Source organism: Harmonia axyridis, chromosome 1 (assembly GCF_914767665.1).
Source record: "Harmonia axyridis chromosome 1, icHarAxyr1.1, whole genome shotgun sequence".
Classification (NCBI taxonomy): Eukaryota; Metazoa; Arthropoda; class Insecta; order Coleoptera; family Coccinellidae; genus Harmonia; species Harmonia axyridis.
In genome coordinates this window covers 56,906,904-57,015,260 of record NC_059501.1, presented here as the reverse complement: position 1 = coordinate 57,015,260, position 108,357 = coordinate 56,906,904, and the positions used below count along the sequence as shown (strand labels likewise).

The window sequence follows — 108,357 nt, the reverse complement described above, 5'->3', positions numbered from 1 at the left end:
CATTCTTCCATATGGTATAAAAGGACGGTAAATAAGAGTAACGTTTGAGATTGCTTCACTCATCCCGAAAAGGGGTGGGATCTCAAAAACGCTTAGGGGAGAGGAGCAATTACACTATGGCAGATCACGAGAATGTCACGTGGTATAAATCCTTCTTAATGTGTACATATATTTGATACTTATTTCAGGACTCATATAGACCTTCCTCAATTTTTTTAAATAATAAAAATGAAATTTCCGTAACCATAACACTAACAGTGTTTAAATTTTCAGTGTTAATTGATATGAAATAACAATTGCAAACTTTCCTGAAATTTCTTGAGTGTTATTCCTGAATTTTCATCAACCTGATGAATGTCATTAAATAAAATAAATGCCGGCCTGTATTGATACCTCTAAGTTTGGTTGATTCGACTCGTGCATGCGTAAAAATCTGGAAATATGATAATTCAATTGAAAAAACAAACAAATATATTCTGTATATTTTTCGTGAAATATTGACTTTAAAATGTACGCCAAGAAGATATATATGCGGCATCATAATAAAACTACTAATATGGGACCACAACTGCGTTCGCTTGAACAGAGGCGGTGGAAGGTGTAGGTCACATGAGCCAGTGTTCACAGTCTCGCCGCCCGAAAGTATTTTTCCATTTCCTATAGTGATAGCGCACTAATCCTTTAGATCTTTAGAAAATGGATGCGCGCGAAAGCATTCAGTTCGCTAAGTGATTATGCAACTGAACTATTAGCCTACTCCGAACATTACAGGACCAAAATCAACTGTAGTAAGAAATCTTCATGGAAAAGTACGAATCAATTTGATATTCAACTTACATATTTAAGATATAATAGTGATGATTGTTACTGTGTAAAAAATTAAATATTCTAATAACTTTGGAAATGTACCAAGTTTAGTATGAATGCAGGCTTTCATTTACAATCAAATGTTCGCTTAACGTCATTTTATTTATTATTTGTACATAATATAAACTATTCATATGAAATAAATAATTAAATTGTATTGCCTATCGTGAGGGTAAATAAACAACCCATTGATCTAAACCATTTTAATTGGTAATTAACTAAAATAGATAACTAAAATGAGAAATAAAATTACACACTTAAAATATGACTTATCTCAAGAGCAAATGACAAATTATCAGCTCAAACATTATTTTAAAACGTAGCAGTGTAGGCGCCTATGGAGGGTGGTCCAACGAAAAATTAACACCTCGATTTTCCGACTTTACAATGAAAATGATTCTGATTCGAGGGGGAACAATTTTTCCGCTTCTTTCATCCTCGTAACTTCGACCCCCTAACGGGGATGAGCACAATCCCTCGATTTTGAATAAGGATTAGGGGTGCTGCGATAACTAATTTTGAAGATCGTATCGAGAACTATCTGACCCTGAAATTTCGCTTCAAAATATACATCAATAATGAACAAAAAACGGAAATAGTGAAAGAAGCAATGTGGAATTCATCTCGAGAATATTATTCGTATCCGATACCTACATTTCAAAGTTTAGTAACGAGCGTTCATTTAAAATCGTGGTCATGAGTGCTGTGGGGAAATAAGAGTGGATTTTCTGTAATTACAAGTACCTAGCGCTAAACTTGTACCATATTAGTAGGTAATATTTGTTTCTATACTTCGAATTTGGAAACAAGCTAAGTGCTACTTGTAATCACAGAAAAAAACGTCTTATTTCTCCTCAACACTCTTGACCACAAAGGACCCCGCTCGTTTTATATGGGAAATGGCTTTCCGTGAATTTAGCTGAATTTTTGATATGTTGTAGTTCTTGATAAACTGAACAGAAAAATTTTATGCAAATAAATTTTATATTTCATGAAAAATTATTATTGATTAGATGTATTAATTGGACTTTTGGATTCAATACGCTCTAAAGCGACTAGTTATTTGAAAGTTTCAGGGTTTTTTCGGAAAATTCCCCCTTATGATCGAAATGATATTGAAATTGTTCACAATTAAAAGTGATCGATAACAATGCATCAGATATTTTAAATAACTTAAAGGACCCCGCACGTTTAGTATGGAAAATGGCTTTCCGTGAATTTGTCTGAATTTTTGATATGTTGTAGTTCTTGATGAGCTGATCAGAAAAGTCCTTAGCCACAAAGCTCAAAAATGGACAGTTTTCGAGATATGGAGCTTTGAAAATGGATTTTTTGCAATTTTCGGGGTTTTGCTAATCAATCGGGGAGCTCTCATTTCTGGTTGGGATGGAATTTGGATGTTCGGCGGCCAGAACCCGACTGAGAAATGATCTTCCTTCGTTATGTTAGCCACCGCTATCAATAATTTTTTATACACTGCACCACATTGGCTATGAAATGAGATACAAAATCTAAGATCTTCCATACATCTTTTCATGCCACAAGATGACGCCAGAATAATTCACATGACCGAGGAACGACATATTGTGAGATTTTTTTAAGAGAGACCATAATAACTTGGCTGTCATGTTGCAATGAATCCGACCTTGAGTACTAGGAAATTGTCCGATGTATCTGGTGTTTCAAGCACAACAAACATAAAAATCTGAAACAACATGAATGCCATCCTTATAAGATACGATTGGCTTAGGAACTGAATGATCCCAATCGCAGACTCCAGTTCTGGAAATGGTCAGTGAAATGATTAACAGTTACCAAGAGTACATGTTCGATATCTGATTTTCGGATAAGTGTTCATTCAACCAACGGCATTGTAAACAGGAATCCCTGTCGGTATTGGTCAGATGAAAATCCAAGATAATTTCGTGAAGTGCATCCTCAGCGTCTCCAAAAATTATATGTTTGGGCGGGTATTTATGGAAATCACATAATTTTTTATACCCGATAATCTCACTGGCCAAAATTATTGAGATCTTTTGGAGAACGCTATTTATCCAGCCCTCGTGCAAGCATTGGAGAATGCAGAAGATCATCAAATGATCATTTTCCAACAAGATGGCGGATCACCTCATTTCGTTCAACTGAATAAGGGGATTCCTCGAGCGCCGAGAGACTGAAGCATTCGCCAGTGTGACTTTATTAGTAGTTTTCTCATCTATTGGTAGATTGTGGTAGTTTCAGAAATATCTTTCCAAACTTGGCCAAGGATTTTTTATCAACGCCAGCATCTTCAGCTCCTACTAAAAGACAATTTTCCAGAGCTGCTCTTATAATAACAAAAGCCCGCAATAGCTTAGGCGACAAATCTATAAGATTCCTCATGTGTCTTAAATCCTGGATGGAAAATTATGAAATCAAACAAAGGCTGGAGGTTTCTCAATATTGAAAAACTCTATTTTTTATTTTGTTATGAATTACAGTGATGTAATGTATGTTTTTATTTCAAAAACGTTAATATTTTCAGTTCTTTCATACAATAAGTTTAATAAATTAAAGTGTTCCTCCTCATTTCATCATTTTTTATTGATGTGACACTACACAATAAAAGTGCTAAAAAAAAAGTACCTTGTTATGATATGTACTTGACTTGATAAATAAATACTTGACTTTGGATTGAAGAACTACTACTCGACTTGAAATCAAGTCAAGCTCAAGCCAAGTAGCTCAAAAATCAAACCGAGCCGTGAATCCCTTACACACAACCTTTCAAGATGAATAAAGCAAATTCAAACGTAACCGTCCTTTTCTACCACATGCAAGAATTCAAAATACGTTTTTACTTCTTTATTTCTAATTTTAGAAAAATCGTTTTTTCAGCCTTTGACAATACTTTTTTTATAATATTTTCATCAAAAAATAAATGAGTGTTCGGAAAGTTATATCATGCTAATATTCATTTTACAATAAAAGATTTATCAAATTTTTATTTTCCATTCCAAAAAAAATTAATAAATATGGACTTTCCGTAATAACGTACTTTTCATAATGAATTATAGTGAAAACCTCATATAAATCGATGGTCTCTAGCGTCAAATAAAAAGTACTAATATTTGAACTGATCGCTGAGACGATATAGACCACGGGCCACAGCACAACTAGAGAGAACACTTAGACCACTGTGACTGATAATATCAATCAATGAATGCAGTGCTGGAGTATGTCCTGGACCCCACCAGGATTTCGATTTATAACTTTCGATCGATAGCAGATGAAGATTAGTTAGAATAATAGTACTTAACTGATTCTAATGAAATATCCGAATTTGTGTTAGAATTCGATAAATCGAATGAAATTACGAAGAGGCCTGAAACTAGAGAAATATCGACAAATCTTCATATGAAAAATCTTCAAAGGTGCCACACCTCAGTGCTGATGATCCACGAAGAAACGGAATCGTTCTTAATGGAAAAGAAAGATTCAGAATTGAGGTCTTCACTCTTCAATGTAATATGTGATAGTATTTCTCAAGACCTTAGAAATACAATTAAATGTTAAGGAGAAATAACATGAGAAAACATGTGTTTTCATACTCGATCAGAAGGAAATTGAAAAATCCATCGATATTTCTTGACATGTTGACGCAACGAAAGAACATTTGAAAAATGAAATTATTAATTTTCAAGAATTATTTATGAATTTAAACGAAAACAAGATTCATGATAAGTTTGAGGTCGTCCAGAAGGCCAAAGCAACTTTTCCAAATATTTTATATGTTACAAACCTTTTTATTTGAAACGACTCAGGTAAGTAATCCTTCTCGGTCTTCAAAGTAATTGAAACTCATCTAAGGTAGGGCTGCCATAAATGTTGGAACATCGACCGGGACAAGAGACGCAGAAATAGGTTGAAATACTACACAAAAATTAAAACCTCATGTGAGAGGTATTCATTTGATAATAATCCAGGGTTTTTGCACGTTGAATTATAACACATTCTCCAATAAAGTAAGATTCATTCGGACATATCTCAAATAATTTATAAAGAAAAAAAAATAATATCAACTCGCAATAAAAACGACATAAAGTCGCAACAATGAACAAGTTGGTATGGTACCGTTTTTTTAGGCTTAATCCTCAGTGCCATTTTTTTTAGCCCATTTATAAATTTCAAAGTTTGGGCCTTTTCAAGTAATTTTTTTCTCATATAATTATAATATTCTACGTATGTCATTTTTTATTATGAATAACTCGAATTATGCTCTCCACTGTGCTTACTGTGCTTGATGCATTTCGTTCTTAAACCATTATCAAGATCTCATAGAAAAGAAAACACCCGTTCCACATGAACATTGTGTTCCAGAATTGCGAGAATATATAGGCACATTTAATGAGATTCGTCTTTATTTCATGTTCTCTTGTTTTATTGAGAAATGACATCTATTTATCGTTTTTTAGCTTTCCACTCATCTGAAATTTCTGCGAAAATGAAAGAATTCAAATAGGTACTTAAATTTTTCATAAACGGAATCTTCAAGCGTGAAACCTTTCCCATTCAAGATACAACAGTTTATTCTACTAGATTTCATTAAGGAACAGCATTCAAAAACAGTCATACAAATATATCGAATTTTGTCATTGGCCTAGTCCATTATATTCGAGATATCGGGTGTTGTGAAAAATCTCTGACTTTACTGTCAAATTTAACTTATTGCATTGTATTAATCGTGCTTTAGTTTTTTACAGACTTGTCTTGTTTGGTTCCCAAAATATTTATTTAGTAATATTCTATTCAACTCTTTCTTAGTACCTACACTCTCAATTAGTTTTTACTTTAATAACAGTAATTAATTCAATTAATTCAATCCTTTCTATCGGTTTGTCAATTAGAAATGTTTGACTGTGTAGAAATAGAGTATAAAGTTCTAATAAAGAGTAAAAAAAAATCGGTTACAGCTTTAGAGGCCTTTTTTTTTGGCTAAGAAAATTTTTTTCAATGACACCCATAGCTTCAGCAAGCGTTCAATAGCTAGAAGTAGTGAAAGCCATCGATTTCTAGAATAAGAAGGTACATTGCTGTAAGTTGTTTCTGCATATTCACGAAAACCTTTTATCGTTCGACCCTTACAGAAAATATCGAAAAATATTTGAAAATTTTAAGGCCAATAGACTGCACAGAAATTGACATCATATCGGCGGAAGTGGAAGCAGTATTGTGAAGTCTATGCGCTGGACAACCGATAGTTTCGTTGCCTTCGGAAAAAATCTCTTCTAATTAAAAAAAACTTACCTTTATTTTACTTCGAAATAAGTACCTACTTATTTGTGTTATCCGCACTGACAGCGAAAATAATTTATATGGAAATATTACGGTTTCCTAAGGATTCAATACAAAATAAAGCGATTCTATAAGACGATTTATTTGGCTATGTGTCCAATTTTAATAATTTTATTTTCAATCCTTCCGGTTTCTGAAAAATAATATTTGAGCAACAGAAACAGCATTTCAGATTAATGATTACTGGAATCCGTTGAGATTCCATGAAAACAAATTTTGTCTCACCTACTCTATATAAGCAAATATGAATCTCATAACGGTCAAATTACTGACCGGGACAATTGAATAACTAACCGGGACACGGGGACACAATGGACCAAACCGGGACATGTCCCGGCGTACCGGGACGTATGGCAGCCCTAATCTAAGGTCCAATCTAAGCCAAGAAGTCCTCGATGCACTATAACTTTTATATTTAGTATATAAAGCAATGAATAATTTTACGCCAATAATCATAATAATATTATGAGTTCAATTTTTCGAAGTGATTTTAGAATGTTATTTTCTATTTTTATTATTTCATTTGAAAAAGCTCCTTTTTCAACTCTGATATTTATGTTTACAATAAAAAATGAATATTTAAATCTATTCAGTTCTTATTGATTTGTTAGCGGTTTCAAGTGATCCACCAGTGTTAAGGGGACGATCTTCTGAAGAAGAAGACCTTAAACCGGCATTGAATGAATGAAGTACTGGGAGAGTTCAAAAAATGATTTAGATATTCGAAACAATCGTGGCCAAAGCTACGACAATTGTGCAATATGGTAGACATAATCAGGGCAGCTGCCAGACATTTTGTCGCCCTGGTAATATAAAATTTCACAGTCCTGCTTTGCCTTATTTATCTGAATTTACTTTGAAGGAGCCTCTGTTATTTCCCCTCAGGCATATTTTCAATTTTATATAAGAAAGAAGATGGTCACAATGATGACCAAAAGCTAGGATGATACAATAAATGAGACAGATCTTATAGAGCTTGACTACCACACTCGATATCCCTGAATTGTCATCGAAGGATGTCGATTTCATCAAAAAGTCCTGCATTTTTTTAAAATACGACACTCTATAAATCTATAGTAATAAAAAGACATAGTTTTTAAAGATGCATTTTAGTAGGTACCTTGGCTCTTGATAATTTAATTATTTTAATACAAGGAGTGGCATTTTCACTGAGAAAACATTTTTGTATCGAAAATTATGTCTTGTTTTATTAACTGACTGCGTACTTAACATTTGATGCCCCGGCAGAATGTCCGGTTTGCCGGTCCTGGCGGCGACCCTGGACATAATAAATAATATAATTTGCTTTGAACGCGAGCTCTCCGCCCTCTATATCGAAAATGATTCAACGTATGGAAAAACTTTCGAAACAAAAGTTGTGGGGAATTAAATCCTCTACAATATTGATAAAAATAATAAATAACGAAAAACTGATAGGAAACGAGATATTTGCGAAAAATGTGAATAAATGTTTGGGACCTCTCATTTCAATAGTTGCAGACACCCTACCATAGCATGCAGGTTTTGAGGCAACTTTAAGGAAGTCAAAATACAAGTACGACTATACGAGGATATAGCTGGATATCTCATATTCCGAGCTAAGTACCTAATTTTGAGTAAGATGATTGGACTTTATGCGAGCCGAATATACCAACAGGCTGAAATTTTTATGGAACCTCTTACAAATCGATTCGAACCAGACCTTTAAAAATCCAGGGAATATCATGTTTGCTCTCTCGTATCTACCCTTTATCTACAACACACAGACACGAAACAAAAGTTGTTCAGGATGTTCTAAAGCGCATTTTCCCAGCGAAAATTTTTAAATTGATTATCAACTTTTTTTTCATCCCGAAAGTGATCATAGTTCCTTCGATAGACCCGAATTCAAAAATTTAAGAAGAATATCGAAAAAAATTACCGAATATACCAACCGTATCCACTTAACCTCGCAGTTGATATTTTGGGTGAAGTAGTTGATATTTTGGGTAAATAACAGCTTCAAGCTTGTTGCAAAATTTCGTGTTGCTCCATGGCCTACTCTATCTAACAGGCCGGAAGTTAAGACATTGCCGATAAACGGGATATGTGAGAAATAGGACGGGTTTAAAAGCAGTTTATACTAGTTTACGTTGTTACTTAAAATATGTAGGTACTTTAATTCAGAATACCTAACTCTTACTGAGAATTATATGGAGGAAAACAGTAGTACAGCATTTCGTTTATTTGCGAATACTTTCATAATCCTTCTTCGCAAATAATAGACAACTCACTGCGAAAAGGAAGCCGAGATACTGAGTTTCATAAAATAAAGAAAATTCATAAATACCAAAAAGTGAAAAAAACATCATAATCGCCCTCAAAAATAATTCCACTCAGACCTTCCATCTCAAACTTAAATTCTATAAAACAAGAAGTCAACAGAAATAAACCCTGAACAAATAATACCAAAATTAAGTCTATAAGGGGTACAAAAAAATTATAGAGTTCTGACAATTCGTGAAAGGAATAATTTGAATTTCAAATGTTCTTATATTGACATATACAGGGTGTCCGGGAAAATATGAGAAATTTCAGATAAAACATAAAAATAAGATGACAAGTTCCCATCATTTTTTTTGCCTAGCGGCTCTCCCTACGGAGATAAGGCCTCCTAAATGACGTGACTGGGAATCCAATCAACTGGAATAAATTTCAAACTACTAAATATAATCCAAAGAATATTTGATATGATTAACAGTAGTAAGGACCTCTTAAAATACTGCCCTTAAATTTAAATTAGCTCTTTTAGTTTACCATGGGCGGACTAGGTTGTTAACGTGCCTTTCTGTGCTAAAACTGCATAGTTACGAATCTTTGTAATTTTGTCGGATTTAATAACTAAACTAGAACTTTTTTGTTCCTTGACTAACTTTCGTATCAAACTTTGTTGCCGACAAAAAAAATTAGAATTCATAGTTCTTTTAGAGGTAAATAATATATTCCTTTGTTATTTTGTTTTTCGAATACGGTTCATTTTATCGAAGATTACCATTTTTTAAGCTTAATGTTCAAGCTATCCAAATTTGATTTTTTATACTCCTTATCATACAGAATGTTGAAAATGTAGGCATTAAAAAGTGCAACCTAGTCCGCCCCTGGTAAACTAAAAAAGCTAATTTAAATTTAAGGGCAGTATTTTAAGAGGTCCTTACTACTGTCATATCAAATTTCCTTTAAATTATATGAAGTAGTTTGAAATTTATTCCACTAAAATGGATTTCCAGTGATGTCATTTAGGAGGCCGTACCTCCGTAGGGAGGATCTCTAGGAAAAAAGATGATGGGAACTTGTCATCTTATTTTTTTATGTTTTATCTGAATCCGAGAGATTTTCCTCTTCGATAATTACAGTATTGAAATTTTGTGACGAGAATGATACAAAAAACCGAAGTTGCTCGTAGTGCAATGAAAAAAAAACATCTAAATAAAAGCGATAATAAACTCATGAACCGTAAAAGGTTACGATTTTTTACTGCCGTGTGGATTTCGAAGAAAAGTAAAAGGATTATTGGTTCATTTTATAGAAAAAGTTTCATTCTTCGTCTTTGCGAGAACTGTGCAAATTTATATTTTGGAAATTTTGGATGGTAATTGCCCCCAATTCCCCCCCCCCCCTATTTCTACACCCTTGAAGGGCACCACCTGGGCTGCATCCAATACCGGACATTAGACCAGGGCGCCAAACTGAGGGGCGCAAAGGTAGTTAATAAAACAAGACATAGGTACATTGTAATAGAATAAAAAAATTTCCAAGCGCCAATTTCATTGAAAATGAATACGCGTTCGTAACTAGTTATTGAAATACAAATAGGTACGTTGCGCCTTTAACAACTGCGACATCTTTTTACTATACAGCATCGTATTTTTCAGCAATTTATGCCGTTTTTTTATGGAATCGACAAAACGTCCTCTGTTGAATTTGACAAGCTGATTTTGAGTTCAAGAATACGATTTCAATTTAAATTGAAAAGATGCCTGAGAGGAATAACAGACACTCCTTCAAGAATAATTCAAGAACCTACATTTCGAAAGTTTGAAAAAACCGAATAATGAGGTTCAAATACAATATATTAAATCTAAAAACCTTGGAAATTATTTAGTAATGAAATAATTGTTTGACCGAGCCTTCAGCTACCGAAAATATTTTTTTCTGTTAAATAACAAAACATATTCATTTTATAGCAGTCAATATAAAAGTACAATTAGTTGGCGAAATTTTATTTTGCCGGGGCGCCAAAATGTCTGGCTTTTAGATCTCGCACCACCTTAACACTTTTATAGAACGGCCACTGCATGTGGATGGACTTCCTCATTCTCATCTTGGTCGTTGATTTGGAAGTATCTTTTCCTGATGCTACTACTCTCAACCAATCTCTGAGGTTGTTCTTTTTCAAATAGTTTTTGGTCAAATATTTGAGATACCTTTTGGAGAAAGGAATTTCAGCTGGTGAAACTTGTTTCGTTCCCTTTTCTTTGGACAAAATATAACCATATAATAAAGAATATTCTCATTATAATTATTCATACAGTGAATGGTATAACTAACTTGTTGCCCCACAAGTTAATTGTAGATTACTGTTGAAATCAGCTCAAAATGCTTATAATTGAAGCGTCCCTTCCATGATATAAGAAGTAGTTTCACAGACACAGAGATTTTTTGATGCTAAGTAAGTATTTGAATTTGACTCAAACGTATATTCAAGTTGATGTACGGGCTCAGACTACTCAGAGAAATAAAATACAAAGAGATGCCCTGTCGTTTCCGTGTTTGTCTCTTTTAAACGTGAATTAGCATTCCTTGCATTTTTATTTCACGGTCTTTTCCAATAATGTCGCCGAAAGACATATATGTCAGTTCACTAGTAAACATCAACCTTTAAATATCTTTTTTGAAGGGTAAAGTGTATGGAGGTGATCGGGTAATCCTCAATTAGTCTACTTCTTAAGTAAAATATAACTATGGAAAAATGTTATTGAAAAATATGGGTGAAAGATTGACGGTATAAGTATACCTACTGATCTAGCGAGGACGTCACAAAACCGGTATTCTTGCTTTATTATTTACCAAAACCAATATACAGGGTGTCCCAGAAGTGGCACGTCACAGTGACAACGGAGGTAGGTCAGCTAAAGAGGGACCTAACCAGCCTAACATGACCCAAGTAAAAGTTGCATGGTTTTCGAGTTATTACCAAATTACGTTTTTTAGTGAATTTTCACCTTTTTTAACATTGTTAGGGTCAGAATTCTGCTGGAAAGCTCTCGAAGCTTATTTTTTTTGTTTTAATGGAATCTTAAATAGTTATTTAAGATGACATGAGTATGATTCTGTCAAAAAGTTATGTGGATTTCCGTAAATTAATGGATAAATCTTGATGTCAATTGCTAGCAAAACGAGAACTTCGACTTTGGACACCTGCTGTGAAAAAAAAATCCTTGAAACAAAACGAGCAAGTAACATCGAATACGCGTTGAAGAATTGCGTGAACGCGTATTCGACGCAGCCCGGACCATATCGGAAATTAGTTTAAGAAAATTGAATCGTAATTTTATAAAACGGTGTCATTTATGCATTAGAGTCCGAGGGAAACAGTTTGAACATTTACTGTAAGTTAGATAAGAATTAAATAAATAATCGAAAGTTAAGTCTGTTTTTAATTAATTTACATTTTTTTTCAATAATATTCCTTTTTCGCTTCCCCTAATCCATCTTTTTCCCTATTGTGACTTTAACAAATAATAACAAAGCCCGGTATCAAATGTAATGTCATAGCAAGCGGCAAAATTACCTGATAGCGGGGTTCCTAGTTTCAACTTAGTTAAGTAGGGCATCGGTAAAATGATGAAAATACCTAGTTTTATGGGCATAAGATTCGTGTATTGTACCATTTCTAAATCTGTCTAAAATGCCCAATTTTTTGATGTTACTTGCTCGTTTTGTTTCAAGGATTTTTTTTTCACAGCAGGTGTCCAAAGTCGAAGTTCTCGTTTTGCTAGCAATTGAAATCAAGATTTATCCATTAATTTACGGAAATCCACATAACTTTTTGACAGAATCATACTCATGTCATCTTAAATAACTATTCAAGATTCCATTACAACAAAAAAAAATAAGCTTCGAGAGCTTTCCAGCAGAATTCTGACCCTGACAATGTTAAAAAAGGTGAAAATTCACTAAAAAACGTAATTTGGTAATAACTCGAAAACCATGCAACTTTTACTGGGGTCATGTTAGGCTGGTTAGGTCCCTCTTTAGCTGACCTACCTCCGGTGTCACTGTGACGTGCCACTTATGGGACACCCTGTAGTTTGATTTTCAATTCAAGTTGTAGAGCATTTCACATAATTCAAATCTTATTTAAATACTCGTAAATTCCAAATTAAAAAATCCATCAATGCATTTACCTGATAAAATTCATAAGATTTAAAAACATGTCGCGAGATTTTTTTATGAAGGAATTGTACTTACAAGACTCAGAAGAAAGTGTGTATAATAATAATGTCGATCTTGACTTAACCACTAGTCTTGTTTTTCTAATTAATAATAATTCATATTTTTCACAAAATCTCGATATATATAGATAAATCACATAATGTAAATGCATTGATGGATTTTCTTCACAGGGCCGCCGCCAGACAATTTGGCGCCCCGACAAAATAAAATTTCGCCGCCCTGCTTTGCTTAGTTTATCTGGATTTTTTTTTTTGAAGCCTCTATTATTCCTCTCAGGTATCTTTTCAATTTCATATGAAAAAGTATTTGTTTACTTAAAATCACATTGTTAAATTTATCAAAGGACGTTTTATCGATTGTTTAAAATTGTTAGAATTGTTTAAAAGTACGACTCCCTATAGTGAAAAAACTCAGATCATAAAGGTGAATTTTAGTACCTACTTGTATTTTCATTGCTAGTTGAGAGCGCCTATTCTACCTCTTGAAGGCGAATTTCAGAACCTATAAGTATTTTCATAACTACAGTTGAGAGCGCTTATGCGATTAAAAAAGGTTATTTCACTAAGAATACATTTTAAGTCAAAAAGTATGACTTTGCGCCCATACAATTTGACACCCCGGCAAAATGTCCGGCTTGCCGATCCTAGCGGCGGCCCTGTTTCTTGAATATGAATTCTATTTTCTCCTTCTTATAGCTTTGAAATAAAAGCTAATTCTTAAATATTGATTTTTAACAATTTATTTTCAGGCATTTAAAGTACCTACATCATTTGTGTTAATTCTACATTCAAATTTGATTTGCCCCCAAATAGAATTCCTGTAGGTTTTTATAATTACAACAATATGGAAACACCTTTTCTGGAGAGCCCATTTTACCAAAACGATCATAGTGTCTTTTTGAAAAGTCGACAATTACAAGATGCAATATTTTGCATAAGTACAAATCCCGAATGGTACCATTGAGTATGAATATTGAAGAATACACTTCAATATTCAATGATGGTACCCAATTCAGCTGCGCCACTGAGTCTAACGTGCTCAGTGAAGGTTAAAAAAAAGAACTTGTGTCTGATTTACAACATGTTTTTGTTGGAAATTGAAAGTTTCTAATTATAATCAAGAAAGTTATTGATCAAATTCAATATTATTATGTATATGAAGAAAATGCAATTGAAATCACTTCAATATTCCCAGGACACCTTTCACTTAGACCTTGCCAAGTTATTTTCTGAAATCATGATGAATCATGTAAATGGTGATTGTAAGTCAGTTTTTATTATTCGATATCTGTCGCAGAATTACTTTACTAAGCAATGGAAATAATTGAAAAATTATTGCAACTGTTAAAACAGTGAAGTAGCTCCTAAATAATCCTGTATTCGGCGATGTTTTCGAGCAAAAAAAAGCTTAGGAAGTTACAAAGAAGCTCAAAATACTTGTACAAAGACTCCGTCAACATGGATATAACATTTCCTTGAAAATTTATTGTCTTCACTGATTTCCATTTTAGTGACAACTTTAACGTCTTTTCAAATAAAAAATTTTATGTTGGACCGACATCCTTTCAAATAATAAACTTTATGTTGGAGCGACGTCTTTTCAAATAAAAATTTAATTTTGGACCGACAGTGTGGTCTTTAGGGAGAAGACAGGGTAGACGGAAGCCTAGGCTGCCAAAATTCAGAGGCGACATTTTAAGCTTGATCAACAAAAATCTCATGTGTAGAAATTCAAAGTACCGAATGAGATTATAATTCAGTCAGAAACAACAGAAGATAATAGATACAGACAAATGTTACATCAAAAACCTTCGAAGGAGCCGCATTATGCATTATAATACTCATATATTGTATATATTACATATCTCAAATGACGTCTAATTCACTCCACAGCACGTTTTGACGGGTTATTGACGCTAAAACTCATGCACTCATCAGGCTTGTCCGTGTTCTTTTTGATGGAATTTTTTATTTGGTATTTGGGGCGGCTCCTTGGGGTTTAAGGATTTTTTTTTCAATTCTCTAATCATATTGTTAATTCCTCAGAAGAATGTAAAATATTGGAGAAAGGATTTTGTTTCACTATTTCCATCCGATCATTCTAAAGAAATATAAGAAGTAACTCCCAACCCTTTCTATAGGTTCAACTGTTTTCAAGTTATAAAGGAAAATTGGAAATTTTTTCTAGCTCTAAGGGATTTTGAGATCCTCTTACCTACTAGACAACGAATTTGGGACACTTGATGCAGGCAAAGTGAGTGAATTTTTCAATTTACCTTTGGCTTTGAGGAGTTCAGATTGAGTAAATGAAAGTAAGTCTCATAATTTTCATTTTTTAAACATTTTTCGGTGCTATGTAAATGTAATAGGACACACGACGCGAGTCACGTAGAATAGAAAGAAAAACTTTTCTAGGATTTGTTCCTGTAGGAAAAACTGCTGGTGGTGATTCTGAACAAGTTATAGTCAGCACACTCGAAAATATGTATTAACACTCAAACATATATGAGTACGCCTTTTCGGGGCAAATGTATGTACATTTGTTGAATAAAGTCGATTTATTATTATTATTACTGGGAAGTTAATCCAATTAAAATGATGGGAAAGGACAAAGGTTTATTTTTTATCACCAATCCTAAAAATGAATTAAAATTTTTGTGCAGGATTCAAATTTTTGGTTTTTATTCCCCTATGGCCTATGTTATTATCACAATTTGATGCCTTTAATCTTTTCATCTCTATGTTCTGCATTTTGCAGAGATGACTTCTGTTAGGGCGGTAAATTGGGTCCCTGTCTAGGGTAGTAGTTTGGCTAGCGACGACTCTGTATACCGAACATATTTTAGAGTATAGTTTTGCAGATTACTCGAGGAAATTTTCGGAAAAATGTATGTTATACTCGAAAATAAGGTAATTAATAACATTTATCATTAATATAATGCATTCAAAGTGAACCCTTTCCTTGTTTTTATCCTTTTTTCCCCCCCCTCAATAGATCGCTTCATTTCGTCATGACGACAGGTAGTAAACACTATAACTCTCTAACGAAATCTTCACAGAATTGAATTTTACTACAAATTCGTCATCAGTGTATCGAACCTTATCGTTTGAGATCTTAAAATATTGAATATAGATAGAAGGAACGGAATGTAAACATTTGTGCTTGATCCTGAATATAAGAGAGATAGAAGTTTAGTGTCACCAATTACGATCGAGCTAGCCGATTGTGTGTGCGAGCCATAGGCGTGGAGAATCCTGATTTGATTGTTGAATGCTTCATCAGGAATTCTTTTTTCATAACTTCACAATAGCTAAATCATTAAACTGAGAAAAACATCGACCCTTTTGAAACACAAAAGAATTTTTATGAATAAATCATATTGTCTATTTTTGAGCCTGAATTGATAATTTCGAAATTAATCCAATTATGTTACGCTACTGCTATAGTGTCCCATCAGACAAGAAGTGACGAATATATTGACATCAAAACAAATGCAGGGCCCCCGCAACCGCGAGTGCAACGCGTGCACCGCACGCGGGCGCCACTCTAAAAGGGCGCCAAAACCTCTTATGGACCGCATGAAGAACCGATGGACCAAAGATTTTCGAAAAAGATTCTTTCAAATTTTTTCAACAATTTTTTTTCCAAACTTCTTTCTTGCAATTTGACCAAGTTTTCGAACGTCGCAATCGGTATGAAATAGCCAGATTGCCATTATACGATTCTTTATGAGTAAATAAATCATAGATAATAATTATTCCTTTGTCGGGACGAGATTTCTTTATGGGCACCCGGCAACCTGCATCGGACGGCGGGCACCCTTTCTTCGATTATCACTAACACACGCATATGGTAAAATATCTAATTATCTAACTTCTTCTCTACCGAATCTTGGTATTGCCTTAAGAATCCTTCTCACTTTACCTGTGTCTGTTGCTTCTGGTGAGAGATCATTCACTAAATTAGAAATAATTAAAAACTATTTGAAGTCTACCATGTCATAAGAAAGATTTTCTGGATTGGCAATCTCAGATATAGAGCAAGAGATACTCGATAAAATTGATTGATTGATAACATAAAAGAATTTGCAGCAGCCAAATCTAGAAAAACATCCATTCAATTTCTGAATTGATCCTAATTAAATGTTTATGCCTTTATGAATAATTTATAGAAGAATACAGCTTAAGTTTTGAAACACATTTGTTACAACTAACACAATAAAGTTCTTAAGGCAATGAAGGTTGATGATAGATTTTCAACCATTCTACACTAAATTCTTAACGAAACTTGAAAAAAATTTTCCGATTATCCAGCAGTGCTTTTCTCCTCCTTCCCCCTTTAAGGGGCGCCAAAATATATTCCGCACGCGGGCGTTGATGTCCCTTGCGGGGGCCCTGAACAAATGCATCAGTTACAAGGCGATTTCCGTTCCTCTTATTGATTAATGTTCTAAGTTTGAAACTGTTCTCTGTTCAAAATTCGAAACAGAAATTATAGACATCTACGTATTCGGAGAACGACCGCTCAAAAATCAGATGAAAGGAAGCTGAAAACATGTCAAATTGTACATCATATGCTAGAAAAGTTTCGGTTTGATACTTGATACGGTGTTTAAAAGTAAAAATTTTAGTCCGTAATAAATCCGTTCTAAATAAAGTAGAATTCCTCTGTAACATTATTACGTTTTTGTTTATTCAGAGAAAAATAAACCTACCCAATTTTATTCGAAAATGGTAATCAAAAGAAGAATTTAGCGCCAATAGGAAAATTTTAACTTCAACTTTTTTTCTAATCCAACTTGTCATATGAACGTGAATAAAAGCTGTTAAATTATGTATTATAATTCAAGAATAATGGCAAAAAGTAATTATTATTACCAAGTCTCCACACTCTCCACACCCTGTGTAGGTATACGAAACTGTATTTACTCTCGGAAAGTGCATATCTAATTCAATTGTCTCAAATTGACGAATCTCTACTTTTTGGTTGCTGCTTTGTTTCCGATACGCCCCTGGCTCTCAATTGAAGACAAAAATGCAAAAAAAAATAATTTAAAAAATATCAATTTGATGTTCGAAGAATAAGGATACCTTTTGTGAAGAAATACGTATACTTGTATATCTCTCATTCGTACATTCGAAAAATGTAGGTCATTTCGTTTTGATTCAAATAGCCGTCGGAATATCGGCAACCAAAAATACACTTGGGAAATATTCGGCTTTTCCACGCAACATCTGACGCATCCCGAATTGAATCGTTCTTGTTCGGCTGTAATCGTACCCTACCTGTCTAGTGTCTGATCTGTCAATCGTCTAAAAACATCAACTATTCTAGTGTGAAATGTGTATCTCCCTTTAAAACAAATTTTCTATGTAGGCGAGATCGACCACTATTAAGTAAATGCGCGAATATAGTGTTAAGAAGTGTGTGCTGTCTTGACCAGTTTCAATGTTCACCGGGTCAATTCGTGTGAAAATATGCGAGGCACAAGGCTTGAGACCGACGGACTGCTCCAAACGCCACAACATGGCGTTTGGGAAAAACGACGATACGCAGCTGATGGATCCCTATGTGACTATAGACGTCGACGATGATACTCATGTAGCCCAAACAACCGCGAAGGCGAAAACCCTAGACCCTGTGTGGAACGAACTTTTCGAACACACTGTGGAAAACGCGAGAACAATAACTTTTACAGTCTTTCACGATGCTGTCATCTCTCCAGACGTTTTTGTTGCTAATTGCAGCATTCATTTCGAAGATATAATGACTACAGAGAAAGAAAAAGAAGAAAATGATTTGTGGGTGAGTCCATAGCCCACAAATTTTTTCGAAATTTGAAGAAAGTATCGATTTGTTTGGATGTTTCTCCATGGATTTTCTGATCTGTCCTAACATCTTCCTGACATGACCCTTATTCCTTTTGTTTACAGATATAATTCAAAATATTTACCTATTCAAAAACGCGATTCTTATTTGTGAGGAATAAGATTTTCTTCGAGACATCAAATTCCTCTCCTTGATTTGGGTTGTAAAAGTCAAGGTTTGTGTTCGATTTCTTGGGAATGCTATGAAACTTGAACATATCAAACGGAATTAGAATTGCCGAAATGTTGAGATGAAAAGTAATCGATTTTTTTTGCGGTGGAATTCAGTGCGATATTCTGTGATGCATAACCTACTTTATGTGTTCTATTTACGGAATGGGGGCATAGATTTTCGTTTCCAAATGGAATTGTAATAAGAATGGTTTCATGTTTTTCCTGGAATTATTTGTACTGAATGACAGCAGTGTGTTGCTCAATCAGACAATTTTGTTAGTAATATTTTTCTACCCTAAGAATTTACAAAACATAGGTACCTACCTGTTTTGAATAATGTGAAATGGGATGAAGAAAAACATAATTATCAGATTTATAATTACAGTTTCGTTTTAACCTCGGTTCTAACATATCTAGATGTTGAATACCTGATTCATGTGCCACTAGAAATTCACTTCACCATAAAAAAAAAAACAAAAGCCCTGACTTGAAGTAAGGGATGTTTGAGCACTCGTTCATTCATGCGTCAAATGCACCCTTGGCCACCACGGAATCCAAATTTTTTTCACAATTTTTGACATAACATTTGAAACGCCCTGTACTGGTATTTCTTGAATTAAAAAGTTTTGAACAACATCAATTACACATTCTTCTACTTCGAAAATGTGAAGTCAGTTCACGTTTTGGATATTGAGAATACCCAAGTCTATAATGAGCCTGATACTGACTACGCATATTTTCATTTTTATCAATTAATTTCAATTCATGTTTCGAGAACTAGTTGGAATAATGCAATAGTTGCCAGTTGGAACATTAATAATTGAATACTTATTTATATCAGGAAGAAGAAAAATAAAAAAATTACAGTACAAAGGTCGTAGAAATATTTATGCTTAGTAGAGAAATTGAATAACAACAAAACTCAATTGTCAAATTTAAATTTAAAATAAGTCTCCAGAATCGTCTAATTGGGACACCCTGTGAATTATATGTATAGGTTTATACATATTCCTATACCTCGACCTATATACATAGAGGAAGGTCGCCTAATTTTGGATAGTTTTTTTTATTCAACTTCTTTCGTGTGAAAAAAAGATAGGTATATTATTATTTTTTTTGTGCCTAAAATATGTTATCAACTCAATTAAAACAGTATACGCTCACAAAAATATTTATATCAACTCAAAAGAACATAATAAATGGACCAAAGTAAAATATAGCACTTTTTCAAATAAAAAAAAAGGGTTCCCAAAATTGGATACCTTATCCAAAATTAGGAACCTATTTTTCCGAGCACGTTTTCTCACTACCAGCACAGTCTTCGTGTGCCCTTTGGAAACAAACTGAGCACTGTATCCAGCCTTTTCCATGTTGATCCTCAGAAAAGTTTCCAGCGCAGAAAATACACGTCTGAGTCATCGTCATAAACAAGATTTTGTGAGGATTCACTTTCTTCTTCAACCTTTTGACTCTTCTTCATCTTTTTAGTTTTAACAATCGTCTTGCTTTTAGTTTTTCCAAAGGATTATAGTTTTGGTGACTTCCTTTTTTTTTAAGGGATTCTTTTCTACTGTCTTTCTATAAGAAAATCCTAATTTTGGATATCCAATTTTAGGAAGCCTCTCCTATCCAAAATTAGGCAACCACTGGACTCTAGGTTACGTGATTAAAATCAAAATGTCCATAAGAGTAATTCTTATTTTAAATACACAGGCTTATTCTACCACTATTCTTATACATCCTCGTAAACTTACACTATCCTACGCTAAGTACTTACCTTTTTATAACTGTTTATACGAGGTGAAACAAAAAACTCGTTGTTACAAATAAACACATACCTAATATTATTATGCCACCTAGTATTGAATAGTAGTAGTATGTGCTTCACACGGGATCATTTTATGTTAGGGGTGCTTCGTTCTGTGTATTCAATCAAAGGAAATTGTAAACGGATATTGAGATAATGCAGTATCCAAAATTAGGCAACTATCCAAAATAAGGCGACTTTCCTCTACAATTCTCTGGCCTCAAAGGGTGCTTCTCTTTCAATTTTTCGATATTCTGCTTAAATTTTCTATGATTCTGATGACCCGGTCACGAAACATAAGGCTCAAAATTCTTATTTGATATTTACATCTCAACTTGGTCGGATCTGTTGTTACGATATTGGGTGGTTTTTCCGAAATTCCGCTTTAGTTTTTTAAGCTTTGATATTCATCCAGAATTTTCTATGGAAATGCATCCAAATGCATGTTTTGAAATTAAAAAGGAAAACAAAATTTTGAACGTCCATATTTACGGAACCTTCAGTCGGATATTGCCCATTAACGAACTTCCAGTTTCTAGATCCTTCTGAAAATTATCGTGAAGGTATTCGGCCGGATAAAATACAATTTGAGGACAGTTTGGTCATCAGCGAGTCGAACCTTATCATTTGAGACCGTTGATAGGACAATGTTACGAAATGATAGAGCGATCTGCTCGAAGACGAGCGCTCAAAAAGGATTTCCAATTCATTGAATTATATTTTACATTTAGAACTTGGAGAATCTCATAGATAGGAATGAAGTAGTTTATTTAATTTTATTCAGCTAACGACACAAAGAATAACTAATATAATTTATTGTAATAATTAAACACAAATATAGTACGTTCAGGAATTATTGACATCCCGGGGGCCGGGGGAAAATCAAAATTATGTTGGTAAGGCCTCATTCTGTAATTTTTTGAATTGAAGAATTCGGGTTGGTATTGGAAATGTCATTGACAAAAGATTGAATTTACTTCAATTTGTTTGTGTTATTGGTTTCGATCCAAGAAATTGTGAAACTTGATTGTATCAATTTTGAATACACATCGATTAGTTAATTCGAGTATTTCTCGCAATACCATGTACATATTTCTATTTTCCTGGTTTCATATCGGATGAAAATTCATATTCAATATTGTGATTTTCGCATACATTAATTGTTATTGATAATACAAGTGCAGAACGCATTGTTATTCTTCCACGAGTTCAATTTTCAGAAACTGAATGAACCTGTGTTCTTCTGTACTATACATCAATTTCTTTAATTCACAGATTTTTTTATTGAAACTAATGAAATATTTATAAATATCGTTTAGTTATTTTTGCATTGAAAAATGAGGCAGAACAGTTTTCTGTATCACTAATTTGACAGATAATATAACGAGCGTTCATTAAAATTCATGGTCAAGAGTGGTGTAGAGTTGATTTTCTGTGATTACCAGAAGCGCTTAGCTTGTACCATGTATAGTTTCCAGATTCGAAGTATGTAAACAAATGTAAGTGATATGGTATAGTATATCCAAAGTCACTTGAACTAGTACATAAAAACGCTTGGCTATGGATGTCCCTTTGAAGTGGATAACGCGATCAGCTAAATACTAGGGTTTATATGAATATATTGTTAGGCAATAAATTCAATGGCCCCAAAGGAATTTTTGGAAACTTGGACAACCCTTGTCCAATCGAAATATTCTGGCTTCCTCCAAGTGACTTTGGATAGACTTCACAAGCTAAGCGATACTTGTTCACAGAAAATCAACTCTAAATTCTCCACAGCACTCTTGATCACGAATTTCAATGAACGCTCATTATAATAGTTCCAATTATACCAGCATGTAAGATGTCTTAAAACCTGGTGTGTGGACTGATTAGATTCTGTTTTGCCAATTTTGAGACTATTAGTTTAGCTTCTGATTGGCTAGGATCGGGTTTTAATTAATGTATCCTGTCAAAATCAAAGGAGAAAAGATCGAAATGAAAAGTATGACATTGCGGCGCCGCCATGAAATAAAACTAATATTTTCAATTTGGTCGAATGTCATTGCATTCAAAAATTGACGAGTGCATACACCATCTTACCAACATGTAATAATAAAATATAATCATGAAATCTGTGATATTTTCGCACGATTTTTTTATAAGATGTAACAGAATGGACGGATTACACACAGAATTTCAGGAAAGGACTTTCTCATTATATTAGGAAAAGCCTTATCATGCAGATTTCTTCATCTTTTTAGTAGCTCTTCATAATACTATTTGAATAAAACATTATTGGTTAAATATAGCCTTCTTTCTCGCCTTCTTTCCTGTTTCAATGATTTCTTTTCATTTGATGATTCTATATATTTTTATATAACCACAATGATACTTCAACTTTTGTCTAAGAAAATATTTGTTTCAAATTTCGAATGAAATTTCATCAGTTTACCCTTTCGAATGTAATAAATTCAGTTCCTCCACCATCCACATTGCTACATCGCATTGAGCTACTACGTATACATCTTATAATAAATCCAGTAATAAATTATTGGAAATGCTAAAAATCGATTTATAAATTTGAACAAATCAATCCTCAAAAATTATTCGACATGTAAACATAAAATCGAAATCGGTATGAAGTTATCAACAGAATAGTCCTAGTCGAAAGTTGCTTGCAAGCAAAAATTGCTTATTAGCATGGGAATGGCATTATTCAAATCGAGCTACACAGACCAATAATATCTTTTTCATCTTTATGGAGCCATTTATATATTTTCTGAACCATTTATAACATTTTGAGGTATTAAGAGGGTGACCATAAGGATAGTTCCTAAATAAATATTCATGTTTTTTCAAATGGAAGAAGTACTGTTCTCTGCTATAGTATTTGTTGTATATTCAGGAAAAATTTATTGAATGACATATTCCATATAGTTTGCCACTTGGGTGGGTACAGCTGATCTGGTAGGGTAGTATCGAGGGTAGTATCTGGATAAGAATTCATACTACCCAATTAATAGCTTTAAATACCCACTCTTGACCTGAAAAACTATATGTAGTTCGATTCAGTTTCCTCCTGTTATCACATACTTAAAGAATAAAGGAAATTTTTAACTGAAAACTACCCCTGAAAGATACTAACCACTCTCTCGAGACCTACAAAGTATACAATACTATAGTGTGTTTTTAAAATGGTGGTACAAAGGAAAATGAAAATTTCCTTGCATACTTTATAGAAAAGAAAGTCCTATAAACATGTGCCCGCCAACGCTTTATTTTTGAGATACAGGGTGTGTTTTGTAGTTCTATTTTTTTGTGATGATTCTGCCTGTTTATCGTATCGAATCTTTATTAATCTTCGTTACATATTGGGTAAATAAGTAGTAAAACTCATAATTAATTTATTCATCACAGCTTACTAACTGGATCTTTATAATAATTTGGATTATCCTGAGGAATAATTACTAGAGAATTGTTTGAAATTTTTTTCGAAATCGGAAGCACAAAACAAAACTACAAAAAACCGAAAAGTATAGTATTGTACCAAAGTTTTTTCTTTCATTAAACTAACAGTGGTCCACCAAAAAAAAGTTCTGGAGGAGAGAAACTGGCACTGTTCCAGAAAAAATTGAATCATTTGGATTTGCATTCAAAATTAACATATCAAATGATGGAAATTCAATTTGGAATATCCATGCCAAATCTAAGTTGAATATCTTGTAAGGTGAGGTGCTATGAGAAAAAAACAAAACCAATCTTCAACACCCTATATCTCGAAAACAAAGCATTTCCTTCCCTATGTTTATAGAACTCATATTCCTTAAAAGGATCTGAGGAATGAATCATTTTCGTTGGTATCTCCAATTTGGGAACACCTGTATATGAGTTGTCAGTCGATTCAGTTTTCCATATTTTCCATGTATCTACTGAGCGATAGTCCTCAATTTGATATAGTTATGAATTTTTAAAATTAACAACCACCCGCAACCTCTTTAACCATCATCTCAAGACATTATAAACTATTTGGGGTAGGGGTAGGAATACCATATTAGATTCATGTTTTCTTCATTTGTTAAACGCAGAAAGCGGTACCCTTCAATCAAAAGTTATTAATTTTTATGCAGGGTGTTTCATTGGTAAATGTGTATGTACATTTACCAATGAAACACCCTGTATAAAAATTAATAACTTTTGATTTAACCTGAGGTAGAGCTGCCCTAGACGAGTCCAAAAAACCTATATATTCCACTATACAAGGTGTTGAATGTCAGCTTGTGAAGAGTCCCATATTTTTCTAATACGGACCTGATTTTTTCAATTTGTTTAAATATTAATCGAAGGACCTAATGGAGTGAATTGTTCATTTCTTATATCAATCAAATATACATACTGTAGATGTGTCCCATATTTTTCTAATACGGACCTGATTTTTTCAATTTGTTTAAATATTAATCGAAGGACCTAATGGAGTGAATTGTTCATTTCTTATATCAATCAAATATACATACTGTAGATGTGGTTCAAAAGTTATAAGGAATTGAAAATATTGGTGAATTTATAAACCACCCTGTATCTCGGCTATGGGGAAGATTAGACAGGTTTTTTGGACTCGTCTAGGGCAGCTCTACCTCAGGTTAACGTATGTACATTTACGAATGAAACACCCTGTATAAATATCATATTTACTTTTTCTTAAACATAAGTCGAGGTCAAGGTCCAAGCATTATATTGAAATAAAAATTTAATCGATATTTCGCCTAATGTCTACAGGGTGGCCACTTTTTCAATGGGATTGTATTGGTAACTTTTAAACCATAAGAGTTAGAAGGTCGGTCAAATGGAGAAAAAGTTGCATGCATAGAAGCATTATCAAGCAGTTCAAACAAATCGAGATTATCAGGGCCGGTTATTGAGATATCATAAGAAAAGTAAATTCCGTCATTTTGATTTTTTTTTCCCACTTTATTTCAAATATTATCAAAAAATGTTACAGGAATTTTTTATTCGACAATAAATTGTTCTCAATTTGACGTAATCAGATTTCGTATCCAACGTTTCGTGCTCTCTGGGCCACCCTCAACCTCATTTTTTTCAATACGGACCTGTATATTTTATGACACTTTTCGAAATAACTTTTAACGCTGAATTCAACGATATATCATACAATGTCATTCAAAGTTGATTTTCAGGTGATTTCGACCCTTATCCAATTTTCTTTGGGTCGGATCTGTAGTGAATGCAATTTTATCAAAAACTGCTGTTAATAAAATAGTCAAGAGACGCGAAAACAATGATTTTAAATTTGAATACCAAGCCTTGCAAAACTTATATCGTAATGATATCAAAATAAAGTTCGATTCTGGAACAAATGACAAATTCAACAATAGTGATTTCTCGCGAGAAGATTGAGAATCTATTGGAAGGTATTCAAGAAGACGAAATAAGCAAATGTATAAGAAGTATGGGTTCCAGAACCGTTAAGTGCATTTTACAAAATGGTGGACATTTCGAACACTTACTTCATTCATTTTCATTTACTTTCGAATAATCATTCGATTTTTCTTTCATTAAATGATAATTCGTTTAATTAATATGAATTGAAATATGTAAATAATTATTACTTGTTTCTTGATTTGATTGTGATATGTTCCATTTAGTTCAAGATGAGTAAGTTGATTTTCTCATCGAAATTTATTGCTTGTTGTTAATTAAAGTTAAACTAAAGGTTCCGAAATGTAATACAGATCCGAACCAAAGAAATTTGGATAAGGGTCGAAATCACCTGGAAATCAACTTTGAATGACATTGTATGACAAATCGTTGAATTCAGCGTTAAAAGTTATTTCGAAAAGTGTCATAAAATATACAGGTCCGTATTGAAAAAAATGAGGTTGAGGGTGACCCAGAGAGCACGAAACCTTGGATACGAAATTTGATTACGTCATATTGAGAACAATTTACTATCGAATAAAAAAATTCCTGTAACATTTTTTGATAATATTTGAAATAAAGTGGGAAAAAAAGAAAAATCAAAATGACAGAATTTACTTTTCTTATGATATCTCAATAACCGGCCCTAATAATCTCGATTTGTTTGAACTGCTTGATAATGCTTCTATGCATGCAACTTTTTCTCCATGTGACCGACCTTCTAACTCTTATGGTTTAAAAGTTACCAATACAATCCCATTGAAAAAGTGGCCACCCTGTATACTGAAGCGAATAAATATATTAATTACTACTTGCAACCAACCCTTATATTTTTAGCTTCAGACTGCACTCGTGGATGGGATAACTTCACAACGGTTAGAAATTCTAGGAATTCCACGTTCGCTTAAATGCAATACCATATACCCGAAAGACCTGAAATTCCTATGGAATCATTCACGAGCCAATCCGAATATCCATGAAAAATTCCATTAAAACTTTTGGAAAGCAAGATACATTTGAAAGAGTTGAACCCTAAACGGTATACTCAGTTTCATCAAGTGAGGTACAAATCATAGGCAAGGATTTTCGAACACACAGATCGACAGACACATACGACACCATATAGTCTTTTAGTATGGATTCAAATTCATTTTACGATCGAATTTGAAATTCTGAAACAAACATTTTTTTTCATCCCAATCGTGATCACAAAGCTTGCTCTACTTTCGGTAGATTCGGAAGCATTATAGCTACTTTAGATGGCTATGGAAGTATTAAATTGTTAAGACTATTCATGGCTTGGCTCTTAATTGATTGCGTTGTAACGGAAGTAACGCTTAAATAATAGATGACAGAATTTTCATATGATATATGATTATTTAATTATCTCATTAATAAATGAGAAATCAAAAAAGAATGAGAAATATCTTTTTTTTGTGTCATAAATAATAAATTATTAATTGTCTGAGTTCGCTTGTTCTTAACGTTCGTCATGCTCATAGCGTTTTTTGTACGTTTTGATTAATTTTTCCTTCATTTAAATAAATTAATTCAAATTGGGTATTGAAAAGTCAAAATCGCAAAAGTGATTTTTCTGCTATAGCAGCTATGGAATCTTGACGACAACTTTCGGGATGAAACAATTTTTGGTCTGCGAATTCAAAATTTTCATTCGCAAATTGAATTTTGGACCATTCTGAATCTTGGTTTCGTGACTGCAAATCCAAGAGCTATAATTTCTTCAATTCATATCCAATTTTGATAAAATTTCATAAAGCTATCTGGTTGAGGCTCGGGTTTAGGGCTCGGAATTTTTGAAATGCATATAATATACAGATTCAAATAGTCGTTTGATATTTACCAATAATTTGAATAATCTGTCGTATATGTTCGAATAGTCAATTATCAATAATATGTACCTAGGCTTACAACTTTGCTTCCACCATTTATCTCAGAAATTCGAGGCTCTATTGTAAAAAACTGGTTAAACATTTTTAATTCAAAGTATTATCCATCGCAGGCCATTACTTTCTCCCATCTCCCGGACAGCGTACGAATCCAGAGATGAAAAAACTGGTCATCTTTTGAAACGATCCACTAATCGATCCAATTTTTTACTTTTTCATAAGACCGAAAGTGCTGGTCAGCCAGGCCGTGTGCCATTGATCGAAACAAGTGATAGTCCGAGGGAGCAACGTCTGGAGAATACGGCGGGTGGGGTAGGAATTCCCATTTCATCGTTTTCAAGTATGTCTTGACCCCTTTCGCAAAATGGAGTCGAGCATTGTCATGCTGTAAAATCATTTAATTATGTCTCTCGTTATATTGCGTTTGTCTTCCAATGCTCGGCTCACACGCATTCATTGCGTTCGATAACGATCGCCTGCGATTGTTTTATTCGGTTTTAACAACTCTTAACCCTTTGTGGCCGGAATTAATTTTATCGATATTTTTCTGTTGAAAATCAAATAATAGTATTCAAATATGATTGAATAAAGTACATAAACATGTTTTTGAGTTTTCGGACAAGGGATTTTTGCTTTAGGACGTGTCCTCATTGTGGGGACACTAGGCAATGAAGAAATTTTACACAATGTAAATCATATAATTATTTTTAATGAAACTTAATACAAAAATCTACTCCGTATGAAATTTTGAAAAACAGTTTTCAACAGTCCATAAGATTCGTTGAATTCTTTTTTATTTTGTGGACAGTACGAGTTTTCAGTTGTCCAAATCGTATTATTCTGTAAAATTTTTTGCTTGACAGTATTCAAATCAATTTCATCTTCGCTGCTACATAAATCTTGATCTGCAGCTACATTCATTGAATTATTGGAAGGATGTACACCACAATTTTCAATTTCTAAAAGATCGTCCGCATAAATGATATCGAGAGAATTTATGTCAATCATGTCATTCTTAATTTCCACATCATTTCCTTGGAGTAACTCATCGTCAGAACAATCATCAACCTCCGAGTTGTTCCCAGATGGTATTTATTCTAGAAGAGAGAATAAATCCTGAGAATCCAACTCTTCCAAATCACGAAATACGAAATGATGTTTTTTCTGAAAAAAAAAATGAAAAAGTTACCAAAAATAAAATTATTATTAGATGATATTCACATTAGCTCACGAACATGACAATTTATAATAAGTTTTTATATATTTCCCAAGAAAAAACCTACCTTCCATGTTTTTTTTCACTTCGAAACACGATAAAATAGCTGCTTCATATAACTAGTACACAATCGTGGATATTAGTTTACATCCAATGCGTTTCCGTATGGATCAGCGATGTAGATCGCGCTCCTATGTGTAGATACGATATTTACGCGAACTAAGCAATATGTGGCTATACGGTGAGTGCATTAGGCGCCTGAGAAAAAAATTATTAAGTTGCGTCCCCACAGTGGACACACTAGGACACAAAGGGTTAATACACTAGGCCGAGCTGGTCCCAACAAATACTGAGCATGACCTTGGAACCGTGAATATTCGGTTTGGCCGTCGACGTGGAAGCATGACCGGGATGTCCCCATGATTTTCCGCGCTTGGGTTTATTGCAATGAACCCATTTTTCGTTTCCAGTCACAATTCGGTACAGAAATCTCTTTCGTCTTCGTCTTGCAAGCAGCTGTTCACAAGCAAATAAACGCCGTACAACGTACAACATATCTTGGCTTCAATTCGCATCCAATTTCCTTGTTTCAGAATAATTCCCATGATTTAAAGGAGTTTTGAAATGGAGTCGCTCCCAATGATCCTGCCAATTTTTGGTGCGTTTGGCACGAGTCTTGATCAAGTAATACCTCCAATTTTGCATCTTCAAAAACCTTTTCTCTCCTTCCAGCATGCTGGTCTTCGACGTCAAATCACTATTCTTGAAGCGTTGAAACCACTTTCGGCACGTTCTTTCACTAATAGTGGCCTCACCATATGTATTCGAGAGCATTCGATGGGCATCAGCCTCAGATTTCTTGAATTGAATTTCTTGATTGAAGCAGAAAATTAAAACCCCCGCAAATGACTAGAATTCGACTCGAAAGCTGACAAGTTTAATCGAGAATAACTTTATGATGCAGACACAAATCGCTTATTGTATGACATTTACGATTTATTTATTTGGACTACCACTAAGATGACTAAAAACATGGTGAATGCACTCGTCAATTTTTGAATGGAATGACATTCGACCAAATTGAAAATATTAGTTTTAGTTCGTGGCGGCGCCACAATGTCATACTTGTCATTTCCGTTGATTTTGATTGGATACATTAATTAAAACCCGATACTGATCAATCAAAAGCGATGTGTAATCGAGTATGATCGTGCAAAGTCGTGAAACAAAACACGAACCGTTTACTGGAATGAATTCAAATATTTGTAATAGAGAGAGAGTTTATTGGTATTTCAATTACAAGAATTGCTTCCATAGATCATAACTATAATGAAAGATATACATATATAGGTCCATAATGGCACAAAACTCATATATAATAAATAACAATAATATTAATTTGTTGATAGCGCCACCTACAGTTGACATAACGAAGCTTATCTAATATTCTCAAAACTGGCAAAACAAAAGCTAATCAGTTGATACACCTGAATTTTAGACATCTTAACTACCACTCACTGCTACAGCCATCTATTGCGAAAGGGCGGAAGCAAAGTTGTACACCTAATAAATTAGTCGAATATTCTAATAGTATTCTATTTCAATAATAACGTATCGGATTGACTCGCGGTGTCAATGTAAATCCGTTTTAACTCTAAAATAAATGACAATTATTACTTTTCTACGTTTAATTATAAAAAAAAACAATTATTTCGCTACACAGTAGCTTCTTCGGATGTCAAATTCTGTATACTCAACAATAAATTTTGAGCTGAAATTTGATCGTTTGATCAAGTGGAAGATAGCAACTTACCGCAATTAAAATTTTTTCTATAAACTAGTTATTGCATGGATTTTCAAGATTCCAGTGTTTATAACCATAGCCTCTTCATCAGACGGCTATGTTATGATCTGACCCTGATCCCCATATTCGCCTCTATTATAGATACATAGTTAAATACCTCAATTCTTCAGTTATTCAGAATGTAAAATCTGATGAAGTAACTGTGTAGCGAAATAATTTTTATTTTTATCAGGTGTGTGAATAAGTCTTTCCCGTTTTTTGTAAGAGATGGCGCCACCAATACTGTGCGAGTATTTAATGGTTACATATGTCATAATCAAAGCTTATTCATCTGTCAACAATTCCACACTAACAGATTAGTTGAAATTTTTTCGCATCATAAATTTTTGAAATCGTGAAAATGTCGAAATTTGAGCCGAGTCGACGTCATTTGCGGGAAGTTTCACTTTATTGGTTCAATTTGGAGAAATCTGCTGCCGAGGCGCATCGGTTGCTTCAGGAAGCTTATGGAGAAGGTTGTGTCGATGATTCAAGTGTTCGCGGATGGTTTCGACGCTTCAAAGGTGGCGATTTCGACGTGGAAGACAAGGAGCGTTCCGGGCGGCCGCAAATCTTTGAAGATCAAGAATTGGCGACTTTGCTTGATGAAGATTCGTGTCAAACGCAAGAAGAATTTGCTGAAGCATTGGGAGTTGATCGAACAACCATTTCCAAGCGTTTGAAAGCCATGGGAATGATCCAAAAGCAAGGAAATTGGGTGCCGTACGAACTGAAGGTGAGAGACGTCGAACGGCGTTTTTTCACTTGCGAACAGCTGCTTCAGCGACATAAAAGAAAGGGTTTTCTGTATCTTATCGTGACTGGCGATGAAAAGTGGATCCGTTACGATAATCAGAAGCGAAGAAAATCATGGGGACTACCCGGCCATGCATCATCATCGACGGCCAAGCCAAATATTCATGGCGCCAAGCTCATGCTCTGTATATGGTGGGACCAGCTAGGTGTGGTTTACTATGAGCTTCTGAAACCGAATGAAAGGATCACAGGCGAGGTCTATCGACGACAATTGATGCGTTTGAACCGCGCACTGCGAGAAAAACGGCCACAATACTCCGACAGGCACGACAAAGTTATTTTGCAACATGACAATGCTCGCCCACATGTTGCACAGCCGGTGAAAACATACTTAGAAACGCTCAAATGGGAAGTCCTACCCCACCCGCCGTATAGTCCAGACATTGCTCCGTCTGATTACCATCTCTTCAGATCGATGACGCATGGCCTGGCTGACCAGCACTTCCATTCCTACGAGGAAGCCAAAAAATGGGTGGATGACTGGATAGAGGCCAAACCGGTCGAATTTTTTCGCAACGGGATTCGTATGTTGCCAGAAAGATGGGGAAAAGTTGTAGCTAGCGATGGCCAATACTTTCAATAATTCATTTGTAACCATTTTTTCACAATAAAGGCTCAAAATTTGAAAAAAAACGGGAAAGACTTATTTCACACACCTTATATAATATTTGAATTTAACAGATTTCCATTATTATTTTTATAATAAAAAGTGGAAAGAGAAGTCGTTGAACATTTTTTGAAGTATTGTTCCTCAATTCACATAAAGATTTCGAATGTCACTTCCAAGTCATTATTAAAGAAAATAGTTCTCAATGAACCTGTTTTGTCTTGAATCGTTTTTTTTTAACTTATATGGATCGGGTAAATTTGTCCATTCCTAGGTCCATTCGCTCTTCTTTCTATTTAGCTTGTTTGTTGCATTACCTTCTTGCATTCTGTTCAGAGAGGGTGGTTTGAAACGCCGTTTGAACTAATCACATGTTCTTGCTATTGTTCTTCAGTCTTTATTTTTAGCCAAAAATTCGAATCTTCGAATTTTGTAACGAAAAAAATTCCAAGTAGTAATCCAATATTCTAATTAGGTCTCAGATTGTCTCATACGAATATCAGCTTTTCTATCGTTATGCATGCGAAAATTAGAAATTTCCAAGAGCAAAAAATCTCGCGCTGTGCTGATCCTATACTAAAATTTGGTATAATAAATATTATTGGGTGGTAGATTGTTCGAGTGGTCCAGTTTTAATAAAATTTGGTTTGGAGTTTCGAGTTGGGTCATAAGAACCTTCGTAATTTCAGAAGAACTGAGCATCAATTCGCCATACCCTTTGGCATATTATTCTCCAAATTCTTTTTTCAAGTTTTATAATGCTCATTATTTTGCAGGTTAATTTGGAACCAAAAGGAAGACTGCATTTAAAAATTGAACTGAAAACATCGAATGGTGAGTATATAATTTATTTTAATAACTGAATGTGTATACTTCATCAAATAATAATTATCTTGTAACAAAATAAAGAAAAACATTGAGGAAAATATGCATAAATATTCTGACCAAATTAACAATTTTCAATAGAACTTATATTGTGTCGAAATATTCAATGAAATGGGATTGAGGCGCTTTTTTCTGTTATTTTTACTGAATATTGGACTACACCCATGAGAAATGAACACAAAAGAGCCCAAATCGTAAAATACGTTTATCTTGGCAGACGTTACATTAAGTTTCTTCAAAGGGCGGGCCAATTAACTATTATCTGGGTAGTTTTTATGCATAAAAAGAAACCGAATTGAATTAATATTGAATAACTATTACCCAATAGTTTTTTTTTTGTATTTTCTCAATCATATCAGTGAAATTTTCTACATTGCTTTTTAGCAAATTCAATTCAAATTGACTAACATTATTCTCTCATTATTTTGAGTATTATCCAGGTATTATTTATCAGATAAACTCAAATAAATTTATCTTTAACATTGCCAAACACAAGAGTTCATTATTTTATATCCAAGTCTCATTTTCTGTTGTATTCATCGTTACCGAAGTAACGAGTGAGATATAAATTCGAAAATTTATATCTCGCATAGAGCTATTATTCAAATTTCTTGTCTTATAATTTCAGAAAAATGTGAAGTACAGAACTGTGGTCCAAAAAACAACGAATAATAAATTTAATATGAAAGCAACTTAAATTTTCTTTACTTCATGAGGATGGCATAATCTCGATGGGACGTTTTTTGCCTTATAACATCCTCATTAAGAACATTCTCAAAATAAAAATTTTGTGAAATATTGCAATGGAGTATTCAATCATCGATTGATCTGTTTCAGAATATGGAGCGAAACCAAGAGAATTCAAGGAGCGGCAAGGCTTCAACAGAAGAAGAGGGGCTATGCGAAGAAGAGTACATCAGGTTAATGGTCACAAATTTATGGCAACCTTCTTGAGACAACCTACATTTTGCTCCCATTGTCGTGATTTCATTTGGTGAGAATTTCTTTTTTATTCTTCAGAGGAATAAACAGTCTATAAAAAATTACTGAAATTCTAGTATATTTCCTTTAATGAAGGACTTAACTCAAGCAATACTAAAAGTTGTCTGAAGTTATGTAATATTATCTAAAAGTGAAATACTGAATTTACCGCACTGCCAAAAAAATCATATAAAACGATTTGTGCAGTTCAACTATATCCACTCATGATATTTTCAACTTGATATTTGAAAAATAGAATACCGTTTAGTTTGAGTTAATAATAATTATAATAATTTCCGATTATTAACAAGTAACACCAAGATCTTTCAAGTCTTATGATCATTTGATAATGAATAACATATCAAATAAAAAGGAATCTTCAAATGTAAAGAATGTAAATATAATTTCAATCCGTCTAGATATCAAAAAAGGTAAGCATTTGTCAGTGTTTCATTGTATGACTGTTATAAAACTGGCTTCAGTTCTACGCAGTTCTTTATTTCATTATTGAATATTAGGAAAATAAACAAAGATGATTTGTAAAATGAAACCTATGAAGATTTACCTAATTCATTTGTATAATTATGTTACTCAATATCTTTAGAGTTAGCGTTTTTGATAAACTCGAACGTTCTATAGTTGTTGAAATATTTTATTTTAATACAATATAGTTTAAGGTGCAATCGCTATGATTACTGTCTCTTGGATTTTTGGAAATAAATCTACACCTTTTCAAAGCTGCGTACTGCATAGTTTGGACCTAGATCTTCCGCTCCTAGTCCTTTAAAAAGAAATGCATGACACTCATAATAAAATTTTTGCAATGCAAGTCTTGAATAATCTCAGCAAACAAGATAAATTATGTAAAATACACAATGCTTTTTGGGTGGTTGTGAATAACAAGTTGTTTCAAACTCGACCCTCTTATTTCTCTCTGTCTTTGACGATAGATGTGTTTTATTTTCAGGGGATTGGGCAAGCAAGGCTATCAATGTCAAGGTATGCAAAAATTGTTTCTCTTACAGTTTACGAGCAATGAAACTCTGTTGAAATTGGATCTTCTATAGTTGTTGTTTCGATCATTTCGGTCTTGAAAGACCATATAACATGAACAATTCATGAATTTTTTCGATTAATATTCAATGATTTATTATTACTATTTTACTTCACATAATATTTCTACATGTTATGGTAAAATCGGGTCAGTCAGAATCAACCATACAGACAGTACAGTATGCAGATATTATTAAATCCATTGATTTATTAACAATCGATTGATGAATATCCTTTTAGAAATATTCATTCTGATCTTGAAAATGTTAAAAATAAAATTCAGCTTAATAAAAAAAATACACAATAGAGCTTTGGCAAATAATACATTTTCATGGTTCTTCTTTATCCAATTTATTTTAATTTCTTGTTTTGTATTACATTTCAAGAATTCAAGCATGGAATTAAGCAACTATAGTTTGAAAATACTTACAAAGTATGATTTTCCGTATTTGCAGTTTTTCATTCATTATAAGTGAAAGTTATTCAAGTTTTTAGAAATTTTTAATGTTTAAAACAACTCCTCGAATTGTCTAACCTAAAAAAAAATATTCCAATTTCATCGAGTTTCTAAGTGTTGTGATGTGATTAGCTGTTTACTGTACATATTGAAATTCTCTTCCCTTTACCTTTCAAGTATTGGGAGATGACTAAATTATGTCATCTTCCATGACTTCTTCTGTTCTGTTATTTCTGTTTAGAGTAACATGACGATGTTTCTTTGGCTTTTTCGCCTTTAAATCTAGTTTCAAATGTATATAGTCTCTTTGAGTTTCATAATTCAGATATGATCGATGAAATCCCAAAAACTTCTTACTGTGGAAGTGAAATTCTTTATAAATGCAATGATGCTTAGAATTCTAGTTGAAAGATTTAAAAAGCATATGTGAACCAGAAGCTTTACTTTTGGTAAACTATCATCCAAAAATGAATTTAGCAGAACAAATGCATCTCTTGTCTGCTTTTGAAATGAAGAATTTTATTTCATGAACTCAAATGCTGTGAAAATACCAGGCTTTTGTGCTTTCCTTATTTTGAATGATGTATAGGGATAGATTAAATAGAATGTATGAAGGCATAACTTCTTACTACAGATTATCATGAAGTATTGTTTTATATCCTAATTTCAAGCCGAATTCATAATACATATACACTCGGGTACAAAAAAAAAAGCAACAAGTAGATATTTGGTAGAATTTGAAGTCTTATAATTTTCTTTTTTTAGCTCAATTTTAAATTTTTTTTCAGTAAACTGTGGATAAAATTATTAATTTCAACTTGCATATTCAATCTTTTATTTAATACTTCCTATTTAGTCCTTCTACAGGGTTAATTAGAAGTTTGTTGTTAACCCTAATTTTGAAACATCCTGTCGAATCATTTTGGGGCAAATTTTTTCAAATAACCAACTTCCATCAAGAACCATTTCTTTTCAACATTTTGTTTTTATGTTTCATAGCTTTGAGTGCACTAGTTCATTTTGAAATGACATATAAATCCCAATTAACAGTAACCCAATTTAAAATTATGCCATAATGTCAGTTAGAGCTCAGTTTATGTGTCTACTGATGTGGAGGCAACAATATATTGTTCGGTTATAATGAAAATGAATCAGTTCAAAATTTATTCATGCAAACTTATTGAATTCATGTAAAAAATCAATTCAACTGTAACAGAAATAACCTAAAGAAAAATTCTTTTTTTAATTCAGATTAATATTTTGTATTATCCAAGTTCATTTATCTCTTAATATAAACTAGTGCGCATAAAGCCATGAACCAAAAAACGAAATAATAAGAAGGAATGGTGATTTGAGAAAATTTGACCACGAAATTATTCCACATTATTATTATTATTCAAAATTAGGTTTCAACAACAAACTTCTGATTAACCCAGTATGGTAACTAATAAGCCAGCATTCAACAAAAGCATGAATATGCAAGTGGAAATTAATAATATTATCTACATTTCACTCAAAAAATTTCGAAAACTGACCTAAAAATAAGAAAACTATGAGGCTTCAAATTTTAACAAATATCAATTTGTTCCGTTTTTTGCATCTGAGTGTAATAATGAATTTATATTCTGCTTTTATTTTATTTTTAGTATGTGTCAATTCAGCTGAACTGTTTATGTATTTATTTCCGTCAAAATTTACTCTTTTCACATAATTCCTTGCATGAAAAATTTTCTTCTAGTCTATGCCCTTGCATTGTTCAATGATCACTGGACCCTAATTTTCAACCATTTTTAGGTTAGTAGAATGGTTGAAGGAAAAATAACCTGCATGACGCCTCTCGTTGTTGGACTGTGTACAAAAGTGCGCGCTAATGATTTTTATATTTGATTTGCAGCAGAATTGGCATGGCTGTCTTTATAGCTTTTTGATTTTGTAAGTTGATTTTTGCATATTTTTTTATTCGACTGAGTTATAGATCAATATCCAGAGTATAAATCACCTAGACTAGTAATTTTTTGTTCCAGTTTCAAATCGTTTTATTCAATTTTTGTGAAGAATCCTAAATTGACATATCTGATCTGTCAACAATCGCTGCAAATTCTACTTAAAGGTTAATCACCCATCAATCGAAAGAATACCCAAAACTTTTAACACTTCCAAACTTTAACCCCCTCCTATACGCCACCATCTGAAAACAAAATAAAATTCTCTTCTTCATCCCTATAACAACATTTTTCGTATTTGGGGTAAATTTCGGTATTATATACAAGAATAGGATACTCATATGCAAATACATACATCGATATTATGTAGCTCTTTATAATTCTTGCGAAATAATATCTGAACTACATGAACAGATAATATACCTATATATTTGGAATCAAGTTATACATATATTTTCATGTGCATTCAAGCAGCATCAAATAACAATTAACAAGTATATTTTTTTTCAATAGAAATGTTTATGCAGTCAAATAGCAATAATTATAAATTGAAGAATAACAAATAAAATAATAATTTTTATCTCCTTGCGAATGAAGAACAACCAGTTTAGAGCAATGGGGGCTACTGTTTTTCTGCTCACCATTTGGTGCCACTGTTGCATGAGGTTTAGTCAAAGTTTGGTCTGAAGAGCAATGGTTAATAACATTGTTCCTAACAAGATCATACCATTGTACAGTGTGACAAGTATTATCAGGGCGTGGATGAAAACACATATCATTTCTTTTCCGCTTGGTAACATTTTACTTTTTTTATCTCGAATGTAAGGTTTTCAGCTTTTTTAAAGAAGCAACTCAGTTTATTTTTTCTTGATTCATGCCAATTGTGTTTTGTGATCTCATATATTTCTGTGATCGGCGCCAGCATAATGTATGTTAAACTAAGATTGACAACTAAGATGTCTAAAGTACTGGTCTGTTCACTGATTAGATTTTGTTTAAGATGATTCTGGCGACTCGGCTCGGCATGGGTTCCTTTTCCCTCTTTTTCCTTAAGGTGGCGCTATGCAAAGATTTAACCAATCAACGGCATCATTTCGAAATTTTCATTTGTTCTGTCATTGATTTAACCTCAATACACAACATTGACAGAAAGATGACTTGAGCGCTATGATTAACTATGCGGAAATCAAGTGAAAGGGGTCCAATACCATTAAAATCCAAGAAGGCCCCTTCAATAGTCGCCAGTTTCTAAGATTAGGGATGAAGACAAGTCTAACAAATCAAAGATCTTAAAAATCGGTCTTGCAGTTTTTCAGTTTTAAAAAGTGTATGAAACCCTTCTTTGTTTAAGATGTGGATTTTGTTTTGTTTATATGAAATGAATCGAAAATGTTTATAATCGTTGAAGCACGTAAACTCCCAAATGAAAATACCTAGAAACTTGAAATTGTGTAAGGGAAAATATGAAAATTCTAGGATTTCAATATTTCGTGATCCACTAGTCCTATAAAATTTGATATGGATTGAGTTCCAACTGGTTCGTAACTGGTTTGTTTTCGTGAAGTTGGCAACATCTTGCAGAAATCGCGAATCGGAACCTTTAACCACACTATATATCCACATGTTGCAACCGCCGCAGTCGTCTGGCGTACTTTGAATGGTGTGCTACGGTATGTTATGTGAGCGGGTAATTTTTTAACGTGGATATACAGGGTGTTTCCTAAACATGCGGCAAAAATTCAGGAGGTTGTTCCTTGGACTATTTTAAGCATGTTTTGTCCTTGGATGATTTTTGAAAAACCTCTTTGTTTCGAAGATACAGGGCGAACAACATTTTTCATATTTTTAAAATTAATAATAGTTTAAATAAAAATGCGTACCGCACTGTGTTTACTAAGTAGGTACAATTTATTTTTAAATTTGTTTAACAACATTCCAATTACTAAAAACCCTTAGATTATTTCCTATGGGGCCATCTAAAATCATTAGTTTATACCACTCCAGTAGAAAATGTGGAAGACTTGCGAAATCGGATCATTGCTGGGTGTAACTTAATAAGAAATGATCCTGGTGTTTTTGAAAGGGTTCGGCAGTCAATGAGGAGAAGATTGGATGCTTGTATGCTGGCTAGAGGTGGTCATTTTCAACAGTTTTTGTAGGTTGAGTTGAATTTTCATGTAATTTTTCATAATAAAATGTTATTATCTGAAATTTTGTTTCCCCTATATCTTCGAAACAAATAGGTTTTTCAAAAATCATCAAAGGACAAAATATTCTTAGAATAGTCCAAGGAACAACCCCCTGAATTTTTGCCGCATGTTTAGGAAACACCCTGTATATGCGAAATACTAGGAGTTGTGCAGAAAATATGGCGAACGGTACATCGAAATATATTTAGCAGCTTACTTTACATTCATTAAACGTCACGTTAAAAAAAAAACTGAAAACATTTGGTTGGGGGGATTTAGACATTTCGGGAAATTTTTCTATTGTTGCCTTTTGGCGAGAGACTTTGCCACATACCAAATTTGTTTCAATTTGTTTTGAAATAAAGTAATTATTCAGAAGAAACACTAATCCGAGCAATCAATGCAGTTCGAAATGAAAAAATTTCAATACAGACAGCTTCCGAACTGTACAACATTCCCAGAAGAACTCTTTGGTATAAAATTAACAAAAGATATATGGGCGAACCCGAAGGCATTACTGCACTAACATATACTGCCTGCACTTCATTGAATTACCAAAAAACGCATTTTTAAGGCATTGGCAAACTCTCACCGATTTCCGGGTCATTTTGCCAAATTTTTAAAAATAAAAAAGAAGTGTGCACCTTTTCATCTGATTCTAACCACAGCAGTCGACAACTAAATTGTTCAAATTAAACATACTTTGCACATGAATCATTTCACAAAAAAACGAAAAAGGTACACCAAGAAGACTAAAAAGGGGTGCAAAGTCACACCGCTCTACGGTACCTAATAAGAAAATGAGATAAAGGGTTTGCCATTTGCCTTGAGCATTTTTTTGCACACATCCGTTTTTCTGACATTTTTTTTTCAAAAAGAACAATATGAATTTTTCGCTCCAAAGCATTGAGAATATGCTGGCCTAGATAGTAAAGCTTTATCGTCCAAGGATGCAAAATTATTTCTAGTTTCTTCAAATTTGAAATTCATATTGCGTACATCTCTCTATTTTGCACTATACTTTACTATATAAAGAAAATGGACGTGACTTAAAAATTTTGTCAAATTTCTGTGTCCCTGGTCTGAAACTTTCGAGTTCCTTCTTATGATCTGAATGTTTTTTGTTTGAATGATTCATATAAACATATTTTGTATTGTATTTGATGCAAGGTTTATTTATGTTATGAAATTTATTTTGTTATCAAACAACTCCCTATACAGTGTGGGCTTTTGAAAACGAAACAGACGAAAACACTTTATTTCGAAAAAAACTCGGACACGTCGGTTTTTGATTCAAGAAAGATGAGGTCAGCGATACCTCATTTTAAAGATCTCTCTATCCTGCGTTCAGAATATTGAATTTTTTTCAATCAATCCATTCATTTTCGAGATATTCAAAATTAAGTTTTGTACAATACAGGTCATTTCGTCAAGTATTTTATGTGAATTGATAAAATTTTCACCTATTTATTCTGTGATTACGATTAGGTATAATTGTTAATGGTCATACACTAGACAACAAAATAATTACTGTTCATTACTTTCATTAACAATTGAGGTATAAAAAATGGTTCAACGCTCAATTTTTTTCTCTGGAGCAAAATCTACGCTTCGCAGCTAGTATCATTTAATTTAATATTTATTTAATTGCTCGATAGCCTACTATTTTACAATAATCTATGTTGTTTTTTCATTGTAGGTTCTCGGAAGTTGTCTTTTGAAATTGTTTTCTTTTAGATACTGTTCCTAAAATAAAAATTCATTAAACTTTCTGTCTTTATTATTGATGGGAGAAACAAACAGTATTTTGATGTCTGGTGTATGACAGTTATAGAGCATCATCAAAACTACAGAATAATTTCGCATGCTCAACAGAAAAACCAGTGGTGTTCAAAATTTGAATATGCATATTTCGAAATCCAATGGATCTAATGAGAAAAAACCTGATATGCTGAATTCAGGATAGAAAGACCTTTCAAATGAGGTTTCACTCAACCCATCTTCCCTATTCAAATTTAGGGGTTCGGGTTGTAATACTAAGGGCTGAAACGAAATAGATATATATTTGATCTGAAAAGTTGTCTTCTTCGAATCAAAAATCGGCTTATTCGAACACTTTATCGAAATGATTCATTCCACCTGTTATATTCCGTCTGTTTCGATTTCAAAAGCCCACTCTGTATAATGAGAAATGTTGCAAGGATTTATTAAATAATTTTCACTCCCTTCAAATATTAGATGTGCAAACTATTGAGTATTGACTATAATTAAGTACTACCCGACAATTAGTTATTGCTTATTCTCCACTGAAAGCCTTTATTCTTTTTTTTTCATCTAAAAACTGATTATCAGTCATGAATACTTTACGATTAGTGATCGAAATTTCTCAATATAGATTTGGTAGGGTTATGGGCCAACGATGGTATCGAAGAAAAACTATTTTCCGAAAATTTAAGCATATCGTATATTCAAAAAATCTTGAATTATTTAAAACCCGAAATGTCTCAACCATAATTGTCATACCAAATTTCATCAGAATCGATCTATTACAATGCAAAATATGACTATTACATTGTGCGGACACACAGACAGACTCGAAACTAAAGTTGTTTAGAATGGTCTCAAAAACATTTTGCGAGTGGAAATTCAGAAATCGAAGACCAAATAATATTTTCATCCCAAAAGGGATCACAATTTTTTGACTACTTTCTGTTGACTCGGAAGCAAAAATGTTGACTAAGAATTTGCCTTTTCATCAATACCTCAATTTTTTCAATGTCAAACCAGAATATTTTTAAAGCATCCGAAAGAAAGAATTTCTGAACATCACTTGAGCAACTGCAGTCCAATCTCTTATTGTTCTCATAATAATGTAGGTTTTCACAACTAAAAGAAATTGCTTAGCATTCAAATTTGGTTGGGTTTTTCTTGGATTAATGGTTTTTTCCTGAGGGGTTTGAAATCTTTTTTACTTTCATTTATAACAAACAAAACTCTGGATATAGGTGTGGTAATTCTTAATATAAATAGCAAATGAATGTTCGATGTCGATTTTTGTTCCACTTTCCACTAATTCGACAATGATGATTTGGAGTTTTTCTTTCCAGTTTGCGCCTGTGTAGTTCACAAAAGATGTCATTTGCAAGTCGTTACAAGTTGTCCAGGTACAAAGGTCGAGGTAAGTTGAAATGAAATAATTAGGTACATAAACCGTATATCGGCATTCATGAAAAACCAAAGTTTATTCCATTTGTCTACTCTCAAAAAAACAAATAATAGGATTCATATAACGGATTTTACAAAACTTTAATTTTGGGAATCAAGTCATTTCTGTGCTTAATTTCAGTTCATTTTGGGATCTATCATAGAGTAATAAACATGTTCATAACTCTGAGGGATCCACCATAGATTTCGAAATACAGGATGAGTCAATAGTGCTCGATCGATCGATAACTCCTGTAAATTTTGGGTTAGGAGTATGATTCAACTTTTGACAGAGTCGATAGCACTCAGTGCATAAGCTCAAATTATTTTTAACTCTACAGACTGGTCCAAAAGTGATTCAATACGATATCACCCTGTTTTATTTTCTTAAATAGAAATGCTCAATTTTCATATCATACTCATGATCTACATGAAATTCTAATTTCGAAATACCTCACTTGACGTAAGCCATTTTTTTGTAAAATTTCATGGTTATAATGGCACGAACTAAAGATCATATCTTGAGAACCGTTCGAGTTAATGGTACAATTTATTTTTTATTGAATTCCCGAATAGTTTTCAAGTCTTCTGCAAATTTACGGATTACTCTATAGGTGTTCCGAAAGACACTGTAATTTTTGAAAAATGTCAATAAGTCAATTTTTTCAAGTGGCATACCCTGATTTTTTTTTGTCGTCGGGTAGCCTAATCTTCATTTTTTGTCTAGACATATGCCTAAAGTGAATAATTTTCAAAATACTTCGATTTCAAGTTTTCTACTGGGGCTGGGAGTATACTTTTCACGCATACGATTTCAAAGGGATAATATTACTCAACCCAACTTAATACCTACTAATAATATCAATTTAAGATGAGCCAAATCATCAAAATAGTTGTAAATATTAATTTTGGCAAAATGAAATGGAGACCACTTGAGAAAACAGGATCATAGCCTGAATTCGAAAGGAGTTCGAAATGACTGCATATTTTGAAGTGAAAAAGTCTTATCAATATTTATCGCTCATTTGATCTGCTCAGATGTCTGCAAACTTTTCAATAATTTCAATATGATTGAAATGAGCTGCAGTTCGATTTGAAAAAGAAATATGAGCAGATCATATGAGCAATAAATATTGATGAGACTTTTTCAGCTGAAAATATGCAATAATTCTGAACTCATCCTTAAGAGAATTCTCACTATGTTTCTGTTTGTTCACCTGGTCTCCATTGCATTTTTTCAAAATGAATGTTTTTGAATATTTCAATGATTTCCTTGATTTGCCTTATCTTTAAATGAAATTGTCAGTAGATATTAAGTGAAGTTGAGTAATCTTATCCCTTTGAAATGTATACTTGCAAAGTATACTGCTAGTCCTAGTACAAAACATGAAATGCGAAGCATTCGGAAAATAATTCATAAATTTGGCTGAAGACTTGAAAAATATACGGGGATTCAATAAAAAATAAGTCGTACAATTATCTCGAACGATCTTCGAACCACTTAGCTGTATGAATAAAGCTTGCAAAGTGGTTTTGAAGCAATATCTTGAATCTCTTGAAAAATTATACATAGAGGTTAACCATCAAAAAGGAGACCCTTTAAAAAGGTCTCCGTTTTTAATGCCATCTATCGCTTCAACTGAAAACTAAAAGAGATTAAAAAACCTCGAAAATTGGGAATGTATTCATAGGTACTATTTTTATATCCCAAAATAAATAATTTGAAATGAAAAAAAGCATACAAGAAAAACATAATTCTCCTCTTTAATGGAACAACCTTCATTTTTTCCTCTATTTTCTAGAAATATGCAGTTTTCTTATATTTTCTTGAGCTGTTTTCCACAATTTTAGCTCGGAATATCTAACCACAATTACCAATTAAGTTTCAATTGCCGTGGACACAATAAAATGCCATAGAAACCTGAGAATAAAACAATTAAATGACATTCTTATTAAAGAAGTAACCTGTCTAATTTCCTTCGAAAATATTAGCTTCATACTCACTTCATATTTTCGGAAGCAGGAAAGAAGCCTTCGCCTAGAGTTGAAAATATATAGTGTTCCATTCGATAAATAAGAAATTTATTTTCCTTTTTTAATTTTGCGATTCGCAAGTGTTGAATAATAGCGATAAACCCCTATAATGTTCGAAGTTTTTAATCTCACACAGCAGTAGCGTAGGGGTCAAAATGTAAGAGGTCACCCCATATATTAATTGTTCGATGTTTTTCTAACAATAATATATTTTCAAACTTCCACAGTCAAGCCAACAGAGTACCAGATTCAATGTGAACTTACCTCATCGTTTTGTAGTCCATACTTACAAGAAGTTTACTTTTTGTGACCATTGCGGTTCTTTATTGTATGGACTGTTCAAGCAAGGGTTGCACTGCGAGGTGTGCTCTCTCAATGTCCACAAGAGATGTCAAAAAAACGTGGCGAACAACTGCGGTATTAATACGAAACAGATGGCTGAAATACTTACGGCCATAGGTGAGTATCATGATAAAACATTGACACCTATTTCTTAAAGCCTCTTTGCTCTAAATCTTTTCATACCTCAATTTGATACAATAAATTTGCAATAAATTCGAGGTATTGCAACCCAGGACATCATTACTTGGTTTATGTCTGTACTCACAGTCAATACTTCGTACTTGAGTAAGGAGTATTGACTATGAGTGCAGGCATTAATGTGTGTGCAAATAAAGAAAAGATACTAAAGAAAACTCATGCTGGAAATTGCTGAGTGTGTATAGGAATGTTTACACTCTTTTAGATTAGTTTGAATATGGTCAGATTTTATGACAACTTTTTATGATTCAGTTGGCTTAACTTTCAACTTGCCAATAATATCCCTATTACATTCATGACAATTTTTATCCCTTTTTTTTAAATCTTGTTCGCTGAATAATAATACCATAAAATATTATTATAAAGGCATCTGATATTTGCACGAACCTCCTTAATATATCATCAATTCAGAGAAGATATAGGACCAATTCAAATAATTCTTATAGATACTACAGTCGACGAAATAGAGCGCATGCGTATTACTTTTAAATTTCAGCCACAGCCATTCAGTCAGGCGAGAATAAAGTGCAATTAATAGGAGTATAATACTGGTTAATTTGGTTGAAGCGTGCATTGGAATATGGGCCAGTTCCATAATCCATGCCAAAAGGCTTTGAAAGGAGCTTTAAAATGACTCCAGTTCCTTAAAACATATTCCGATCGTCTTTTGGAGAAAGCTTCATTTTATTTGAAACTGTCAAGTTTCCTAGGTTTGGTGGCTATTCTGAGAACAAGTGATTTATTGCTTGCATTTGGTAATATTCCATAGAAATTTAAATTTTAGTATCGTAATCATGAGCATGCGCGAACAAAAATTGTTTTTCTTGCCATAAAGGGGCCAGTATCCGGACTCCTGATGAAAGAAACTTCAAAGCTTTCTTTAACCTTAAAATTGGTTTATGGAACACGTTTCATTTGTAATGGAGCCTTTCCAGGAAAAAGGAGACTTTCGATTATGGAACTGGCCCTAAGTCTGCTCAGGTGTGCGAAGCAATTGTTGGCACGAAATCGAGGAGGAAAAACTACTCTTATCAATTAATCTTAAATTAATTCAAATGAGATATGATTACTTCAAACATAATTCTTTACCTTGAACCGTCCGTTCATCTGAGGCGAACCGAACTTCTTCGGAATACTGAGCCATACTATAATGGTATGTAATGGAATTATACCATTACATATTTTTACATCAAGCAGAAAACATACGCAGGTTAAGTTAACCACCTGACCATAGGGTATGTGACTGGCATAAGGTTACAAAGCTATCGTGGGTGGAACTCAATATCATGATATATTAAAAGAAGAGTCTCTTTATATTCTATAGCATTTCTGTTTCAGACTTTTCACTTCTAATCTTCCAACCTTTGTACTATACTTCTTATGAAAAAATGTTCAATACATATTCCATATTCCAATTATTCCTATATTACAATCCCAAAACCATTCGGTGATTCTTGATTCTACAAACAACAATTTTGGTTTTTAGTTAACTGATCTTTTCAGATGTGACTTTTATTTCAGGGGTATCACCTGATAAACAAACACCAAGAAGAGCTACAAAGTATATTTCTGGCCCAGGCAATGGCAGCTCTGAGGCTGGTGGGGAAAATCAAGCATCCGAACAGACTGTTGATAATCAAGGGAAATTGGTGGAGGAAAAATTGCATAATAATGGTAAGATTTGCAGAAATATATAAAAAATATAAACTTCCATTGATATATGTACTTTCCTAATTGATATGATGACAGAAAGATTTACTTTCAACTAATTCATAATGCAGAGTACTTACAGTTTCTCCATTTTCAAATGATCAATGACAGTATATGAACCACAAACAAACAGTTCAGCAGAAAACGTCAATTTCACGTGAATGATTAACGAAATGGTTACGTTAAGGTCGTTCAGACAGAAAATTCTAACTCGCATATAGATTGCATAGCTCCCTGTTACGATTCGTGAAAAATTGTTGGTATTTTTTTGCAGTACTTTTATTGCACTACGAGCTCGTCTTTGTTCGAGGTTCATTATTTTCCTTTATCTATCCATTTTCTCGGCATCGCCCTTTATTTGCTATCTGTGATTTTGCATTCGTCATCGGTATACACTTACCCATTGTTTTTGGTTTTTTGTATCTTCTCGTCACAAAATTTCAATATGTAGTTATCAAAGAACTGAACTGGGTAATTAGCATCAAAAAAATTGTCTGGGCTGTGTTGTACAATTTATTGTGTTTCATTCAAATTCCAATTTATTTGTGAAGACATCAGTTTTGAATTTACTATATCTACAAGGTGTTCCTAAATTGGAGGTACAAATGAAAATGACAGATTTCTTGGATCATTTCAAGATAAAAAGTCCTATAACATGAGTCCGCAAACGTTATAAAGTTCAAGTTTTTCCCTCATGGCACCTTTCCTTCACAAGATATTTAACTTGAATTGGCATAGATATTCCAATTTAAAGTTTTCATCATGTGATATGCTAATTTTAAATGCAAGTCTACAGGGTGAATTTTTTCTGGAAGGGAACCCGCTTCTTCCTTCCAGATTTTTTTTTTTGTGAACCACTGGTAGTTTAGAAAAATTTAAAAAGGAACTCTGGTTCAGTACTAAACTTTTTGGTTTGTCGTAGTTTTGTCGTATCTGCAATCGATTTCGAGAAAAAAATTCAAACAGCTCTCTTTAGTATTTTCAGGAAAATCCAAATTATTATAAGCATCCAATTAGGTAGCTGTGATGAATAAATCAATTATAAGTTTTGGACTTATTTACCAACTCTGTAGCGAAGATTAATAAAAATTCGATAAACTGGATAAGCATCACAACAAAGTAGGACTACAAGAAACACCCCTGTATCTCGAAAACAAAGCGTTTGCGGGCTCATGTTTATGGGCCATTTTATTTTCAAAAATTATCCAAGAAATCTCTCATTTTCCTTTGTAACTCCAATTCAAGAACACCCAGTAAAAGATAAGAACAATCGAATTGGTAATAAAAAAAATTATCTCGAGTAATTTGGTTCAAACCTCTTTTTCTAACATTATAGATATGAATAAACAATGTAGTCACAACATTTTTTGAAAGATAATCGAATAATTTTGATCATATTGAAATACACTGCTCAACAATTGATAGGGATCACTTACTTGTTCTAAATTTATTTCTGAATCTTGGAGCGAATAGCTCCAAGATTATAAATTTAGTCAGATATCAGAGTATTTTCAGTTGATAATATGGTTCACTTGAGAAAAGAATGAAAAAATGGAAAGTTGGAGAGAAAAAAAGACTTTATTAGGAACACTCAAAATTCTGTGTTTGAATAACATAAAAATTTTATGATGAAACCACAAGAAGGCTGAAGTTTCGGTTAAGCTAGTACCTAGTTGGTCCCCCACGAGCTCGTCTCAAGCATTCTACCCTACGAGGCATACTTTCGATCAAACGATTTATAAAATTATGGGGCAAATTCGTCCAAATATCCCGTAAAGCGTTAGAAAGGTCCTCCTGGTTATTGATCGGTTGTTCTAAGGTTGACAATTGTCTAGACATCTCAGACCAGACATGTTCGATGCAATTCATGTCTGGAGAGCGAGCTGGCCAGTCCATCCTATCAATAGCATGAGTTTCTAGCGCTTCATTAACCAGACGACTACGGTGTGAACGGGCATTATCGTCAATTAAAATGAAATTCTCGCCCACGGCAGCCGCAAACGGAACAATTATGGGTTCAATGATCATATCGTGATATCTCTGGCTGGTCATGGTGGTGTTCTGCAGAACAACCAACTCTATGCGTTGGTTCAAACAAATGCCTCCCCATACACATATAGAACCTCCGCCAAAAGCTGTTGTGGGTACCATAAACTGTTCTGCATACCTTCGACCTCTTTCCCTCCAAGCAAGAATACGTCCATCGGACCAAACGAAATCTAGACTCATCCGTAAATAAACATCGGCTCCAATTTTCAAGTGTCCAATTGCGGTGCTCCTCAGCCCATTGCCGTCGATGAACCCGGTGTTCCCTATTCAAACGGGGATGTTGTACCCTCCTACGTGCTCTCAAACCACGAACATGTAGTCGTCGTCTTACAGTCTGGTTCGAAATTAGAACTCCTGTTGCAACTCTCAGTGATCTATTGAGCCGCGACGCCGGGTAAGTGGGATTTCTCCTAGCATTGAGGATCAAAAGACGATCTTGGGCAGCTGTTGTACTGCGCTGCCGACCTCCCCCATGAACATAAGCTACTGAGTTGTTTTGGATGAACCTATTTCAAGCCCGACTCACGACACTTTGCGAAACATTCAACCGCCGGGACACTTCTCGCTGGGACAAACCTTCCGGTATCCACCGTATGATTTGGTCCAGTTGCACAGGAGCCAAACGTCTTCTCGGCATGACTGATAAGCTTATATTGTTCTCATTTCTTCAATTATTGTCACCTTATGTGTTTGAACGAGAGAAAAAAAACAGATTTAATAACAAATACCACATTGCTTTTCACTCCACCTGCCTACAGATAATAATCGATTTTGTGAACAAGAGCCGATGAAGTGAGGAAGACTTCGATATAATCAACTCAAAACATCTTACTTTTTCCTTAGAGAACATATAATGTACAGATATTCACGAGATAACTTGAAAAAAATACAAATGAAGAGAAGTTCATATGTGATCCCTAGCAATTGTTGATCAGTGTAGTTCAAATATAAAACGTTCCTGATAAAATATGTATTTAATAAGATTGAATAGTTTCAGGAAGAGATGGAAGCCAGACAAAGGTTGGGTTGGAGGAATTCACCTTCATTAAAGTTCTCGGTAAAGGAAGTTTTGGCAAAGTTATGTTAGCTGAGAAAAAGGATACTGAGGAAATATACGCCATTAAAGTGTTGAAGAAGGATGTTATCATACAAGATGATGATGTTGATTGTACCATGACAGAAAAACGAATATTGGCTTTAGCCGCTAAACATCCTTTTCTCACAGCTTTACATTCTTGTTTCCAGACTGCAGATAGGTAAGTGTGAACTGTGAATATTAGTACCTCCTCGCACTACTGTAAATAAATGTTATAAATCAATCATAATGCTTACTGATTTTGAATATCTATTGTATTCAGCGGACCATCTGTTATTTCTTCCTCGAACTGCTTATGAAGACACCTTCAAATATTTCTATGGTTTCTCCTATATCGAGTTTCTGATTTTTATAGGAAACATTGAGTTCCCTAGTTCCCAATGGACTGATAACACGGGCGTAGCCAAGTGGGGGGGTTTTGGGGGTTCAAACCCCCCCCCGAAATGTTAAAGATGTCAAAAAAACTTTTTTTTTTTTCAAAATCTCGAAAATATTTTTTAATTGAATTTGTAAAAAGTGAATGAAATTATCACTCTCAGTTCAATTAATTTGTAATGTGAAATTTGAATTAAATTACCTCTACGTAATCCAGTCAATTTGTGCTCACATGTGCCCCTCAAAGGAAAGTTATGGGTTTGATAGTTTGATTTTTTCGATCGTATGTAACGGGTGTTTTTTTTCGAGGTATATAACTTTAAGTTGGCATTACTGTTCAAGATGGCGACCGATTTAACAGCTGTCAAGTGATTTATTCTCAGTTCGGTTTGGCAATTCATCATGAATAGACTGACGCCTGAACAACGCTTGAAAATAGTGCAATTTTATTTCGAAAATAATGGTTCTGTGCGGAATATGTATCGCGCACTACTTCCATTAGCGATGAAGCGCACTTCTGGTTGAATGGCTAAGTCAACAAACAAAACTGCCGCATTTGGAGTGAAGCCAATCCTCAAGTGTATGTCGAAACAGCGTTACATCAAAAAAAACTGACTGTTTGGTGCGCTTTATGGGCTGGTGGAATCATTGGTCCGTACTTCTTCAAAAACGATGATGGCCAGAACGTTACAGTCAATGGTGATCGGTATAGAGCCATGATTACTAACTTTTTCATTCCTGAATTGAACAACCATGATGTCCAGGAGCTGTGGTTCCAACAAGACGGCGCAACATTTCATACAGCTCGTGCCACAATCGATTTATTGGAAGACACGTTTGGTGACCGCCTAATTTCACGTTTTGGACCTGTGAATTGGCCTCCAAGATCTTGTGATTTAACACCGCTAGACTACTTTCTGTGGGGCTATGTAAAGTCATTGGTCTATGCGGATAAGCCACAAACCCTTGACCATTTGGAAGACAACATTCGCCGTGTTATTGCCGATATACGGCCACAAATGTTGGAAAAGTCATCGAAAATTGGACGTCCAGATTGGATTGGACTACATTCGAGCCAGCCGTGGCGGTCATATGCCAGAAATCATATTTAAAATGTAATGCCACAAGATTATCTTGCGGATAAATAAAATTCATATCAATCGAATAATCCATCGTTGTTTTATTGCAATTTAAAGTTGCATAGCTCTAAAAAAAACACCCTTTATTTTTTTGGGTTCTGAATCCGAATCTGAGATTTAGCACCAAAATTCTGTGACGGAACATTAAAAAAAAATACAAAAAAAATTTAATCTTCTGACTTTTTCTTCCATAAAGTTTTTTGTCCGAAAAACCAGGCTCAAACGATAGTTCAAAATTGGCGTATTATATCTACCTCTGCTGAAACTCACTTGATGGGGTAGTTTTAATTTCTTGGATTATTATCTCTGTTTCTGGGGTACAGAATTCAAAGCTGAAGTTTGCCACCAAAATTTCATGATAAAACATTGAAAAAAATGCAAAAAAGGTGATAACTATCATTTTTTATCGGTTTTTTGCATATAAACTTTCTACTCATAAATTTGAATTTGAGTACTCTGTTGTATAAATACTACGACGGTATTTTTTTCCTAAATATATTTATAGGAATCGATGTGAAGAAATAAACTAAATTTCAAAAAGTGATTTTGAAAATGCTTTTTTTCTCAAAACATACTTGAAAAATTAAACTAGTGAAAATAGACCGAATGGGTTGGCTCTTTTAAAGTTGATATATTTAAAAAGAAAAACATAAGATTTTTTTTATAATATGTAAACCCCCCCCCCCCCCCCGAAACTGAAACCTGGCTACGCCCGTGACTGATAACATTGATTATAAGTTTTGGTACTTATTTATCCAATCTGAAGCGAAAATTAATGAAGATTCGATAAACTGGTATAATCATCACAAAAAAGTAGGACTACAAGAAACACCCTGTATTTTAAAAACGAAGCTTTTGCGTTCCCATGTTTATGGGACTTTTTTTTAATTATCCGAAGAATATCTCATTTTCCTTTGTATCTCCAATTCAGGAATATCCCATATATTATATTGATCATTGTATAATGTTAGAGTAAGTCTTATGATTTCCTGCCTCGATTTGTTTCGGTCCCTTGAAAAGTTCTAGTCTGTTCGTCTTGATCCTTATTGGGTCTCTTTCTCGGGCGCAATATAATCCAATTCTTCTATTAGCTGGAATTGCCTGTTCCATTTCTTAGAATGTTTCCAGAACAAAACCCCTTTCTGCATTGTTTAAAATGAAAACAATTTGGCAAAAGTATGCACAATACAGGAGACAATACAAACTTATAATTTTTGTAGGTTGTTTTTCGTAATGGAATACGTGAATGGTGGCGATCTGATGTTTCAAATACAACGAGCCAGGAAGTTTGACGAAGCACGTGCAAGGTTCTATGCTGCCGAGGTTACTCTTGCTCTCCAGTTTTTGCATAAGAACGGCGTTATATATAGGGATCTCAAATTGGACAACATTTTATTGGATGCTGAGGGACATTGCAAACTGGCTGATTTCGGAATGTGTAAAGAGGGTATCTTAGATGGTACTACCACAACTACTTTTTGTGGAACGCCGGACTACATAGCACCAGAGATCTTGCAGGTAACAATTCTGATATATATTTTCGCTCCGTATTCCTAATTGTAGTAACAATAAGTTTTTAGTTGACCTCTGAACACTGCTCAACAATTGGATCTACTCTTAACCCCTTTTCGCACTAGGTCTTTTTCGTGTATATGTCTCAGAGGGCCAGATTCATAATCCATCCGAAAAGACCCCCCTGAAGAAAATGAAGGTTTTCAATTTCAAATATGATAATTTTAACAAAAAAAGTTTAAGTGGTAGAGGAAACGTCAGAAACGTGTGATAAAAATGACACAACAGAATGAGGTTATGTTATGTAATCATAGAGCATTGGTGAAAAAAAAGATCCCTTTCTTCTATCCCGATGCTCTCTTCAAAACTTTTTTTAACCTCAAAATTGGTTTATGAAAAACGTTTAATTTGTGAAGGAAACTCCTCACGGAAAACGAGACTTTACTTTCGCTTATGAAACTGGCTCTAAGTCTGACGGTGCGTGCTTAAATGCGCATGCCTTCAGGCCTTATTTGACACCGGTGTCTTACTCTACCCTACTTTACCCCCTGAATTGTCGAAATGCATGTCGGCAAAGAAAATTTTCATGTATTCAACAAAACATTACTAAAATTAGGATGAACAGTGTTTATAACAGTTATATGTTTTTTTATCAATCTCTTGGCCTTTTTCTGTTTTATATTCTTTTACGATTTCTGTCGTGTGATTTTTGTGGATACTTATGCCTTTCATAGAAGAGTCTCTTGTTTTCATGTGTTTTCATGTTTTGTTGCTTGTATAACACAGTATGAATAGTACTTTCGGCATACGACAAGAATACGATAAAACCAAACGGTCGAATGTTCGCAGTACTGTAATTACCCCTGAAGCAAGCATCGAATAAGCATGATGAAATTGTGCAAGACATCTATCATAAATCAGCCCAGAAATAGACATTAAAGTAACCGTCTGAATAAACCCGAAAAAGGCCTAGTGTGGTATGGGGTTTACACCCATCAATTTCCTCAACGTCCCTCTACTTATTTCTTCTTCAATTTAGGAACTTGAATATAGCGCTAGCGTCGATTGGTGGGCTTTAGGTGTTCTCATGTATGAAATGATGGCTGGTCAACCTCCTTTTGAGGCAGATAATGAAGATGATCTGTTTGAATCCATTCTTCATGATGACGTTCTATATCCGGTGTGGTTGAGCAAAGATGCCGTCAACATACTGAAGGGTTTCATGATAAAGAACCCCAGTCGCAGATTAGGGTGTGTTGCAGCTCATGGCTACGAGGCTGCCATAAGGGTGCATCCTTTCTTCAAGGAAATTGACTGGGTTGCTCTAGAACATAGAAGGATTAAGCCACCATTCAAACCGAAAATTGTAAGTAGAACTAATTTTCTATATATTTTCTAATTTGTCAAGGTTGCTAAAGAATTAATTAACATAAACTCTTTCTTTCAATATATCTAAACAAAATTTTCTGTATATATTTAGGATTGTGCGAGAAAGAGGCGGTAAACTGTATATTCAGGGGAAGGGGTTCGGTTTGGTTGTTTGAACGTATTTAATTTGAACAGCAATGGCAAAATAAATATATCTCTACCTCATCTCGAAGATATCCTTTTGTAGGTCGACTTTAACCAATCTTCGTTTCAAAAAAATTAAAGTGAAAATTAAGTTATTTCAACAGTTTACATTCAAATTTACTAGTAGTGTAGTGAGAAATTAAGATTTTCAGACCTTGGTTGTTTGAATCGACGGGTAGTGAAATCGATATGTGCTTCTCTTGGGCAGTGGCGGCTAGTGGCAGTCTAAGATGATGAGGAACATTAGAAAAAGAATTATTATCATTATTATTGTAATATACATATATATTTCAAGTTTAGGGACAAAGTTTACCTAGTGAACTTTATTTTATCACTTACAACTTTATGAAATTTTTATACTTGATTGATGAAAATCCTGAAAGGGCTGAGAAACAACTTTAACCTGTTGAATTGAATTGCACGCATTACTCAAAAGCAAATTGAATACGTGTGTATAGCAATGAGTAAACATCGCTAGTGGTGCTATAGATTTAATTTTTGCCTGTAAACCGTTTACTTCTCAGTTGTTTAATTATTCAGGAAAAAAGATTTTGAGTTTTTTCAATTTTTTCATTCGCCACATAAGCAACCGAATAGATTGATTTATTTTGTATGGTTTTAGATGTACCAGGAAAAACTGATCTACTGTTAATATCATTGCAAATGCAGGGCCAACAAAATAATTCATTCAAAGTTATACTGCCAGTAAGCCAGATATATTTGAAAAAATGAAGTTGCAATCCATATGTTGCCTACTCTGTATATATTTCGTTTTGTGAAATCATTTTGAAAAACACTAGTCGATTTCGTGAAACTATTGTAGAAAACATTTTTTGTACCTCTTTTAGTAACAAAGTTAAAGGGGGGGGTCAAATTATGGTGAAAAACCCGGTACTTTTCATGCCAAAATATTTGAAACTTCCGAATTGATTTTCTGATCCCACCCATAGTCACAAGACATTTACTTAGATCTGGAACAGGTAGCTTTACTGCTTTAATTATGTATAATTTATCCTCACAGGATAAATGTTGCTGATTTTGAGTACCTCGAATATTTCATTCTATTGGGAATTTGAATTGACTCGGTCTCGCTAAATTCATGGACCTAATTAAGTCGATAAACAAAATGAAAAATCTTATCTAAAAAAGTTCACAGTAACACGGAGACAAACTGACACGGGACAGTCGAGATCAAATCACAACAAAGCAAAAACTAACCCGATTTCCCACTTCCGAATAGTGCAGAATAATTGCAGTTCGCCCTGCAGCATCGGCATGCCTCAAATCTATTTTTAGAAGCCGTCTTCAAAGGCGTAGGAATATTCTCGACTTTTCGTCGCGCCAATGTAGATAAAGCTCTAGACAAGAAAGCGCGTTAGGTATGCCGCTGACTGTTTACTAAGAAGTAAACAGTCAGCGGCATACCTAACGCATGTTCATCTCACTTCCTCTTTAAGAAAAGAGGAAGTGAGATGAACATACAAGAGTCGTGAGATTGAGATGGTTGTTATGGGACAGAGACCCATGCCGTACCGAATGATGTGAAATTGAGGATGAAGTGGATTAATAAAATAATATATTAATACGAGTAACTTCCAGAAATTTATTTGGTACGGCATTGCCTTACCTGCCTCATAGTACAAGCCGCCACTGCTCTCGGGGGTGAGAATCGATACTGTTTTTGCTCCCATTTTCTTAAAAAGATTATTTTCCTGAGTTGAAAGAATCTGCTTTCTTGTAGAAGGAAAAGAATAAGAGAAATACTCTGCATCGTTAATGACTCGAGAAATATATAGGTTGAGTCTTCGACTTTTACATACATATATTTCAACCGAAGATTCCTGAAGTCAAAAGAAACACTTTTTTCCTTTACAATTTTTTCCGATTCGATTTTTTTCTCACTGTTAGTATAGCGGACATTTTGTAGTTAACCGGACTTTCATGGAATTTTATGCTCGAAAAAGATTTATTAATTTATTATAAATGAAAAACTATATTACGAAAATAATTTCCTTCGATTCCATTCCATTTGCGAGAACTAAGAATTACATTTTTTTATGGATTTTCAACAGCCTGTATCTTTTCCACCGAGCCGAATCGGAAAAAATGGTAAAGGAAAAAAGTTTACTTTGACCTCTGGAATCTTCGGTTGAAATATATGTACAAGTCAGAGACTCATCCTGTATATTCCAGAAGGGAAATCACGAAAACTGAATAAGGAGATACAGGGAGTTTGGAAATTCGACACGATCATTTGAAGGGGTCACTCTACATACATACATTTGCAACAAATGATATCCAGTCAATTAGGGTTCAAAAGTGGATGGTTACTGTGTAGCATAGTATAAAGAATGGCTGTATAATATGGCTCTACTATATCCATCCGGTTTTTCGATTTCAGAAAATCTCTGAGTTGTTTCAGAAAACAATTAATTATATAAAATCTATTAGACTGTGAAAATTGACGAAGCTGAGAAATGAGGGTTCAATTTAGAAAAGAGAATGGTCGTCCAAAACTCATAAAATCTCAGAAATATATGGTGTTAAGTGACCTCAACTGTTTTTTTGTTAAGTTTCTTTGAATCAGGAGTGTATTACTCGAAAAAACTTCAGTAAACTTGGCGTCCAAATTATTACGCATATTTGATTTTTGTTTAATTAGCTTTCAGAAAAGTTATTAATGTTATCAATCCTTCCACGGGATATAACAAAAAATAAAAAAAAAATAATAACGGGAATACCGAAGGTAGAGAAAGCTTTGTGATAACTTTTTTTTAGGTCTTTCAATATATGGTATGCATTTAGCATTCCCAAACGGGTATTTTTCAGGATCTCAATATTTCGCGTTTTATTATACCGATTGAATACACTTGGAACATAAATGGTTCCATAGAATTTCAGCTCCTTAAAATATACGGTGGTTCACGTTACTCAAGCTTAAAATTAGAACTTTCAGGCAGACAGCAGTTTTACAAGACCGAAGATAACATACAGTAGAGGGCTGATCTTAGGATCTAATAATGATGATGCAAGTGCCACACCAATTAGCATAGAATTTGATTTTAGTTTGTTCTTGCTTTGTAAATTGAACAACGTTCCATTTTTTTATTTATGATAATGAAAAAAGAATAACAGGATACAAAATAAAATCACTTAATTTTTTTTTGTATTTATGATCAATAAAATATTTTGACTCTCGTAGGCCTCTGTGATACCTTTCATGATTGAATGTATAGACAATCATATCTTCCCAATTCTTACACATAAAAATTTCAAACAGTTTTAAATATTTGTTATTTTGTTTCACAGAAAAATAAGAAGGATGCCCTGAATTTCGATGCTGAATTTACAAAGGAGGAACCTATTCTTACACCAGTTACACAAGAAGTACTGGTGTCCATAAATCAGGATGAGTTTAGAGATTTTTCCTTTGTCAACAAGGACTACAATCCTGGGAGGTTCGTAGCTGAATAAACTTGTACTCTTCACACTACTGAGAATATTAAAAAAACACTTGAACTTAGCGCATTTGACGTTTAGTATTTATCGAATATTAGTTTGAGAAAGGGAGGTTCAGTAGATGGTCATACACTATAAATATAGAATGATCAATTGTTTTTTTAATGTTACTGGGGTCAATACCTCCCTAAAAAAAAATGTTTTGTTTTATTTGATCTAATTCTTTCATAGGAAAATTAAGACATTCTTTTGAACCTCTTTTTGTTTCTGCAATCAGGTTGAGAACAGCTTTAAAGTTAAAATATAGATGTTCAAGATTTTTTATGTTGTCGATTAGCGATTTACTCATCGAGATGTATATCGGTCGAACCTCATATTGTAATTTAAGAAGACAGAGTTTATCTGAATAAGTTGACAAAATGTATAGATAAGTGCTTGAAAAATTGCAAAAAAAAATTTATGTTGTGTTCATGAATATGTTCTTTTCAAGTATTACAAATATTACTTTTATTCAGAAAATATGTAAAAATAAGGTTATAAGAATTTAGGGCAATGATAAATTCAGTTTATTCAGTATAAAGTTACCTTATTTGGAAATTTGTGGAAACAAAAGAGGCCATCAAAAAAGGGATAAAAGAAAGTACTAGTACGAGACTCAATCCTAAAACACTAGGTTTCTATGCCATACCCTGTACAATGTGTCTGGTGCTTTGGACATTTTACCTACCGTTTTGCGTGTATTTCCCATATAAATTCAGTGAATTGGAAATAATATTTCAACATCTGTTAAAACATTTATCCAGGCACCAAATCTTTGGATTTCATCAGTCAGTCAGTACTTTACAAATGCTATGAGACCTTTGTATGTATACTAAAGATGGGCAGTAAAATTCAATTCAGAGTTATTAGTACAATAAAATTCATTTAATCGAATAAGATTCACACACATCTGAAGGAGTTTCAATTATAGTGCAACATGTCATTCTATACCTTGAACATTTTTAAAAAAATAATTGAAACGATGACGTCAATTATTAATTATTTTTTGTGAATCAATTAATGAAGATTGATATTGCCATTATTATTCCTTCAAAAATATTTTATCCCTTGAAACATATATAGAAGTGTGCACATTTTGAATGAGTACAACCAGTAGATGTCTTTTGGAACAATGACGGTAATAACTATTTTCGATTATGTATCATTTAAAATTAATAAGATCTGTTTTGGAGTGAGTAAACGCAGAGGGATTATAGAATCTTTCAAATGCAAATTCTGCATGCCTAGTCCAATCTCAAATCTGTTACACTTTTGTAGATTCTACAAATATTCCTCATTATTGATTTTAATGCTTCAAACAAGCGGTGGTAACTCATATTAAATATTCAAGTTATTTTCTGAAATTAATATGTATCCTAATTATTTGAAAATAATTGAAAGACTAAGTGTACTAGTTCTTTCTTATCTCGCTCAATGACTTCTTTTTTCTTCCAACAAAATCACAAAATCAGTTTTAATATTGATGAAATTATTCGCTTCCAATTTTTCACTTTGTATATTTGTAAGAAAATTGTCGGGCTATAGAGTCAGTCCCCCTGTTGTGAATGATACACAAGCCAATAGACTAAAAGAAAGAAAAATATATGTGATGGATAATCAAATATTCAAGTATACCATGGAAATACTCTGTTTGAAAAGAATTAATAATAAGAATGGGGCACAAGTTTACAAATCAGTGATTATTGATAATTTTACCAAATAAATTGGGACTTCTTTGAAAGCTCTAGTGAGGAAAAAAATGTTCTAATTAGATTCAATGATTCTTATTCTTGGCCAGTTCTTGGTTTTTTTAGAGAAGGTGCTGCTCTAAACCTTTTGTGTGACCCAAAGTATAACTGAAACCACCTTCTCTAATAAAATCAAGAATAGGCCTAGACCAAGAATCCTTTATATTTGTTGATTTTAGGAAGCCACAATTTTCTCATTTCTACATGATACTTGAATAATTCAGGCAGATCAATGTTTTTGTAACAGATTATAGGCCAAAATAAAGACCTCAATGGTTTAATAATCTATTTGATTATAAATCACATATTTTGGGCTGATCCACTACCTTGCTGTAAAATTCTATATACGATAATTTTCTGAGCAATCTATGCTTACTCAAGTTTGTTAAAAATTTTTGAATATATCAACTCTTTTTACGTTGACAAGATAAGAAGTAATGAGGGAATTGTTATTATATCCAATTGAAAAGCTGATAAAAAGCCCAGATTCTGAAACTGCTGAATGTAAAGATAAATCGACCGGGTTGTGAGATTTACTTTGGAATCAAACGCACACTGTCATGTTTCGTTGTCTAATAGAATTTGTGACCACGTATACTGCCTGTGTGAAAAAATTGAAAAATTTTCAGATATCTTTAACAAATTAGTTATTTCATAGTGAAAATATATGTGATTAACAACGCATAAGTTGGAGCGTCCAAGACAAAAAAGATTATTGGACTGAGGTTGTAAGTACAGAAATTTTGCATGATTAGGTATAAATTGAGTGCAATATAATTTGTTGAAGTTTTCTTGAATCGTCATTTGGTTTTGGACGATCCAGCTACAAACAGAATGCAGTTTATTAACAGAAATTGAAAATAGAAAAACGGATTTATATTGTCACCAAAAATTTTAACCATATTCTGAACTCCTTTGAGATTGAGTGCTGAACAGAAAATCTAAATTTTTGATACGTTATTGTTAATATGATTGTCAACTGTTACAAATTAATCATTTTCAAATTTATAATTTTATTTAGATAAATACTGTTGATAATCAAGCATTCTGTTTCTGCAGAAACTACCTAAATGTATTTCTTAAAGCTTTTATATATGTTGTTTATATTCACCAAAGATTAATTTATTTATTAAAGAGAAGATATAAGTACTATAAATGTTAAAAATATATAGTTTAATAATTGAGAAAATGCAATGTTGAAATTTAGTAGAATTTCTTTCACATATTGTGAATGGTGAGAGTGAGTGGTGAATTGCCTGTTTGGAGTCAGAGCAAGTCTAGTTTGTTCTAGTATTCTTCAGTTTCCATCGTCAATGTCTTTTTGTTTATTCGTATATATTTATGCTGGAAACTAGAGAATATGAAAACTTATATCAAATCACACTGTAGTATTGCATTTGTAGGGTTTTTTGTTGAATGTGATGTTTGCATCATGCACTGATATATTCGTTATTGTCCATTCAAATTGTCATAGATATATGAAATTGAAAATTGCTTCTATAAATATTCTTAATTTCAGTCTTGGAGATGCAAATATCTCATGACAAATATTTTCAGGAAATGTATTCATAATACTATATTGTTGAAAAAGATGTTTATCAGTGTGGCTTAGGCTATTCTTAAAAAAGTAGTTCATAAAGATTAATCTTGCTAAAATCTAGTAAATGTGTAGAAATTTTTACTGCTAAGTTGGCACCAGTTATCAACAATTTAATGTTTTGCTGTTTTTATGGGAAGTGGAAGGAAACATCTTTTAAGGTTATATCAAAAATTATTGAGAATGAAAAAAAATTTAGTTAATATTCAGTTTTTATTAATAATTAACTCGTCAAATCTGAAAAAGTAGGTCTCAACTACTGGATTCCAAAATATATAATACTTTCATATATAGAATTAATATCACATTGAGTTTCACAGATTCAAATCACATGCAAATTGCCTTTTGAGTGCAAAAATTTTAATTTAGTAAATTGTTTGGTAATGTAATAAAAAACATAAATTAAAAGCTACTCCCAAATTTGACCAATACCATTGAGTATTGATGTACTTTAATACTAATTGGCAATCCTTCCATCACCCAGGCAATGTGTTTCATAAAACAAAATTAATTTTTTTAAATACTCAATTGAACTGTTGGAATTGGAAAAAAACATATGTTATTCTGTAATTTCAGATACTGAAATTTGGCTCTAACAATTATTCCATGCTGTACATATAAGTTCAAAATAATACAGGTGGCTTAAACGAAAAGTGTTGTGCCAAATAACCCATCTATTGATTTCCCTTATCCACTCACCCTCTTGTTATTGTTTGTATATCATATTTGTACTAGCAATGTGTTGTACCTATTTCGTTAATGGTGTACTAAAATTAAATAAATATTATTTAAGATATCTGGTAATTTTATTTTTGTGTTATGGATGATACAAATATACTTCAAATAATGAATAAAAACAATATTATATTTCCATTCAATAATAACGTGAATATAATATTTGTTTATTAACAACTTCTATCAAATAAAAACCAAAACAACCAAAAATATCCTTAAGTTAATTAAATTTTCATGGTGAGAATAATAAATGAAAATTTTCCGCTTCTTTGAGGAAAATTATGTTAATTTCACATTATTTGACAAACGTATTCAATGAATCCTCAGAATAATTCAACATACTATGTTATGATAAAATGTTTTGAAATGAAAGATAAAAAACCAAACGATAATTTCCTTTCACTAATTTATTTGTGAAAACTAATAATAATTATCACACTACAATAAATATACGAATATATTTCTACAGTTTATCAGGGCCTCCTCGATTGATGTACTCAATTTCTTCCTCTGATAATGGTTTCCTTCTCCAGCGAGTCGGAATTTGAAAATCATAAATTACTTGACCAGGTTGGTTAATACTTGCAGCAGCATGTGAACTTCCTGAAGGTGTTGTCTGTGGTGGACCTCTCGAAATACCATATCTAAATTTAATCATTGGTGTCCTCAATTTATTGCACAAGGCAATAGTCCTGTAAGACATGAATCTAGTGGCTAAAACCTCCATCAGTAATATTCAATCTTTCGTGAAATTTAATCTAATTCACCCCTATAATAGTAAACTATTTAAATTATATCATAGTTGTTACTTATCTATTCTTGCCAGTTTTAAATACTATATAAATGTCAATATGACAAGACTGACAGGTGTAAAACCAGTTGCAAAAATAGGTCAATTGTGCATATGTATTATTCTGTGATTTGTAGTTAAGATAGAACATTTATTTGGCGCGCAACCGTTGCGACTTCATAATAAATTTTTGACTGTAATAATTTTGTATTGTTGTCTTATTGTTTTTTCAAATTGTTGTTGTTTACTAACATGAGTCTTCTTTGGTGTGATAAATACCGGCCAAAGGATTTCTCTAAACTAGATTTCCACAAGGAACAAGGTTCTGGATTAAAAAGTTTAACAAAAGATGGGGATTTTCCTCATTTACTTATTTATGGCCCCATGGGGGCTGGCAAGAAAACAAGAATAATGTGCATTTTGAAAGAATTATATGGCCCAGGTGTAGAAAGGCTTCGCAGTGAAACAATGAGTTTCACAACTCCATCTAATAAAAAACTCGAGATTGGAACTGTTAACAGTAATTATCATATTGAAGTGAATCCTTCTGATGTTGGTATATATGACAGAGTAGTAATAATGAACATAATTAAAAATGTAGCACAAACCCAGCAGTTAGATATTACAGGTCAGAAATCATTCAAAGTTGTGGTACTGACTGATGTGGATGCACTCACTAAAGATGCTCAACATGCACTTAGACGAACTATGGAAAAATATATTTCAAACTGTAGATTGATTTTATGTGCTACTTCTATATCTAGGGTCATACCTGCAATCAGATCAAGGTAAATTAATAGAATGATTTTGTTCATTATTATATGCGCCAGATTTGTTTTCTCAATTCAAGAAGACCATCAACTTTGAGTCAGAATGACAACATGAAATTTTGCAACAATGTCGTAATGTTTTTTATATTATTACAGATCTGTTATCACTGAAGTATCATTGTTTATTTTTCAATATTCTTCTTGAATTCTCAGTGAATTTCGAACAACGATCTTTACGGAACCTGTAGTCAGAGTTTGCCTATTAATGAACTTGATCATAGGATTCGAGAACTGAACATATCCTGAAAATTTCAAGTGTCTAGGTTTGTTCGTTTCAGCGTTATAGTGTTTACGGTAGGGCGGACGGACAGAATTGAATTTGCCCACAAATTATGCCTCAGTGAGTCGAACCATACCGTTTGAGGTTATTCCCGGCTCAAAATTTTAAAAATCGCGCTCTTTTCGGAACGAGCGCTCATAAACAATATACTCTCAAAAGCTTTTCTAACAGGATACAAGGAATTTCAAAGATCACAATGAAAGATATTATGCATAATTCAATTTTAAATTAGTCATATAAAGTTATGAAATTGGAAAAATGTGATTATTTACGTAAAATAAATGAATATTATTTCATTTATGTATTATTCAAGTTCGAAAGTAGTTATTTATATGGAATACTATCCATAGGAATTTAATAATTAGTTTGAACATTTAAAATTAAATAGATCATTAATTTCCAGAAATATATTTATATTTGTGGAAATTATTCTGTTTTATTTTATTTGTAATGAATTCCCATCAAGTGAGGACTGAATTAATAAAATAGGAATTAGAAAACTTTTTAACAGCCTCTCATTGTTGAGGCAGAATTGACTGAGGAATATTTATTATTTCAAGCCCTAAATTCATAAAGGAAAAAATTCTGCGAGCAAAAGAGCTAAAGGATTTTTATGAACCACCTTCAATGTTTAAATATTGTACTTTCTTGTTTGAAACTGTGGAGTAGGGTAATAATAAATAAACCTTATCTCTTCACAAACATCAAAATTCAAATATCCCTCTTTCTCATTCAAATTTCATTCGGTTCACTTATTTTACAATGTCCATATACAGGGTGTCCTAAATTCGATGCTCACTGATAGCATCTCCGGAACTATAAGACTTAGTTACAAGGCGTTTCTGAAAAATGTTTCAGTTATTTATTGGATTGTCTTCTAGGTGTCCTATTTCTAAAACACCAATTCTCCTCTTTATCTCTAAATCAGTAATTGATTTCTATGATCTAACATAAAAATTACTGAAAAGAAGTTTTACACTTTTTCGAATATCTCAAACATGTTTTGAACCAGTCATTTTTCGGAAACACCCTATAACTCAAGAACAAATCAAGATATCTATGATCTGCTTTTTGATATCTTATTATTTCGTGAAAAGAGATCCTTGGATTTTGGACACCCTGTACATATGTATAATTTCATTTATGTGCTATGTAATTAATACTGGGCTAGATTATACAATTCAAACTTTGCAATTAATTTTTTTGTTCTCTTTGAAGGTGCTTATGCGTGAGAATTCCAGCACCATCTGCAGAGGAAATAGTTGATATTATTAAAAAAACAGCAGCATTAGAAGATGTAGCTCTCCCAGATAAATTAGCAGAGAGAATAGCAGTTCTATCAGAAAGAAATTTAAGAAGAGCATTACTAATGACTGAGGCTTGTAAAGTAGAATCTGATGGGAAGCTATCACCAGATCAAAGAATATCTGAACCTGATTGGCAAATAATGATACGTGAAACAGCACGTTTAATCGTTAAAGAACAAAGCATAGCTCAATTGAAAAAAGTGAGGGAACATCTTTATGAACTAATATGTAGAGGAATACCATCTGAGATCATCTTCAAAACCTTGCTTGATGAGTTATTGCAACAATGTAATTTGGGATTGACGGCAGAAATTTTAGAAAATGCAGCACATTATGAACATCAAATGGTCCAAGGAAACAAGGAAATCTTTCATTTAGAAGCTTTTGTTGCCAAGTGTATGTATCTCTATCAGAATGTATTGGAAGAAATGAAATGTGATTTTTAAGTTTATTTTTTATACTTTTGTTATTGGAACCCACTGTTTCATTTCAAAAACTCTTTCAGAAACATATAATTTCATAAAAGGGTATTTGGCTTTTAACTTTGAGGTTTACTAGATATGACACTCCTTTTTGCAATAGCTAGATATCGCAAATTTGTCAATTCAGTTCAAAAAAGTTGCTAACAATTGATTTTGACCAAGAATTATTAATCAGTGTGTCCAACCATACCGTTTGAGGCTATTCCTTGCTTAAAATTCGGAAATTAAACAAATTGTGAGGAAATAATAGATAGGTATCTGTTTACTGAGCGAGAGCTCAAAAAGAAAACAAAAGACTGTGGAATCAGATGAAGAAATGAAAACGGAATTAATGGAAAAGATAAAGTTTACAAATTACGATTACGATAAATTAAAAGACAATAAAATATTCTTGTATCATCAGAGTTATGCTGGAGTCTGAACCTGTGATAATAGATTACAACTGGTATATCGATGGATATCTGACAAAACATCGTAAGCAACATAAACCCGGAATTCTAGATTTTAGCTCCTACGCGTTGCTTACGATGATGTCTCTAGACAGAAGCATCCTACATTGAAATTTCGTGTTTTTTTATTGGTTAAAAAAGGAGTTTGATGGTATCGTAACCGACAAGTTTTCATATACGAACCTACGGAGGTACCAATTTTATAGTAAGTAGCAGAGTTTTCCCGACATAACATCGTAAGCGCCGTCGCTTACGATAATCACTCTGTTGGTAACGATAAAATTTCGTTCCCCACTGGAAGAAAATCAGCTGTTATTAGACGGTGTATTTAGGTTCTAACCTTAGATTTCTTTCTATTGTAAAAATTTGCACACTACAAAGTGGAGTGATTATTTTCGGATAAATATAGTTGAATCTCAAACACCTCTTTGAAGGTAAGAAATTGCATTTATATTTCAACTAACTTTGAATAACTATGCATGTAATTACTGTTTATATGGTGTTTGCAGATTGAATAAATAAACAATGGCATTTTCGAGAGGGCATAAAATAACAAGGATGGCATTGAACCAAAATCGAAAAGAGAATATTGAAGGAGACGTCGCCGTCGTGTTGAATGATTTCGACGTCTCTGACATCTTCGAAAATTATCCTCATAACATTCAAAACGAAATTGATCCTACAACTGATAACGACGAAATTCCTCAAACTTGTTCTAGTAGTCAATTGTTCAATGATAATACGCTGAATACATCAGATGGAGAACTTTTAGATATTTCAAACATCCCTGTAGTGTTACTAGATAATGCGAACGTTGTTTTTACTGACATAGAACAGGATTCAGGTCATCATCAGAATCTTTTCACTTTTTCAAATTTTGAGGAAGCGCCCAGCAATATTGATGAGCCTATACATACTGTCTGTAAGTTAGTTAATTATTCCTCCAGTTCAGAATCTGAATCGAATTCAACGGAAGATATTGCAAAACGTAGAAAGATCAGAAGGTTCAGCTCTGAGTATTCATTTCATGACAAAAAAGATTCTAACTTTTATATTTTATCTGGCTCTGATTTTGAAAAATCAAGTGTTGTTGAAGATACCGTAGGAAGTTCGGGATTGAGAAAGAGAAAAATGCCAAAAAGGCAAAAAAAAAAGGAGCAAAAAGCATTAGGAGCCACAAAATCGGTGCAAGAAAATCCTTGCAGAAATAAGCGTTGTCAGAACAGTTGTGCTAGTAAATTTACAGAACAGCAACGTCATGATATATTCGAATTTTACTGGGGCCTGGGAGACCATTCTAAACAAAAGGCATGGCTCTTATCTTGCATAAGAGAAACTGCAGTGAAACGACGAAGAGTAATGGAAAATAGTAGGACACAAAGTTTTAAATACTTCATCAAGTGGAATGATGAGGAAGTTGAAGTCTGTCAACAGTTTCTTTTGAAAACACTCAACATTTCACAAATGACACTGATATACACAAAAAATACTGCACTAGATGGCAAGATTCCTAAGAGTGACCAGCGGGGAAAACATGACCCTCCACATAAAATTAGCTTAGAAAATAAAAAACAAGTTCATGATTTCATAAAAAAGTTGCCGGCAGTTCCATGGCATTACTGCAGATCTAGTTCGACAAAAAAATACCTACCAAGTGAAATGAGAAACGTGTCCTTCCTCTACAGAATATTTGTAAGAGATCAGTTAGAATTTCATAAAATAAAAACTCAGATTTCCCTGAAAGTTTTTAGAAATATTTTCAAAAGGGATTTCAATATAGGATTTCCTTTACCAAAAAAAGACAAATGCATTACCTGTGAATCCCGAAATAGGGATAAAGAACGCAAATCTTCCGCGATAGAAGACTTGGAATACCAGATACATTTAAAAGATAAGGAAGAGTGCAAAACTCAATTTCTCGCGGATCAAAATATTGCAAAGGAAGATAGTAGCTTCATCTGTTCAAGTTTCGACCTCCAGAAAGTTTTAAACACTCCTCATGGTGACAATATGCTTTTATATTATTCTCGGAAATATTCTTTCTATAATGAAACTGTATACGAAAGTGGAACGAGGAATGCTTACTGCTACCTTTGGGGTGAAACAGATGGAAATAGAGGCACTAACGAAATTTGTTCTATTATCCACAAATATTTGAAAGAAACAGATAGTCGCTCGACGGTAAAGAGTGTTGCCCTTTATTGCGATAGCTGTGCAGGGCAAAATAAGAACAAGGCGATGTTAGTCATGCTCTATACATTTTTGAAAGAATCTAAGAATATCATTCACCTTAAAATTACCTTTCTATTACCCGGGCATACATACATGCCAGTAGATTCCGTACATGCAACCATCGAAAGATTTGTACGTAAAAGAATTATTTGGGCCCCATCAGAATGGCCTACATTGATCAGAAATTCCAGAGTTGATCCCCAACCTTACAACGTTGTAAGTATAAGCCATACGGACTTCATGTCATGGAAATCTTTATCAAAATTAAATACTCATATTCTGATGCCGCTGAATCTTTTATCCTTCCTATTGCTACTGGATCTGCCAAAGGTAAGCTAACATCTCAATGCAACTCAAAAAAAAACTATGAATTGAATTTTCTCTTTCAATTACAGGAAAAAAAAATTAAGTTTTTGTCAAGAAAACTTTCAAGTGTTTATCCACAACCATTAGAAATTACAAAAAAAAAATATGAAGATTTAATGAAGTTGTGTGAAAAGCATGTAATACCTTCAAAGTTTGTTAATGAATATAGAAAATTTGCTCCAAATACCAACATACCTGATATCCTCGCAGAAACAGACGACGAAGATGAAGAAAATTGAATAATTTAAATTCACAGAATAGTTATATATCAAAATATTATGAATTATTAGATCGAATTCATAGTTCACTTTCTTTGAAAACCGCATACCCACAAAACGTCGTAAGTACATATATTAAGCGACAAACTCATGTATATTAAATTTCAAAGAGTGCTCACAAATTATCGTAAGCGCCATATTTAATAGAAATTTCCTTTTTTCTACTTTTCTTTCTGCTTCAGATGAATGAGTAGAGCTGCTAGAGTTCACGTATGAATTTTTAGATGATTATGTTTTGAAATGGTTTACTTATACAAAAATATCGTTTTGTGTAAAATCAAGCTATTGTCGCTTATGATGTTTTGTCAGAAAGCCATCGATATCGTATATTTAAGAGTTCTTTTGACCAGATGGATATACCATTGAAAATTATATTTCAACTTTGATTTAAAAATTAAAATTTCCGCACTGTACCCGAGTTGAAATAAAAAATCGTTATTTGAAATTTTTTGCTAATTTGAAAAAAATGCTTGCTAATGACATTTTTTATTATTTTGATACTTGTTCACAAATTCTTAATATTATGATTATTATTTCTGTATAAATGCTTACACATACTTGTATGAGAAAATAACTGTGCACTTTTAGATCTTTGCTAATAATTCAATGAAATTCTCAATCTCTGATATATATCTTATAATTTCAAATTAATACTAAGTATAATAATTCGTGAATTTTATTTTAATTACATATAAATACAAATTTGAATATTTTTATAACAGATTTGATGTGTGTATGAGGTATTCAACGAGTCAGGTAGGACATGTATTTCAATCTAGGAAATTTCTGTTCAATATTAATTATTTACATACCACTAGTCTTGCCAAATTTAATTTGAAAAAGTATTTCGTGCTAAAAGTTGAACAATAACAAACTAATCAAAATCTTGATGAAGCCTTCAACAAAGTTGCGATAGTGGATTAAATCCATGAAATCAAGTCCATACACAAAGTACATATAATAGGAATTGTTATTAATTGTATTCACCATATAACGAATTTTTCATGATTAATTTCGATAATTACTTCAACATTGCCTGGACTTTTGAAAGAATTACACAGGTAACTATACAAGCTCACTGAATTGTATTATTAAAAAAATAAAGATTGTGCAGGTAAAAGTTACATCTCCTTAAGTATTTCATACTTTTCGAAAGTAAATATTAAGTATAAAAATTATTGAATTTCATACAAAATAAATTTCGATAATTATTGTTTGTGTTATATAGAATTTGTAATAATGGTACACTGAAATGATTTACAATTAATATAGGCGTAAATATAAGAGATCCTCAAAACAATATGTCTTAATATTGGTACCTTGATTGATATGATACTATCAAAGCACAAAAATTGATCAACTATTTAGTTATTCCTCGAACTGAAAATATGTATTGTAAAAAAAATAAAAATGTAGGTACCCTCATGAAGAAAATTTGGTTCCAAATTTATATACATATGAATTGGTCAAGAATAACTCGATTTGTATTAATTTATTTCCGATATTGCACTTAGTAGATGAATGAAGGAGCAAATAAATAATTTGTATTCATTAAAACCTTTGCACCTGTAAATGTGAACAATAATTTCTATTCTACCAGAATGTTATAAATTATTTGCATTTAGGGGTATTATGATAGGATACTAGAGCATATTTTCATTATTCTAAAACAAAATTGGTTTCATTGGCCAATCAATTTCTACCTCCACGCTCCAACATTTCGTTCTGGATATTTTAAGTATTTGTTCATTCAAAAGAAATCATCAGAAATACAGGCACTTTGTGGTTTTTTTATTGTGATGTATGTATCTATCAAGCGTTTTTGAATGTTTAATTACCCAAGAGTAGTGTGCTAGTACTGAATTCGTTTGACTGTTTTTGGTCTCTACTTTATGAATATTCATCTTCTTGATATTGATTGAAATTGTTTCGTCAATTATTTCATGTTAGTATGGTTACTGTATCCATACTCACCTGTAGAGGTCAACATTTATTTAGTTGAAGCGACAATTTTTGTGTTAAGAAAAAAAATTGAGGAAATCAAGTTATTTTAATTTTGAGGAATGTGTTCAGTCGCTGAATTTGGTTTCGCAAAAACCAATAACATTGTAGTAATCAAATTAGGAAATGCTGTTTTATGAAATTGGACAGAATTTTATTTTAGTTATTTCTACCTATATTCATCATTGCCAATTAGAAATAAGTCGTAAAGTTATAACCTATCTAGAAAATGGTAATATAGTAATAGCCCTTTAGCCGTACCTACAGCTAATTTCTTAAAATTATACAAATTTTCAATTTGAAAGGATGGGGGTATACTTTGGAAGAATACGAGTTTCTACATAACTTCTCAGAATTCGTCAATAGTTGTTAACATGAATTTTATTATAAGAGTGAAAATTCCTTGACACTGGAATGTCCAAAACAGTTCGGAACATTCTAGTGTTGAATTTCTACTACCTAGAAATTCCTGAAGATGTCTATCATAGGCGCAATGTCAGGTACAAAACCAAACCTCGCTAAAAAGCGAGAAGTTTTCAAACATTTTTGATAAATCTCATTGTAAGTTAATTTCATATTTTAAAATAATAATAAATATAAAAAAATTTGTATAACATTAAACTATAAAATACTATTGAGGGTTTAGTTAACCAACTTCTTCATGGGAGCTGGTTAATAAAAGGATATTTTCTTAATTACAAGAAAAATTTGTAATTTCAATGCCATAATACCACTAAATGCTAAATAAATGGAAATAAATTTTCAATTGCACAGAATAATTTTAATAGTCACATTTTTCATGGGCTGAAATTTCGTTTCTCAAAATATAAAAAGTAATATCATCTAAACATATTTCTCTTAATAAGCTCTAAATAAAATAGGAAAAATTTCAGTTCAATAAATAAAAATACCAATCAATTAGGGCCATATATTTGTAGTCATGCCAGGCATAGTATTGCTTGACGGTTGACCATTAAGATTCATCTTTCCAAATTGTTGGTTAAGAGTTTGTGACCCAGCAAATGAATTTGGCTGATTTGGCGGGAAAGAGGATTGCGGAGGTTGGTAGTTCTGTCCAAAATGACTCAGTTGATTTGACATGGTCATCTGAAGATTGCTCTGAAAATTTGTGAACTGATTTTGTGGAACTTGAAAAGGAGGATGGGTCATGTGACCTACCGGGACCTGCATTTGGTTTGGGAGGGGAAACTGCTGACTTATGCATTGGTTGGCAAATTGCTGTCCAGAATATTGGGGGGCCATTCCGTTTTGTATGGGATAGGCTTGTTGAGGAAAGCATCCAAAATTTTGGAAGGAATTTTGAACTGGTATATTGGCCTGATAGGCAGGTTGACCTAGAGGATTATGAAACTGGTTGAAATTATTCATCGGCATGGAAGAATACAGCTTCATAATGCTATCTTTAGACAGCTGTACTTTTTCTTTCTCAGTTGGTAGTGTTTGATTGAAAAAACTTTCTTCTTCGCTTTTAATATCAGTTTTCACTTCTTCCTTCGCTTCTTCAGGTTTTGGAACGGAAGAAAAGAAGCCACTGAAATCTTCTCCATTCTGGGCTACAAGTAAGTCATGGTCTGCTTTTTCAGTATTAATTATTCTGTTTGGTTTAGGACTTGGGTTTTTGGGCTTCGGCAGTTGAGGAACTTCCACAGCTGGTAGAGGTTTCTTCTCAAGTACAGTTTTTGTTTTGCGTTTCTGTTTTTCCATCTCTTCTTCAATTTCTTTTTCCCAATTTATCTACAATCGAAAAAATTTACTTGAAATACTGTTATCACAGGAATACCTGTGATATATTATATACTATTTCCTACATTTGAATAACTTGAAGCAAAAGGTAATTTGATAAAACACTGTGGAATTCAAACTAGTTTCTTATTTCCTTCTATTTCAAAATATTGGATTTCAATGGATTTTGATCTAGATCAGCCGGGTCACAGGAGGGGACACTAGTCCTAAGCCACGTACCTTTGCAGATAAACTTGTTATTACAATATTGGAACATAATATTAAAAACTAACTCCGAAATGTGTAAATTTCCAAAGGAGTTAAATGTTTTATACGTCAAAAGATTTCAAAAGAATAATCTAAAAATAATTGGACCTTCATGGTGTGTTATATACTCGTTTTCACTTGCCTGGATACTTCTAATGAATTCATTCAATTCCATGCTCTATATGTTCATTTGCTTTCCTAAGGAATTTTCCATAATTTTATTTTCTTACTCTGATGGCCAGAACAGTAAATTGTTATTTTGACAAATAAATGTAACTCAGTTTTTTAAACAGTAAGATCCCTATTGTTACTAAATGGAAACTTAGGTGATACATCATGAGTAGGCAACAGCTGAAGACTTTCCAACTAAATGAAATTTATTTTGCCTGAGTCATTCAGATGAATATGCTATTTCATTTTCTCTAATATATTAACTATTTTAAAAAATATATTTGAAATAATAAACAAATTCCCTGTAGACAGAGTTCTAAGGATAAACCATGCACATACAAAATCAGGGGGAAAGATTTGAAGTAATTTCTTAATATGAGAGTACACCTTACTCTTTTTAAACAATTATTCCTGGAAATGGAATAGTAGTGTCAAAGAAATAACCATCAAGTGATAGTGTAATCCAAATTTGCGAATAAAGTAATACTGATGATAAAGTTTATATTTTTTCTTCATTGCTCTTTTATAAATTAATCATGACTAGAATTGAGATGTTCAAAATAACAAGAAACAACTATTAATTTTTGAATAAGTTTCAATAACAGACAAGATAAAAAAATTAATATGTAGATTCCAAAGTTGATTGTGAAATTTTAACTTCATGTGATATCTAATAGATAGTAATTCAACAAGAAACTATAGAGTGATATAATTTTCAAATTTTTCCAAGGTATAAAAGCCATACACAAATAGGTCCCACTTCATTAGGAGGACCTCAACGATTTAGAGCAAAATCAATCTCTCAACTATATTCATATAGTCTAATTAGAACTACACCACTGATTTTTACCTTAGGTAATGGAGCTGGGACCCATTCTCTTGCAATATACTTTTTGTGCTCATATTTAGCCCGAATAAAAGACTCCAAATTTGAATCATTTTGAGGTCTTCGAAAACTATCAGGCAAATTAGCTTCATATACAGCTCTTGCTCTTGAATTTCCCATTTGTTGGAGAGATACTACTTGTTCTGGAGTCCAAGTATCTAGATTCACTGATTTAACTCTTGAAATATGCACACCCAAGTTCCTATGGATACCTGCACATCTTATGCATAGGAATACCCCTATATTCCAAGAAGCCCATCTTGGTCCTTAAATAAAAATAATGATTATGAACACCAAAAGTGGGTGGTATTAGCTATCGCGTTTACATTTCAATACTAGTTTTAATTATTTGAAGAAAAATAATTTGAATCATTGTTCCTTCATCATAAATCGAGTAATTTCCAGAAATAAATTGGATAAAATTTGTGGAGAATGTATTCGTTCCACAAACAATAAATAATCGATGTGTAGAATTTGATTGAATATACCTTTCGAGTCGCAGTCAACACAATATTTGTTATCTTCATCTCTTAACAGACTATTGAGAACGGATTGGCATTTCTCTTGCAGTTGTTTGGCTTTATCTTTTTCAATTTTTGAATTCATTTCACTACAATAAAACTATAATAACTAACATTTAATTCTGCTAAATGGGTGGTTACTTTATTTTACTTATGTCAAAACGTCATGAATATTTGTCCCTTTATTTGTACGCAAGTCATTCAGATTAATTTCCATAGTTTCAGGTTTATATTACACTCAAAAGTATTAAATGGATTACTTATTTATTGTATGCTGTGAGCATTTTGTTAAGATAACGACGATTAATTCAACATGATTATGATATCAAACGAAGTGAAAGCCTTTAGCATTAAAAACAAGAAAGGTTAGATGAACCCGAAAGTTCTATGGTTCTGTGGTAGTTCGAATCAACTTAACTTATAAGTTAATATATATAACCTCAAATTCAACGGAAAAAAGTTCTTGTGCGTGAATTTAAATTTTTGTTAGAAGTGAAGATCGGTATATATTTATTCTATAATTGACATAATATTATATCATAATGACATCAACGCCGCAAACTGAATTCATACATTCAACTCCAGTGCCCAGAATATATAAGATTGCCTCCAAAATTGCTAAAAATGTGAAAGAAGGAAAGGACAGCTTGAAAAATCTTGTTTTTGCTGAAAAACATGTTAATATCAAAACTGTGTATGCCCTAGTTGTGGAAGCTTTCAAAAGAGATGAATTAATTGATGTACTAATACAAAAATCAGGTTTACTAGTTAAGGAGCCAAGGTTCAATTTGTGGTTAGCTAAAATTTTAATTTCTGAATTATTATGGGGAAAAAATAAAATGAGTAAAGGAAGTAAACCTGTTGACACTATCTTAAGTTATGAAAAAGTTCTGAAAACATTGCTGGAAGATTTAGATAGTTCTGTTCAACCTGTTTTGAAGCATAATGTAGTGAAACCAAGATATGTACGAGTTAACACATTAAAAATTACTACTGATGAAGCTGTCAACAACTTCAGAGATGAGGGTTGGATCTTTGTACCATTTTTCAATAAATCCGACTACAAAGGTTTTCAAAAGCGTATAGATACACTCAAGTCTGATGAATTCATGAAAGATATTCACATACCTGATTTACTGATATTTCCACCAAAAACTGAGTTTTACCAACATCAGGCTTATAAATCAAGTTGTATAATTTTACAGGATAAAGCAAGTTGTTTACCAGTTCATATATTAGCCCCAACACCTGGATCTATAGTTCTAGATACATGTGCTGCACCTGGAATGAAATCAACTCAATTAGCAGCTCTTTTGCAAAATACAGGAACAGTTTATGCTGTTGAATTGAATCCAAAGAGGGCAAATTTATTAAAGGAACTTGTGGAATCAGCCAGTGCTACATGTATAAAAACAATTTTTAAGGATGTCATGCAAGTGACAGCTGATGATTGTCCAGACATTGAATATATTTTAGTTGATCCAAGTTGCTCAGGGTCAGGTGGGTTGAATTATATTTTTTAGTTATGACTAAAATATAGAAGTTGTTAGTACTTTTTATTAATAACACTGCAGCATTGAAAATATTTGAGATCGATAGAGTAGTGGTTCTTATCCAAGAAACCAAATTTCCCAATAAAATCATAGCTTTCATTGTACGTAAAAGTCTAGGGTACCTTCGAAAATGGACCGCCCTGTATTGATAATCATTCTACTTCATTTCATCATATCTGAACCTTGAATTGAAATATGTTTAAGTTTTTCTGACTGCTTGAAACTTTATTTTAGTGTAGAAAAAATTCATATTGAAATCTATAACCTTTAGAAATGGGATTTTAAATTTTGTTTATTTTAGGTATCACTGATCGTATAGAAATTGAAAAATTGGATCTTCCCACCAAAACGGAAAGACTGAAGAAACTATGTAACTTTCAAGCTAAATTATTGAGACATACAATGACTGCTTTTCCGAAAGCAAAAAGAATTGTTTACTCTACTTGTTCAATAAATTCTGAAGAAAATGAGGATGTTGTCAGACAAACATTGGAAACTTCAAGACATTTCAAACTAGTAGATGCAAAAAAATCATTACAGTCATGGAATACGAAAACATCTAGCTTATATCCAGACTTAGGAAATATGTGTATATTTGCTACTCCTGAAGAAGATAAAACAAATGGATTTTTTGTTGCAGTCTTTGAAAGATTACAGGAAGGTGAAAAAAACCCATATTTGAACTACCAATTATGCAAATTTTTTGATAAAGAATCTAGAAAGAATAATAATTTTTGTAATAATCAAGAGACTGATGTGTTTTGTGGGAAGAAAGAGAATTGGAATAGAAATAGTAATACCCAGGAGAATGAAAGAAGTTCTAAAAATTCTCCTAATTCAAATGAGAATTATTACACCGCTGAAACATCTTCCATTGAGGCAGAATATCAAAACAAGTGCTCAGATAAAAAGATCAGTAAAAAAAAAAAAATTAATCATACCACTGAAGAAACAGCTATGAAAAGTATAATAGATACCACCAATAATCAAAAAATAAACTCTGATAATATGGGTAGTAATGAAGTAACTCCAAATGAAGAGCAGAGTGATCCTAGTGAACATTCTCAGTCGAAAAAAAGCAAAAACATTCATAATGAAAAGAATATGAATGAAATATTTCCAGAAAACCTGTGTTCTAATGAATGTGATGTTATAGAACGTAAAGATAGGAAGAAAATGAAGAAAATGTACAAAGACAATAGTGAGAAAACATTTTCCGAAAATTCAATTGATCAAAATACAATATCAACAGATGTTAAAAAAAAACACAAAAAATTAAATAAAAGAGGAAGCGACAATACTGAAGGTACTGTTGAACTTGAGACAGTATTGGAAAATTCCTCTTCCAATAGTGTCAAATCACAAACAGAAAAGATAAAAAGTAAAAATTCTCATAAGGAAAAAATTGGAAAAAATATTGATGATTCAGTTGAACTTGACCTCTCTTCGATTAAACCAAAAAAGAAGAATGAAAAGTTATTAAAGGAACAAAATGAAAATGTAAAAGATTCCAAAGTTAGTGTGTTTGATGATAGCTCACTAGTAAAAAAAAAGAATAAAAACAAAGAGAGCTTTGAAAAAGAAAATGCAATTGATGAAGAGGAGAAAAGGGTAAAGAAGTCACATAAAAGAGATAAAAAAACTGAATTACTATCAAATCAATATCAAGAAGCAGAAGAAAATAATGAAAGAAAAAAAAATAAGAAAAGATCTAAAGATTTGGTCTTGAAAGATGAGTTAGCTTTAAGTAATTCTGAAGCAAAAGAAATATCTGAAAATACTGAAGTTAGCGCTTTCAATAGTGACAAACAACATAAAAAGAAAAGAAAACATAAAAATAGCAATGAACAAGGAAATGTGACTGATGAATCTTTTTTGGAGTTACCAGAATCAAATGAATCCACGATAAAAGCAGAGAAAATTAGTATAAAAACTGGAATAAAGAAAGAATCTAATAAAAAAAAAGTTGAAAATGAAATATCTGAAATTACTAAAGTTGGTGATTTCAATAGTGACAAACAACATAAAAAGAAAAGAAAAAATAAAAATAGCTCTAAACAAGGAAATGTGACTGATGAATCTTTTCTGGAGGTACTAGAATCCCGTGAATCCACAATAAAAACAGAGAAAATCAGTGTAAAAACAGAAATAAAGGAAGAATCTGAGCAAAAAGAAGTTGAAAATGAAATATCTGAAATTACTGAAGTTAGCGATTCCAAAAGTGACAAACAACATAAAAAAAAAAGAAAAAATAAAAATAGCTCTAAACAAGGAAATGTGACTGATGAATCTTTTTTGGATTTACCAGAATCCCATGAATCCACGATAAAAACAGAAATGAAGGAAGAATCTGAGCAAACAGAAGTTGAAAAACCCAAAAAAAGAAAGAAAAGGTCGTCTACTGCTAATAATGATTTGGAAGAACCAAAATCAAAGAAGATGAGAAAAATTTAAATCAATGTACATTTGTTTTGTAAATTTATATATATATTTTTTTAAGAGGTTGTTTTTCAGTTGAATAAAAATATTTTCTTGCTTGAAATTTTTATGACTGCTCAGTCAAAATCCCTGTAAAAAAAAGTTAAACACATTAACTGATTGTTCATTAGTTTGTAGGGATATTTTTATCATTAGTACTCATTTAAAGTCTACACCTTTTCCAATTGTAGTTCAGAAAATCAAAGTTCAAATTCAGAAAAAGGAACACGGATTTCAGAAAATTGAAATTCAGATTAGGGAGTTGGAATTCAGAATAGTGAATTAAATTTCAGAAAAGAAAAATTGTATTTCAGAAGTTATCATTTCAATTTTAGATAATGTAATTTGTAATTCAGAACAGTACCAAATGTGAGGTACCAGTACAATATGTAACACAGATAGTGAAACAAAAAAGCCAATAAACTTGCGAAAAAAACATCAAGGTTAACACCTGTTTGTCCTGAGTCTTTTTGTGGGCTTGGAAAAGACCAATTCTCTTCCGAGCCGTCGTGAGAGACGGATGTGTGAGCACGATGCTCAGATGTCTGTAGAGTTTTCTTTGGGTTCCGCGCGTCGGAAAATTTAGTGAGTGGTCTCATTCTGTGGTATTTTTCATGTGGATTATTTGAGTTGAAGAATGATGAAAATCAACCCATACATTCCAGATTTATTGTGGGTTGAAGACGTCTAATTTCCATTCTAATACATTAATTATCGAGTTTATTTCACAGTCGATGCACATGGATCTTATCTGTCCTCGTTCCTTTATCTTGCTAAAAACTAGTATTCGTGTTTCTTTGTCGTTCTTTGTATATAATGGAAACAAACGTCAGGTTACCAACCCAGTGGCGTAGATGACAGGCGTTACGGGTGCAGAGCATTACCTGCCCCCTGCTCCTGAGTTTATATTGATGACGTGATGAACATAACAGCATCATCGATTAATCAGAAAAAAAAAAAAAAAAAAAATTTTAATGAAGTCTGAATCGTCCTGTTTCCTACAGAGAATGGTCGAAGCTATGACGTAACTCATATCCATCCTGGAACCGCAGCTCGAAACTTGGGACAATCACCACAGGTGAGCTTTGAGATCTTGAAGCTCACTGAGCTGTAGTCAATTGACGGGATTCAAGCTTTCAAGCTCAAGCTCAGTTGAGCTTTCTTTCCCTTATGAAGGAAGAGCTTTTACACTAGGGGAGCTTTTGAACTTTCTCCGTATCTATCGTAGATGAGCTTTTCCGACACGATTTTCAAACAACTGGAGACTGAGACGTTCGATGGAGCGGGCAGTTTGTTGATGTGGAGGTTTCAGCGTCCGAGGGAGCGAGATCCCTGACACTTACTCCGCCCTCTCGATGTTGGTGGTGATTTTTGGCTGGTTTCTGACCTGATTTTGCGGAATTTCCCCTAATTAAACACTCTGAAGGACATCAGCTTAGGGTTGAAGGCACTGGTGGCTTGAAAGATTTTAGCCGACACCAGACTTAGAAGAATTTCGAATGAAGTTGCAAAATGGCGAAGGAAACGGGTAACGGCAATTTTTCATCTGATGCGTCGGGGACCCTGATTAATGATAATATCTACCAACTTGCAGGCTGCCTCCTCAGTCAAACAGATGATGTGTGATGTAAAAGTAATATTATTGCTTGCGTTTTGAAGTGTTCTGGCCTCTGGGTGGTGTCCCTTTTCGGCAGCAGATTAATGATTATACAGGATTTGTAGGGATTGTATCCACATGATGGAGGATGACCAGAACTGATGGGACCCGCTTTGCTGGATGATGTGTTGGAGCCCACGGCGATGTATATTTCTTCACCTATATCGGGAGAGCTACACTTTGGGTGTGAATTATTGTTCGTGTTTGTTATTTGTGTTGCTGAGTCGAGACGAGAGATTTTTGTTCATTCCGTCTGACCGCGAACATTATTATGTTTACCTGCGCTTGCGGCAAGGCATACGCCACGGAGAGAGGCCGAAGAGACCATGAAAAAAGATACTGCAGGGGTGCACCAGGCAGCGGTTCCTCTGAGAAGACCTGCCAATACTGTCAACGTGATTTTGCCAGCTACATGGCCATGAGAAAGCACCTTTCTGTGGCCCACCCACAACAATACAACCACGAATTATACGTGGAAACAGAGTCAACTAACAGACGACAAATGTGGACTGATGGAGAACTTGAAGAGATGGCAAGGCTGGAGGCGACTTATAGTGGTGACGGACTGCTGGACTATCTGGCAGATATGATGGGACGACCGAGAGGGGGCCTTCGCAAAAAAAGATATAATGTCCGATATAAAGAGATGGTGGAGAGATTCCAGCGGAGTGCCCTATCGGAAGATACATCACCGGTTACTCCTGAACAACTAGCTCCGGTGATGTCCAATATGACGAGACCATACACCAGGTCTCAGGCAGGGCAGACCTTGACATCGGTGCCTACCTCGATGGAGAACCCAACGTTGGGGGTGCTGAATGCTGGCCCTCGGACACTTGCATCTGTCGCTTCTCGTTCGGTATATGAACGAATGCCGCCGATTGCGGAGAATACCTCGGTGGAGACTGATCCGAACGCCGATAACAGACTGGAGCCGGTGCCGGAAGAGAGTGAAGACCCAGTCGAGCGACACCTGCTGGAGTTGTGTGGTAGGTCGGAGGACGCTGACGCGATTGCGATCTGTCGGTCAGTGTGTAGGAAAGAAGACACGTTCAAGGAGAACCTGGATGCGTGGACCACCAGATTGTGTGAGCTATATGGTAGGGCGATGAGAGCTAGGCGAGTTGTGCCGTCGGAGATATTGACAGAGAGGAAGGGCAGGCGTCGTCTGAGGGCTCAATTGTATAAATATACCCAAAATAAATACAAGACGAATAAGAAGGAATTGGCAAGGGAGATAATTGATGACATCCAGCAAGCTACCCATAGCACCACTCCTTCAAAAGAGGATATCATGAGCCATTATAGAGAGATCTTCGAGTCCCCCTCTCCACCAGACGACCTGCCCATTACAGATTTAAACAAGGATCAGGTGAACATCTATGCACCGATAGATTCTATTACCATCCGGGAAACCATTCGAGCCATAGGCAAGACCGCCGCTGGACCGGATGGTATTGATTCAAGTCGTCTATCAAGGATACCCTTAGAAAAGATTGAATTCCTGTGCAATATGATACTGCTCTCGCGCTATATACCTGCGCCCTTAAGGCACAGTAGGACTATACTCATAGCTAAAACTAAGATCAATCTGGATAAAGTGGACAACTGGCGTCCCATTACGATATCTTCCATTCTGCTGCGAATTGTCAATAAGATAGTGGCAGGGAGACTTTCGGCGACGGTGAGGCTCGATGAGTGTCAGAGGGGATTCACCAGCATGGATGGATGCTTTGCCAACAACCTCACCCTCCAAACTATCATAAAAGAAAGGAGAAAGGCGAGAAAGCCTCTTACCGTCCTGACTCTGGATCTGAAGAAGGCGTTTGATAGTGTGTCCCACTCGTCCGTCCTGAGGGCACTCAGGAGATTTAAAGTCGATCCACAGTCCATCTCTCTAATTATGGCCAACTTCCGAGACCAGTCGACGACGATGTACTGTGGGGGAGAGGAGGTTGGAGTTTTCAGGATTTGGAGAGGGGTCAAGCAGGGGGATCCTCTTGCTCCCATCCTGTTCAACATGGTGCTTGATGAGCTCTTGGATTCCCTAAAAGAACGAAAGGGGGTTCACATCGGTGGTGTCAATGTGTCCGTTCTTGGATACGCCGATGACCTGCTTTTGATGGCAGAGTGCACCAAGGATGCTCAGTTCCTACTGAGATTCGCGCTGAGATTCTTTGAAGCGCGACATCTCACACTTAACCCCGATAAGTGCACGTCCCTGGACCTGGCTGCCGTGCCGGGAAAGAAGACGCTGTTCCTCCACCCGGCGCCAAAGTTTTACGTGGCAGGAATTCCTATTCCCCCAATTGAGACCGTCTCCGACACTTTCAAATACCTTGGGCACCACTACACCTGTGCCGGGGTTACCCCATGTGACTCCACCAACCTGGATGCCCAACTGGGCCGCATAATGAGAGCACCCTTGAAGCCCCAACAGAAGTTTGATCTCGTGAATCACTATTTAATACCGAGATATGTACACTCCATGCAATCCCCTTCAGTCAACTCCAAGGTCCTAAAGAAAACGGACAGGCAGATAAGAAGAGCAGTAAAGAAGATTCTAAGACTGCCTGTACACATAATCGATGAAAGTCTTTATACTCCCGTACATCTGGGGGGTCTTGGTGTGTTCTCCTTCTCCAGGAAGATCCCAATAATCATGATGGCTAGAGTAGAGAAAACGAGACGATCCTGTGAACTTTTTGATGGAGTAATGACATCTAATACTTCCTGGACCGACCGCGTGAGAAAAATGATCAAGCCACATCTCAACACCAAGCATGCGGTCGACAAGAACAATGCGGAAATATTGGAGAGATCATTCTATGGAGGAGGTACACGACAAGCTGAGAACGACGGTGCCTCAAATTTTTACGTTCATTCACCGCCGATGGTGTGGTCAGGGGAGGACTATATCGCAGCAATCAAGTTGAGAACCAAATCGCTGCCCACGAGAGGGCTACCGTATGGCCCCCGTGAATCCAGGATGTGCAGAGCTGGTTGCGGTAAGGTGGAGTCCCTTTCCCATATGCTCCAGCAATGCCCACTTGGCCATACCAAGCGGATGAACAGGCACAATTTTGTAGTGAAGAGGATCGTCGATGCAGCTCGAAAGAAGGGATGGGAAGTTGTCGAGGAGCCTCACATCAGAGACACCAGAGGCAGGCTCAACAAGCCCGATATGATCTGCACCAAAGGCGCGGAGGTGATAGTTGCAGACGTGGGGGTGTCATGGGAGGCCCCTAGGTCGCTCTCTGAAACATATGATCTGAAAAGAGCGACATATGATCAGCCAGAGCTGTTGGAGGTGGTGGCGGCAAGGAATCCTGGCAGAAGCATTCGAGTTTTACCTTTCATCATCGGAGCGAGGGGGTTCTGGTGCCGAGAAAGCAGTGCCCTTCTACAAGCCCTCTCAATAGACACCACGCCAATTAGAAGGGACCTCGTGATGACAACTCTACGAGGAGGATGGTCCATCCACAAAGATGTCAGTCGCAGAGCGTGGGACTAGCATTTCATCTTTTGCTACCTCTGGCAAGATCCACAGAGCGTAATTGATCTTTTGTGTGTGTTGCATGTGTGTTCGTGTTCGGGATTATGGCCTTTTCCGCTTTAAGTGTGTGAGAGTGAACGGTTGAGCGTCATCAGAGACAATTTTTGATTTTCTCTCATACCATTGTTCACTGCCTACATTCCTTTGTTACCTTGTGATATATACTTATATGTACCATTGAATTGTGTCCTATATACACTTGCACTTTTTGTAATTCACACTGTCTACTTGAATAAAGATCTTTAACAGCTGACCAACAATGGGAGTGGGACAATAGAATAACCCCCTGGAGGAACACTCCTGGTTTTGCTAAGACAAAGCAATTTGTGGCGCTTTCACCGACCTATACCAGAAAGCTCTTGAAGCTACCACGAACTGAGCTTCGGATAATGGTGGGACTGCTGACAGGAAACTGTCGGTGCAAATACCTTTTTAACGCATGGATAAGGCAACAGATGAGATTTTCAGGCTTTGTGGAAAGGAGGTAGATACAGCCGAACACATAATGTGCAAATTTCCGGGATTAAGACCCATATTTATTCTGAAATACATGTCCAAATTATCAAATTCCAATTTATATATTCTGAAATCAATTTTTCCTTTTCTGAATCACATTTTGCTATTCTGAAATACAAATTACCGTTTCTGAATATAAGGTTCTTTTTCTAAATTTCAAAATCCCTATTCTGAATTACAATTTCCATCTCCTGAAACTCAATCCGCTTTTCTCAATTACATTTTATGCTTTCTGAAGTACAATTTGAAAAGGTGTAGTAATGAATCTTTTCAAAGAGGGAATATTTTTCATTTATTCACATAGCATTATTTCTTATATTTGGGGAACTTTCAGAATATTTTTATTTAATTATCAAAATTAATTTGATTGAATTCTCATTCAAACTATGGACAAAATAAATAACTTGTTGAAATTAAGTTTGCAGACAGAAAAAGTACTTTTTCACTTGGCAATTATTTATATAAGCCAGAAACTATAATATTATATAATATGTAGAAAATAATCAAGACAAATTTAAAACCAATTTCAATAGAAATTTATTCAGCTTTCGATATAATAATAAGTTTCATTAAAATATTTTTAAACATAATTTGCTTCTGATTGAGTATACAAACTTGCAGCAAAAACAATATCTCTCTTGATGGCATTTGAAGCCTCTTCCATTTTTTCTCGCAAGGCAATATTTCCAATAGTTTTAGCAGCATCACGGACATCACAAATGGTATCATTCAACTGTTGTATACATCGGACAATTATTCCTTCCTGGTAATCTGTGTGTTGCATTATTTCAACAAATGACTGGAACAACAAATAGAATGTGTTACATATTTTTATCTAGACTTGTTACAAATTGCAATGTTATAATTAGTTTTTAATTCACAGCATAAACTGCTAAGTTTATGCTGTGTGCCAAGTCAAATTGCTTTTAGATGAACAAAAATTATTTAAAATTTGAATATTTGTTATTATGTACTAAATAATGATAGTAAAACTCTACCTTTTTAGAAGCCCACTCATACACTATATTCACTACACCAAAATTGAGTTCTTCTTGGATATCCTCACTCCTGATTTGTAACTCTCCTTCTTTGTTTAGAATATCTGCATGAATATTCTTCAACTGATCAATAGCCTACAAAGTAAATATTGTAAATTTTATGTAGATCGATTGAACTTTTTATAAATTAGTTTTGAAAATAAGATACCTACAAATATTCTTTAACATCTTATTAGAAAGTAATGGGTTTATTATGGGAATTTAAATAAATCTTAATACTGTTTATGATGCAAACTTGTTTTGCATTCAAAATAGAAAATTCTAGAGTTGATGTCTGAAGCTTTAGGTAGCAGATTTTCTCGCTATCCCGGATAAAATATTGAAAATGAATTTCAATGAATTATATCATGAGTAGTTCTTTATATAATTTTGGGCGAGGTTGAAAAAGAATGACGTTATATGAGATTTCATCGAAATTACAGTTCTTTCGGATATAAGTTGTTTTTCGCTAATGTGCAAAAGTGAAATACCTGAGAACGCAATATTTCACATTATTCTTGTTCGATTTTTGATGAAATTTGGTATGGATATTTAGGTTGGGGACATTAAAGGTGCCATGAGAATTACAGATTTAGACTTAGTATATCCATTGCGTATAAGTAAATTACAACTTCCCAGAAGATATCAATGTTCAAAGACCGGAGTGCAATTTTGGAAATAAAATTCATCATTATGATTTGAAAATTCCAGGATTTGGATAATTTCAGAAAATTTTCCCATAATTCCAATATACGGAAATCAAAATCCTCAATTTCACTGAAACAAGGTTACAGGTTCTTTCAGATTTCTTTAAAAAATATTGATCCTTTATGAAATTTCTCGGAATATCCAATATTCTAGATTCCTTGGGAGTTCACCCCCTTCTTGTTGGCTTTCACAGCCAACTAAATCAATTTGGCCTTACTTTCAGAAATATTTTACTGCTAATAAGATGTTTTCACCAAGTATACAATGATTTGTTCACACATTTCATTTTACCAGATTTAATTCCTAAAATGAACAAACCTTTTGTAAAGATGGTTCCAGTCCTTTTAGCAGTTCATTTACGTCTTCCTTATTTCTAGACTTCACTTGAAAGACCAGGGTTGATAGAAGTGCAGCAACTTCTGCAGGTTTCAAATCGCCCAATATATTCCGATATATAAGTTCAGTGATGAGTAATTCATTCATTCCCATCTGACAGGCTACTTTTCCTTTCATTCTAACTGCAAAAGAAAAAGATCGTAAATATTTCTGACTAGTCCTTCCGAAATCATTTGATTTAAACTGAAAAAATCAGATGGGGATATAAAAAGTTTGTCCAAGTTTGAAGTGATTCTGTAGATGATTGTAAGTTTATTTCGTTTTAATCATTTTTTGTTCTCCCTTTATTATAAAACAGATGCAACATAACATTGATTGCAGTTCCCACAAAATTAGTTGTTTCCATTCATTGAATTTGCCATGTGCATCAAGATATTTCAAACATTAACCAGCATAAGCAACCAAATATGTCCTACTGACAATTACGACTGGCGATGTAATAAAAGGAGCGATTTCACTTGAATTGAGTTCGTTAGTTGTTATTTTGGCTTTTTGAACACCATTTTAAGAATTTTTTGAACCCACAACAAATATGCAGCATTATGCACATAATGATATACATATCAGGTGCTTCAATGTAGTGTTCAATATTTATAGTTCTCTGAAAAATGAAACCAATGATAAAATCTCATACATATACAAAGTTTTCCTGAATTGAAGGAAAATGGGAAAATGAAAATTCCTTGGAAAATTCTAAGAAAAAAGTTCTATAAGCAAAGCAAACGCTTGTTTTCAAGATATCAGAGTGTCAAGGCCGGTGCGTGTAATTTGACGCCTGAAGAAAAGAATTTTTCAGTGGCCCTGTTGAAAAAGCATCAATAACAACATAGCCTTCCTCATAACCACCCCCACAAAAAACCCCACCCTCTCCGAAGATAACGCAGAACTTTCTTCCAGCAATGAAAAATCTTGCAATCATCATGGGTAAATAAAATTAAATTCTAGTGAATGAAAAATATTGAAATGTTTCAGGTAATATATAATATTACACCAACTATTATCAAGGTTTTTGAATGAAATAAATCAGCAAAACAGAACAGATACATATACATAAGTCGAAAATATCGAAATACACATAGTATACAGTAAACATGAAAAATCCAATGTCTTTGTATTATTTAATATACACGCGGCTTAGTAAAGGCGGTTTGAAGAGATTTTTATCTTATGTTGTTTTTAAGAATCAAGGATGAGATATGAAGAGACGGCCAACAAACTGGGCCAAATTGCCGACAACTCCGGCCCTGCAGGGTGTTTCTTGTAGTCCTACTTTTTTGTTATAATTATGGCAGTTTATTGAATCATTAATCTTCGCTACAGATCCCTATCTGTAAATCTTCTTCTTCAGCTTTCACTCATCCAGTGTTGGACATAGGCCTCTTTCAGTTTCTTCCATGCTTCTCTGTCATTTGCCGTTCTCCTCCATTCTTTTCCAGCTATAGCAATTGTGCCATCTATCCATCTCTTTCTATGCTCCTTTTGATTTCTCGAGGGTATTTAGATAGGGTAAATAAGTACCAAAATTTATGATTAATTTAATCTTCATATCCAAATGTATGTTATTTTGAATTTTGAGCATAGTAGTCTGAATCATGAAGATTTCGAGATCAAAATCAATTATTTCCGTCATCCAAGCCATCAGTGAACGATAACTCACAAACCGAATAAGCTGTAGAGACTTGAAATTTTCAAGATAGGTTTCAGGTCTCAATATTTCGGTTCTATGTTCGTTACTGGACAAAATCCATCCGACAATTCCATATGAAATTTGTGTTTCGTTGATGGAAGATGGCATGAAAACTCAGCATTTGTTAAAAAAAAAAATGTACTTTCATCCAAAACAATTTCAAAGTGAAATTTCCATATCATATGATTTGATGATGATGAAGGCATAAATGGAACCTGTCAAGCATGCATTTGCTATTTTTATAGAGAAAGTTGTTCCGAAATCACTATTAAAAATTCATAATGGGAATCTGAAGTGAACTACTACAGAACCAACATTGTTGTTCAATTTATGTTTAAAGAAAATTGTTTCTACTTACCAATATTATCATTATCAACATATTCAAAATGTTTCAATAGCTTTATTCGATTTTGATAGTCTGGGTATAGAGCTAAACTTGATTTTGACAACAGAAATTTTAAGTTGTCTCTTTCTTCTTCAAGATATTTCTTTGAGAAGACTATTGAAAAGTGTTCTACAAAGTTAGGAATTTGGGTTCCAAATAAAGTATCATGTACTTTTTCTTTTAGTCTATACATTTCTGTTAGTTCCAGGTAGAGTGTGCTTTCTTTCACATGAAGATCTTGTATAAAGTGTAAATATTGAAGAGTTCCTGTCTCGGGATTATTAGCAGATAAAGAAAGTTTATGAAGTTCTTGTGTAGCCTTCATAACAGTTTGGCCGGGTGGGTCATTTTTGAATCTTGGTTGCAGTCTGAAAAATATATTCAATTCACGTAACTATTTTCCATTGAAATTTTTTTTGAACATAATATCACTGTTTACCTTTATTATCATCTGATGTGCAAATTAATCATTTGTTTGTTTTTAATCTGATGAGAATAGTTTGAATAGTTTTGTTTGAACAAAAATTTGATGATAACAATAGACTGCTTATGTCGAAGAGTAGAAGGTACTTTGTTATTTCAAATGGCACACCCTATATATTATTGCATTTTTCAATTTATCGTAGTAACATGAATTTTGGTTTTACTCTCTCATACTCATCTTCAGCGGTTTCTGAGTAATTAAATGATTTCCTCTTTTTTTTTGTGCAAAACATAGCTTTGATTAAACATTCTTAACTTCCATACTAGAAATCTTAGGAAGCTGAAATTTCGGATGCAGATTTACAAGATCGTATGCATCAGGTGAGTGTTACGAAATAAGCTTTTAATTATACAGGGTCATTCAAATTCGATGAGTTACCGAGACCAACAAAAACGGTTGAAAGTGCATTTTTTCAAATGGAATTCCCTGTATATTTTGAGATTTACTGAGAAAAAATTAAATTTCCGTCCAAATGATATATCATATTCCTATACCTGGATTGGAAGATTATCAAATTAGAAGCAAGTCTATGAAAGTCACATTATTTTGCAATATTTTGTGTTAGGTATCTTTGAAATGAACTAAAATAGATGGTAACAATTCAAATGAAATTTTTATGAAATTGTTCATTTTTCATGGACAATGTGACCAAATTTCAGAAAGAACATTTCTAATAATTTATATTATTAAAAGTCACTTATAACCGAGCTTATGACCAATTTTTGGTACACATGTTTTTAAAAACTTGTAAATTAAATATTTGTAGAGTAAAACTGTCTGCGTAAAAAAGTAAACAGTGTGTGTAAAGCATACGTATCAGTTCAGATTTCTGTGCTTTTTTCAATGTGCTAATGAATTTTCAAAATTCCAAAAAACAATGTGTTGTTTCGTAATTTGTTTCAACCCAGAGTTGGATTTGCGATTATTGAATAATTAATTTAAGCATTAAATAAGAAACATTTCTGTTCAATATGAAGAAAATATACAGGGCGGTCTGCTTATTAGTAGATGAAATTCACAAAACCCTGTCTATATCAGTAACAATGACAGTAAGAGCCGAAAGAGATACATTGGAGTACTATTGTGTATAATAGTCGGTTAGCAAGAAAAAAGGTCAGGACAAAACCACTTCTTAAAACAAGGCCGATTAGATTCTTATCAAAAATCATATATTTATTTCCATCTTGTAATGACATGACTCAAACCATTTTAAAACTAGCCCTAAACATGATTTTTTATTGAAATAAAAACTAGACGGCCTTGTTTTAAGAAGCGGTTTTGTTCTAAAAAACTTGACCTTTTTTCCTGTAAACCAACTATTATCGAACAAAAAAAAAAGAATGAAACTCTGAAACTATTTTAAACAAGGCTCTATACCAAGAAAGTAAGTCTCATCAATAGCCTCACCTTTTATTCCAGTCGTTAATTATTAATTCAGGGGAAGTCTTGATAACTTTGCCAGTTATTTCCAATATTTCAAGTGGTCCTATTTCTATCAGTTCGTGATCCACACTTCCAACAGGACAGTAGATTTTCATTGATGCCAAAGATATCATTTTGTACCATAAAGATGTTTTTTCATCAAGTTTACAATTTTGTAAATCTTTCTCGGTGAGTATTAAAACTTTGTACTGATTTCCACGAGCTGTGGAGAGCAGAAGTGCTAGTTTGTTAATGTGGTTCTTCCAACAGATTAATAAAATTCTACCAGGAGTCATAACTTTTTGTACATGACTGATAACATTTGGCTGAAAAGATATCGAAAAGTATAACTAAAAATATAATGAGAAAATCTGTAAAACCAAAATTCAATTTATAGATTCCTTGAAATTAATAATAATTATAATGTGAAACAATAAAAATAGTTCCACTTTCATCACTGAATAGCTTAACTTGTATTTAAACATTATATAATAAATATTGAAATAACAATCTTACCATAACTACAGCTCGTTGCTTGAAATAGGCATTAGCACTATCAAAGTAAGCTACAAGAGGTTGCAAGTAGTTGTTTAATTCATCTTTACATATATCACAGATTTCTTTCTCTACATCTACTAGTCTTTTCCTCCATTCTGTCATTTTTTTCTGATGATCTGCTTCTAAGAAACTACGAGACATCATCCCTTCAACTGATAATTTTTCTGTTCGAAGAAGACTGAGTACCTAGAAATCACATGATTCTAATAGCACAAAAAAAAACATTTGCAGATGATGATCATAGCAATCGATGCAGGTATTATGAATTATGATTCAGAAAAAAAAATAATTTTTAGATTGTAACAATTTTCAAGATATTGTATATGGATTCAAAAGTTTTGCGGATCATCTTATTCTCATATGAAGGACTTTTCAACATTAACAATAGAGTGATAAGTGAGATTGAAAGTGCAAGAATTGTGGTTGTAATTGAATAAGGCCGTGCTCAAAGGTTTGTGGCTAACAGAGTTAGTGTTTTGCAAAGTGACGTATCTCGGACATGAAAACGCTCCTGACCAATTTTCATCTTGACAGACCAAGGAGCGAGGAAGATGTGTCAACAACGAAACCATTATATCCACTTAACTGTCCCAAAAAAACCCGACCATAGCACTCCAAACAGATATGAGACATGCCTAGGGAATTCAAGTAACGCTCTCTATTGTCAACAATTCCTTTTATTTTTATTAGTCTTTTTCTTCAGGGGGTATCAGTCATACTCCAGGGGGTAATAACCCGCGGACACACTCCTGGATTCACCACTGGTAATGCGTTATTTAGTTTGTTAACAATAATCTATTTTGTCAGTTCACTAGAAGTGTTTTTGTGGATCAATGGATTAAAATACCAAACAGAAGGAATTTTCTGAAACTTTTTATTGTAAATGTAGTTCTGTGGAATACACTCATGGTTATTTCACCATAATAACGAATTTCTGGCCAGAAACTTGACTAACCTTATCAAACAACTGCAATATTTCCTTGATATGGCTCTGGTCTACTATTTTCTCTTTTCAAGAATCAAATTTATCACTTTGAAATACTAGTCGATAGATGACAAGAGAGAATATGCTGTTAGTACTATAGTTGATTCCTAAAGGGCCTTTAGAATGTAATGATAATTGGATTATATGTTACCTTAAATGAATTACTTCAGTAGAGGCCAACATTGAAGACAATACCATAAATTTGGTTGAATAATACATACATGTTTGGTAATTTATTTTTGATATAGGAATTCACCTGAGATATTATTTTATACCGAGGTTTTGTTGCCAGCATATGAATTTTAATCCCGCGAATGCGGGATCCCTCTGAAATTCTACGGGATCAAAATTGCGGGGTTTTCCATGGTACAGTATTTAGAAAACCCAGGCAAATATCTGGAAAATCTGGGATAACAGTCAATGTCTGCAAAAGGTCAAAGAAGATACATTTGTACTTCATAGCAAATGAACCTTACGAAATGAAATTAAGAGTTTGACTGACAGGTTGCAAATATAGACATCTGTAGAAGACAAAGCATAATCCCAAACTGAAGACCATTTCACTTATGCGAATGAGGATAAAGTATCTTTATCTAATCTAGCAATGAGACGTGAAACATCGCCTTTGAGTTTAGAAGAGGAATCAAATCATAGTATTCCTTCTGCGCGAGTACCTGAATCAAAGGCTTCTTCTATGGCTGTACGAGCACGAGTACGAACAACACTTGACCAGTTATTAAAACATTAAATGACCTTTTTGAATGCAGATGGAAAAAGGGTACGGATACATACTTGGAAGCTGTTTACAACTCCGACCCTCGACTCAATTTCCTTCCACCAATCACAAAGGCTCAATTTTGAATAACAAAATGGTTTCCAGTTGGAACAACTGTGAGACAGCACTTGTCGGTAGATTTTTTCGAGTTTACCCGCGGCAAAACTTGACAGCTGTTGCCATTAAATAAACACTTTTATACTATAGTATAGGCCTTTTTATAAGCATGTTTAATAGGTTGAGTACAAAGAGTAGATATCGGGTGTCCCAAGGTGAGTGGCCTATTAGATTATTATGGAAACTATTGATGGTAAAAATTTCAAATTTTGTGGATAGATATTCGGCCATGTAAGGTACATTTTCAAAATAATTTCACATTTCCAGTGTTGCCGGATGTACGACAATTTGGCAACAACTTTGTTGTTTTAAATGGGACACCGGTATTTCTATTTTTTTATGATACTCCATAAAATATTAAATCTATTTACTCTTACTTTTCCATTCCTATCTTTAACGGTTTTTGAGTTATTAATTATTTTTACAAATTTTAGATCAAATTGGCGTATTACGAAAATGACTCTAGTTCGCTCAATATTTGAGATTTAAGTCAGAAATTTTGCAAGTCGTTAGATATTGATCTGATCTGTGTCACTGCTTTTGAATTATGGTTGTCAATAATACAGGATGGACCAAAAAAAATCATCATTTGCCAAGTTACAAAATTGTAAAAAAGTCTATTTTTTCAAATTAGACACCTAGTATATTTTTCAATTTTTGGAATCAGTAGAACACACTCTACAATTTTTCTATTCACGTCCCTATACCTATCTCAACTGGATTCCGAGTTATATGCGTTATATGTGTATATCTTTCTTGAGCCATTATCTATAGAAAAACCTCGGAACAAAACACCTGTTAGGCAATAATTGTTTATTTTGACATTTATGGATTGAACTGATTCATTGATATATCGATCTATGAACGACAAGAGAAAATAACAATGCAAAAGAAATTAACGCTTATTGAATCAATGTGAAATCTAATAAACGCATATAACTCGGAATCCAGTTGAGATAGGTATAGGGACGTGAAAAGAAAAATTGTAGAGTGTGTTGTACTGATTCTAAAAATTGAAAAATATACTAGGTGTCTAATTTGAAAAAATAGACTTTTTTACAATTTTGTAACTTGGCAAATGATGATTTTTTTTTGGTCCATCCTGTACTATTGACAACCATAATTCAAAAGCAGTGACACAGATCAGATCAATATCTAACGACTTGCAAAATTTCTGACTTAAATCTCAAATATTGAGCGAACTAGAGTCATTTTCTTAATACGCCCATTTGATCTAAAATTTGTAACAATAATTAATAACTCAAAAACCGTTGAAGATAGGGATGGAAAAGTAAGAGTGAATAGATTTAATATTTTATGGAGTATCATAAAAAAAATAGAAATACCGGATGTCCCATTTAAAATAACAAAGTTGTTGCCAAATTGTCGTACATCCGGCAACACTGGAAATGTGAAATTATTTTAAAAATGTACCTTACATGGCCAAATATCTATCCACAAAATTTGAAATCTTTACCATCAATAGTTTCCATAATAATCTAATAGGCCACTTACCTTGGGACACCCGATATATTGTTAACAATCCCGCATTCTTGCGGATCCGCGGGATTGATAATTTTTATCCCGCGGATTTGCGGGATTGATATTTTGGTGCAGGATTGGATTCCCTAATTTTAATCTAACTTGGAAAAGAGAGAACAAGAATAATCAATGTCATCACTAGAATGATTGTACCCCTCAAAGGATAGCAAACTGGTAAAAAAAAGCTTCAATTTGTCGATTAAAACTTATATCATAACAGTTTCAGAATGAGTTCCATAATGAGAAAAAAAATTAGTATAACTCACCATGCCATATGTAAGTCTAAATTGGCTTTTCAAGGACTGTGGCTTTCCCATCATCATGTCCTTTAACGTTATCTCGGAAGGTAAATTGTTTTTACACAATATAATGACAGTACCTTCTTTATCATGTTGTCTTCTTCCCGCCCGACCTGCCATTTGTATGTACTCAGCAGGCTCAAGATTTCTCCACTCTTTTCCATCATGTTTCGTTATTGAATCAAAAATAACAGTTCTTGCAGGCATGTTGACACCCATAGCGAAAGTTTCAGTAGCAAACAATATCTAGAATAATCAATTTGATGAGGTTACCATTCAGGGTGTATGTTCACATTGTTTGCATTTTGTTAGTGCCAAAAATAGGCAGCGAATGTTTAGAAGGCTTTTTCAAAAAACAATGACCAATTAATTTTAGGTGCGTCGTTTTATACAGGGTGGCCACAGTCGATGGTACCCTGGGCTTTTACTACAGTGAAACTTACGATTTTATTGAAAATTTGGTTTCTTAGGTAGGAACCACTGCTCTATCGATCTAAAATATTCAGCGTATTGGTGTTAACGCTCATATCAAAATGTATGTACTAACAACTTCGATATTTCAAATAGAGCAGCCGCGGTATATTATTCCATTTTCATTTTGCCATAGCATTTTGGTTATTTATGTATTAACTTCATTGTCCCAATCTAAAGCGATTTTTGAGTTATTGAATTATTACTCCTTTTTTTTTGAAAAACAAAGCTTTAATTAAACACTCATCACTTCAGTACTTGGCATCTTAGAAGAGCTGAAATTTCGGCTATGAATTATCAAAATCCCGTGTATCATTTACGTGAAATAAAATACGTTCCTAATTATACAGGGTTGATCAAAATCTCAAGCTTCAACAAAAAAATAGCGTTTTTTCAAATGAAATGACCTGCTTATCATAAGAAGTATTCAAAGAAAATGAAATTTCCTTTTAGACGATATAACATGTTCCTATATACCTAAATTGTATGATTTCTTAATTAAAAGCAAGTTTTCGTTCCATTTATTATATTTCATGGAAATTGTTCCTCAGTTTTGTGATTTTTTTTACTATAACTGATTAACTGCATTATGTATTAACAGTATTCTGCATTCAAATGAATTTCCTCTTGGACTGCCCTCTAAATTGAATAAAATAAAATATTTCAGTAGTTTTTATTACATATTAATGAAACAAAAAAATAGTTACATTGTGGATTTATTAGAATTTTAAAATTCCAATTCAATGTTATTTAACTTCTGAATGAACAGATTCCAAATGAGATTTGAAATCAATCTTCTGACTACAATTATACTTGCATAAGTGGCACTTATGTTTCTTCAAATTTAAATGAACTGATTCTATATGATTTTTGAGTTGTTGTTTTCGAACTGCTGCATAGTCACACAAGTGGCATTTGTGTTTTTTTGTTTAAATGGAATGAGTCTATATGATTTTTAAGGTTTGTTTTTTGAACATATGCATGGTCACATAAGGGGCACTTATTTTTCTTTATATTTAAATGCATCGATTCTATATGCTCTTGGAGACGTCTCTTTTGAACTGATCTATAATCACATAGGTGACATTCATGTTTTTTCAAGTTTAAATGAACTGAATTCATATGTTGAGTTAAGTTACTTTTATATGCTGTGGCATAATCACATTTTTCACATTTATACTTCCTCAAATTTAAATGGACCGCTTCTATATGCTTTTTAAGGTTCACATTTCGAGCAGAAGCAAAATAGCATAAGTGACACTTATGTTTCTTCAAATTTAAATGAACTGATTCTATATGAGTTTTTAGATTGCCCTTTTGAGCTGCGGCGTAATCACATAGTTGACACTCGTATTGCTTAATATTCAAATGAATTGAATTTATATGCTCTTTAAGATTTACATTTCGAACTGAAGCAAAATCACAAAAGTTGAAGTTATATTTTTTTGGATTGATCTCCTTGGGAGACTCAATTAAATTAAAATCGGATAATATCTCAATTTCATATTTTTTTGGAGTTTCTATTGTCTCAGCAGATTCCTCATTTCCTTCTACAAATTGTTCAACAGCTTCAATATTTAGTTTATAAGTTAACACTTCATCATCTACGTACTGAGCACTGAAACAAATCATTGTAATAACATAATTTCTGATCCATCATCATGTTATCGGATTGAATGAAACGAGTAGATAATCTTTCAAAAACCCAAATATCCAGTTTTTCATTTGAAAATTTTTTGGTTAGTAATGTGTATTTTTCCATAGATACTTTTGATATTTTCAGAAAATAATGTGAATAAAATTCTCACTTGTAGCTGAATAATGATTCTTTGATCTCATCTTGATCAACTTCTACTTTTAACATTTCGATCTCCATTTAAATATTTTTGAAAATTGCTTGCAAATTTTTCAAGAAATATGAGGTACTTTTGACAGAGAAGAAGTTCTGCTTATCATAGACAAACTACTGAGTAATTGATATTTTAATGATAGATATTTCTATGCTATGGAATATCAATGCCATTGGCGGAAGAAGCGTGAACTATTATATGATTGAGCAAACCATAAAATATTTAATGATTTTTTATTATTAATGAAACAAAAAAACAAGTAATTCGTCACAATGTGACTTCAAAGGGCATAACTTTCAGGACGAAATTAAGTCGCTCTAGTTCATTGGTTCAAGAAGGAACATCTCAATGAACATTCTGTACAATTTTACCATATTGGCCGTGAAGAATGAACAATTTCGTCAAAACTTGTGCATATCGTTTATTGCCTTTAATTTTTTTTTTTATTTTTTTTTAATTGTTCTTCCATTATTCGTTATAGAATTCAACACTATTTTATGCCAATAGTCAAAATATTATAATTTACATGTTCCATGATATTTTGTGGATATCAAATACAAATGTATCCTAATATTGCTATTGAGATGAAAACTTGCTTTCAATTAGAAAATCTTACAATTTAGGTATAAGAACATGTTACGTCGTCTGAAAGGAAATTTAATTTTCTTTCAATACATCTCATGATATGAAGATTATTCCATTTGAAAAAACGCACTTTTTAATAATTATAGTATGTCTTGTTGGAGCCTGTGATTTTGAACAACCCTGTCTGAGTATAGGGACGTATTTTATTACACGTAACGGATACACGGGATATTGGTAAACCATACCCGAAATTTCAGCTTTCTAGGACTCCATATACTGAAGCAGTAAAGTTATATTTCGCACAAAAAAAAGTTAATCAATCAATTGCTCGAAAACCGCTATAGATAGGTACAAGAAAGTTAATACATAAATAATCAAGATGCTGCGGCAAACCAATAAAAGTAATAATATACTGGCTGTTCTATTTAAACTTTTGAAGTTGTTAGTAGTCTCCAATAAAAGCGATGCGCTGAAAATATTTTAGTTTGATTGAACCAAAAAACCAAGTTTTCAATGAAATCATATGTTCGTTTTCCCTAAAAGTCCTTGCACCATCGACCATGGTTACCCTGTATAGTGCTCAATATAATGAGCAGTTATAAAGACAAGGAATTTTTGTTTTGTTTTCTGCTATAAGATTTACCTTGATAAGTTCTTTCTGAAAAAGCATTTCGACAATCTCTTTGATGATAGGAAGTACACCGCTATGATGAACTCCAATTCCTCTACTCAAAATATCATCCATTATAATAACTTGGGGAACATTCCTATCAGCTTCCGATAAATTCCTGATGCATTTTTGATAGAATCCTTTGATTTTACGCTTTTCTTTCGCTGTTGTTAAATCGGTTGAATGTAAATTGATGGCATTTCTATCGCATTTCGATCTAGAAAATGTGAATGCCACTGCAGGAAGTAAGTTCTCAGTTTGAAGATGAGCGATTAGGGCCACCCAAAGTGTTTTGTCCTGTTTTTCAGTAAACTGCCTTCTGTCATTGCCTCCTTTTTTTTCATTTTGATCCAATATAGATTTTGCCACAACATATCTGGTGAATTGGTTAATGAATATTATTTTTACTTTGTAATGTTTTTTTTATAGATTTCATCACAAAATGAAAGCAATCTCAATGAACTTAGGATATTAACAGGCTTTTCTAAAAGAAAACGTTTGTAAGTTATGCCAAACAGAAACCTTCAAACACATTGTAAATAACATGATCCAGGGATTATTCTCCGAATTGATATTATTTTTATGGTTACAAGTTTCACCAGTTTCAAATTCTCATTTATTTTTAGAAATATAGTATTGCAACTAAAGTATACTGCACTAGATTATCTGTGCAGTTTGAACAGAAAGCTCTAATCAGAATATAGAATACACTTCATTCAATGCATGTTGATCTCATAGTTTAGGTTTATATTAAAATCGTCAAATAATAATTCGAAAGTGATATTGATAGACTTATTAAGATAATACTTCACAGTAACTAATATTACATTATAAGAATGAGGGATTCCTCATATAAAATACTAATTTGATTATTTTACTTTAAATTAAATAAGAAAAATTCACAAAAATGATTTTCATTTGTCCTTTTGACTAATTTATTGGATGATACTATTTTTAGAATTAGGCCATAACCATATTTCTTTCTGCACTGTATTTCTTCAAAGTCAGTGTAATTTAGGATGGTGAGAAATTATTTTGAATTTTTTGTTGAAACATGATTTTACAACAGATTGTAGTGTAGCAATGAAAATCATCGAACAAAGTGCATATATCACATACTGCACGTGTGTAGCTCAATGAAGTAGCATCGTCAATACCAATCAGTATTGGCTGAAATTCATTATGAATAATATTTCTGCAATTTGAAGATATAACAAGAGCAAATTTGATTAAATACGACTGATCAAACTGTCTTTAAAGGTGGGTTTTAGTTATTTTAATGAATCCTGAATTGACATATATATCATACATATATCAAATAAATATAAATAAATAAATAAAATAAATATTGTCATATTTAATTCTATTTTCTAAAGATAAATAAATATCCAAATGTTGACAAAACCATCATAGAGTAAATTTAAATTGTAATGAATATCAAAATATGGATTACATACCCTTCCATACTCCACTTGTCGTCATTTAGGATGGCAAACTTGTTATTTCTTGTTTTACCATCAGTACCAGTATATAAATAGTGGTGTAGAGGTACTGGTCTTTTAGGTGTTGTGATAACATAAACTTTCTTCTGATATGTTCTACCTAGCCAATCAGCAAACTCTTCAGGTTTTGGTACTGTCGCACTCAGAAGTATAACGCTTACATTTTCGGGTAACATAATGAGCACCTTAAAGATGTAAGTTTACAGTAATAGTAAATGTAAGTAATGTAAAGTTAATAATGACCTATCCATAGACAAAAAAATCTTAAAAACAACTATTGCCAGTATGAATTCTAAATCGGTGTATATACTTGAGATGAATAAATCTATATTAGAAAATGTTTCAGCGTTTACTACATAGCTAGGTTATTGTTGAGATTCACCACAGTATCTACCCTTGGAATTTAATTAAATTTGTAGAGAAATAATTTATGTCAATCTTCTTGAATAGAAATTAAACCATGAAAGAAAACTTGAAGTGAAATGAATAAAATGAATGATTAAACTCATATCAACTCACCTGTTCCCATACATGACCTCTCTCCCTATCATTGATGTAATGTACTTCATCAAAGATAACATACTCCAAATCTCTCGTAGTATCACTGCCACAGTAAAGCATGGACCTTAAGATTTCTGTTGTCATAATAAGACAACTAGCAGTTTCATTAGTTTGAAAGTCCCCCGTAATCAGCCCAACATCATCAAATTCTTTTTTGAAATCACGATACTTTTGATTTGATAATGCTTTTATAGGGGAAGTGTATATAGTCTTTGTTCTATGCTGTTGAGAAAGTGCAATAGCATATTCAGCAACTACTGTCTTGCCAGCTGATGTATGAGCCGCAACAAAAACATGATTGTGCTGTTCTACTTGGAGAATAGCCAGCTTCTGGAAATTGTCTAACTCAAAGGGGTATTCACGAGCCATTTTCGGAATTTTTAGGTGGAAATCTTTCACTGGCTTTGAAGCATCAAGAATAATTGCCCATTCGGTACCTTTGGCAGCAGGAAGTGGTTGAGCTTTGCTAATATTAAGAACAAGAGGCTCTTTAGGAATAATAGCTTCTTCTTCAGAATGCATTTGTTCAACACAACTTTCAGTTTCATCTTTCGATTTTGTTCTTGAGCTCTCCCATGAACCTTAAAAAAAATTGCTATGAATCTGAAATTAATATTTGAAATAACAAAATTATTGATTAGCAATTGGATTAGAAAATGAGTCATTTGGACATTTCACTTAACAGCCAAACTAATTGATCTGTACCTCAACCAGTGTTTCGATAAATTCGAAAATATTGAAGATTTTAAGACATGAGAAGATACATTGTTTTCAGTTAATAAATTTTCAGTGAAGATTAGTTATACAGTACTAATACTAATTTATGATTTCAACTGAAACTTATTTTTTTGAAAATATGAAACTTGGTGTTAGAAGTTGTAGAGTAATATCCTGGAATTTCTTGTATTTGTCAAACGCTAAACATCAAGAGTTTCTATATGATTCTTTGAGGCCATTTGAATGAAAGGAATAGGAATATATGCTCCATATATTCAGCATTAGTTCTTCTACTTCAATAATACTTATTGGTACTACGGTTATGGAGCATCTACTATGTGAAAAATTCATACAGTGCTGGCAAATTTGTAGGTAACTTGGAAAGTGAAATGGAGAGCGACAACGTTTTTCCTTCTTCCACAAACAGTTTAAGTCCAATTGAAACAAGAGGATAGTGCATCTGTACCTCTACACCGAGCCACAATTGTTGAATTAAATACTCACTAAACTAATAATATTTCATATTATAAGGTACAACTAACCAAGTGAGTCTTGTTCTTTTTGGGCCAATTCCACTAAATTTATTACATGTTTCTGTTGTGGAACATTTCTTGGTATTACTTCTACTGTTTCTTCAAGTACTGTCACCCCATCTATGTCCAAAGTAAGTCCACTGGAAAAACCAGGAGGGACTGTCAGCAGTTCTGCAGAAAAAAGAATATTTGGTATAATGAGTATTTATATGAGGTTTATCAAAAAGTTAATACAATAATGTCATTTTTACTGTTCCTTACAAATTATAGATAAACTTGATTACCTGACTGGGGAAGCTCTTCACATTTAGGAATATCCAGAATATCATTCAAAAAGCTACCTGGAAGAAAAGGTATGAAAGAAGAACTTCCTCTTACTGCTTTTGTTGAAGGTATTGGTGCTCTATTAAGTAACATTGAATTCATAGGTGTAGCACCCACAGCTTCTATGGGTACTTCATGAAAATCTTCAATTTTTCCAGTGAATGGATCTCTTTGAACCTATAGGTACAATCTCATAGTTAAATCAAATTAATAAAACTTCATACTTCAAGGTATAATTTACCTTTAATGTTGTACTAAGGGGAGACCCTTCGAAGTGCAACAATTCAAGGGGGTTTGGTTCTCTCTCCCAATGAATTTGGCATCTTTCATATTCATATATGGAGAAGTTTTCTAAACCTGTTGCAAATTGCTCTAATTTCTTTTCAATATCTGGTAAAATAGATAATTCATTTCTTTTACGGTACTAGAAGAACAAATTCAAGTCATTAGAGACAAACATTTTGAAGATATTGAATTTATTACCATGATTTGAAAAGTATTATTAAGAAAAATTTCACTCTAGTTATTTGAAAAACATTTGACAAAAATAAACATTATTGTGAACACAGAAAACCACAAATGAACGTTAGAACTAATATGGTTTGATTCTTTCTCTTATTTTCATGTTATATAGGAGATTAAATTTTAAAATGATAGCAAAGAAATTGAGACGAAAAATGGATATCAGATGTCTAGAAAAACAGGTTGTCTCACTTATCTGTTGTTGAAGCGAAAGTATGCCAATTTCATGATATAGCGCCACCTACGCAAGAAAAAGGAAGTTTTGTTGCTGTCGTTCAATGGAAATAATATTAGAATTTCATGATACATATAGCACCTCATATGAAAAGTAAGGGAAGTACCAGAAATCCCGAGTTCTCGTCGCCTGAATTGTGTAATACACTAAAAGGAAATCTAATATGTGGACACAGGACACACCAGTATTCCCAAACAATTTAGGCCACGCGAACTGAAGATTGGCCAATGTCCTTTGAGTAAGATTTAATCGAGATGTCTAAAACATTTTAGAAATCTTAAGTTTAATCTCAGAATAATGTCACATCACATATTGAAAAAAATGAGGAAGCACTGACGTGAAGTCAGAAGCGCTCGTAATTCATGCGTCATTTGCTCTCTTTTATTAGATCTTGAGATCTTGTGGATTTGAAAATATATCACAAAAAAGGAAATGGTATAAAGTTACTCAAATTATCAGTTATGTTTTACCCCAAGTAAATAACACAAGAAAGATAAAAACGAATATATGTATTTATATACAATTCGAGAAGAAATTTTATTTTAAAACAGGGGAATTCCTATAATTACTATGTACCGGGTTTTTCACCATAATTTGACCCCCCCTTTAACTTTGTTACTGAAAGGTACAAAAAAATGTTTTCTACAAAGGTTTCACGAAATCGACTAGTGTTTTTGAAAATGATTTCACAAAATGAAATATATACAGAGTGGGCAACATATTGATTACAACTTAATTTTTTGAAATGGAACACCCGTATATTTTTCTATATTTGACTAGCTCTTTTTCCCCTGATTTCGAATATGTAACATATGTTTGGCCTATCTCTCTTATTCTGAGTACAACAGAGTTTCAAATTCTGTCAAAATGGACGTAGTGCGCGATACGTATTCCGCACAGAACAATTATTTTCGAAATAAAATTGCACTATTTGCAAGCGTTGTTCAGGCGTGGGTCTATTTATGATGAATTGCCAAATCAAACTGAGAATAAATCACTTGACAGCTGTTAAATCGGTCGCCATCTTGACCAGTAATGTCAACTTAAAGTTATATACCTCGAAAAAAAACACCCGTTATATATTTCGTTTTGTGAAATCATTTTGAAAAACACCAGTCGATTTCGTGAAACTTTTGTAGAAAACATTTTTTTGTACCTCTTTTAGTAACAAAGTTAAAGGGGGGGGGGTAAATTGTGGTGAAAAACCCGGTACATTTAAAACAAATTGTTGATCTTTTTATAAAATAGTCAAAATAGGTAAACAGAAAAGTAAATAAATCAAAGAAAAGCAATAAAGAAGTATGTGAATCGTCGGGTAAATGTCTTTATCAGTCAGTTAAAGCATCATGCTGAAACACTTGGATGGATTTCTCCAATGTTAATTGCTTCGTTTTTCCACTTTTGTTACCATAAGCTAACTTCTCCCTTTAACTTCATAGTTTTAAGGATCTTATTACCACTCAACAAAGACGAAAACCTATTTATGATGCTTTGAATGGTTTCATATGAAGATTCATATGAAGTTCATATGAAGATAACCTGAAATAGTCTTCGGGGTTTTGAGTGTCGTAATTTGGTCGTTTGGTTTTACAACCACAAGTTCTAGGTTTCCTAATTTCAAATTCAGAGTGTTAGCCATTTCCTTACCGTCCGTGAAAATATTTTCAAAATGTGATTTAGCTTCTGTTCTTCTCTTCTCTAAAACAATTGTCAAATGATTGACTACTTTAGCAGCTTTTGCCAAATCAAGGGACTCTTTTTGTAGAAGAGTACTTAAGGGTAGAGTACGCGCCAAAACATCACTCAGACAAACAAGCCTACAAGGAACTCTGAGTCACACAATGCCCCTGATAGTATGGCTGCTTTACCTGCGGAAGTTTTATCATTCCACTCACTTATTTCATCTAGGGATTTCACAATTGAAGGCAAGGTTGAAAAAAATTGCAGAACCACATCATGCCTCTCAACCCATCTTGTTTCACATAACCGTTTGAGTTTTCCTCCAATATAGCATATAGCACTTTAGTTCGTTTAGGGAACGAAAAGAACGATGCCACTTCCTTTATTGAACACACAGTTTTTTCAATGCTGATTATTTTAGTACATTTCAAAATACTCAAATTGAGTTTATGATTATATTATGGTGTCATTATTGCATTTTTGGCAGTATTTTGTATTTCTCTCACAGCACCCATGTTGTCTGATATCATAACTGTGCATCCATCTGTTCCAATTCCTACACACCTTTTCAAAAGAAGTTGAACGGACTGTAGCTCGCCTAAAACAATTTGGCCTAGGGATTTTCCTGTCAACGATAACTCGTTTCCTCGGATTAGTACTGTCTGGTCTGAGCTTAAATTGTTTTGAAGCCCAACTTTATCGGCAGAGTCAGAGTCATCACTCTTATTTTCCTCAAAATTTATTTCTTCCTTTTTTTCTTTGCAGATTGCAAGTTGTCGAAGGCATCAATGAAGGTCAGAAAATCTTCCTTTATTTCAAATTTGTTACTGGTGTAGATTCTCAAACCTAAGAACCAAGCTGACTTGTAATAGAGAATAATCGTGATTTTGCAACGTGATTGATAATTGATTCAGCTATTTCTAATCCTCAGCAGTCTATAATAGGATTCACTAATGTATCATCACTCTGCTAGATGAGTTTTTCAAGTGACTTTCCAAATCCGTGTCATCTGCATCGACCCTGAAGCAAAGCAATGCTCTAAAGTTCCCTTCATTCTGTAAGGGTGTTTGGCCAACTTCAATCATACCATCATCCCGATGCCCTCTGAGGGGAATATTTTGTCTACCAACCATTATTATAGTCTTGACAATAGGCAACAACCTTTTTCTGTTTTCTTGTGACAAATTGAGTCTGTGTGCATTGACCATATTGCTCACGTCGTGCTCAGGGTTGTGATAGGTTTTTAAAAAATCTTTACCAGTCAATACTGGAATAGATAATGTTAAGAGTAGGCGGAGGGCTCCGACGTAAAATAAATATTCAACGTCTTATTATGTTTCATGAGATAAGTAAAAAAAAAATCATTCAGGAATTGTTTTGTTAACGGAATTCTGAAAATTACAGACTCACAAAAATCACGGCCCCGAGGAAAATCACTCTTGCCCCCTCTCTCGACGGACTAAAAGGCTTGCGTGAGGCGGATAAACTAATTTTTTATTGCAGATTTGGATTAAACGTGCTTTGAAATGCAAAAAGCCAAAGTTTGAGGTATAATTATAATAAAACATTGATTCGATTCCAGATGTTACTACAGCATCATACCCAGGCCGGCTCGAGCAATTTTGGCGCCTGAAACAAAGAATTTTTTGGCGCCCCTGCTGAAAAAGTATCAATAAACACAACTTCCCCCCAAACAATAAACATCACCTGCTCCGATGATAATTCGCCATTTTTGATTTCTTTAGCGTTTTTGCTAATCGTTTCCAGTGACGGCTCGTGCCCTCGAGATGTGGGTCGGCCACACTCCGGAAAATTACGAACGTATATATCAAATTTATTAAAATTCATTAGTTCCAAAAAATGAAGTGATGAAATGTGTTTAAACCTTATTTCAATTTGAGTTATAATTAAATCCAGAATTTCACAAAAAAGCCGTTTCATTGAGGAATTATCCGTGAGCTAAATTTCGGAATCTATTTTAAGTTTTCGACGTCTAGCACTCGGTGGCATTACTTCTGGGAGTTTTTCTACTTCTGAATATAAGCGAATGAAATACTCATCTTCTGTGCGAAATTTTTTCAGAGTCGATAATAAAGAAGTGATTCTGGCGTTGCAATTAAATGCTGGATTATAGAAAAAACGGGATCTGTGTATGTAAAAATCGAATTAAAAGAGTGGAGAATGAACAAAAATTCGAAATCATTCAACATTTTCTTCAGACCGGTAGCTTCACGTATTGTAATATCATCCCATTCATCTAAATTGTCGCTGATATGATCAAAAACTTCAATTAATTCTTCTCTCTTATCGAATATTGTTTTTACAGCGCGAGATTTGAAATTCCAACGAGTTTCCGAGCTAGAGGGTAATCTTTTTTTGCAAATTTCGTCTAGAATATTAGTGCGTTTACTTGTTTTAGTGAAAAACGACGAAAATCCTGAAAGATTCGAAAAAAACACGCGACACTCATTGATTTTCTTGAGTAATCTTGGTCGAATCTTGTAACACTAAATTCAATTTATGTGCATAACAGTGCGTGAATAGTGCTTGAGGAGCAATTGTTTTTATTCGCGCTTGTAACCCATTAATTTCCCCCGCCATCACAGCTGCCCCGTCATATGTTTGACCTACTAATTTAGTCGCTAAATTGAAATGTTTAAAATTTTCCAACAAGGTATTGAAAAAATCATTCGCGGTTCGACCTTTACTAACATCGAAAAAAACCCAAAATCGTTCGGATATTTTACCTTCTCGAACGAAGCGGAAAATTACTGACATCTGACAAAAATATTTAACATCCGTTGTTTCGTCTATTTCCCAAGAAAAGCACGCAGAATTATTCATTTCCTCGCGAATTTTCTCCCTCGAAATTACAGAACTTTTGAAATCAGGATGTTTTCAAAGTTAGGAATATATTAATTATATTTTCATGATCAGACAATCAATACCTAACTACTATCGAACGGCATAAATAAGTTCTTTTCTGATTAAGACGTAATATCCCATAATTAACCATTCATTTGAATATATTAATTATATTTTCATGATCTGAAAATCAATAGCTACTATCGAACGGCATAAATAAGTTCTTTTCTGATTAAGACATAATGTCTCATAATTTAATAAAAATATAAATAAATACATAAATTAACCATTCATTTAATTATCAAATATTTGAAATAAACTGTGAAAAGTTGCTGCTTGACGCTCTGCAATAGGATAACCGGCCAGCCGACCCTGTGTATTGGGAAGAGACCTTACATCGAGTTGTTGTGCCGTTCTAT

At 33.4% G+C, this 108,357-nt stretch overlaps 6 protein-coding genes and 1 long non-coding RNA gene across 10 annotated transcripts; 4 read left to right on the top strand and 3 right to left on the bottom strand.

Moving 5' to 3' along the window:
* The first annotated feature begins 17,983 nt into the window (after positions 1-17,983).
* LOC123688898 (protein kinase C) lies at positions 17,984-62,726 on the top strand. The gene is made up of 11 exons (XM_045627638.1): positions 17,984-18,501; positions 33,125-33,182; positions 34,071-34,227; positions 35,182-35,213; positions 42,964-43,034; positions 45,322-45,553; positions 47,156-47,308; positions 50,385-50,649; positions 53,224-53,521; positions 54,555-54,881; positions 58,397-62,726. The coding sequence occupies exons 1-11, from the start codon at positions 18,145-18,147 to the stop codon at positions 58,559-58,561; spliced, it is 2,115 nt and encodes a 704-aa protein (XP_045483594.1). The 5' UTR covers positions 17,984-18,144; the 3' UTR covers positions 58,562-62,726.
* An 872-nt stretch (positions 62,727-63,598) lies between these two features.
* On the top strand, positions 63,599-66,347 carry LOC123688900 (replication factor C subunit 3). The gene is made up of 2 exons (XM_045627643.1): positions 63,599-64,243; positions 65,784-66,347. Exons 1-2 carry the CDS (start codon positions 63,708-63,710, stop codon positions 66,316-66,318), a joined length of 1,071 nt encoding a protein of 356 aa, XP_045483599.1. The 5' UTR covers positions 63,599-63,707; the 3' UTR covers positions 66,319-66,347.
* A 2,942-nt stretch (positions 66,348-69,289) lies between these two features.
* On the top strand, positions 69,290-70,892 carry LOC123688901. Its single transcript, XR_006750130.1, has 2 exons — positions 69,290-69,365; positions 69,431-70,892. It is a non-coding gene; the product is annotated as an uncharacterized LOC123688901 (long non-coding RNA).
* On the bottom strand, positions 70,340-76,535 carry LOC123688899 (stromal membrane-associated protein 1). 4 transcript variants are annotated; one of them, XM_045627641.1, is made up of 5 exons: positions 76,493-76,515; positions 75,236-75,357; positions 74,712-75,013; positions 72,860-73,435; positions 70,340-72,799 (listed from the first exon to the last, which is right to left on the bottom strand). In XM_045627641.1, the coding sequence occupies exons 1-5, from the start codon at positions 76,498-76,500 to the stop codon at positions 72,599-72,601; spliced, it is 1,209 nt and encodes a 402-aa protein (XP_045483597.1). In that variant the 5' UTR covers positions 76,501-76,515; the 3' UTR covers positions 70,340-72,598. The 4 variants fall into 4 exon arrangements, with proteins under 4 accessions (XP_045483597.1, XP_045483596.1, XP_045483595.1 ...); XM_045627640.1 differs by having other exon boundaries at positions 70,340-73,435; positions 76,397-76,535; XM_045627639.1 differs by having other exon boundaries at positions 70,340-73,435.
* LOC123688897 (general transcriptional corepressor trfA) lies at positions 75,692-79,363 on the top strand. Its single transcript, XM_045627637.1, has 2 exons — positions 75,692-76,768; positions 77,123-79,363. The coding sequence occupies exons 1-2, from the start codon at positions 75,811-75,813 to the stop codon at positions 79,273-79,275; spliced, it is 3,111 nt and encodes a 1,036-aa protein (XP_045483593.1). The 5' UTR covers positions 75,692-75,810; the 3' UTR covers positions 79,276-79,363.
* A 6,178-nt stretch (positions 79,364-85,541) lies between these two features.
* On the bottom strand, positions 85,542-103,279 carry LOC123682455 (helicase SKI2W). Its single transcript, XM_045621068.1, has 14 exons — positions 103,120-103,279; positions 102,878-103,060; positions 102,597-102,813; positions 102,322-102,483; positions 101,021-101,643; positions 100,457-100,686; positions 98,973-99,375; positions 95,391-95,669; positions 91,664-91,891; positions 91,133-91,473; positions 89,215-89,609; positions 87,092-87,291; positions 86,027-86,161; positions 85,542-85,827 (listed from the first exon to the last, which is right to left on the bottom strand). The coding sequence occupies exons 1-14, from the start codon at positions 103,120-103,122 to the stop codon at positions 85,609-85,611; spliced, it is 3,618 nt and encodes a 1,205-aa protein (XP_045477024.1). The 5' UTR covers positions 103,123-103,279; the 3' UTR covers positions 85,542-85,608.
* Positions 96,595-98,958, bottom strand: LOC123682461 (zinc finger Y-chromosomal protein 2-like). The gene is made up of 2 exons (XM_045621076.1): positions 97,703-98,958; positions 96,595-97,512 (listed from the first exon to the last, which is right to left on the bottom strand). Exons 1-2 carry the CDS (start codon positions 97,768-97,770, stop codon positions 96,795-96,797), a joined length of 786 nt encoding a protein of 261 aa, XP_045477032.1. The 5' UTR covers positions 97,771-98,958; the 3' UTR covers positions 96,595-96,794.
* Positions 103,280-108,357: the final 5,078 nt, after the last annotated feature.

What these genes read in the sequence shown, in the direction of transcription:
- LOC123688898 (XM_045627638.1), top strand. Translation starts at nt 18,145, where the DNA reads ATGTTCACCGGGTCAATTCGTGTGAAAATATGCGAGGCACAAGGCTTG. An exon ending in AAGAAGAAAATGATTTGTGG is followed by an intron (nt 18,502 to 33,124) that starts GTGAGTCCATAG and finishes ATTATTTTGCAG; the next exon opens with GTTAATTTGGAACCAAAAGG. An exon ending in GTCCAGGTACAAAGGTCGAG is followed by an intron (nt 43,035 to 45,321) that starts GTAAGTTGAAAT and finishes AAACTTCCACAG; the next exon opens with TCAAGCCAACAGAGTACCAG.
- LOC123688900 (XM_045627643.1), top strand. Translation starts at nt 63,708, where the DNA reads ATGAGTCTTCTTTGGTGTGATAAATACCGGCCAAAGGATTTCTCTAAA. An exon ending in ATACCTGCAATCAGATCAAG is followed by an intron (nt 64,244 to 65,783) that starts GTAAATTAATAG and finishes TTCTCTTTGAAG; the next exon opens with GTGCTTATGCGTGAGAATTC.
- LOC123688897 (XM_045627637.1), top strand. Translation starts at nt 75,811, where the DNA reads ATGACATCAACGCCGCAAACTGAATTCATACATTCAACTCCAGTGCCC. An exon ending in TCCAAGTTGCTCAGGGTCAG is followed by an intron (nt 76,769 to 77,122) that starts GTGGGTTGAATT and finishes TGTTTATTTTAG; the next exon opens with GTATCACTGATCGTATAGAA.
- LOC123688899 (XM_045627639.1), bottom strand. An exon ending in TGTTGACTGCGACTCGAAAG is followed by an intron (nt 75,014 to 75,235) that starts GTATATTCAATC and finishes TTTTTATTTAAG; the next exon opens with GACCAAGATGGGCTTCTTGG. An exon ending in TCCCAGCTCCATTACCTAAG is followed by an intron (nt 73,436 to 74,711) that starts GTAAAAATCAGT and finishes TTTCGATTGTAG; the next exon opens with ATAAATTGGGAAAAAGAAAT.
- LOC123682461 (XM_045621076.1), bottom strand. Translation starts at nt 97,770, where the DNA reads ATGGAGATCGAAATGTTAAAAGTAGAAGTTGATCAAGATGAGATCAAA. An exon ending in GAATCATTATTCAGCTACAA is followed by an intron (nt 97,513 to 97,702) that starts GTGAGAATTTTA and finishes GATTTGTTTCAG; the next exon opens with TGCTCAGTACGTAGATGATG.
- LOC123682455 (XM_045621068.1), bottom strand. An exon ending in CCCTTAGTACAACATTAAAG is followed by an intron (nt 102,814 to 102,877) that starts GTAAATTATACC and finishes TTGTACCTATAG; the next exon opens with GTTCAAAGAGATCCATTCAC. An exon ending in ATGAGTGGGCTTCTAAAAAG is followed by an intron (nt 85,828 to 86,026) that starts GTAGAGTTTTAC and finishes TTGTTGTTCCAG; the next exon opens with TCATTTGTTGAAATAATGCA.